We start from the raw sequence: 123,044 nt of genomic DNA, 5'->3' as shown, positions 1-123,044 counted from the left end.
GGGGGTACAGGTACAGAGTCAATGTGGAGGCTATATACAGGGTGTTACGGTACAGACTCAATGTGGAGGCTATATACAGGGGGTACAGGTACAGAGTCAATGTGGAGGCTATATACAGGGGGTACAGGTACAGAGTCAATGTGGAGGCTATATACAGGGGGTACAGGTACAGAGTCAATGTGGAGGCTATATACAGGGGGTACAGGTACAGAGTCAATGTGGAGGCTATATACAGGGGGTACAGGTACAGAGTCAATGTGGAGGCTATATACAGGGGGTACAGGTACAGAGTCAATGTGGAGGCTATATACAGGGTGTTACGGTACAGAGTCAATGTGGAGGCTATATACAGGGGGTACGGGTACAGAGTCAATGTGGAGGCTATATACAGGGAGTACAGGTACAGAGTCAATGTGGAGGCTATATACAGGGGGTACCAGTACAGAGTCAATGTGGAGGCTATATACAGGGGGTACCAGTACAGAGTCAATGTGGAGGCTATATACAGGGGGTACAGGTACAGAGTCAATGTGGAGGCTATATACAGGGGGTACAGGTACAGAGTCAATGTGGAGGCTATATACAGGGGGTACAGGTACAGAGTCAATGTGGAGGCTATATACAGGGAGTACAGGTACAGAGTCAATGTGGAGGCTATATACAGGGGGTACTGGTACAGAGTCAATGTGGATGCTATATACAGGGAGTACAGGTACAGAGTCAATGTGGAGGCTATATACAGGGGGTACAGGTACAGAGTCAATGTGGAGGCTATATACAGGGAGTACAGGTACAGAGTCAATGTGGAGGCTATATACAGGGGGTACTGGTACATAGTCAATGTGGAGGCTATATACAGGGAGTACAGGTACAGAGTCAATGTGGAGGCTATATACAGGGGGTACTGATACAGAGTCAATGTGGAGGCTATATTCAGGGTGTACCGGTACAGAGTCAATGTGGAGGCTATATACAGGGGGTACAGGTACAGAGTCAATGTGGAGGCTATATACAAGGGGTACAGGTACAGAGTCAATGTGGAGGCTATATACAGGGGGTACAGGTACAGAGTCAATGTGGAGGCTATATACAGGGTGTTACGGTACAGAGTCAATGTGGAGGCTATATACAGGGGGTACAGGTACAGAGTCAATGTGGAGGCTATATACAGGGGGTACAGGTACAGAGTCAATGTGGAGGCTATATACAGGGAGCATCGGTACAGAGTCAATGTGGAGGCTATATACAGGGGGTACTGATACAGAGTCAATGTGGAGGCTATATACAGGGTGTACCGGTACAGAGTCAATGTGGAGGCTATATACAGGGGGTACAGGTACAGAGTCAATGTGGAGGCTATATACAGGGGGTACAGGTACAGAGTCAATGTGGAGGCTATATACAGGGGGTACAGGTACAGAGTCAATGTGGAGGCTATATACAGGGGGTACAGGTACAGAGTCAATGTGGAGGCTATATACAGGGTGTTACGGTACAGAGTCAATGTGGAGGCTATATACAGGGGGTACAGGTACAGAGTCAATGTGGAGGCTATATACAGGGGGTACAGGTACAGAGTCAATGTGGAGGCTATATACAGGGGGTACAGGTACAGAGTCAATGTGGAGGCTATATACAGGGGGTACAGGTACAGAGTCAATGTGGAGGCTATATACAGGGGGTACAGGTACAGAGTCAATGTGGAGGCTATATACAGGGAGCATCGGTACAGAGTCAATGTGGAGGCTGTATCAGTACCCCCTGTATATAGAGTCAATGTGGAGGCTATATACAGGGTGTACCGGTACAGAGTCAATGTGGAGGCTATATACAGGGGGTACAGGTACAGAGTCAATGTGGAGGCTATATACAGGGGGTACAGGTACAGAGTCAATGTGGAGGCTATATACAGGGGGTACAGGTACAGAGTCAATGTGGAGGCTATATACAGGGGGTACAGGTACAGAGTCAATGTGGAGGCTATATACAGGGTGTTACGGTACAGACTCAATGTGGAGGCTATATACAGGGGGTACAGGTACAGAGTCAATGTGGAGGCTATATACAGGGGGTACAGGTACAGAGTCAATGTGGAGGCTATATACAGGGGGTACAGGTACAGAGTCAATGTGGAGGCTATATACAGGGGGTACAGGTACAGAGTCAATGTGGAGGCTATATACAGGGGGTACAGGTACAGAGTCAATGTGGAGGCTATATACAGGGGGTACAGGTACAGAGTCAATGTGGAGGCTATATACAGGGTGTTACGGTACAGAGTCAATGTGGAGGCTATATACAGGGGGTACGGGTACAGAGTCAATGTGGAGGCTATATACAGGGAGTACAGGTACAGAGTCAATGTGGAGGCTATATACAGGGGGTACCAGTACAGAGTCAATGTGGAGGCTATATACAGGGGGTACCAGTACAGAGTCAATGTGGAGGCTATATACAGGGGGTACAGGTACAGAGTCAATGTGGAGGCTATATACAGGGGGTACAGGTACAGAGTCAATGTGGAGGCTATATACAGGGGGTACAGGTACAGAGTCAATGTGGAGGCTATATACAGGGAGTACAGGTACAGAGTCAATGTGGAGGCTATATACAGGGGGTACTGGTACAGAGTCAATGTGGATGCTATATACAGGGAGTACAGGTACAGAGTCAATGTGGAGGCTATATACAGGGGGTACAGGTACAGAGTCAATGTGGAGGCTATATACAGGGAGTACAGGTACAGAGTCAATGTGGAGGCTATATACAGGGGGTACTGGTACATAGTCAATGTGGAGGCTATATACAGGGAGTACAGGTACAGAGTCAATGTGGAGGCTATATACAGGGGGTACTGATACAGAGTCAATGTGGAGGCTATATTCAGGGTGTACCGGTACAGAGTCAATGTGGAGGCTATATACAGGGGGTACAGGTACAGAGTCAATGTGGAGGCTATATACAAGGGGTACAGGTACAGAGTCAATGTGGAGGCTATATACAGGGGGTACAGGTACAGAGTCAATGTGGAGGCTATATACAGGGTGTTACGGTACAGAGTCAATGTGGAGGCTATATACAGGGGGTACAGGTACAGAGTCAATGTGGAGGCTATATACAGGGGGTACAGGTACAGAGTCAATGTGGAGGCTATATACAGGGAGCATCGGTACAGAGTCAATGTGGAGGCTATATACAGGGGGTACTGATACAGAGTCAATGTGGAGGCTATATACAGGGTGTACCGGTACAGAGTCAATGTGGAGGCTATATACAGGGGGTACAGGTACAGAGTCAATGTGGAGGCTATATACAGGGGGTACAGGTACAGAGTCAATGTGGAGGCTATATACAGGGGGTACAGGTACAGAGTCAATGTGGAGGCTATATACAGGGGGTACAGGTACAGAGTCAATGTGGAGGCTATATACAGGGTGTTACGGTACAGAGTCAATGTGGAGGCTATATACAGGGGGTACAGGTACAGAGTCAATGTGGAGGCTATATACAGGGGGTACAGGTACAGAGTCAATGTGGAGGCTATATACAGGGGGTACAGGTACAGAGTCAATGTGGAGGCTATATACAGGGGGTACAGGTACAGAGTCAATGTGGAGGCTATATACAGGGGGTACAGGTACAGAGTCAATGTGGAGGCTATATACAGGGGGTACAGGTACAGAGTCAATGTGGAGGCTATATACAGGGTGTTACGGTACAGAGTCAATGTGGAGGCTATATACAGGGGGTACGGGTACAGAGTCAATGTGGAGGCTATATACAGGGAGTACAGGTACAGAGTCAATGTGGAGGCTATATACAGGGGGTTCAGGTACAGAGTCAATGTGGAGGCTATATACAGGGGGTACCAGTACAGAGTCAATGTGGAGGCTATATACAGGGGGTACAGGTACAGAGTCAATGTGGAGGCTATATACAGGGGGTACAGGTACAGAGTCAATGTGGAGGCTATATACAGGGGGTACAGGTACAGAGTCAATGTGGAGGCTATATACAGGGAGTACAGGTACAGAGTCAATGTGGAGGCTATATACAGGGGGTACTGGTACAGAGTCAATGTGGATGCTATATACAGGGAGTACAGGTACAGAGTCAATGTGGAGGCTATATACAGGGGGTACAGGTACAGAGTCAATGTGGAGGCTATATACAGGGAGTACAGGTACAGAGTCAATGTGGAGGCTATATACAGGGGGTACTGGTACATAGTCAATGTGGAGGCTATATACAGGGAGTACAGGTACAGAGTCAATGTGGAGGCTATATACAGGGGGTACTGATACAGAGTCAATGTGGAGGCTATATACAGGGTGTACCGGTACAGAGTCAATGTGGAGGCTATATACAGGGGGTACAGGTACAGAGTCAATGTGGAGGCTATATACAAGGGGTACAGGTACAGAGTCAATGTGGAGGCTATATACAGGGGGTACAGGTACAGAGTCAATGTGGAGGCTATATACAGGGTGTTACGGTACAGAGTCAATGTGGAGGCTATATACAGGGGGTACAGGTACAGAGTCAATGTGGAGGCTATATACAGGGGGTACAGGTACAGAGTCAATGTGGAGGCTATATACAGGGGGTACAGGTACAGAGTCAATGTGGAGGCTATATACAGGGGGTACAGGTACAGAGTCAATGTGGAGGCTATATACAGGGGGTACAGGTACAGAGTCAATGTGGAGGCTATATACAGGGTGTACAGGTACAGAGTCACCAGTGTCGAGGTAATTGAGCTACTATGTACATGTAGGTAGAGTTATTAACGTTCAGTAATAGATTTGTAATGCAATGATACTGTCGGTCATAGTGTTAAACTGAATCAAACTGTAGACAACATCTGTAGGCCCAACAACTACTGCAGATAGTTGTTGGGCCTATTTAGGTCAAATCAAATGTAGCCCAAGTTTTATTCACAATTCACACAGTTTTACTCATGAAACAGAACAGCACACCATACTCCCCATTGCCTTCTGGCTTGCTAAGCTTCTGGAGACCCAGAGGGTTCAAGAGCAGGACTAAGAGCAGATTTACGGCATACATTTACTCAGGAGATAGCAGTAGGGGGGAGAAAACACAGCCCCTCAGAGAGAGTGCTACTCTCAGATAAATCTATTGCCTCTCCCTACAGTCCAATACATTTAGGTAGTAAAGAACTGAAATACGATGCTTGAAACGAGACAATATGGACATGAGGCGAGGGTGTAGAACTGGGTTGTCAATTTACGTCTTTAGAAAACTATTATATTGGAAGCTGTTTGTGTGTGTGTGTGTGTGTATGTGTGTATAGACACAACCTCTGTAGGCCCAACAACTACTGCAGATATCAAATGTAGCCCATGTTTTACTCACGTCACAATTTACACATTTCAATCAAAGCAGAACTTCAGCGAACTTTCGCTCTCCCTGATCTGTCATTCATTACAAAAGAAATAAGCAACAAAGCCTGTATCCATTTGAGTGACTATTATCTGCTCCGGAAGTATCCTAGTAACCTTTTGATGATTCTTGAGGGTGGAAGTGGAGTGTTTATTTGGGAAGGCAAGTGTTTTAACTGCAACGAGCTGGAGGGGAAAATTGCATGGAATAGCAATGGCTGACAATGACCAATGTATTTTTCTGTAGGCTGGTTCTTGGACCAGCCTACAGTCTTGAACTCTATTGCTAGAGTACAACTTAGTCTCCACCCAAAAACTATATTTTGGTATTTATTTCATTAGTCCATTGTTGACATAATGCCAAAAATGTTTTGCTTGTTAGCAATCAAGTTTTCAAGATGTTTCAAAATACAGAAAACATCAGTATGATGCATTTTGCATAATGATGCTGCGTTTTGCCTTATATGTGTGCATTTTTGCATCAAATATAGTGTTTGGGTGGAATTTCCCTTTAATTAAATACAATTTTATTTGTCAGATGCGCCGAATACAACAGGTGTGTAATGAACACGATGGGAGACAGAGAGCTGGTTTCAAGCGCAGGGCGCATCAGGTGTTTATTGTAGAGGACCACAGGAGGAGGCAGGTAGCTGGGTCCAGGGGCTGGCAGAAGATCATACACAGGAGGAGGCAGGTAGCTGGGTCCAGGGGCTGGCAGAAGGTCATACACAGGAGGAGGCAGGTAGCTGGGTCCAGGGGCTGGCAGAAGGTCATACACAGGAGGAGGCAGGTAGCTGGGTCCAGGGGCTGGCAGAAGGTCATACACAGGAGGAGGCAGGTAGCTGGGTCCAGGGGCAGGCAGAAGGTCATACACAGGAGGAGGCAGGTAGCTGGGTCCAGGGGCAGGCAGAAAGTCATATACAGGAGGAGGCAGGTAGCTGGGTCCAGGGGCTGGCAGAAGGTCATACACAGGAGGAGGCAGGTAGCTGGGTCCAGGGGCTGGCAGAAGGTCATACCCAGGAGGAGGCAGGTATCTGGGTCCAGGGGCAGGCAGAAGGTCATACACAGGAGGAGGTAGGTAGCTGGGTCCAGGGGCTGGCAGAAGGTCATACACAGGAGGAGCAGGTAGCTGGGTCCAGGGGCAGGCAGAAGGTCATACACAGGAGGAGGCAGGTAGCTGGGTCCAGGGGCTGGCAGAAGGTCATACACAAGGGGTCCTAAAAGGCAACAGTACAGGCAGGGAAAGACAAAAAGGTGTCGTTAGTGAGGAGGGCCAAAACTATCATACAGAGGAGGACTAATACCTAACAATACCTAACAATGACAGGGTGCAAAGAACTTAACTAAATTGTGTGTGTAAATGACATACAGGTGTGTGAGCAGGTGATCAGAATTCAGGTGATTGGGATCTGGAGAGTGAGCTGCGTTCAGGGGATCTACGTGTTTGAGAGTGTGAGGTGGAGAGTGAGCTGCGTTTAGGGGATCTATGTGTTTGAGAGTGTGAGCTGGAAAGTGAGCTGCGTTCAGGGGATCTACGTGTTTGAGAGTGTGAGCTGGAAAGTGAGCTGCGTTCAGGGGATCTATGTGTTTGAGAGGGTGAGCTGGAAGCAGATGTTACAAGGTGTAGACCTTACAGTGAAATGCTTACTTAGAAGCCCTTATCCAACAATGCAGTTTTTAGAAAATACCTAAAAATATATAAATAATTTAAAAGTAAGTGATAAGAATAACAAATAATTAAGAGCTGCAGTAAATAACAATAGCGGGGCTATATACAGGGGTTACCGGTACAGAGTCAATGTGCGGGGGCACCGATGTCGAGGTAATTGAGGTAATAGTAATTGAGGTAATAATAATGCCAGCTAGATGCCTGAACTCTTTACTGACAAAAAAAATTGATGGTAGATGTTGATGATACTCAGTAAGACTCTAGACATACTATCTGCACACCTGAAAGGTAGTTTCAGGCAGGGCTGGATTTAAGAAACCTCCAGGCGTTTCACCTGCCTTAATGTGATCCTCATGGCCTTAACAGGTGAGCAACTACGACACTTGCAAACTATTTCAATGTCATTATTTTGGATACAGTTGAAGTTCAACCTGCTACAGCAGTCTAGAGCAGTCTACAGCAGTCTATAACAGTCTACAGCTGTCTACAGCAGGCTATAGCAGTCTAGAGCAGTCTACAGCAGTCTAGAGCAGTCTACAGCAGTCTACAGCAGTCTACAGCAGTCTACAGCAGTCTACAGCAGTCTAGAACAGTCTACAGCAGTCTAGAACAGTCTACAGCTGTCTACAGCAGTCTATAGCAGTCTATAGCAGTCTAGAACAGTCTAGAGCAGTCTAGAGCAGTCTAGAGCAGTCTACAGTAGTCTACAGTAGTCTACAGCAGTCTACAGCAGTCTAGTCCACTAAATGTTAGAGCAAAAACATACAGCAAAAATTCCAGTTACTTTTCACAAATTCTGTGGTTTTCCAGAAATGTCGATCAGATTTCCTGCTTATTTCCTTGTAATTCCAGACATCTTCCAACCAGGATTTCTGGAAGACCGGGGAATTTCAGGAAAGCTAGCTGAATTTGGCAACCCTATTCATCAGTAATGGATATCAGGCTGTTGATAGTGGGCGTTGAAAGCGGTATGTCTCCTAATTTCAAATAGAAGAGCTTTGTGATCCAACAGTCGCTTTCAGTTTTTAAATTACCAAAAAATGATGGAAAACACATTGTAACTAGTGTTGACTGGAAGAGTCATGCGGGACATTGGAATATTTCACGTCCTCTTCTCTCACTCCCAAATGGTCTGTGATTTATTTGAAACATAATTTGTTTGTAGACACAGCCAGTTATAGACATAAAATCACCAACCCACTGCCTATACTATCCAGTTCTAATGAATGGTTATAGTTATTTCTCTTCTTTTTGAATACATGTGAATAAACACACACGCACACACACACGCACACACACGCACACACACACGCACACACACGCACACACACGCACACACACACACACACACACACACACACACAAAATCATGGGGCCCTGAGCTCTCCATGACATATTCATGGCTGATGAGTGAGGGCAGAGGAAAGGGATAAGTAGAGCCGCATAGGACCATTGTTTTTGGTTTGTTACTGCCTTTCGGGAAAGACGTACAGCCTTTAGTCTGGGAAAGTCAGATTTGTCCTGTCTCCTGGGAGTTTTCTTTATGTTGAGAAATTACATGTTTTTTGTGTTGAGATAATATGTTTTTGTGTTGAGATAATGTTTTTGTGTTGAGATGTTTTTTGTGTTGAGATAACACATGTTTTGTGTTGAGATAACACATGTTTTGTGTTGAGATAACACGTTTTGTGTTGAGATAACACATGTTTTGTGTTGAGATAGTGTTTTTTGTGTTAAGATAACACGTGTTTTTGTGTTGAGAGAACACATGTTTTTGTGTTGAGAGAACACATGTTTTTGTGTTGAGAGAACACATGTTTTTGTGTTGAGAGAACACATGTTTTTGTATTGAGAGAACACATGTTTTTGTATTGAGAGAACACATGTTTTTGTGTTGAGAGAACACATGTTTTTGTGTTGAGAGAACACATGTTTTTGTGTTGAGAGAACACATGTTTTTGTGTTGAGAGAACACATGTTTTTGTGTTGAGATAATACAGGGATTTTTTTTTTTTTTGGGGGGGGGGGGGCTAATAAACATGGGTAGCCACAATGTTCCGGATCATATTTCTCCGACATCACATGTTTGTTCAGAGCGAAGCTGTAGTGCTAGTCCATTAAATCAACTGTTGACATCGCCTGCGGGGCCCAGGCCAGGAGAGCTACATGATGTGTTAGGACGGTGTATTAACACGATGAACAGCATGACCGGTCACACCCTGACATTTGAGAGATTGGTACACGGTAGTCCAGGCTGTTTAGTACATGCTACATTTATTAGTCGCTTTTGTCAGTGAATCCCAGACAAATTCTTTACCCGTTCTCCCTGAACTGTGCACTTTTTCACTACTCAGTCCCCACTAAAAGGAATGGATTGAGTGAGAGAAGTAGAGAAAAATGGAACACTCCTTCAGCTCATAAGTAGTGTTGAAAAACAGTGTGGACCACGGGACCAACGTTACCAGTTGTTTGGGGCATTCACTGAAGGATGACATTTTCCTACAGGTGCACCAGATGTTCTTCTCAATCTGCTCCTCCCCCTGATGTGTCCACATCACCACTCTGCCCCTCCCCCTGATGTGTCCACATCACCACTCAGATCTCAGCGATCACTGCCTCATTGCCTACATTCGTAATGCGTCAGCGGTCAAACGACCTCCACACATCACTGTCAAACGCTCCCTGAAACACTTCAGCGAGCACGCCTTTCTAATCGACCTGGCCGGGGTATCCTGGAAGGATATTGATCTCATCCTGTCAGTAGAGGATACCTGGTTATTTTTTAAAAATGCCTTCCTAACCATCTTAAATAAGCATGCCCCATTCAAGAAATGTAGAACCAGGAACAGATATAGCCCTTGGTTATACCCAGACCTGACTGGCCTTAACCAACACAAAAACATTTGATGGTGTTCTGCATTAGCATCGAACAGCTCCCGTGATATGCAGCTTTTCAGGGAAGCTAGAAACCATTACACACAGGCAGTTAGAAAAGCCAAGGCTAGCTTTTTCAAGCAGAAATTTGGTTCCTGCAACACTAACTCAAAAAAGTTCTGGGACACTGTAAAGCATGGAGAATAAGAACACCTCCTCCCAGCTGCCCACTGCACTGAAGATAGGAAACACTGTCACCACTGATAAATCCACTATAATTGAGAATTTCAATAAAGCATTTTTCCTACCCCGGTCAACAGCACTATACACCCCAAGGCAACTCGCCCAAGCCTTCCCCATTTCTCCTTCTCCCAAATCCAGTCAGCTGATGTTCTGAAAGAGCTGCAAAATCTTGACCCCTACAAATCAGCCGGGCTAGACAATCTGGACACTTTCTTTCTAAAATGATATACTACCCACCATTGCGACCTGTACGCTCTCGTTGGCTGGCCCTCGCTTCATACTCGTCGCCAAACCCACTGGCTCCATGTCATCTACAAGACTCTGCTAGGTAAAGTCCCCCCTTATCTCAGCTCGCTGGTCACCATAGCATCACCCACCTGTAGCACGCGCTCCAGCAGGTATATCTCTCTGGTCACCCCCAAAACCAATTATTTCTTTGGCCGCCTCTCCTTCCAGTTCTCTGCTGCCAATGACTGGAACAAACTACAAATATCTCTAAAACTGGAAACACTTATCTCCCTCACTAGCGTTAAGCACCAGCTGTCAGATCAGCTCACAGATTACTGCACCTGTACATAGCCCATCTATAATTTAGCCCCAACAACTACCTCTTTCCCTAATGTATTTATTTAATTTATTTTGCTCCTTTGCACATTCTTCCACTGCAAATCTACCATTCCAGTGCTTGCTATATTGTATTTACTTTGCCACCATGGCCTTTTTTTGCCTTTACCTCCCTTATCTCACCTCATTTGCTCACATTGTATATAGACTTGTTTCTACTGTATTATTGACTGTATGTTTGTTTTACTCCATGTGTAACTCTGTGTCGAACTGCTTTGCTTTATCTTGACCAGGTCGCAATTGTAAATGAGAACTTGTTCTCAACTTGCCTACCTGGTTAAATTAAGGTTAAATAAAAAATACATAAAAAAATAAAAAAATCGGTATCGGCGTTGAAAAGTCATAATCGGTCAACCTCTAATTTGGAGGGCGAATTAGTTAGGATGTCATCTATGAGGGTGCCCATGTTTACTGATTTGGGGTTGTACCTGGTAGGTTCATTGATAATTTGTGTGAGATTGAGGGCATCAAGCTTAGTTTGTAGGATGGCCGGAGTGTTAAGCATGTCCCAGTTTAGGTCACCTAGTAGCACGAGCTTAGAAGATAGATGGGGGGCAATCAATTCACATATGGTATCGAGGGTACAGCTGGGGGCAGAGGGAGGTCTATAACAAGCAGCAACAGTGAGAGACTTGTTTCTGGAAAGGTGAATTTGTAGAAGTAGAAGCTCAAATTGTTTGGGTACAGACTTAGATAGCCTGCAGAGTTCTGTAATACTATCTTTGCAGTAGATTGTAACACCGCCCCCTTTGGCAGTTCTATCTTGGCGGAAAACATTATAGTTAGGGAAGGAGATTTCAGGGTTTTTGGTGGTTTTCCCAAGCCAGGATTTAGACACGGCTAAGACATCTGGGTTTGCAGAGTGTGCTAAAGCAGTGAGTAAAACAAACTTAGGGAGTAGGCTTCTAATGTTAACATGCATGAAACCAAGGCTTTTACGATTACAGAAGTCAACAAATGAGAGCACCTGGGGGGTGGGAGTGGAGATAGGCACTGCAGGACCTGGATTAACCTCCACATGACCAGAGGAACAGAGGATAAGTAGGATAAGGGTACGGCTAAAGACTATACGAACTGGCTGTCTAGCACGTACAGAACAGAGAGTAAAAGGAGCAGGTTTCTGGGCACGATAGCATAGATTTAAGGCATAGTGTACAGACAAAGGTAAGGTAGGGTGCGAGTACATTGGAGGTAAACCTAGGCATTGAGTAATGAAGAGAGAGATATAGTCTCTAGAGATGTTTAAACCAGGTGATGTCATCGCAGATGTAGGAGGTGGAACAACATGGTTAGTTAAGGCATATTGAGCAGGGCTAGAGGCTCTACAGTGACATAAGACAGTAATCACTAACCAGGACAGTAATGTACTAGGCATATTGATATTAGAGAGAGGCATGCGTAGCCAAGTGAACATATGGGTCCAGTGAGTGGTTGGGCTGGCTGGGGACACGGCGATTCAGACAGTTAGCAGGCTAACAAGCTAACAGTTAGTAGGCCGGGGTTAAACAAGCTAGCAGCTAGTAGACCGGGGCAAGCTAGCAGTTAGCAGGCCGGGTTAGCAAGCAGTTAGCAGACCGGGCAGGCAAGCTAGCAGTTAGCAGACCGGGCCCGGCAAGCTAGCAGTTAGCAGACCGGGTTAGCAAGCAGGCAGATAGCAGGGGCTAGCAAGTTAGCCTTTGGGGAACGTCGCGATTGGGGTAAGTCTGTTTTTACCTCTTCGTGCAGTGACGTCGATAGACCAGTCGTGGAATTAGTAGGGTTCCAAGTAGCACTAGGTAGCTAGCAGCCCTAGCTAGTTAGCATAATGGGCCTTCAGCGGGTGTCGCGCCTCAGGGGCCTGTTGGAGTCCTCGGGCAGATTATGTCGGTATTCCGGTCGTAGGGGATCTGCGGGGTTCCATGCCTCGTACCGGCTGTAGAAGGGGTCCGGATATTGTAGCCCAGGAGTATACTTCGGTGGTAGCACAGGAGCCCTGGCCGGGCTAGCTTCAAGCTGATTGGTGCTTGCTGCGGGATTGCGGTTAGCTAGTTGTGAAGATCCAGATGAAAATGTTCAGTTTGCGGTAGGAATCCGGGGATAAAAATAACAGGTCCGTTTTGCTCTGGTTAGAGTCACGTTGTTCGAACTGACGAGAGCTTTCCGAGCTGAAGGTTAGCTGACTAATAGCTGGTAGTTAGCTGGCTAGCTTCAGTTGAGGGATTCCAGATCCGAAGTAAATATAAATACTTTAGGGGGAAAAAAAAGCAGATCCACGCCACATAGGGTGAGGCGGGTTACAGGAGAGTATTTAGATGTTGAGGTTTAGCAAAATATTTTAAAGGACATGCGAAGAAAAAGATGTGTAAAACGATATATACAAGGGACACGACAGGACAAAGACGTCTGACTGCTACGCCATCTTGGATGACCAATGACCAAACCATGGTGCTAATAGTGTTGTATTATATTGTTATGTACTTAAATGAGTATAGAATATAAAGAGTTGATAGATTTATTTGAAACACATAATAAATATTTATTTTCAGACAAAAAAATAATTTGTTTTACAGTAGTTTGAAAACGCCTTTACAATAACAGCAGGCTGAATTGCTATTCAAGTATCCACATAACATAAGTATATTTCGGTATTGCTAATGCTAAAGTAATGAATAATTTACCATAAAATATACTCACGTAAAAAAAAATTCTCATACCGACACACCACACTTCGTCATTATAGTCAGGTATCGTTTTCAGAGCAGAAAGAGTTATATCTCTGTTTGTGTGTGGCAATATGTTTATGTGTGTGTCACTATATTTGTGTGTGACATGACTTCAAGCTGATTTTACCACACAAGTATAGCATGTATAAACCATTCAAATTTCTACATGAAACTAAAGTCATTGTCCTGTATTGAGGCATAAATAGTACGTCATAAGGGCTTCATTACAAGTGGCCTGCAGGACATCTTTTCAATGCCTCAAGACCCTCAATTAAAGTACAATTCCCCTTTAAATAATCACTGACCTGACGTTTAGAGAATTCTGAAGAGAATAATAACTATTTAAAGGGGAGCTTCACCTTTATAACATCATATTTATTACATGGCGCAAACAAGTTGGGAATGACTCATTAATTCAAATGAATATGCAGTACAAAAAAGGACTGGGGAAATACGAGCTCATTATACAATAGGATGTCGCCACAGGGTTAGCGGTTCTATCATATTCCTTATGACAGTAGATACAAAAAGATATACAGGAGTACATTTCTGATTGTCTACTTATTAATAGCCTTCACAAGTGTGCATAATGTACAGACAACAAAAACGTTCCTTGTCCTGGGCATCCAATCAAATGAGGGAAAAACGAGCTCGGAAACTTTCAATCAAGCGAGAGGTCTAGGTAATGTCTGTTCAAAAATGACAAGGCTATATTCCTAGATTTTGGGTGGGTGGTCTGGTCTGTGCTAGCATGGAGGTATCAGGTGACGAAACATTGTGGATTCCCAACGTCTAACATGCCAGGCCTTTTTCCCGGCCCCATAACAATTCTATTTTCTTGTTCCTGTTCCAACACTCAGAGAATACTGACAGAACAACCCTTATTATCCTCTTGAATAATAACCACAATTCCAATTCTTCATTTTTTCCCCGACGACTGATGATTTTTTTTTAGTGTCTGTCTTTCTTCTGTCCCCTGAACACAAAACAATGTTTATTCCACGTTGGTTCAACGTCGAACAATGTTGTCGCAACCAGTGTGCGCTCATTGGGTAGGCCTATACATTCAATAAGTCTCACATGGTGTGGGGCTAAGTAGGTTGTCCATACACAAAATGCGTTAATACAACCAGTCAAAAATGGTTCTGCAACACAGCTCATGAAAACTTACATTTTAAATACACAGACATTCTGTGGGGTATAAACTCTGAACCTTGAGGCAAAGAGTCCATTCCAGTGACTTTACATGTTAAACAAATGCTAAGTTGTATAGAATCCCTTCTGAACCAACTGTGTATAACTTGAAAAACATTTGAAAATGTCACGACTGATTTGTGTTCACAACAGGAACAACAAACTATTGGTCAATGATCTGTTTGCAGTTCAAGGGTCAGGGTTCATATGAAGCTTCAGTACCATTCACATCCAACAGTTGCCCTCAGAACATGGAAGTACACAATGACAGTGGTGCTACACAGTGATTTTGATAACTGTGGCATAATTCCAGTGACTGTGACAAAGGTTTCAAATAAAGTTATTCATTGAACAAACAGACATTTAGAAAGCATCCCATATGTCAATATGGCTTCATAGAATTTTGGCAACTAAAACAAAATTGGAAATAAATAGGTAATATAACATTTCATTCGTATGGTCACAAATACTAAATAAACAATTTAAACGTATACAAGGTCAGCAGATCACAATGTGTTCACATATACATCCACAGTGACATCATTGGACTGGCATGTAATGCAGAATATACCTCATCAAGAAAAACTGCTCCAACACACACGCAGTCCTCAGTGCATCTTCGTTTCAGAGGAAATGCATTGAGAGGTCTCATCCAATGATTCTTCTTCTGTTCTTGGACCAGGGGACTGGTGTGGCAGTGCAGGTGAATCGCAAAGGTCAAAGATGAACGTGTCCTGCGAGTAGCAAACAACTAGAAACAAATAAAAGGGAACGTCATACTGTTTGGTTAGCGACAACATCAAACTGCACTGATAATGCCTACAGTATGAAGAGGAGGGGGAAGGCAGTTACGCTGAGGAGGCAGTGGAGTATTGGCTCCTGGTGAAACCTGTGAGGCTGTCGTACAACCAGTGTTCATCCCACCGGTGCCCCCAAAAATATGGGACTCCAACACTGGGCGAGGAAACCAACCTACTGGAATCCTTGGGGTTGTCGACACGTACGCCTGGAATCTGTAGTGAGCTGGACCGTTGAAGGAAATGGGGAGGAACCCATGTCCAGAGGGAAGAGGGTTTTTAAATGACTGGTCTGTGTTGACATGGTGCATTGTCCATGTCACACACTTTAGGATTCCTCACCCACACTGTCACAGTAGGGCAGTAGAGTTGATACTGACCTTCTGAGAGAAAACATCTATAGTTGGAGCAGGACACACAGAAACAAATCATAACAGTGGGGTTATTCCTTTACAGCATTTTTAGATCAAAGAGGAGCAAGATTTGAATATATACGTACACACAGTAATATACACATATATATATATATGTATACATTCTGTTTCTCTGTTGGACAAATATTCTACCCTCAGCACATCTGTGTGTGTGTGTGTGTGTGTGGGGGGGGGGGGGGGGGGGGGGTTGAAAAACACAGCTACCCAGACATTATAAGGTTTGCCTTCCAAAGAAGCTTGCTCGTAATTGGTTCGTGTTGGAAGACAGAGAGAGCCTATTGGGCCTCCCCGTGTCACGTGTCTACACAAGCATGTGAATCTCGTTATACTCGTCCCGACCATCCTCATCAAAGTTGGGGGATGACTCGTCTTCCCCGTCGAGCTGTAGAGGGAGAGGTTGAGGGAGAGAGTGAGGGTGAGGGAGGTTGGGATGTCATCAACATCTGAATTAATTAGATTAGTGTCTTGATGCGTTGGGCCAATATAGTGAAACACACCACACACACACACCATTATCCTCTGTGTTTTGACAAAGTCCATTCTCAAGTTGGTTGTCATTTAGATCATGAGGTTTGGAGCCTTGATTTCAAGGACAGAAATATTTTAACTGAAAAAAAATTATGTTTGAATAGTCAAATGAAATACTACAGTAATATAGTAAGTGTGTAGTGTAGTTGTGTATCTTCCACAAACAAACACAAATTCACTGAGAATACATGGTATCCATGCTACAACTTTTTTAAAAGTTTTTTTTATAAAAAAAAAAAATATTTAATTAAGGGGGTAGATCTGCTTTGATATTGCAGATAGACTGTAGCTTCCATCAATGTAAGTCTGCATGACTTCCAATCCACCCATATTTTTTTTTGCTGTATATAGATATATATAAAACTTTCCCTCTATTATTTTACCCTAAACCTACCACCCCTCCCTAATTGGAGCTAACTAATGGACGACAATATTTAGGCTTCTACTTCCATTTTATACATGCTACACAATATACATTTAATGGACAGAATATTTTACATTAGTTATCTTTTGTTTGTTTTTAGTCCCATCCTTCAGTTACCCTCAACCCATCCCATCTATCTATGAAGACCTTCCAGTCCCAGCCTTCAGTTACCCTCAACCCCTCCCATCTATTTCTGAAGACCATACAGTCCCAGCCTTCAGCTACCCTCAACCCCTCCCATCTATCTATGAAGACCTTCCAGTCCCAGCCTGCAGCTACTCTCAACCCCTCCCATCTATCTATGAATACCTTCCAGTCCCAGCCTTCAGTTACCCTCAACCCCTCCCATCTATCTATGAAGACCTTCCAGTCCCAGCCTTCAGCTACCCTCAACCCCTCCCATCTATCTATGAAGACCTTCCAGTCCCAGCCTTCAGCTACCCTCAACCCCTCCCATCTATGAATACCTTCCAGTCCCAGCCTTCAGTTACCCTCAACCCCTCCCATCTATCTATGAAGACCTTCCAGTCCCAGCCTTCAGCTACCCTCAACCCCTCCCATCTATCTCTGAAGACCTTCCAGTCCCAGCCTTCAGCTACCCTCAACCCCTCCCATCTATCTCTGAAGAACATCCAGTTTTGATTTCAAGCCGCCATCATTTTTCCAATGTGCTGTGAAGTTTCACAAAAGTTCTGAACCTTTAAATTCTCATAGTTTCTAGACTGTAAATTAAAAAAAAAAAAAAAAAATCCTAAGAGTATTATTATATATTATTGACTGTTATTGATCAAATCATCCAGCAGCGTTATTTGCAGAGTTAGCTCCAACTAAATGTTGCAATTTTTCTGCCATTCCAGAACCTGCGACCAAAAACAAGCTACATATGGGCAGTACCAAAAACAAGGGATCTAATGACTGTGTCTCTTCGCAGCAATATCTGCCGAGCTGGGATGGTTGTTTCCCCCATATATACTGAATAAAAATATAAATGCAACATGTAAAGTGTTGGTCCCATATTTCATGAGCTGAAATAAAAATCACAGAAATCGTCCATACGCACAAAAACCTTATTTCTCTCAAATGTGCACAAATTTGTGCTTGTGCTAGGGACAATAAAAGGCCACTCTAATATGTGCCGTTTTAGAGTGGCCACTCCAGTTTTGAGGGAGCGTACAATTGGCATGCTGACTACAGGTATGTCCACCAGAGCACTTGACAGAGAATTGAATATTAATTTCTCTACCATAAGCCACCTCCAACAACATTTTAGAGAATTTGGCAGTCCGTCCAACCGTCCTCACAACCCCAGACCATGTGTAACTATGCCATCTCAGGACCTCCACATCTGGCTTCTTCACCTGGGGATCGTCTGAGACCAGCCAGACAGCTGATGAAAATTAGGAATATTTCTCTGTAACAAAGACCTTTTCTGGGGAAAAACTCATTCTGATTGGCTGGGCCTGGCTCCCCAGTAGGTGAGTGGGTCGGCCTAAGCCCCCCCAAGCCCACCCATGGCTGTGCCCCTGCCCAATCATGTGAAATGCATAGATCAAGGCCGAATTAATTTATTTCAATTGACTGATTTCCTTATATGAACTGTAACGCAGTAAAATCATTGAAATTGTTGCTTAAGCTTATATTTTTGTTCATGTATTCGACATTCTATTGGTTGCAAGAATTTCTTAATCCGGTGTCGTTTTGTGTATCAGTTCATAAACCATGGGTCATGGAATCAGTACATCGAAAATCTCCTCCAACTATTTTGCAGTCTGTATGGCGCAGCTGTCAATTTTTGGGTCCTTAAATGAAACTGGTATACTTTTTTTTACTTATAACAATTTTGGTCTTTAATGCAGGGCCGACATACACATTTCTTACCTTCTTCCCTTTCCACTTCTCCTCCATTTTTGAGGTAATGCTTCAATAAATTGGATGTGATTTTGAGTAGAGCAGATATTTCCATATACATTTGCTTGCTGCATGTCTGACCAGTCCTATTTATGACATAATTTACCAAGATTATGCTGTTTTTATTTTTTTCCCTCAAATCTTTTAAATATATCTTTACCAATTTGTTTATTTTAATTTAACCCTAATATTTGATCTAATATTTGTTTAGTCTTTTCTGGTGGATTAAACTGAAAGTTCAACCAGCTTTCTATTGCCTGTTTTAAAAATAGAGATATTTTGGAGATTATTTCATTGTCAAAAAAACGAAAGTGAGAGATTGTAATCTGAATAAAGGACATTCTTGAACACGGGGTGAGCCATTCTTACTAATCTGCTAGCAGTGGTTCTCAATCCTGGTCCTGGGGACACAAACGGGTGCACATTTTTGTTTTTGCCCTAGCACCACACAGCTGATTCAAATCATCAAAGCCTTTTGATGAGTTGATGATTTGAATCAGCTGTGTGGTGCTAGGGCAAAAACAAAAATGTGCACCCGTTTGTGTCCCCAGGACCAGGATTGAGAACCAGTGTGCTAGAGAACCAGTTCGGATTTAAGTATAGCTTTTGAAAGACTGAAGCCTTTATTGAGAGGTCCAATGTTTTAATATTTCATCATTTCTGCCCTCCAAATTCAAATTCATTATATAAATAGGGCTGTTTAATTTTGTCTGGCTTGCTGTTCCAAATAAAGTGGAATATTTTTTGCTTATCTAATTTAAAAAGCAAGTCGTCAGGTGTAGGCAGGGCCATGCTACTACTTCTAATGTGCGACCCAATGTTGCCCAGACCAGATGATTGGGCCAGAATTCAGATAATTCCAGGAATGTCCACCTACCGCCTGGAGCTCACGCTCCTCAAAGATCCGGGAGAGGATGAGGCGGCGGAGCGGCACGGTCATGATGAGGATGAAGGGGAAGGCGAGCGAGACCACGGTGGACTTGACCACCCACAGCAACATGATGCAGGCCAGCTGGATGATGGTGAACATGTTCATACGCCACGTCTTCACCTGCAACACACACACACACACACATACATACACACATACACACACACACACACACACAATTATGGGGCTATACATGCTTATGACAAGCCTAATGTATTATACCTGCATGCTTTAAATACAGTGTTACAAATTGTATTGAATTCATACTTTATTGCCAATTACCAGTGTTTGGAAATAATTTATTTAGGGATAATGTTCTGGGCAGGACAATTGACATGCTAGACATACAGACCGATAGATGGTCAAAAAATGGTTGGTACCCTGCATATGGAATTTGTTATATAGAATTAGATGGATTGAGCTCCATCTACTGGGTGGATCTCCTCTAGTCTTTTACTTACATTGATCAGAAAAGTGACATTATATCAATGCCTTGGGGCAACTTCATCATATTGTTATTGATTTTTATATATATTTTTTACATTTTATTACAAATTAAGCCAACACACACAATCTCAATAAATTCACAAACAGACCAGGAATAGAAACCAGACATCTATAACAGAAACGGATCATCATGTTCTGGTAGAGGGAACACCTTGGTCACGTAAAGTATATGTGGTTAGACTCTCCATCATATTCTGGTAAAGGGCTCACCTTGGTCACATATATGTGGTCGGGGTGGTGCTTGGCGGGCGTGAACATGAGAGTGATGCGCTCGTAGAGCTGGATGCCGGTGATTGACGTGACGCCCATGTAGAGGAAGATCCCGAACAACACGGCCAGCGGAATGTGACGAAGCACATCTGTCATCACGAGGGACATGCCTAGGGAAAGTCAAAGGTGAAAGGTAAAATGTGTGACATATAGGTTGCCTAGGGATCTGTAGGGTAGTTAATCTCAGTTAACCCAAGACTAAATGTTAAACCAGAACTAAATGTTAACCCAGAACAAAATGTTAAGCGAGAACTAAATGTTAACCAGAGCTAAATGTTAAACCACAACGAAATGTTAATCCAGAACTAAATGCTTAATCCAGAATTAGATATTAAAAAACAACTAAATGTTAACCATAACTAAATGTTAAGCCACAACTACATGTTAACCCAGAACTAAATATTAAGATAGAACTAAAGGTTAAGTAAGGACTAAATGTTAACCCAGAACAAAATGTTCATCCAGAACAAAAAAAATCGACAAGCTTTGTGTTCAGGTGGAACACCAAACAGGAACGTAAATACAAGGTTGGTTAGTTTTAATCACAGAGGAAGCCTCGTTATACACAGATAAATAACACCTCTACAACCAGAGGAAGCCTCGTTAAACACAGATAAATAACACCTCTACAACCAGAGGAAGCCTCGTTATACACAGATAAATAACACCTCTACAACCAGAGGAAGCCTCGTTATACACAGATAAATAACACCTCTACAACCAGAGGAAGCCTCGTTAAACACAGATAAATAACACCTCTACAACCAGAGGAAGCCTCGTTATACACAGATAAATAACACCTCTACAACCAGAGGAAGCCTCGTTATACACAGATAAATAACACCTCTACAACCAGAGGAAGCCTCGTTATACACAGATAAATAACACCTCTACAACCAGAGGAAGCCTCGTTATACACAGATAAATAACACCTCTACAACCAGAGGAAGCCTCGTTATACACAGATAAATAACACCTCTACAACCAGAGGAAGCCTCGTTATACACAGATAAATAACACCTCTACAACCAGAGGAAGCCTCGTTATACACAGATAAATAACACATCTACAACCAGAGGAAGCCTTGTTATACACAGATAGAAAACACCTCTACAACCAGACTGAAGTCACTGTCAACTCATTATCTGTTTATTTTCCAATTTCTTGTTTTGCTTTCTATGTTACTTTCCTGAGTCCCAATGGTAAAGTACACCTCACAAGGTACCATAGTCAAAGACACCTCAGAATGGACCACTATCTACTATGAGGAACAACTTCCTTCAGATCACAACAACCACCCCAGGACCTAGATATCCAATCCAACCCTTTCCAGAACAACAGCATCCTCCTCACCCACGAGCACGGCGACTACAAGGCCCGTCAACCGCTGCTCCTTCACCTCCTGGATCACAGGCTTCTCGCCGGGCGCTGTGGCCTTGCTCATGACAGTAAGGGCGTTGACGTGCGTGACAGAGCGCACCGTGGCGGCGGTGAGCCAGGGCAGGCCTAACAGAGGGCACATGGCGCCCAGCGTGACGATGAGCAGCAGGTCCAGGTGGAAGCCAGAGCCCTTGACCAGGCGACGCTCCTTCTTGCTGACGATAAGTCTGGGGTGGGAGGAGAGGGGGGGTAAGGAAAGTGTAAGGGAGGTATAAATAAACACACACATGCAGAAACACATTTGTGCAAAATCACACACACACACACACACACACACGCATAAACACAGACTATAAGTGCAAAATCACACACACAAACGTGAGCATGTTCACATAGTCACAAGAAAATGCACAGCACATATCCTTTACGTGGTCCAGGACACCACAAGTAGAAAGAAGCCCTATATTCATGTTCTTATTTGTTGGTTATCGTTACACAGAGTATCTGGTTCTGTGCCTGTGATATGAAGATCGTAATTGTGTAACGTCTTTCCTCTTCACTTTACTACAATCTGATTGGTAAATTCAAGAGGTGGATCAGATGCCTGTTGGTTAACACTAGAAGTCAAGGATATGTTTTGTACAATTCTACAAGTCCTCGGTAAAAAAGTCGGCCTATAGCCTATTTTAGTTTCCGTAACAATAAAAGCATGACAGTGTAATCCATTTGATCAACTTTAATTGTATATTTGATTAGTAATAGAGTTATAGAAATGATTAAAGTCCAGTTACAGAATCTTTTGAAAAAGTTGAAAAGAAAAAGATAATAATAACTTAACCAGCCAGTTCACAGGTGACATGATTTGCCGTATTCCTAAAAAAAAGCACCAGTGCATGAACAAGTGTAAAGGATGAATTGCATAAATAAATATTCTGAAGCGGTTGCGTGGCATGGTCTCTCTGAAGCGGTTGAGTGGCAGGGTCTCTCTGAAGCGGTTGCGTGGCAGGGTCTCTCTGAAGCGGTTGCGTGGCAGGGTCTCTCTGAAAGGGTTGCGTGGCAGGGTCTCTCTGAAGCGGTTGCGTGGCAGGGTCTCTCTGAAAGGGTTGCGTGGCAGGGTCTCTCTGAAGCGGTTGCGTGGCAGGGTCTCTCTGAAGCGGTTGCGTGGCATGGTCTCTCTGAAGCGGTTGCGTGGCATGGTCTCTCTGAAGCGGTTGCGTGGCATGGTCTCTCAAGCGGTTGCGTGGCAGGGTCTCTCTGAAGCGGTTGCGTGGCAGGGTCTCTCTGAAGCGGTTGCGTGGCAGGGTCTCTCTGAAGCAGTTGCGTGGCATGGTCTCTCTGAAGCGGTTGCGTGGCAGGGTCTCTCTGAAGCGGTTGTGTGGCAGGGTCTCTCTGAAGCGGTTGCGTGGCAGGGTCTCTCTGAAAGGGTTGCGTGGCAGGGTCTCTCTGAAGCGGTTGCGTGGCAGGGTCTCTCTGAAGCGGTTGCGTGGCAGGGTCTCTCTGAAGCGGTTGCGTGGCAGGGTCTCTCTGAAGCGGTTGCGTGGCAGGGTCTCTCTGAAGCGGTTGCGTGACTGTCTTGGTATTTTTGGACCATGATAGTTCGTTGGTGATGTAGACACCAAGGAATTTGAAACTATCGACCCACTACAGCCCCAATGTTAATGGGGGCCTGGTCGGCACACCTTTTCCTGTAGTCCACGATCAGCTCCTTAGTCTTGCTCACATTGAGGGAGAGGTTGTTGTCCTGGCACCACACTGCCAGTTCTCTGACCTCCCAATAGGCCGTCTCATCGTTGTCGGTGACCAGGCCTACCACTGTTGTGTCGTTAGCAAACTTAATGATGGTGTTGGAGTCGTATTTGGTTACGCAGTTGTCGGTGAACAGGGAGTACAGGGGGTGAAGTATACACCCCTGAAGGGCCTCAGTGTTAAGGGTCAGCGTGGCAGACGTGTTTTTTGCCTACCCTTACCACCTGGGGGCGGTCCTTCACAAAGTCCAGGATCCAGTTGCAGAGGGAGGTGTTTAGTCCCAGAATCCTTAGCTTAGTGATGAGCTTTGTGGGCACTACGGTGTTGAACGCTGAGCTGTAGTCAAGGAACAGCACTCTCACATAGGTGTTCCTTTTGTCCAGGTGAGAAAGGGCAGTGTGCAGTGCGATTTAGATTGCGTCATCTGTGGATCTGTTGTGGCGGTATGCAAATTGGAGTGGGTCTAGGGTGTCCGGGAGGATGCTGTTGATGTAAGCCATGACCATCCTTTCAAAGCACTTCATGGCGTGAGTGCAACGGGCGATAATAATTTAGGCAGATTACCTTCGCTTCCTTGGGCACAGGGACTATGGTGGTCTGCTTGAAACATGTAGGTATTACAGAATCGGTCAGAGAGAGGTTGAAAATGTCAGTGAAGACACTTGACAGTTGGTCCACGCATGCTTTGAGAACACGTCCTGGTAATCTGTCTGGCCCAGCTGCTTTGTGAATCTTGACCTGTATAAAGGTTTTGTTCACATCGGCTACCGAGAGTGTTATCACACAGTCATCTAGAACAGCTGGTGCTCTCGTGCATGCTTCAGAGTTGCTTGCCTCAAAGCAAGCATAAAAGGCATTTAGCTCATCTGCTAGGCTCGCGTTACTGGGCAGCTCGCGTCTGGTTTTCCCTTTGTAGTCTGTAATAGTTTTCAAGCCCTGCCACATCCAACAATCGTCAGAACCGGTGTAGTAGGATTCAATCTTAATCCTGTCTTGACGATTTACTTGTTCAATGGTTTGTCTGACGACATAGTGGGATTTCTTATTAGCGTCCGGATTAGTCTCCCGCTCCTTGAAAGCAGCAGCTCTAGCCTTTAGCACAACACCAACGTCCTACAGCACATTGTCTTGGAGCCTGGCGGAGTACAGCTGAAGTCAGAAGTTTACATACACTTTAGGTTGGAGTCATTAAAGGTCATTATTAAACCACTCCACAAACTTCTTGTTAACAAACTATAGTTTTGGCAAGTTGGTTAGGACATCTACTTTGTGCATGACACAGGTAATTTTTCCAACGATTGTTTACAGACCGATTATTTTACTTATAATTCACTGTATTACAATTGTATTACAACAGAGATGGCCGCCTCGCTTCGCGTTCCTAGGAAACTATGCAGTTTTTTGTTTTTTTACGTGTTATTTCTTACATTAGTACCCCAGGTCATCTTAGGTTTCATTACATACAGTCGAGAAGAACTACTGAATATAAGATCAGCGTCAACTCACCATCAGTATGACCAAGAATATGTTTTTCGCGACGCAGATCCTGTGTTCTGCCTTACAAACAGGACAACGGAGTGGATCCCATGCAGCGACCGAAAAAAACGACTCCGAAAAAGAGGGAAAAGAGGCGGTCTTCTGGTCAGACTCCGGAGACGGGCACACCGTGCACCATTGCCTAGCATTCTTCTTGCCATGTCCAGTCTCTTGACAACAAGGTTGATGAAATCCGAGCAAGGGTAGCATTCCAGAGGGACATCAGAGACTGTAACTTTCTTTGCTTCACGGAAACGTGGCTTACTGGAGAGACGCTATCCGAGGCGGTGCAGCCAACAGGTTTCTCCACGCATCGCGCAGACAGAAACAAACATCTTTCTGGTAAGAAGAGGGGCGGGGCGTATGCCTTATGACTAACGTGACATGGTGTGATGAAAGAAACATACAGGAACTCAAATCCTTCTGTTCACCTGATTTAGAATTCCTCACAATCAAATGTAGACCGCATTATCTACCAAGAGAATTCTCTTCGATTATAATCACAGCCGTATATATCCCCCCCCAAGCAGACATATCGTTGGCTCTGAATGAACTTTATTTGACTCTTTGCAAACTGGAAACCATTTATCCGGAGGCTGCATTCATTGTAGCTGGGGATTTTAACAAGGCTAATCTGAAAACAAGACTCCCTAAATTTAATCAGCATATCGATTGCGCAACCAGGGGTGGAAAGACCTTGGATCATTGTTACTCTAACTTCCGCGACGCATATAAGGCCCTGCCCCGCCCCCCTTTCGGAAAAGCTGACCACGACTCCATTTTGTTGATCCCTGCCTACAGACAGAAACTAAAACAAGAGGCTCCCACGCTGAGGTCTGTCCAACGCTGGTCCGACCAAGCTGACTCCACACTCCAAGACTGCTTCCATCACGTGGACTGGGACATGTTTCGTATTGCGTCAGACAACAACATTGACGAATACGCTGATTCGGTGTGTGAGTTCATTAGAACGTGCGTTGAAGATGTCGTTCCCATAGCAACGATTAAAACATTCCCTAACCAGAAACCGTGGATTGATGGCAGCATTCGCGTGAAACTGAAAGCGCGAACCACTGCTTTTAATCAGGGCAAGGTGTCTGGTAACATGACCGAATACAAACAGTGCAGCTATTCCCTCCGCAAGGCTATCAAACAAGCTAAGCGTCAGTACAGAGACAAAGTAGAATCTCAATTCAACGGCTCAGACACAAGAAGCATGTGGCAGGGTCTACAGTCAATCACGGACTACAGGAAGAAATCCAGCCCAGTCACGGACCAGGATGTCCTGCTCCCAGGCAGACTAAATAACTTTTTTGCCCGCTTTGAGGACAATACAGTGCCACTGACACGGCCTGCAACGAAAACTTGCGGTCTCTCCTTCACTGCAGCCGAGGTGAGTAAGACATTTAAACGTGTTAACCCTCGCAAGGCTGCAGGCCCAGACGGCATCCCCAGCCGCGCCCTCAGAGCATGCGCAGACCAGCTGGCCGGTGTGTTTACGGACATATTCAATCAATCCCTATACCAGTCTGCTGTTCCCACATGCTTCAAGAGGGCCACCATTGTTCCTGTTCCCAAGAAAGCTAAGGTAACTGAGCTAAACGACTACCACCCCGTAGCACTCACTTCCGTCATCATGAAGTGCTTTGAGAGACTAGTCAAGGACCATATCACCTCCACCCTACCTGACACCCTAGACCCACTCCAATTTGCTTACCGCCCAAATAGGTCCACAGACGATGCAATCTCAACCACACTGCACACTGCCCTAACCCATCTGGACAAGAGGAATACCTATGTGAGAATGCTGTTCATTGACTACAGTTCGGCATTCAACACCATAGTACCCTCCATGCTCGTCATCAAGCTCGAGACCCTGGGTCTCGACCCCGCCCTGTGCAACTGGGTACTGGACTTCCTGACGGGCCGCCCCCAGGTGGTGAGGGTAGGCAACAACATCTCCTCCCCGCTGATCCTCAACACTGGGGCCCCACAAGGGTGCGTTCTGAGCCCTCTCCTGTACTCCCTGTTCACCCACGACTGCGTGGCCACGCACGCCTCCAACTCAATCATCAAGTTTGCGGATGACACAACAGTGGTAGGCTTGATTACCAACAACGACGAGACGGCCTACAGGGAGGAGGTGAGGGCCCTCGGAGTGTGGTGTCAGGAAAATAACCTCACACTCAACGTCAACAAAACTAAGGAGATGATTGTGGACTTCAGGAAACAGCAGAGGGAACACCCCCCTATCCACATCGATGGAACAGTAGTGGAGAGGGTAGCAAGTTTTAAGTTCCTCGGCATACACATCACAGACAAACTGAATTGGTCCACTCACACAGACAGCATTGTGAAGAAGGCGCAGCAGCGCCTCTTCAACCTCAGGAGGCTGAAGAAATTCGGCTTGTCACCAAAAGCACTCACAAACTTCTACAGATGCACAATCGAGATCATCCTGGCGGGCTGTATCACTGCCTGGTACGGCAACTGCTCCGCCCTCAACCGTAAGGCTCTCCAGAGGGTAGTGAGGTCTGCACAACGCATCACCGGGGGCAAACTACCTGCCCTCCAGGACACCTACACCACTCGATGTCACAGAAAGGCCATAAAGATCATCAAGGACATCAACCACCCGAGCCACTGCCTGTTCACCCCGCTATCATCCAGAAGGCGAGGTCAGTACAGGTGCATCAAAGCTGGGACCGAGAGACTGAAAAACAGCTTCTATCTCAAGGCCATCAGACTGTTAAACAGCCACCACTAACATTGAGTGGCTGTCGCCAACACACTGACACTGACTCAACTCCAGCCACTTTAATAATGGGAAATGATGTAAATAAATCACTAGCCACTTTAAACAATGCTACCTTATATAATGTTACTTACCCTACATTTTCATCTCATATGCATACGTATATACTGTACTCTATATCATCGACTGTATCCTTATGTAATACATGTATCACTAGCCACTTTAACTATGCCACTTTGTTTACATACTCATCTCATATGTATATACTGTACTCGATACCATCTACTGCATCTTGCCTATGCTGCTCTGTACCATCACTCATTCATATATCCTTATGTACATATTCTTTATCCCCTCACACTGTGTACAAGACAGTAGTTTTGGAATTGTTAGTTAGATTACTTGTTGGTTATTACTGCATTGTCGGAACTAGAAGCACAAGCATTTCGCTACACTCGCATTAACATCTGCTAACCATGTGTATGTGACAAATAAAATTTAATTTGATTTGATTTGATTTCCAGTTGGTCAGAAGTTTACATACACTAAGATGACTGTGCCTTTAAACAGCTTGGAAAATTCCAGAAAATGATGTCATGGCTTTAGAAGCTTCTGATAGGCCAATTGACATCATTTGAGTCAATTGGAGGTGTACCTGTGGATGTATTTCAAGGCCTACCTTCAAACGCAGTGCCTCTTTGCTTGACATCATGTGAAAATCAAAAGAAATCAGCCAAGAACTCAGAAGTCTGGTTCATCCTTGGGAGCAATTTCCAAACACCTGAAGGTACCACGTTCATCTGTACAAACAATAGTACGGAAGTGTAAACACCATGGGACCATGCAGCCGTCATACTGCTCATGAAGGAGCTGCGTTCTGTCTCCTAGAGATGAACGTTCTTTGGTGCGAAAAGTGCAAATCAATCCCAGAACAACAGCAAAGGACCTTGTGAAGTTGCTGGAGGAAACAGGTACAAAAATATCTATATCCACAGTAAAACAAGTCCTATATCGACATAACCTGAAAGGCCGCTCAGCAAGTAAGAAGCCACTGCTCTAAAACCGCCATATAAAAGCCAGACTTTGGTTTGTAACTGCATATGGGGACAAAGATAGTACTTTTTGGAGAAATGTCCTCTGGTCTGATGAAACAAAAACTGTTTGGCCATAATGACCATTGTTATGTTTGGAGGAAAAAGGGGGATGCTTGCAAGTCGAAGAACACCATCCCAACCCTGAAGCACGTGGGTGGCAGCAGCTTTGCTGCAGGAGGGACTGGCGCACTTCACAACATCGATGGCAACATGAGGTAGGAAAACTATGTGGATATATTGAAGCGACATCTCAAGACATCAGTCAGGAAGTTAAAGCTTGGTCGCTAATGGGTCTTCCAAATGGACAATAACCCCAAGCATACTTCCAAAGTTGTGGCAAAATGGCTAAAGGACAACAAAGTCAAGGTATTGGAGTGGCCATCACAAAGCCCTGACCTCAATCCCATAGAACATTTGTGTGCAGAACTGAAAAAGTGTGTGCAAGCAAGGAGGTCTTACAACCCTGACTCCGTTACACCAGCTCTGTCAGGAGGAAGGAGGCCTACAAACCTGACTCAGTTACACCAGCTCTGTCAGGTGGAACGGGCCAAAATTCACCCAACTTCTTGTGGGAAGCTTGTGGAAGGCTACCCGGAACATTTGACCCAAGTTAAACAATTTAAAGGCAATGCTACCAAATACTAATTGAGTGTATGTAAACTTCTGACCCACTGGGAATGGGATGAAAGAAATACAAGCTGAAATAAATCATTCTCTCTACTATTATTCTGACATTTCACATTCTTAAAATAAAGTGGTGATCCTAACTGACCTAAAGCAGGGAATTATTACTGGGATTAAATGTCAGGAATTGTGAAAAACTAAGTTTAAATGTATTTGGCTAAGGTGTATGTAAACTTCCAACTTCAACTGTATGCATGAGCAAACCTGTATCCTGATCACAAGCTGATCTAGTCTAACACATCTGACAAGCACCACTATATGGATTGACACTCTCTTCACTGAACAAAAGTGAACTGTGTTACCATAGCAACCTGCAACACTTACGAGGTGATCTGTGTCTCCATGAAGATGAGGATGAAGACGAGGAGGGCGGGCACCACCGATGCCCCCATCATCCACGCGGGGAAGGGCTTGAGGTCGCCGAACGGACTGATGAACCAGCCCCGCTTGTCAGGAGACGTGACCGAGAAACCAGACGGTACATTCAGCTTCTGTAAAACCCCAAGCGACAGAAACAGGACCAGTTGTTATGACGAGGAAGTACAGGAGAGTTGGTTGTGAGAGACGTTATTTAAATATTCAATGTGTTAGTGGTGTGTGAGTTAGGGCGTGTAGTTATCAGGGATGGAGTGTAGCCTTTAGATATCTGTACGGATAGATGTAGGAGTTAGTTGTTAGTTGTCATGGTTACCTGCGTATATGTGTCGGGGACGGAGTAACTCAACAGTACAGAGAACAGGATGGAGATGGGGATCCCGAAGTCTCCGATGATTCTTCTGGCCTTGGGGGGGGGGGGAAATCACATGATAAAATGTAATTCTTCAGATCATAGGGTCAATTGCAGAGATCATATAGGCCTAAAATAGGAAATTCATACTGCATCCATGACACTTCAAGTTTTTTGTTATCAAATTGTTATTGTAATTTGTAAGACAGATACACATAGACAAAAACTTGACATGAGCCCATGGACAACACACGAGGGGTTTCTGAGAAAATGGCTGCGATAGGTTACCTTCCCGCCCAGGAATCGACTGTTGCGCAATTTCCTAAGGAAGTAGGCCACAAAGAAGGTACCAAGCATGAGGATGAAAGACATCAGGGCTGTGTTGGGTTGGTTTAGGATGGGGCCATGGGGGTCTGTGGGGTTGGTGAACTCCATGCCGGGAAGGCCAAAGGCAGGCGGGTAGCTTCTCATCAGAGGATGCTCCTGGAACACCTGTAAAAAGGACAAAATATCCATGTCACAGTCAACTGGACGGATCCCATGCAACCAGCTGGGACTTACCATAAAATTATTTATTTAAATTTCCGTCATTATTATATGTCAAATACCACATCTGGTCAATTTGATCTATTCTATTATTTTCCAAAGAACAACGAAGTTACAGCCCTTTAGACTGTCGTCATGTAAAACATTGTCTACTGGTTGTACCTTGATGAGCTTGGAGAAGGTCTCGTAGATGAAGATGAGTGAGATGAGGAAGGCAAATATTTCCTGGGTGAAGGGTGAGATGTATTTAACCAAGAAGCTTCCCTCGGCCGCCACTATCAACAGCACTATGAAGACGAGCCAGAAGCCGACCCACACCCGGCCCGTCAGGTACTCAAAGCCCTGGGCCTGGCAGAACTAAGGGTGGAAAAGGGAGGGAGGGAGGGTTAAATAGATGTTTAACCTTTTACTGCAGAGGGCTAAATCAGGGTTACACAGAGTGTTTGTTGGTAGTCTTAAACAAATCTACTTTGAAACAAAAGTATACACCTCACACACATGGTTTTTGCCTTAGAATAAAGAAGACACATGTACCACGTCAGATATAGGGTTGAAATGTATTACATTTAAAATTTGCATCCCAAAATTACACTTTACATACATCACAGAAGACTGAAATATAACAAAACCGTTTGACATAGAAACACTTTTCAGCGGGTTTAATTTTTTTAAAAATATTACTTCTCAAAAAATGTATAACATTCCACCCATGAGGCCACTAGGTCATTTGACTGCAGGAGAGGGCTATTAGGCTCAGAATAGGAGAAAATAGGCATTCAAATGGAACATGAACTTTCCTAACGTTGTCATGACAATTTTTTTAATGCATAAAATGACTGTGATTTTTGGATGGATTAAAATCTACCATCGCCATGCTGTAAATATGTTTTTGTTCAGGCACCTTGTAGAAGGCCTCCTCAAACACCAGCAGGGGTCCTGAGAAGCCGATGATGAGGAGGGGCTGTCCGGCCATCAGAGAGAAAAGTACCCCCAGGGTCGCTGTGGAGATGATGAGCTCCGACACTCCCATCATGCCCTCTGTTTTCTCTCCTGTTTAAATGGAAAGGCAGAAGGATATTGACTGACAGTTTTAAACTTCCTCTCATTCAGTAACAGCTACTTTCTAGTTAATGAGAACACTACAGTATCAATGAATGAATCAGTGTCTAAAACCTACAGTGACATGTACAATAGAGATACAAGGAAATGGAGACGCCCAGGTAGCTAGGTCGTCACAACATTTTTTTCCAATTTGAGGATCTATCAAGCTAGCTGGTTATTTAGCTAGCTAGCTCTTTTTGGAGTACACATTCTCTTAGGACAGATAGCAAACATGTCAGTCAATCACATTCTTGAGGTAGAAGAAAAACAATTATTGTGGGCATGAGCCCCCATGCTCTCTTACCCAGCAGCCCTCCAAAGGTGATTGTGGGTGAGAGGGCGGCGAAGTAGATGAAAATGACAGCGGCGATGCACTGTGAGTCCAAGGCGTCCTTTATGTCGCTGGCGTAGCGCGGGTAGCGCCGCCTGATGTCATGGATGAGGCCTCCGAAGGGGATGCCCGACCTCTTCATGGGGTCCACCTCCTGGTCCTCCTCCTCTTCCTGCTCATCCTGGCTCACCTCTGGTTTGGACAGACGGACAGACAGACAGACAGACTTGCACATTCATTCATTCTACTTGCACATTCATCTTCTGCACATCTATTTAATTGCTAAATTGTAATTATTTCACCACTATGGCCTTTATTGCCTTACCTCCCTAATCTTACTACATTTGCACACACTGTATATGGATTATTCTATTGTGTTATTGACTGTACATTTGTTTATCCAATGTGGAACGCTGTTGTTTGTGTCGCACAGCTCTGCTTTATCTTGGCCAGGTCGCAGTTGTAAATGAGAACTTGTTCTCAACTGGCCTACCTGGTTAAATAAAGGTGTTCTCAACTGGCCTACCTGGTTAAATAAAGGTGTTCTCAACTGGCCTACCTGGTTAAATAAAGGTGTTCTCAACTGGCCTACCTGGTTAAATAAAGGTGTTCTCAACTGGCCTACCTGGTTAAATAAAGGTGTTCTCAACTGGCCTACCTGGTTAAATAAAGGTGTTCTCAACTGGCCTACCTGGTTAAATAAAGGTGAAATAAAAATAATAAAAAAAAAAAAAAGACAGACAGAAACTTACATATATATGCCTGGGATTCTCAATCTAGTCCTGGGACCCTAAACGGGTACATATGTGCTTCACACATCAGCTGAATAAACAAATGGTCTTAGAACATATACCCTTATTGTTATATAAGGACTGTATGAATACAAAAAAATACAACAACAAAAAATAATTAAATCAATCAAAGACATTATAATCACCTTTGGTCTCCTGGTCTGTCCAGGGGGTGGTGTGGGTCTTGATGTTCTCTCTCTCCTTCCTCTTGCGCAGCATCTGTTTCTGGAAGGAGGCCACTGTCTTCAGCAGGTCCTTTCCTTCCACGTCTGACGGGGGGATGACGATGCTGCAGTCCAAGAACTCATTAATGCCGTTCAGCAGGTCCTGCCGGTCGTCCGCAAAGTAGGCCACCTCGTGGAAGTTCTGGGGAGGTTTTTAAAGAGATGGGCAATGGTCTGTAAGATCTTGAAGAGCTGATTCCCTGACCCAGATTTAGCTTAGTTCTTGATTTAGAAGCACTTTCAATGGAGGTTGATTACTGATGATTTTTCTGTCCAGGACTAGTTTTAATCTGACTCTGGGAAACCAGCCCTGAATGGAAGTACTATTGGTACCATTTACAGCTCAGAGGAATTAGGGAAAAAGTTTTGTGACATTTTTTGTTGTTGTTCAGGTTGGCTACCTTGTCAGACATGAGGGTGGAGAAGGAGCGTCCAATCTCATGGTAGTCCATGTTGGACTGAGCGGGTCCAAGCAGTGCAAAGAGGAAACGAACCGGCACCGGCACCTCCAGGACCGACTCCAGCAGGACCGCCTCACTCAGCCTGATGAAGGCCATGGCTGGCTGCTCCAGGAACTCCACGCAACCTGAGGAATGACACACAGTGGAGGATCTCTGGGACCAATGCTTGTACTGATGGGTGATGGCTAACAAAGCATGGACTGAATATATACAAACGGGTGATTCCAGGGCAGCTATTTTGTTTGAGAAATCACATTTGCTATCACTGTCAGGGGAGAGGTGAGTTGTGCCAGCTAGAAATTATATGAATTGGTATACAGGGTTCACCCCAGGTTTTTTGAACAAGGTGGTACTGCTGAGTACGGCGAGGGGCGGAGCATGGGGTGGGGGGGCGGAGCATGGGGTGGGGGGCGGTGTCTAGAGCGATTCAGATAATTATTTATTTTTTAACACCTGTAACTGCCATTTCCTGCAATCTAGAGCAAAACATTTTGTTACTATATTAAGGTATGGTGCATGGCCTTAAATGATAACAATTAAAGTTTAAAAAAAAAAAAAAATATATATATATATATATATATATATATATATATATATATATATATATATATATATATATATATATATATATATATATATATATATATTTGACATAGTGGCACAGCCAGTCCACAAGGTGACGCAGCACCACGCTTGCATTCTTTGGGGAGAACCCTGGTACACAACGCCTTAGGCCTATGTCGTGAACGGAAAAAGTCAATATTTACTAATGTAGCCTGGAAATACATGTACATCCAAAACGCACGCACACAAAACATACATTCATACAAACTCACACACAAACACACACACACGTCACACACTCCTGCACAGATGCTTGCACATAGGCACCCGCACCATCACCCACACAATCCTTAAGCTTACCCACTAAGACCACGGTTGCTTCTGCGTCCTTGGGAATCTTGGCCAGGAGTTTTGTGTGTTTGGTAACCTGTTGTTGGAGAGCCATCGGCAGGGGGGGATGGAGTGATTTCTGATGTGATAAACCAGACAAACGTTAACAGGTGGGTGAAAGATAAACATGAACATTTCATGTGAAGCCTGTGTGCTAACACAAGCTTTTACCAGACATTCACAGCACATGCACAGGCTCTTTCCTCAGTTAGTCCAAAGCTCACAAGTCCAAAGCTCACAAGCCTACATTTGTCAATTTTACAGACTGTTATGAACCTCGAACAGTCGAACAGTAAAACAGTCAAACGGTGATTATCCGTGTTTAATGAGCATACACCAGGGGTCAGCTAGATGCCAGTGAGGGATTTTTTTGGGGTCTCCAAAGTTTTTGTCATAAACAAGACTGTAAAATCACTGTAAAATCACCAAGAATTCAGCAAAAAAATATATATATTTCGGAAATGTTATCCCAACTATTCCCACAATAAACAAAGAAACATACGTGATCATGTCTCAATGTAATCAAGTTATGAATTTATTGTTAATTTCAAATACAATCTCTTTTTGAGCTTAGTTGTGATCAATTTGCAGAGTACAAAATATTCTAATTATGTTTCGGCCCCCTGACCATCCACTCCGACAAAGATCGGCCCGCGGCTGAATGTAGTTGTCTACCCCTGACATACAGAAATCGACAAAGTGACCAAGGTACGAAATGTTAAAATCCCTGTTAAACGTTTTTAATACGACTGGAGTTATTGATTTTTTATGAGTTGTTTGAAATGTTCCAATGTTTCAAGCCACGGGGAACATTACAGTTTCACAGTCAAGAAGTTTTAACAAAGAGCACATCTGTAAGCTGACTAAGAACCTAATTCGCCACATGTGGAGTGGCTAATAGGAGCTCTCTTTCTGTTTCCAATTCCAAGAACTATCTGTGTTTCTCGGTTTCCCACCTTGGCTGCATAACTGCACTAGTCGCATATATCTGATGTTTTAGTACACTCGATAATGCTCTCAAACTCAACTCTGGACCTCAAAGCCAGTTCCATTGCTTCTTTAAATTGTTTCCCTCTAATCAGGGACATATTTCGACTTGGGACACCATGTGGGTGTACTTAATGATCAGGTAGAAGATAAAACCAGCAGGCTGCGGACCTCGTAGGGTCAGGGTTGAATACCCCTGACCTAATGTATGTTATAGACAGGTGTGTATAATGGGGTCAAAATAGAATACGATATGACATTTCGAGGTGGAATTTTTGTAATATCCTCCTAGTCTCAGTACTTGTAATCATCTACTCAGATGACTCCTCTACTGTTTTCAGAGGAATTGGACAAGGCTATTGAGCCAAGAAGCAGTGTCGTCTGTCCACCTGAAGGACGATTCGGGCGTGTGACTCAGATGCAGACACAAATATAAAATGATAATTGTCTCCGCAACTCTAACTGTACTGGACCACAACTTTAAACATCCATCTCCACTCCAGCCTGCTGATTAAGATGAAGAGCTACTGGGCTCTATTCAATACGTATAATGGAAGTTCAGCGTTACAGCTGTGATTGGCAATGTTCCTGCATTAGCGCAGACTGCATTCAAGGTTAATGCTGCCTATGTCGGCTCATTCTGAAATTACCTTGACATTTCTATTGCACAATCTGTAACGCTTCGGTGATTCAGATTAATTAGAGCCCTTAGATGACTTTATTGGTCAATTGCACACAAGGTCTAATTGAAATTTGACTTCTGCTTTTAAACCAACACTTCCAAAAAACACACCTACATTTTTACCCTTTATTTAAATAGGCAAGTCAGTTAAGAACCAATTCTCATTTTCAATGCTGGCCTAGGAACAGTGGGTTAACTGCCTTGCTCAGGGGCAGAACAACAGATTTTGTACCTTGTCAGCTCAGGGATTTGATCTTGCAACCTTTTTGGTTGCTAGTCCACCACTCTAACCACTAGGCTACACTGCCGCCCAACATACTGCATGGTCGGAACTAGAAGCACAAGCATTTCGCTACACTCGCATTAACATCTGCTAACCATGTGACCAATACAATTTGATTTGATACACAGGTTTTGGAGAGGTGCGTGGAGCTGCCACACTGGGCACACTAACCACTAGGCTGCCCGTCTATCCACTAGGCTGCCTGTCTATCCACTAGGCTGCCTGTCTAACCACTAGGCTGCCTGACTAACCACTAGGCTGCCCGACTAACCACTAGGCTGCCCGTCTAACCACTAGGCTGCCCGTCTAACCACTAGGCTGCCCGTCTAACCACTAGGCTGCCCGTCTAACCACTAGGCTGCCCGTCTAACCACTAGGCTGCCCGTCTAACCACTAGGCTGCCCGTCTAACCACTAGGCTGCCCGTCTAACCACTAGGCTGCCCGTCTAATCACTAGGCTGCCCGTCTAACCACTAGGCTGCCCGTCTAACCACTAGGCTGCCCGTCTAACCACTAGGCTGCCCGTCTAACCACTAGGCTGCCCGTCTAATCACTAGGCTGCCCGTCTAACCACTAGGGTGCCCGTCTAACCACTAGGCTGCCTGTCTAACCACTAGGCTGCCTGTCTAACCACTAGGCTGCCTGCTGGACAAAATGAAACAAAGAGCAACATTCTTCCTAAGCAGCAGCCAAGCAGCCTCCAAGCAGCAGCCAAGCAGCCTCCAAGCAGCCCCCAAGCAGCCGCTAAGCAGCCGCCAAGCAGCCTATAAGCAGCCTCTAAGCAGCTCCCAAGCAGCTTCAAGCAGCCCTCCAAGCAGCACCCAAGCAGCACCCAAGCAGCTTCAAGCAGCATCCATCTCCACTCCAGCCTATAGATGTGCACTAAACTAAACAGACAAGCTCACAAACACATCTCTGCTCTGCTGCTTCTTTTCATGGTGGAGGGCCTCTGTAGGATCTTCAGCCACTAGGGGCACCGTGGTTTCGGGAACGTGGTTGTGGTTGCGTTGAAAGCTGCCGTGAAGGCTTTTAGTAGAGTGGTTGCGGTGGAAAAGGCCCTCCTTTTCGTCGTTGGGGTGGCTGGAAGCAGGAGATACAGGAGGCTGTATTACATTAACAGCGTGGGGCTGGGAGAGGGACACAATGCAATCGGATTGGAACTTCATGAAGGTTGTTATACTATATAATGTGTTCCTTCAATAAGTTGGTGAGTGGCTGATAGTTTATACAGACAGAAAGGAAAGGAAACAGAAAGGGAACAATCCTCCATACATACTGTTCAACAGCTCTTTCAGCATATGGGCTCCACTGGATTGTAATGGGTGTGTCCCTGTTAACAAAGACACTGCAGTGTGTGTGTGTGTGTGTGTGTGTGTGCGTGCGTGCGTGCGTGCGTGTGTGAGAGCAGACCCCTCACAACATACAGACAGTTTGATCACACTCCCGCTCCAACCCAAAGGTGACATCACCACCATCATTAGGTCCGTTTGCTCTCGTTACCCGCCTCCCGAGTTGGACACAAAAGCGCAACAAAACAAAGGAACAAGGTGTGACACCACACCGGATTGTACTCAGGCAGCGCCCAGACTGAGTAAGCCATGAGCTAAATTCTACAGCCACCTTGATGTCTTTCTTTCCACATCATCAATTCCTATGTTGAACTGGCTCAGCCAATTAGACAGCTTTTTTTCCCATGGAAAGCAGCTGGTAACATGGTGGGAAGCGGTGCCGAAAGGTTTCAACTGATGGGGTGTGTGTGACGAGGCCTGGTGGCGTGGGTGTTGATCGCCGTCTGTTATGTGTGTAATGTGTGTGTGTGTGTGTGTGTGTGTGTGTGTGTGTGTATGCTGCACATACAGTGAATCTCTCTGAACGATTGACAGAGCTGCCACCTGGCCCAGTTTGCTCTATGGTTGGTGACAGACTGTCAGGTGACTTGTCACTGACCCTTGGTGTGACATGGCGTACAGGGAGGTTGGCATCATAAGACAGGGACTAGGCAGGTGCTACTTCTGGGATGAAGCCAGAATACCTTGACAATGTATGGGACTAAATACAACTGAAACCATATTTGTCCTCAAGCTTTACTATCACAACTAGAAAAAGGACTTTGATTTTCATAAGAGACACTATTGACGCTATTTCCCTATTGTCCCTTCTGACAGACTCGGAAATTAGGTGATTGTAACCGATTCCAATCCAAATGCTCTGTAGCAACAGGTCTAAAAGAACACACTAATACAACACAACGATCGATCTCAGACACTGACCACAAAAGGCCTAGAGTTATCCATCCAATCATCCAAAAGGCATACCATTAAAATAAAAATGGAATATTGCTTGAAGCAAACCCCAGGAACACACCACAACAGCAGTCAGAAAACCATGACTGTTGAGTCTCTGTAAAACATTCATGATCCACCACAGAGGAACTGGAGACACCATGTTAAATGAATACTGTTGATGGACAAACATGGTACCATTCAGTCCTCTTCTTCACTGGAGGGCTTGGGGACAGAGCTGGGACCAAGCTGGGCCTAGGGACCAAGCTGGGCCTAGTGACCAAGCTGGGCCTAGGGACCAAGCTGGGCCTGGGCCTAGGGACCAAGCTGGGCTTAGCAAAAACTGAATCTGAGGTCAGGAGACCGATAGAAGGGAGGGTTCACACATATTGAAAAGGTGTGTGTGCATGTGTATATTTTGAGATGCATTGATGCCCCATAGGCCTGTGCACAAACGTAAGGCAACTTTTGGGGTTGTACTGAACTGTGGAAAACCCCCACATTGAAGACAACAAAATACACATAGAGAAAGTCTTCCTTTATCCTTCATGCATGTGTTCATCCTGCTCTGCCCTCAGCCTAATTACATTTGACTGCTGATATTCATTAAGCCTTTTTTCTCCATGATACTGTATAATTCCGGTTGAAATCTATCATGTGCCGCCAACGCAGCAGCTCTGTTAGGGCAAATGGTAATGAATAGATAGGTAAACCAATGGAGGCTGGGAGGTGAGGGTTGGCATCGGGGTGATACTCTTTTGTATTTTCATGTAGGACAGAAATGACTTATATTTGAATGACTTAAAACTCTGCAGTAGCTTATTTCACTGGGGAAGTCACATTGAGATTGACATCTCTTTGTCAAGTGAGATTTTTTTTTTAACAAATGTTTTATCTGTTTTATGCAACAATCTCTGCTATCTACTGTTGATCTCCCACTTAATCCCACGTAATCCTGGTTTGAGGTCCAACATCACTTACTACAACCCCTGTAGATGTGGCCTCTCAATGGCACTCTATTCCCTAAAATGTCCACTACTGTTGACCAGAACCACAGATCCTATGGGCTTTGGTAAACAGTAGGGCAGTAAAAAACATTTTTTCCTTTAGTTTATTTAGTAAAAATTTTCTTAACTCAATTTCTTTAACTGTATTGTGGGTTAAGGGCTTGTTAGTAAACATTTCACGGTAAGGTCTACTACACCTGTTGTATTCGGCGCATGTGACAAATAAAGTTTGATTTGATTTTTGAAAAGTAAGACACTACATAGGGAACAGGGTGCCGTTTGGAAAACAGCCCTAGACTTCCTTTCTCTGATTGACATCTGATTAAGATGATACACGTTCTTGACAGAATGTATATTAACGGGTGTGGAATCTTAACGTCCTCTGAGCTAAAGCCTTGGTAGATGACCACTCACTGGTGTTTGAGCAGCAGGGCACGGAGCACGTTGGCCCGGTCCTCCGCTCTGATCTGGTCTGAGATGATCATGGTCTCCACCACCAGGTTGGCAATGCCAGGCAGAGTGGTCTGCTCCAGGTCCAACAGGACCACACCTTAGAGTGGCATAGAGGGGGAAGACAAGGTTTTATGACTGGGTGTGTATCTGTGTGTGTGTGTGTATATCTCTGTGTGTGTGTATGTGTGGTATATCTGTGTGTGTGTGTGGTATATCTGTGTGTGTGTGTGTGTGTGTGTGTGTCTGTGTGTGTGGGGTATATCTGTGTGTGTGTGGTATATCTGTGTGTGTGTGTGTGTGTGTGTGTGTGTGTGGGGTATATCTGTGTGTGTGTGTGTGTGGGGGGGGTATATCTGTGTGTGTGTGTGTGTGTGTGGGGTATATCTGTGTGTGTGTGTGTGTGTGTGGGGTATATCTGTGTGTGTGTGTGTGTGTGTGTGTGTGTGTGTGTGTGGGGTATATCTGTGTGTGTGTGTGTGTGTGTGTGTGTGTGTGTGTGTGTGTGTGTGTTACCATGTGTGATGGTCCTGCGAAGCTCCAGCAGGCTGCGGAAGGAGAGTGAAGCCACATGGGGTTTTCCCCAGCGGTCTGTCTCCTCCTCCACGTCCTCCTCAAACTTGATCCAACGAGCCGTCTCCTTCCAGCGCATCTTCTGGTTTTTATCCACTATCAGCTCGTTGAGCTCCACAAACACCTACAGGTACCAAACAGACAACTAGTTATCCATAACTTCACCTACAGGTACCACACAGACAACTAGTTATCCATAACTTCACCCACAGGTACCAAACAGACAACTAGTTATCCATAACTTCACCTACAGGTACCACACATACAACTAGTTATCCATAACTTCACCTACAGGTACCACACAGACAACTAACAGACAACATAACTTCACCTACAGGTACCACACAGACAACTAACAGACAACATAACTTCACCTACAGGTATCACACAGACAACTAGTTATCCATAACTTCACCCACAGGTACCACACAGACAACTAGTTATCCATAACTTCACCTACAGGTACCAAACAGACAACTAGTTATCCATAACTTCACCTACAGGTACCACACAGACAACTAGTTATCCATAACTTCACCTACAGGTATCACACAGACAACTAGTTATCCATAACTTCACCTACAGGTACCACACAGACAACTAGTTATCCATAACTTCACCTACAGGTATCACACAGACAACTAGTTATCCATAACTTCACCTACAGGTACCACACAGACAACTAGTTATCCATAACTTCACCCACAGGTACCAAACAGACAACTAGTTATCCATAACTTCACCTACAGGTACCAAACAGACAACTAGTTATCCATAACTTCACCTACAGGTACCACACAGACAACTAGTTATCCATAACTTCACCCACAGGTACCAAACAGACAACTAGTTATCCATAACTTCACCTACAGGTACCACACATACAACTAGTTATCCATAACTTCACCGACAGGTACCACACAGACAACTAACAGACAACATAACTTCACCTACAGGTACCACACAGACAACTAACAGACAACATAACTTCACCTACAGGTATCACACAGACAACTAGTTATCCATAACTTCACCCACAGGTACCACACAGACAACTAGTTATCCATAACTTCACCTACAGGTACCAAACAGACAACTAGTTATCCATAACTTCACCTACAGGTACCACACAGACAACTAGTTATCCATAACTTCACCTACAGGTATCACACAGACAACTAGTTATCCATAACTTCACCTACAGGTACCACACAGACAACTAGTTATCCATAACTTCACCTACAGGTATCACACAGACAACTAGTTATCCATAACTTCACCTACAGGTACCACACAGACAACTAGTTATCCATAACTTCACCCACAGGTACCAAACAGACAACTAGTTATCCATAACTTCACCTACAGGTACCACACATACAACTAGTTATCCATAACTTCACCTACAGGTACCACACAGACAACTAACAGACAACATAACTTCACCTACAGGTACCACACAGACAACTAACAGACAACATAACTTCACCTACAGGTATCACACAGACAACTAGTTATCCATAACTTCACCTACAGGTACCACACAGACAACTAGTTATCCATAACTTCACCCACAGGTACCAAACAGACAACTAGTTATCCATAACTTCACCTACAGGTACCACACAGACAACTAGTTATCCATAACTTCACCTACAGGTACCAAACAGACAACTAGTTATCCATGACTTCACCTACAGGTACCAAACAGACAACTAGTTATCCATAACTTCACCTACAGGTACCACACAGACAACTAGTTATCCATAACTTCACCCACAGGTACCACACAGACAACTAGTTATCCATAACTTCACCTACAGGTACCAAACAGACAACTAGTTATCCATAACTTCACCTACAGGTACCACACAGACAACTAGTTATCCATAACTTCACCTACAGGTACCAAACAGACAACTAGTTATCCATAACTTCACCTACAGGTACCAAACAGACAACTAGTTATCCATAACTTCACCCACAGGTACCACACAGACAACTAGTTATCCATAACTTCACCTACAGGTACCACACAGACAACTAGTTATCCATAACTTCACCTACAGGTACCAAACAGACAACTAGTTATCCATAACTTCACCTACAGGTACCACACAGACAACTAGTTATCCATAACTTCACCTACAGGTACCAAACAGACAACTAGTTATCCATAACTTCACCTACAGGTACCAAACAGACAACTAGTTATCCATAACTTCACCTACAGGTACCACACAGACAACTAGTTATCCATAACTTCACCCACAGGTACCACACAGACAACTAGTTATCCATAACTTCACCTACAGGTACCACACAGACAACTAGTTATCCATAACTTCACCCACAGGTACCACACAGACAACTAGTTATCCATAACTTCACCTACAGGTACCAAACAGACAACTAGTTATCCATAACTTCACCTACAGGTACCACACAGACAACTAACAGACAACATAACTTCACCTACAGGTATCACACAGACAACTAGTTATCCATAACTTCACCCACAGGTACCACACAGACAACTAGTTATCCATAACTTCACCTAGAAGTACCAAACAGACAACTAGTTATCCATAACTTCACCTACAGGTACCACACAGACAACTAGTTATCCATAACTTCACCCACAGGTACCACACAGACAACTAGTTATCCATAACTTCACCTACAGGTACCACACAGACAACTAGTTATCCATAACTTCACCTACAGGTACCAAACAGACAACTAGTTATCCATAACTTCACCTACAGGTACCACACAGACAACTAGTTATCCATAACTTCACCCACAGGTACCACACAGACAACTAGTTATCCATAACTTCACCCACAGGTACCACACAGACAACTAGTTATCCATAACTTCACCTACAGGTACCAAACAGACAACTAGTTATCCATAACTTCACCTACAGGTACCACACAGACAACTAACAGACAACATAACTTCACCTACAGGTATCACACAGACAACTAGTTATCCATAACTTCACCCACAGGTACCACACAGACAACTAGTTATCCATAACTTCACCCACAGGTACCACACAGACAACTAGTTATCCATAACTTCACCCACAGGTACCACACAGACAACTAGTTATCCATAACTTCACCTACAGGTACCACACAGACAACTAGTTATCCATAACTTCACCCACAGGTACCACACAGACAACTAGTTATCCATAACTTCACCCACAGGTACCACACATACAACTAGTTATCCATAACTTCACCTACAGGTACCACACAGACAACTAGTTATCCATAACTTCACCTACAGGTATCACACAGACAACTAGTTATCCATAACTTCACCTACAGGTACCAAACAGACAACTAGTTATCCATAACTTCACCTACAGGTACCACACAGACAACTAGTTATCCATAACTTCACCTACAGGTATCACACAGACAACTAGTTATCCATAACTTCACCTACAGGTACCACACAGACAACTAGTTATCCATAACTTCACCCACAGGTACCAAACAGACAACTAGTTATCCATAACTTCACCTACAGGTACCACACATACAACTAGTTATCCATAACTTCACCTACAGGTACCACACAGACAACTAACAGACAACATAACTTCACCTACAGGTACCACACAGACAACTAACAGACAACATAACTTCACCTACAGGTATCACACAGACAACTAGTTATCCATAACTTCACCTACAGGTACCACACAGACAACTAGTTATCCATAACTTCACCCACAGGTACCAAACAGACAACTAGTTATCCATAACTTCACCTACAGGTACCACACAGACAACTAGTTATCCATAACTTCACCTACAGGTACCAAACAGACAACTAGTTATCCATAACTTCACCTACAGGTACCAAACAGACAACTAGTTATCCATAACTTCACCTACAGGTACCACACAGACAACTAGTTATCCATAACTTCACCCACAGGTACCAAACAGACAACTAGTTATCCATAACTTCACCTACAGGTACCAAACAGACAACTAGTTATCCATAACTTCACCTACAGGTACCACACAGACAACTAGTTATCCATAACTTCACCTACAGGTACCAAACAGACAACTAGTTATCCATAACTTCACCTACAGGTACCAAACAGACAACTAGTTATCCATAACTTCACCCACAGGTACCACACAGACAACTAGTTATCCATAACTTCACCTACAGGTACCACACAGACAACTAGTTATCCACAACTTCACCTACAGGTACCAAACAGACAACTAGTTATCCATAACTTCACCTACAGGTACCACACAGACAACTAGTTATCCATAACTTCACCTACAGGTACCAAACAGACAACTAGTTATCCATAACTTCACCTACAGGTACCAAACAGACAACTAGTTATCCATAACTTCACCTACAGGTACCACACAGACAACTAGTTATCCATAACTTCACCCACAGGTACCAAACAGACAACTAGTTATCCATAACTTCACCTACAGGTACCACACAGACAACTAGTTATCCATAACTTCACCTACAGGTACCAAACAGACAACTAGTTATCCATAACTTCACCTACAGGTACCAAACAGACAACTAGTTATCCATAACTTCACCTACAGGTACCACACAGACAACTAGTTATCCATAACTTCACCCACAGGTACCAAACAGACAACTAGTTATCCATAACTTCACCTACAGGTACCAAACAGACAACTAGTTATCCATAACTTCACCTACAGGTACCACACAGACAACTAGTTATCCATAACTTCACCTACAGGTACCAAACAGACAACTAGTTATCCATAACTTCACCTACAGGTACCAAACAGACAACTAGTTATCCATAACTTCACCCACAGGTACCACACAGACAACTAGTTATCCATAACTTCACCTACAGGTACCACACAGACAACTAGTTATCCACAACTTCACCTACAGGTACCAAACAGACAACTAGTTATCCATAACTTCACCTACAGGTACCACACAGACAACTAGTTATCCATAACTTCACCTACAGGTACCAAACAGACAACTAGTTATCCATAACTTCACCTACAGGTACCAAACAGACAACTAGTTATCCATAACTTCACCTACAGGTACCACACAGACAACTAGTTATCCATAACTTCACCCACAGGTACCACACAGACAACTAGTTATCCATAACTTCACCTACAGGTACCACACAGACAACTAGTTATCCATAACTTCACCCACAGGTACCACACAGACAACTAGTTATCCATAACTTCACCTACAGGTACCAAACAGACAACTAGTTATCCATAACTTCACCTACAGGTACCACACAGACAACTAACAGACAACATAACTTCACCTACAGGTATCACACAGACAACTAGTTATCCATAACTTCACCCACAGGTACCACACAGACAACTAGTTATCCATAACTTCACCTAGAAGTACCAAACAGACAACTAGTTATCCATAACTTCACCTACAGGTACCACACAGACAACTAGTTATCCATAACTTCACCCACAGGTACCACACAGACAACTAGTTATCCATAACTTCACCTACAGGTACCACACAGACAACTAGTTATCCATAACTTCACCTACAGGTACCAAACAGACAACTAGTTATCCATAACTTCACCTACAGGTACCACACAGACAACTAGTTATCCATAACTTCACCCACAGGTACCACACAGACAACTAGTTATCCATAACTTCACCTACAGGTACCAAACAGACAACTAGTTATCCATAACTTCACCTACAGGTACCACACAGACAACTAGTTATCCATAACTTCACCTACAGGTACCACACAGACAACTAACAGACAACATAACTTCACCTACAGGTACCACACAGACAACTAACAGACAACATAACTTCACCTACAGGTACCACACAGACAACTAGTTATCCATAACTTCACCTACAGGTACCACACAGACAACTAGTTATCCATAACTTCACCCACAGGTACCACACAGACAACTAGTTATCCATAACTTCACCTACAGGTACCACACAGACAACTAGTTATCCATAACTTCACCCACAGGTACCACACAGACAACTAGTTATCCATAACTTCACCTACAGGTACCAAACAGACAACTAGTTATCCATAACTTCACCTACAGGTACCACACAGACAACTAACAGACAACATAATTTCACCTACAGGTATCACACAGACAACTAGTTATCCATAACTTCACCCACAGGTACCACACAGACAACTAGTTATCCATAACTTCACCCACAGGTACCACACAGACAACTAGTTATCCATAACTTCACCCACAGGTACCACACAGACAACTAGTTATCCATAACTTCACCTACAGGTACCACACAGACAACTAGTTATCCATAACTTCACCCACAGGTACCACACAGACAACTAGTTATCCATAACTTCACCTACAGGTACCACACAGACAACTAGTTATCCATAACTTCACCTACAGGTACCAAACAGACAACTAGTTATCCATAACTTCACCTACAGGTACCACACAGACAACTAGTTATCCATAACTTCACCCACAGGTACCACACAGACAACTAGTTATCCATAACTTCACCTACAGGTACCAAACAGACAACTAGTTATCCATAACTTCACCTACAGGTACCACACAGACAACTAGTTATCCATAACTTCACCTACAGGTACCACACAGACAACTAACAGACAACATAACTTCACCTACAGGTACCACACAGACAACTAACAGACAACATAACTTCACCTACAGGTACCACACAGACAACTAGTTATCCATAACTTCACCCACAGGTACCAAACAGACAACTAGTTATCCATAACTTCACCTACAGGTACCAAACAGACAACTAACAGACAACATAGCTTCAGTAGGTCCTATGATTGAGTGTCGTCTGGCCCAGAAGTGTGAAGGTGAACGGAAAGGCACTGGAGCAACGAACCACCCTTGCTGTCTCTGCCTGGCCGGTTCCCCTCTCTCCATTGGGATTCTCTGACTCTAACCCTATGGCTGACTAGTGCTCTTCCATCCCGTCCCTAGGAGGGGTGCGTCACTTGAGTGGGTTGAGTCACTGACGTGATCTTCCTGTCCGGGTTGGCGCCCCCCCCCTTGGGTTGTGCTGTGGGGGAGATCTTCGTGGGCTATACTCAGCCTTATCTCAGGATGGTAAGTTAGTGGTTGAATATATCCCTCTAGTGGTGTGGGGGCTGTGCTTTGGCAAAGTGGGTGGGGTTATATCCTGCCTGTTTGGCCCTGTCCAGGGGTATCATCGGACAGGGCCACAGTGTCTCCCGACCCCTCCTGTCTCAGCCTACAGTATTTATGCTTCTTCCTAGGTTCTGGCCTTTTCCAGGGAGTTTTTCCTAGCCACACCTGCATTGCTTGCTGTTTGGTATTTTTTAGGCTGGGTTTCTGTACAGCACATTGTGACATCAGCTGATGTAAGAATGGCTTTATAAATACATTTGATTTAGTTATCAATAATTTCACCTACAGGTACCAAACAGACAACTAGTTATCCATAACTTCACCTACTTCTCATACAGTCTAAAAATAAATCTCCTAAGCTCATGACTGAGGGCTTAGACCTATGTCATGACTGAGGGCTTAGACCTATGTCATGACTGAGGGCTTAGACCTATGTCATGACTCCAACAGGAGATTCTGGCAACACGCGTCCTTACTGTAAAGTCCCCTGGCTTTAGAGCTGCTTAATCTTTAGTAAAAAAAATACTAGGAAGATTGTGTGTTATTAATTATCTTATGCATCCAATCAATCAATTGATCAATTAACCAATCAACAACTAGTCTGATGTCTCACCTCATGGGTCTTCTTGTCAGCCACCCTCTTCTTCCTCTTCACGCTGGACTGGGGCGGAGAGCTTTTGCTGTTCTGAGTGAGCTGGCATCGAGACGACTTCTTCACCAGATGACGCCTCATCCCAGGGTTGTCCTCGAATCGGTGACCTTAAAGCACCACAACAGAAGCTATTGTTAATGACACAGAGGTCAGCTGCAGAAAAGGTCGACTGTGTTCACTCAAAGGCCTACGATAGTACACACTCAGGTTGTCCAACTGATATAGGACACATTTGACATTTGTTTTATTTTGTCTGCACAACAGAACCGTCTCCATCTTCCTCTTTTTTTAGCACAATCATTGTGCCAAATGCGTTATACAACCTGTGTGCACTAGGGCCAAAGACTGGCTGAGCACTTTCTCTATGGCGGTGCTATGTCTTGTGACAATAAGAAAAATCTGATTTTAGATGTTCATTAAAGTTTCCGTTGGATATAAAGAGAACATAGAAATAAGGGGAAGCAGCAGGTACATGAGGTAACTGAGGTTCTGTGCACAGCTAGGGTAACGCACAGGGGTGCTTATTTTGGGTGGTTCTTCGTCCACAACAGACCTGTAGAAGCTAAGAAATCCTTATTAAATTTTAAAGCTCTTCAAGCCACAAACTATATTTTATTGAATTTTGCGTAAATGGCATTATCTACTCATCAGGAGAGGGACCATAGCGAGCATGTAGGGGGAGAGGGCCTGGTGAGGCTATAGGGGGTGGAACAAGGGAGAGGGCCTGGTGAGGCTATAGGGGGTGGAACAAGGAAGATGGCCTGGTGAGGCTATAGGGGGTGGAACAAGGAAGAGGGCCTGGTGAGGCTATAGGGGGTGGAACAAGGAAGAGGGCCTGGTGAGGCTATAGGGGGTGGAACAAGGAAGAGGGCCTGGTGAGGCTATAGGGGGTGGAACAAGGAAGAGGGCCTGGTGAGGCTATAGGGGGTGGAACAAGGAAGAGGGCCTGGTGAGGTTATAGGGGGTGGAACGAGGGAGAGGGCCTGGTGAGGCTATATGGGGTGGAACAAGGCCCTCTTTTCCCCTTTTGGGGGGAAAAGGCTAGCCAGGTGTGTGAGTGTGTGTGTATGTGTATGAATCCTTGTGTGTATTCAGATGCTCGACCGTGGGCTGTGTCATCTCCCTGGGGAATGGGGGTGGGAGCTCACTCACAGCTTTGTGTAGATGATAGGTGCATTGCCAATCAGAGGTTTTGCAGACAATCTGGGGAGAAGACCAGACCACCTCTAGGCCTCAGCTGCTTTGTGTGGTGTTCTAGACACACCCACCACAGAGAGGGCCAGAAACAATGTTCCCTTTCTCATCCTCCATCCCTCTGACCCAAAGTTCATCCCTCCATCCTTCCATTCTTCTTTGTGTGGTTCTGTTCAGACAATATATTCATAATAAAAAAGGCTCTATGCTGACAGGTCTGGGAGTGCTCCCAGGGAGAAGTCGGTATTGACCTGGAAGAGACGCCCTTTGGCTGGACTCGCCCTGAGCTTTGCTAGCTAAGTACACGTTCTTCTGCTGCTCGTAAAATGCATTCGCTTGAAAACAACACAACACACATTCTTTTGACAGATGCCATTTCACAGTACATTTGTCTCACCGGTTAATCATAATAAGAAGCCATTGTTGTGACTTCATAATGGGATAATATATTGTAGCTAATTCAGGGTGTCACCCCAACTGGGACTTGAACCCAGGGCCTGCGACTGTCAACCTAATACCTTATCCAAACCTCTCGACAAGGACACTATGTGTTGGGTTAAGGTCGCTACACTACCCACGTCCTTCAGGGGAAGCTCCGTATAGCTTTTCAATCCAACAACTTAGCGGCGAACGCCAAGAAATCCTTGACGAGGCCGATAGCTGGTGGGTTAATGTCGCTACAATATGCATGTCAATGTAAATTCAAGTCGTCATCATAACTTCTCAATGTATCGCCCGTGTCCTTCAGTAGTCCCTATCGTCCTGTCTGCAGGCTCAATCTGGTCTCTGTGTTTCAGAGTCCCTATTGTCCTGTCTGCAGGCTCAATCTGGTCACTGTGTCCTTCAGTCGTCCCTATTGTCCTGTCTGTAGGCTCAATCTGGTCTCTGTGTCCTTCAGTAGTCCCTATCGTCCAGTCTGCAGGCTCAATCTGGTCTCTGTGTCCCTTCTAAACCCTCTATAAAAGCACTTCTCTCACTCGGTCCTTCCCATACCCTCTTTGTTCCACTGAATATGCCCTTGAGAACGCCACTTTTCCCCGTCTGCCCCTTCGATTCTACAATTACCAGTCTGAATGGAACAGCTTTGATTCAGATTAACACAGTAGTGGAAATGGACACCCCACTTCCTTGGCATAGTCTCTACAACGTAGCACCCCATATAGCTGGTCTCTTCTCCTGTGAATCTTCTAATCGCCCCTTAGTGAGGAAGTAATGTTCATTCATTCTGTATTCTACCACAGGTCTCGTTGTAGCCCCTCTATTGCCTTTCATCAACAGTGTAGAAGTATTGCACAAATGCGTATGATGTGGTTTATACATGTAGCATATCGTCAATTCCTGACGACAGAGTGACTTTGTGACTTTTCCAATTGGGAAAATTGAGATATTGATCGATCATCAACTCATCATCATCACCTTCTCCTCTTTAGTATAGTGTTGTGTGTCCCTGTGTGTCACGTGGGAGACTGGGGTTCAATTCTCTGACAGAGAGGAAGGAGTAGCCTGTCCTTATAAACAAGAATGTGTTTGGAACTGACTTGCCTACTTAAATAAATAAAAATCCCTGGGGCTGGTTGTGTCCCTAAGGTAACCCCTATACGTACCCTATGGAAGGTGTAACGTATAAACAGTATGGCTCATCTATCCAGAGCCAGCAATTAGATTATACATCCTCTGTCTCTCTCCCTCTTGCATGATTCAATTCAAAAGCGATTTATTGGCATGGGAAAAATATGTTTACAATACCAAAGCAAATGGAATAGACAAACAAGAAGGGAAATAAACAATAAAAAATGATCAGTAAACATCACACTCACAAAAGTTTTTAAATAATATAGACATTTCAAATGTTATATAAATGTCTAATGTACAGTGTTGTGACAATGTGCAAGTAGTTGAAGTATGAAAGGGACCATAAAGAAAGAGAATGTAGGTTGTATTAACAATGTTGCTTGTGCTCCTCTGGTTGCTCTTTTGTCATGGCAACGGGCCACACATCGTGCTGCTGTGACGGCACACTGCGGTATTTACAACAGACATGGGAGTTTAGGAATGTTTGATTTGTTTTCAAATGATTTGTGGGTCTGTGTGAACTGTGGGAAATGTGTGTCTCTAATGTGGTCATACATTTGGCAAGAGGTTAAGAAATGTAGCTCAATCCCGGTGTTAACTGTGCCACTAGAGATTCTGGGTTTGAGCGCACAATTGGCCCAGCGAAGTCCGGGTTAGGGGAGGGTTTGGCTGGCAGGGATGTTCTTGTCCCATCGCGCTCTAGCGACTCCTGTGGTGGGCCGCGCGCAATGCATGCTGACATGGTCGCCAGGTGTACTGTGTTTCCTCGGACACATTGGTGCGGCTGGCTTCCGGGTTATGCAGGCATGGTCTCAAGAAGCAGTGCGGCTTGGCTGGGTTGTGTTTCGGAGGACGCACAGCTCTCGAGCTTTGCCTCTCCCGAGTCCGTATGGGAGAGGCGAACTACCAATTGGATACCACGAAATTGGGAGAAAAAATTTAAATAATAAAAAGAAACTCAGTTTCCACCTCATTTTGTGGCCGTGGGCACATAGCCTGTCCTCTCTAGAGCCAGGCATGCCTATAGCAGCCTTTCTCAATAGCAATACTATTCTGACCGAGTCTGTACATGGTCAAGGATTCAATTGGGGTGTTGAGTTTTATGTTCCTTTTGATGGTATAGAAGGCCCATCTTGCCTTGTTTCTTAGATCGATCACAACCTTGAGAAAGTTACGTGTGGTTTCAATGTTTAGGCTGAGGTAGGTTTAATTATTTGTGTGCTGTAGGGCAACGGTGTCTAGATAGAATATGTATTTGTTGTCTTGGCTACAGGACATTTTTTGGAACAGCATTATTTTTGTGTTACTGAGATTCACTGTCATGGCTCAAGTCTGTGCAGAATCTATGCAGAAGATCTAGATGCTGCTGTAGGCCCTCAGTAGCAGGAGATAATCTGCAAACACTAGACACCCGGCCCTTCCAGTAGGGTGAGGCTGGGGGCTGCAGACTGTTCCAGTTAATTAGCCCTTGCCAATTCATTGATATACATGTTGAGGAGGGTGGGGCTCAAGCTACATCCCTGTTTCATCTCATGGCCCTGAGGAAAGACATCTGTGTGTTTATTGCCAATTTTAACTGCACACTTGTTGTTTGAGTACATAGATTTTATAATGTCATATGCTCCCCCCCCTCCCCCAACAACGCTTTCATGAATTTGTATAGCAGACCCTCAAGCCAAATTGTCCTGCCCTCCCCCCTCTCTGTCCTGTTTCCCCGCCCCCCCCCCCCCCTCTCTCTACCGGTCCTGTCCCCCTCCTCTCTCTGTCCTGTTTCCCCTGCCCCCCCCCCTCTCTCTCTCTCTCTACCGGTCCTGTCCTGTTTCCCCGGCCCCTCCTCTCTCTGTCCTGTTTCCCCGGCCCCTCCTCTCTCTGTCCTGTTTCCCCGCCTCCTCTCTCTCTCCCTATTTTTCTGTCTCTGTCTCTCTCACTGAGGAGATCTTTAGGAGCTTGTCCTTCATGTCCATTCTATCCATCGTTGTACAGCAGCGCTACATCAGAGGAAGCTGGTGGGAGGAGCTATATGAGGAAGGGCTCATTGTAATGCATGAATTGGAATTATTGGAACGGAGTCAAACATGTGGTTCCCATATGTTTGATGTGTTTTAATACCTTTACATGAATTACATTCCAGCCATTACAATGAGCCGATCCTCGCATAGCTCCTCCCAACAGCCTCCTCTTTGCTACAATGCCATCGTGACCAGCACCTAGCTATCCCTCATAGCACTACTGCAGAATACCAGTGTGTCCCAATCCAATGGTAGTCAGAAAAAGAGCCCTACAGTTTGTCAATGGGATATCTTTCCAGTCCAGTAAGTGGAGAGGCCCCCCAGGGCCAAACGATCAATAGGTTAGCAGGGAACAGTGAGAGGTAGAGAGGGTGCCAATTCACCCATGACCCAGGACTTGAGAGAGCTTTGATTTCCACACCACCATTGCCAGGCCAACCAAGCATTGGCATTAATTAGCTTGTGTTTGTTTCTACATTCAAATCAATGAAAACAACTCTGAATTCTCCCCAATCAATCGCCAATGTCAGGGCTTTCCACCAAAAGGGCAGAGTGCTATTCCATCACGTCAGACTCACACTCGTTAGTACGGAAACAGCTATGTAATATTACTGGAATGCTGGAGTTGCTCTGAAGTACATTAGTGAATGGGAATTATGACGCACGTCTGTAAACAGAGATACAGTGTTTATAGCCAAGGGAAACAATTAAGTGTACCAATAATACAGGGTTTCCCCAAAGTGGTTCTCGGGATCCCAAGGGCTGCACATTTTGGCCGAGCACTACACAGCTGATTAAAAAGAGAATCACCTAATCATCAAGCTTTGATCATTTGAATCAGCTGTGTTGGGGGGGGGGGGGGGGGGGTGACACACGACTAAACGTGTAACCCTTGGTGTACCGAGGACAGAGTTTGGGAAATGCTGCAATAATGTGTTTCCAAAAATCCAGTGTATGTCAATGAAAAAACAAAACAATTAAGCAAATAGTAACTAGATATATCAACAGTTACACTTTACATCAGACATGCTTGAATGAGACCCATGCATCTGAGAATAAAACGTTCTAATATTGATAAATAAGAACCTATTCTGGAAACAGTATACCAAACAAAAAAGGTTATCACACACTGACTCCTCATTCGTGATTAAATCATACAGTCACATTTTATAGAACTCTGCCAGAGTAACTAGCAGAGGAACTAGCAGAGGAACTAGCAGAGGAACTAGCAGAGGAACTAGCAGAGTAACTAGCAGAGTAACTAGCAGAGTAACTAGCAGAGGAACTAGCAGAGGAACTAGCAGAGTAACTAGCAGAGGAACTAGCAGAGTAACTAGCAGAGGAACTAGCAGAGGAACTAGCAGAGGAACTAGCAGAGGAACTAGCAGCAACATAATGTATGTATGATTGTCATTTACTTATACAGTTACCCTAGCCTAAATGAAGATCAACGTAATGCTAAGTTTCCCATTCTTCCATGGCCACACATTGCTTCCCTCTGGGGGGGGGGGGGGGGGCTGGTACTTACTGATGGGTCCCAAGGGTTCTGGGTTCTCAGGGGATCCCAGCTGGTCATGGTCGGGCTCCAGGGGGACTGCGTCCTCAGGGGACCCCAGGTGGTCATGGATGGATTCAAGCAGGTCGTAATCGTCAAAATTCAACACAAACTCCTCAAAGTCCTCCAAGCCCTCCATGTTGAACTGAGAGGCGCGGTGCACAACCTCTGCTCCCTCGTTGTGCCGGTGGTTCACAGAGGGGCGCTGGTGTGGGGTGCCCAAGGTCCCTGGTGTGTGAATGTTGGTGGTCGTCTTGGTTTTTGGGTGTTTTTCCCCCACCACCACCACCTCTGGACAGGGGGCTGGTGGTCCCTGGTTCTCTTGCCCCATGGGGTCTGTCATCTCCTGGGTCTGTGACGGTGTCTGTGGTGCCTCTTCCCCACCCCACTCCGGGTGGGCGCCCTGCTCATCCAGGGTTCTGACGTTCTCTCACCTGCAGCTCCTCACCGTTTGTTGGTGTTAGCTGTAAGCCAAGCCTGAGCCTCACGGAACCAGAGAGCGGTTCTGTGTTTTGATGGGGTTGATATTCGTCAGGAACAGAAGCTCCAGCACAAGCCAAGCTGAAGTAGTGGCTGCTGGTTACCAAAAGGCTACATCCAATCTGCAGACTACTATAAATAGGTCCTCGTATGAAGTATCTGCTGTCACTGGAAGTCCACTCTAGATAACGGTTTGGGATTTTTTTAAAAGCTGACAAAAAAAGACTACTAAAAGAAGATATTTATCTTCTTAGCGTCCCAATCAAACTCAAAAGTGGAAGAGAAATGTCACACTGCTGCTGTCCTCTCAGTGGCATAGACAGAGGTAATAGTGGTTTCTCTAGTAGATTTCGGCTGGGCACGATTCAGCAGCAGACTGGCTCAAGCTGTCATTCCAAAAATAAGTATTGATACAAACTGCAGCACTTGTTTTCAGACCTTCCTCTAATCTATTGGGCTAATTCACCAGTTTCCGTGGTGCCGGCCATCCATTGATCCTGGGATAGATGCTGGGATGAGGCGGGGCATGCGGGTGGGGTGACGCACCCCAGTTTTGGTTTCCATGGCACCCTGTCACAGCCAGGGCAGGCAGCAGGAGCACAGTCAAGGCTAAATCAGAGGCTCAAGAAAAAAACATGGAAGTGAAAGCTCTCTTCTTCTCTCAGAAAACATCCAAACAACTGAAAAATGCATTATACCCTATCACAGACACAGAGACAGAAAAACTGTAGTCATACTGCCTCTGTACAGAATGGAACTCTGGTTAGGAGCAAGAGCCTGTCTCCAGCACTGTCTCCATGGAAACGATGATTACTTCTAATGTCCTGTCATCCTTCGCCCGCAAAGGGTACCTGAGTTGAACACTGACCTTTCCTCAAACCTGTGTTTACAGTGTGTGTGTGTGTGTGTGCGAATGTGTATGTGTGTGTGCGCGTTTCACTTGCTTAGAGGCATTCTGAACATAAGCACATGTTGATTATGCTTCAATGCAAGCCTGCTCCACAGCATTGTGTCAAGCATGGTCGCTGGTAGCCAACATCAGCCATTGGTAGCCCACACCAGCCATGTTACTCACAGTGAATGAACAAGTACACTCTCAGTGGGGCAATGGAACTCACAGTGCCTCGGGCAAGACAGGGCAAACCTCTGTCAACATTTGAAACGGTTGTCATGACTGCTGCAGTTCTAGATTAAACTGCAGTACTATACTGGACGTTTTACTGTGACAAGACTCTGCTGAACAAGTCGAACAAGTCAATGGTCACGCGGAGAAGTTAAATTTGTTTGGAATAGTAATTAATGAAAGTTATGTCCTGTTAAAAAAATCTATTCTACGGCTTACATAATGTCAGTTAACCATCCCAAAACTTCAAACCATCAAACAGTAACACATTATACTATCATCCTGCATGATAAATACACTTCTGTGTGCTGTGACTGAATTACAATATGTACTCATCGAAGTGGAAGAGGTGGAAAATACATGAGCTAATGGATATATGCGGTAAAGCCTGAAATCTTTCTGTCCGTCCCATCTGATAGCTTGTCTGTTTCTGGTTCTATTTTAATCTAGTCTGAGCGGCCGGTCAATGATTCCCATGCTGGGTGGATAAAAGCAGGAAGAGCCTGGGGCAGGGTCGCTGTCAAGGAGAATCGATCACTGATCTCGTGTTAATTATTGCCGCAGGATCATGGGATAGACCAGAGAGTGCTGCCCATCCATTTGCCAAAATGGTCCATCCTCTCTCCCTCTCTTTCTCCCAATTAAAATACATTCAAAAGGTGTTGATGGCCTGGAGAATGCAATCAAATATATTCTCCCTCTTTCTCTTTCTTTCTCCCTTTCTCGCTCTCAATTCAATTTCAATTCAAAGGGCTTTCCTGGCATGGGAACATTTACATTGTCAGAGCAAGTGAAATAGATAATAAATAAAAATGAAAAAAACAAAGAAATAAACAATAAAAATACAATAAACATGATACTGATTCAAGTATTTTCTCTCTCTGCTCTGCATCCCTCTCTCTCTCCCTCTGTTCTGTTTCTCTCTCTCTCTCTCTCTCTCTGCTCTGCATCCCTCTCTCTCTCCCTCTGTTCTGTTTCTCTCTCTCTCTCTCTCTCTCTGCTCTGCATCCCTCTCTCTCTCCCTCTGTTCTGTTTCTCTCTCTCTCTCTCTCTCTCTGCTCTGCATCCCTCTCTCTCTCCCTCTGTTCTGTTTCTCTCTCTCTCTCTCTCCCTCTGTTCTGTTTCTCTCTCTCTCTCTCTCTCTCTGCTCTGCATCCCTCTCTCTCTCCCTCTGTTCTGTTTCTCTCTCTCTCTCTCTCTCTCTGCTCTGCATCCCTCTCTCTCTCCCTCTGTTCTGTTTCTCTCTCTCTCTCTCTCTCTCTGATCTGCATCCCTCTCTCTCTCCCTCTGTTCTGTTTCTCTCTCTCTCTCTCTCTCTCTGCTCTGCATCCCTCTCTCTCTCCCTCTGTTCTGTTTCTCTCTCTCTCTCTCTCTCTCTGATCTGCATCCCTCTCTCTCTCCCTCTGTTCTGTTTCTCTCTCTCTCTCTCTCTCTCTGCTCTGCATCCCTCTCTCTCTCCCTCTGTTCTGTTTCTCTCTCTCTCTCTCTCTCTCTCTGATCTGCATCCCTCTCTCTCTCCCTCTGTTCTGTTTCTCTCTCTCTCTCTCTCTCTCTGCTCTGCATCCCTCTCTCTCTCCCTCTCCGGTCTGTTTCTCTCTCTGATCTGTATGTCTCCCTCTCTCCCTCTCTGGTCTGTTTCTCTCTCTCTCCGGTCTATCTATATTAAATTCAAAGGGCTTTTTGGCATGGGAAACATACTGTATGTTTACATTGCCAAAGCAAGTGGAATAGACAATAAACTAAATGGAATTAAACAATCAGAAATTGAGAGTGTACATTACACTTACAAAATGTGTAAAATAATAGACATTTCAAGTGTTATATTATTGGATATGTACAGTGTTGTAACAATGCGCAAATAGTTGAAGTATGAAAGTGAAGATAAATAAACAGATAAATATAGGTTGTATTTAAAATGGTGTTTGTGCTCCACTGGTTGCCTTTTCTCTTTGGCAACAGGTCACAAATATTTTTGCTGTGGTGGCACACTTTAGTATTTCACCTAATAGATATGGGAGCTTATCAAGAATGGATTTGTTTTACAATTATTTGTGGCTCTGTGTAATCTGAGGGAAATACGTGTCTCTAATGTGGTCATACATTGGACAAGTTAGAAAGTGCAGCTAAGTTTCCACCTCATTTTGTGGGCAGTGTGCACATAGGCTGTCTTCTCTTTGGGAGCCAGGTCTAACGATTGCGGCCTCTCGAATAGCAAGTCTATGCTCACTGAGTCTGTACATAGTTAAAGCTTTCCTTCCTTTTGGGTCAGTCAAAGTGGTCAAGTATTATGCCACTGGGTACTCTCTGTTAAGGGTCAAATATTATAGTTTGCAAATGTTTTTGTTAATTCTTTCCAATGTGTCAAGTAATTATCTTTTTGTTTTCTCATGATTTGGTTGGGGCTAATTGTGTTGATGTCCTGGTGCTCTGTGGGGTATGTTTGTGTTTGTGAACAGAGCCCCAGGACCAGCTTGTTTAGGGGACTCTTTTTCAGGTTAATATCTCTGTATGTGGAAGGTTTGGGAATCGCTTCCTTTTAGGTGGTTGTAGAATTTAACGTCTCATTTCTGGATTTTGATAATTAGCGGGTATCGGCCTAATTCTGCTCTGCATGCATTATTTGGTGTTTTACATTGGAAACAGAGGATATTTTTGCGGAATTCTGCATGTAGCGTCTCAATTTGGTGTTTGTCCCATTTTGTGAATTCTTGGTTGGTCAGCGGAATCCAGACCTCCCAACCATCAAGGGCAATGGGTTATATAACAGATTAAAGTATTTTTAGCCAAATCCTAACTGGTATGTTGAATTTTATGTTCCTTTTGATGGCGTAGAAAGCCCTTCTTGCCTTGTCTTTCAGATCATTCACAGCTTTGCGGAAGTTACCTGTGGCGCTGATGTTTAGGCCAAGGTATGTATAGTTTTTTGTGTGCTCTAAGACAATGGTGTCTAGATGGAATTTGTATTTGTGGTCCTGGCAACTGGATATTTTTTGGAACACCATTATTTTTTACTTACTGAGATTTAGTGTCAGGGCCCAGGTTTGACAGAATCTGTGCAGAAGATCTAGGTGCTGCTATAAGCCCTACTTGGTTGAGGACAAAAGCACTAGATCATCAGCAAACAGTAGACATTTGACTTTACATTCTAGTAGGGTGAGGCCGGGTGCTGCAGACTGTTCTAGTGCCCTTGCCAATTTGTTGATATACAGTATGTTGAAGAGGGTGGGGCGGCAGGGTAGCCTAGTGGTTAGAGCATTGGACTAGCAACCGTGAAGGTTGCAAGTTCAAATCCCCATGCTGACAAGGTACAAATCCCCATGCTGACAAGGTACAAATCCCCCAAGCTGACAAGGTACAAATCTGTCATTCTGCCCCACTGTTCCTAGGCCGTCATTGAAAATAAGAATTTGTTCTTAACTGACTTGCCTAGTTAAATAAAAAGGGTGGGGCTCAAGCTGCAGCCCCACAGCCCTGTTTTAACTGCACACTTCTTGTATGTGTACATGGATTTTATAATGTTGTATGTTTTTCCCCCAAAACCACTTTCCATTCATTTGTATAACAGACTCTCATGCCAAATTGAGTCAAAAGCTTTTTTTAAATCAACAAAGCATGAGAAGACTTTGTTTTTGTTTTGGCTTGTTTGTTTGTCACTTAGGGTGTGCAGAGTGGTCTGTCGTACGGTAATTTGGTAAAAAGACAATTTCACATTTGCTCAGTATATTGTTTTCACTGAGGAAATGTACGAGTCTCTTGTTAATGATAATGCAGAGGATTTTCCCAAGGTTTCTGTTGACGCATATCCCCCGCTAGTTATTAGAGTAACATTGGGGTGATCTGTCCTTGGTTCCAAATATTGGGGAAGATGCCAGAGCTGAGGATGATGTTACAGAGTTTAAGTATAGCCAATTGGAATTTGTAGTCTGTATATTTTATGATTTTATTGAGGATATCCAAACCTTTTTGGTTTGGAGGGTTGGTATTTTGTCATGTAGTTTATTCAATGTAATTGGAGAATCCAGAGGGTTTTGGTAGTCTTTAATAGTTGATTCTAGATTTGTATTTGATCATGTATATGTTTTTGCGGTTTGTTCTTTGTTATAGGGACAAAAAGATTGGAGAAGTGGTTTAATCTCCATTTTGGATAGAGAACTCTGTGTTGTTGTTTGTTAAGTTTGTTCAAATTTTCCCAAAGTGGTTAGATTGTGTAGAATCTTCAATTACATTGAGATGATTTATTACGTTGTCTAAAAGGGATTGAATTTGTTGTTGCCTAATTGGCTTTTACACTATTTTCCATCCATCTACATTATGCAGTTCCTTTGGCTTTGATGCATCATGACTGAGTATTGCTCTGTTCAAGTAGACTGTGATTTTGCTGTGATCTGATAAGGGTGTCTGTGGGCTGACCGTGAACACTCTGAGAGACTCTGGGTTGAGGTCAGTGATAAAGTAGTATACAGTACTACTGCCAAGAGATGAGCTATACGTGTACCAACCGTAGGAGTCCCCTCGAAGCCTGCCATTGACTATGTACATACCCAGCGTGCGACAGTGCTGCAGGAGTTGTGAGCCGTTTTGTGTCTAGGGGGGTGGGGGGGGCATATGGGGGAGAGAATGCTGTCACCTCCAGGCAGGTGTTTGTCACCCTGTATGTTCAGGGTGTCAGGTTCTTGTCCATTTCTGGCATTTAGGTCGCTGCAGACTAGTACATGTCCCTGGTCCTGGAAATGATCGATTTCCCCCTCCAGGATGGAGAAAATGTCTTCATTCAAATATTGGGATTCTAGTGGGGGGGATGTAGGTAGTACACATGAGAACATTTCTCTGTTGCGATAATTTTCTTTTGAATTTCTAGCCAAATGTAAAATGTAAAATGTAATGGAGTGAGTTAGGTCTGCTCTATACCAAATTAGCATACCCCCTGAGTCTCTTCCCTGTTTCACAGCTGGTAATTTGGTGGATGGGACTACCAGCTCTCTGTAACCTAGAGGGCAACCAGTGGGTCCATCTCCTCTATACCATGTTTCTTGTAGGATGACAAAGTCTATTTGTCTCTCTCTTTGGAAATTTCTCTCTCGATTGCTCTCTTGTGACAGGCCAGTTTCCTGCCATGTGTTCCCCAGACCTACACAAACAGGTCCTAAACAAAACTCTCACCCCCAAACAATGACACTTGCACAGTCCGGCAAACAAGCACAAGCCTCCTGACATTCATCTGTGTGAGGGACAGTAAACAACAACAAGCGTATCAGCTTCCTGATTTCCACACTCATATACTGTAGCATTCCCTTCCCAAGGGCCTAATATCATACATACCACCCTCCTACAGGCCAGTAGACAAGCATCCCACCTAAGGTCAGGGCATGACAGTACCCCCCCCAAAGGTGCGGACTCCGACCGCAAAACCTGACTCTATAGGGGAGGGTCCGGGTGGACATCTAGCTTCGGTGGCGGCTCCGGTGCGGGACGTAGACTCCGCTCCGCTCGCGGATCCGCCAGCTTCGGACCGTGGATCGTCGCCGAGGACTCCGGACCGTGGATCGTCGTCGAGGACTCCGGACCGTGGATTGTCGTCGAGGACTCCGGACCGTGGATTGTCGTCGAGGACTCCGGACCGTGGATCGTCGTCGAGGACTCCGGACCGTGGGAACCGTCGCTGGAGGCTCCGGACCTTGGATCGTCTCTGGAGGCTCCGGGCCATGGATCATCACTGGAGGCTCCAGGTCATGGATCATCACTGGAGGCAAGACTCCCTAAATTTTATCAGCATATCGATTGCGCAACCAGGGGTGGAAAGACCTTGGATCATTGTTACTCTAACTTCCGCGACGCATATAAGGCCCTGCCCCGCCCCCCTTTCGGAAAAGCTGACCACGACTCCATTTTGTTGATCCCTGCCTACAGACAGAAACTAAAACAAGAGGCTCCCACGCTGAGGTCTGTCCAACGCTGGTCCGACCAAGCTGACTCCACACTCCAAGACTGCTTCCACCACGTGGACTGGGACATGTTTCGTATTGCGTCAGACAACAACATTGACGAATACGCTGATTCGGTGTGTGAGTTCATTAGAACGTGCGTTGAAGATGTCGTTCCCATAGCAACGATTAAAACATTCCCTAACCAGAAACCGTGGATTGATGGCAGCATTCGCGTGAAACTGAAAGCGCGAACCACTGCTTTTAATCAGGGCAAGGTGTCTGGTAACATGACCGAATACAAACAGTGCAGCTATTCCCTCCGCAAGGCTATCAAACAAGCTAAGCGTCAGTACAGAGACAAAGTAGAATCTCAATTCAACGGCTCAGACACAAGAGGCATGTGGCAGGGTCTACAGTCAATCACGGACTACAGGAAGAAATCCAGCCCAGTCACGGACCAGGATGTCCTGCTCCCAGGCAGACTAAATAACTTTTTTGCCCGCTTTGAGGACAATACAGTGCCACTGACACGGCCTGCAACGAAAACTTGCGGTCTCTCCTTCACTGCAGCCGAGGTGAGTAAGACATTTAAACGTGTTAACCCTCGCAAGTCTGCAGGCCCAGACGGCATCCCCAGCCGCGCCCTCAGAGCATGCGCAGACCAGCTGGCCGGTGTGTTTACGGACATATTCAATCAATCCCTATACCAGTCTGCTGTTCCCACATGCTTCAAGAGGGCCACCATTGTTCCTGTTCCCAAGAAAGCTAAGGTAACTGAGCTAAACGACTACCGCCCCGTAGCACTCACTTCCGTCATCATGAAGTGCTTTGAGAGACTAGTCAAGGACCATATCACCTCCACCCTACCTGACACCCTAGACCCACTCCAATTTGCTTACCGCCCAAATAGGTCCACAGACGATGCAATCTCAACCACACTGCACACTGCCCTAACCCATCTGGACAAGAGGAATACCTATGTGAGAATGCTGTTCATTGACTACAGCTCGGCATTCAACACCATAGTACCCTCCAAGCTCGTCATCAAGCTCGAGACCCTGGGTCTCGACCCCGCCCTGTGCAACTGGGTACTGGACTTCCTGACGGGCCGCCCCCAGGTGGTGAGGGTAGGCAACAACATCTCCTCCCCGCTGATCCTCAACACTGGGGCCCCACAAGGGTGCGTTCTGAGCCCTCTCCTGTACTCCCTGTTCACCCACGACTGCGTGGCCACGCACGCATCCAACTCAATCATCAAGTTTGCGGACGACACAACAGTGGTAGGCTTGATTACCAACAACGATGAGACGGCCTACAGGGAGGAGGTGAGGGCCCTCGGAGTGTGGTGTCAGGAAAATAACCTCAAACTCAACGTCAACAAAACTAAGGAGATGATTGTGGACTTCAGGAAACAGCAGAGGGAACACCCCCCTATCCACATCGATGGAACAGTAGTGGAGAGGGTAGCAAGTTTTAAGTTCCTCGGCATACACATCACAGACAAACTGAATTGGTCCACCCACACAGACAGCATTGTGAAGAAGGCGCAGCAGCGCCTCTTCAACCTCAGGAGGCTGAAGAAATTCGGCTTGTCACCAAAAGCACTCACAAACTTCTACAGATGCACAATCGAGAGCATCCTGGCGGGCTGTATCACCGCCTGGTACGGCAACTGCTCCGCCCTCAACCGTAAGGCTCTCCAGAGGGTGGTGAGGTCTGCACAACGCATCACCGGGGGCAAACTACCTGCCCTCCAGGACACCTACACCACCCGATGTCACAGGAAGGCCATAAAGATCATCAAGGACATCAACCACCCGAGCCACTGCCTGTTCACCCCGCTATCATCCAAAAGGCGAGGTCAGTACAGGTGCATCAAAGCTGGGACCGAGAGACTGAAAAACAGCTTCTATCTCAAGGCCATCAGACTGTTAAACAGCCACCACTAACATTGAGTGGCTGCTGCCAACACACTGACACTGACTCAACTCCAGCCACTTTAATAATGGGAATTGATGGAAAATGATGTAAATATATCACTAGCCACTTTAAACAATGCTACCTTATATAATGTTACTTACCCTACATTATTCATCTCATATGCATACGTATATACTGTACTCTATATCATCGACTGTATCCTTATGTAATACATGTATCACTAGCCACTTTAACTATGCCACTTTGTTTACATACTCATCTCATATGTATATACTGTACTCGATACCATCTACTGCCTATGCCTATGCTGCTCTGTACCATCACTCATTCATATATCCTTATGTACATATTCTTTATCCCCTTACACTGTGTACAAGACAGTAGTTTTGGAATTGTTAGTTAGATTACTTGTTGGTTATTACTGCATTGTCGGAACTAGAAGCACAAGCATTTCGCTACACTCGCATTAACATCTGCTAACCATGTGTATGTGACAAATAAAATTTGATTTGAGGCGCCGGACCATGGATCATCACTGGAGGCTTCGGGCCATGGATCATCACTGGAGGCTCCGGACTGCAAAACGTTGCTGGAGGTTCCGGAATGTGAACCATCGCTGGAGGTTCCAGGCTGGGAACAGTCACTGGAGACCTGGTGCGTAGAGCTGGCACAATGCGTCCTGGACAATTGACCACCTTCGCATGGCAAGTGTGGGGAGCTGGCACAGGACGCACGTGGGCTGTGAAGGCACACTGGGGACACTGTGCGTAGAACCGGAAAACATGGCACCTGAACGGTGACCAACTCCACACGGTGAGTACAGGGAGTTGGTTCTGGTTCCCACCTTGGCTCCGCCAACCACCCCGTGTGCCCCCTCCAAAACATTTTTGAGGCTGCCTCTCGGGCTTCCTTCGTGGCCGCGAACCCGGTGTGGTTGTTGTTCTTCGCTGCCTCCGCATGCTTCCATGGCAGGCTTCTGTCTCCTGCCATAATCTCGTCCCACGTCCAGGATGTCCTCCACTCCTGGCTTTCCTCCCAGGCCCAGGATCCCTGCTCCTACTAGGCACGTTGCTTGGTCCATGGGTGGTGGGAACTTCTGTCACGATCGTTGGAATAAATGGACCAAGGCGCAGCGTGCGTAGAGTTCCACATGTTTTAATAAATGAAACTCACCAACAACAAACAGAACAAACGAAACGTGAAGTAAATGCAGTGTTCACAAACACGACACAAGATCCCACAACAAACAGGTGGGAAAAGGCTGCCTAAAATATGATCCCCAATCAGAGACAACGATAGACAGCTGCCTCGGATTGTGAACCATACCAGGCCAACATAGAAATAACAAAACTAGAATGCCCACCCTAGTTACACACCCGACCTAACCCAAAATAGAGAATAAAGGATCTCTAAGGTCAGGGCGTGACACACACATTCTTGAAAAAAAATGTACCCCCCTTTTCTCCCCAATTTTGTGATATCCAAATACGATCTTGTCTCATCTCTGCAACTCCCCAAAGGGCTCGGGAAAGGTGAAGGTCGGTCATGCGTCCCCAGAAACTTGACCCGCCATAACCGCGCTTTTTAACACCCGCCCGCTTAACCCAGAAGTCAGCCGCACCAATGTGTCGGAGGAAAAACCGTTCGACTGACGACCGCAGTCAGCCAGCGCGCTATAAGACAACACTGGGCCAATTGTGTGCTGCCCTGTGGGACTCCCGGTCACGGCCAGTTGTGACACAGCCTGGGATCGAACCCGGGTCTGTAGTGAGACCGCTGCGTCACTCGGGAGGCCATACGCACCCGCACTGTCATTCACACATAGCAAATGTTATCAACATTCACACATTCCTTTCGCTGTCTTATTTCTGTCCCTTTTGATTCACATACCCACCCTATCAAATCCCAGTATCACATATCCACCCTATCAAATCCCAGTATTCACATACCCACCCTATCAAATCCCAATGTACACATATCCACCCTATCAAATCCCAGTATTCACATACCCACCCTATCAAATCCCAATGTACACATATCCACCCTATCAAATCCCAGTATCACATATCCACCCTATCAAATCCCAGTATCACATACCCACCCTATCAAATCCCAGTATTCACATATCCACCCTATCAAATCCCAGTATTCACATACCCACCCTATCAAATCCCAGTATTCACATATCCACCCTATCAAATCCCAGTATTCACATACCCACCCTATCAAATCCCAATGTACACATATCCACCCTATCAAATCCCAGTATCACATACCCACCCTATCAAATCCCAGTATTCACATACCCACCCTATCAAATCCCAGTATTCACATATCCACCCTATCAAATCCCAGTATTCACATACCCACCCTATCAAATCCCAGTATTCACATATCCACCCTATCAAATCCCAGTATTCACATATCCACCCTATCAAATCCCAGTATTCACATACCCACCCTATCAAATCCCAATGTACACATATCCACCCTATCAAATCCCAGTATCACATACCCACCCTATCAAATCCCAGTATCACATATCCACCCTATCAAATCCCAATGTACACATATCCACCCTATCAAATCCCAGTATTCACATATCCACCCTATCAAATCCCAGTATTCACATACCCACCCTATCAAATCCCAGTATTCACATATCCACCCTATCAAATCCCAATGTACACATATCCACCCTATCAAATCCCAGTATCACATATCCACCCTATCAAATCCCAGTGTACACATATCCACCCTATCAAATCCCAGTATTCACATATCCACCCTATCAAATCCCAGTATTCACATATCCACCCTATCAAATCCCAGTATTCACATATCCACCCTATCAAATTCCAGTGTACACATATCCACCCTATCAAATCCCAGTATTCACATACCCACCCTATCAAATCCCAGTATTCACATATCCACCCTATCAAATCCCAGTATTCACATACCCACCCTATCAAATCCCAGTATCACATACCCACCCTATCAAATCCCAGTATCACATATCCACCCTATCAAATCCCAATGTACACATATCCACCCTATCAAATCCCAGTATCACATATCCACCCTATCAAATCCCAATGTACACATATCCACCCTATCAAATCCCAGTATTCACATACCCACCCTATCAAATCCCAATGTACACATATCCACCCTATCAAATCCCAGTATCACATATCCACCCTATCAAATCCCAGTATTCACATATCCACCCTATCAAATCCCAGTATCACATATCCACCCTATCAAATCCCAATGTACACATATCCACCCTATCAAATCCCAGTATCACATATCCACCCTATCAAATCCCAATGTACACATATCCACCCTATCAAATCCCAGTATTCACATACCCACCCTATCAAATCCCAATGTACACATATCCACCCTATCAAATCCCAGTATCACATATCCACCCTATCAAATCCCAGTATTCACATATCCACCCTATCAAATCCCAGTATCACATATCCACCCTATCAAATCCCAGTATCACATATCCACCCTATCAAATCCCAATGTACACATATCCACCCTATCAAATCCCAATGTACACATATCCACCCTATCAAATCCCAGTATCACATATCCACCCTATCAAATCCCAATGTACACATATCCACCCTATCAAATCCCAGTATTCACATACCCACCCTATCAAATCCCAATGTACACATATCCACCCTATCAAATCCCAGTATCACATATCCACCCTATCAAATCCCAATGTACACATATCCACCCTATCAAATCCCAGTGTACACATATCCACCCTATCAAATCCCAGTATCACATATCCACCCTATCAAATCCCAGTATTCACATATCCACCCTATCAAATCCCAATGTACACATACCCACCCTATCAAATCCCAGTATCACATATCCACCCTATCAAATCCCAGTGTACACATATCCACCCTATCAAATCCCAGTATTCACATATCCACCCTATCAAATCCCAGTATCACATATCCACCCTATCAAATCCCAGTATCACATATCCACCCTATCAAATCCCAGTATTCACATATCCACCCTATCAAATCCCAGTGTACACATATCCACCCTATCAAATCCCAGTATTCACATATCCACCCTATCAAATCCCAGTATTCACATATCCACCCTATCAAATCCCAGTATTCACATATCCACCCTATCAAATTCCAGTGTACACATATCCACCCTATCAAATCCCAGTATTCACATATTCACCCTATCAAATCACAGTATTCACATATCCACCCTATCAAATCACAGTATGCACATATCCACCCTATCAAATCACAGTATGCACATATCCACCCTATCAAATCACAGTATGCACATATCCACCCTATCAAATCACAGTATGCACATATCCACCCTATCAAATCACAGTAGTCACATACCCACCCTATCAAATCACAGTATATCAAATCAAATGTATTTATATAGCCCTTCGTACATCAGCTGATATCTCAAAGTGCTGTACAGACACCCAGCCTAAAACCCCAAACAACAAGCAATGCAGGTGTTAAAGCACGTTGGCTAGGAAAAACTCACTAGAAAGGCCAAAACCTAGGAAGAAACCTAGAGAGGAACGAGGCTATGAGGGGTGGCTAGTCCTCTTCTGGCTGTGCTGGGTGGAGATTATAGTATACACATATCCACCCTATCAAATCCCAGTGTACACATATCCACCCTATCAAATCCCAGTATTCACATACCCACCCTATCAAATCCCAGTATTCACATACCCACCCTATCAAATCCCAGTATTCACATATCCACCCTATCAAATCCCAGTATTCACATATCCACCCTATCAAATCCCACTATTCACATATCCACCCTATCAAATCCCACTATTCACATATCCACCCTATCAAATCACAGTATTCACATATCCACCCTATCAAATCACAGTATTCACATATCCACCCTATCAAATCACAGTATATCCTAGCACTAAAACATAGCAACACCATGTATTACACTCTCACATAAGGACATATACATCGGGACAGATATGTCCTATATTGTTACGTCAATAGAGGGTGCCCTAAACTAGCAGATTTTCCCTCCACTTGTTACGTTCACGAATATGAACTATGGTAATACAGTACAGTATCATTAAACATATTGCCACACTGGCATTATTGCAGTACATCAATCTTGGGGTGTAAGTGATTTATATTTTATATTTTATCCCAGTACTCAGACCTGCTTCAAACTGTCACCCTCAAACTGTCCCACAGCAGAACAGCTGGGAAGGCAACTGGAGCATTGCATCCAATTGGTCTGTCCATCAAGAGGCACCAAATGAGGAACCCGAAAGTTTGGTTAAAATATATTTACTAAGTCTCAAGGTATGCATTTTTTATTTAAACCTGCAACCAACGTTACTTAGTATTAAATTACACTACCTTTACCCTCTACTTTCATTAGAAATGGTATGCCCTTGTTCAGGAAAAAGGGGCTACACCAGGCAGGGGTGGTCAACCCTCCTCCAGCAGCTGGGTATGCAGGCTTTTGCTCCAGCCCTACATAAATACACCCGATTCAACTAAAGTCCCGATAAGCAGCTGATTAGTAGAATCAGGTGTGGTAGATTAGGGCCGCAGGAGGGTTGCTCAACAGCAGGAGGGTGGGCTAGAGGGGTTGATTTGGGAACGGTCCGTTCTCTCTGGTGTGTATGTGTGTGTCTTACTCTTCATGTCGTCCAGGTCGGAGCTAGCCAACATCTGAGCCTCAGCCTCGTCGGTGGGCACCTTCCGGTACACGGCTGTTTCCACGGCTGTCATGCTGCCGATACAGACGCGCTCCCGCATGTCGTAACTGGTCCGCGGTGCAGGGTGGAGAGGATTCCTCCTGAACCAGCCACGGGTGTTCATGCTAGGGGGGCCCGCAGAGGTGGGGCACCAGGGGAGGGGAACACAGGGGGGAATCACGGAGAGTGCAGAGGGAATACTTGAGTACGTGTGAAAACCCATCATAGAGATCATATTGTATTTGATTCTTTAAACGTTTACTTTTGAAGTATGTCAGGTAACTAACTATCTGTTATCTATTGTGTCAACTATCAACTACCAGTTTCATCTCAATCTCTTCATTCAAAGACTCAATCATGGACACGCTTCCTGACAGTTGTGGCTGCTTTGTGTGATGTATTGTTGTCTCTACCTTCTTGCCCTTTGCGCTGTTGTCTTTGCCCAATAATGTTTGTACCCTGTTTTGTGCTGCTACCATGTTGTGTTGCTACCATGCTGTGTTGTCATGTGTTGCTGCCTTGCTATGTTGTTGTCTTAGGTCTCTCTTTATGTAGTGTTGTGGTGTCTCTCTTGTCATGATGTGTGTTTTGTCCTATATTTATATTTTATTTATTTTTCTTTTTAATCCCAGCCCCCGTCCCCGCAGGAGGCCTTTTGCCAGGCATTCATTGTAAATAAGAATTTGTTCTTTACTGACTTGCCTACTTTAATAAAGGTTAAATAAAATAAATAAATACAAATCATGAAGGACCATCAGCCATAAACCAGTTCAGAATTAGATTTTTTTTGTCCCAAAGTGTTAGAACTCCAGAATCTACTAAATCCTTCTTTAAAATTAACATGGTATCAAACGTCAACCCAGTCTATACGAACAAACATCTTGACTGGCACACACAAACACAGTATGAATAATCTTGGAGGGGTCAGATTGTTGGGTGTAGTGTGGTCCATCATGCAAAAGAGGGCACCAGAACACAGCACAGCACTGCAACACTGGCTTCCTCACCCAGTGAATCGTTGGCTGCTTTAACTCAGGCAACAATATCCTAACCTTACATGACATTGTGACTACGTTCCTTTTTTGCTGCTGCAATAATAATAAATCAGTGAGATTAACCGCCCTGCAGAGAGGGAAACAAGTACCCTGGTTGTATTCATTAGGCTACAAGCGGAAGAAAACAAAATGAAACAGGGAGGGACTACCTGGAGTTGTCCAATAAGAAATGTACATTTTCTGTTTCCGTTGCAAGATATTTTTCTATGTTGAGCCCTAATGAATATGACCCTCGACTCCATAGTCTCTGCCGTCCCATGATGAATGCATATATTATTCAATCCATTACCAAATACCAAATATACTCATAGCTCTGTGTTGATGAGTCAGATAGGTTTTCTCATAAAGATCCTATCTAGGACACGAGACATGATGGTGACAGGCAAAATGTTTGCTTTTAAGCCATATAAATGTTTTGATTGTTTTTAGATGTTCACTTAAAAACAGATAAATCTACCAGAAGAATCGGGAGAAATGAGCCCTGAATTTTTGAAGTTTTTAAATGAAGAGCATTGTAGAAAGAGCTGGGCTCCTTGTTTGATGAGCCCTTTAAATATCTTCAAATATTGAGTACCGACCTATAAAATAAATATTGTATGCACTGTCCTATTTTTAGTGCACTCTAGTTCTGTGTTTTCTTAGTTCACAATTCATGAAGCATATCATCCTTCTAGTTACATCCCAGTTTCACCTTGTGTCTTACGGCGAGCTTTGCTAACAAAATAAGTGATGGTTGCTGGTTGCTGCATATTGAAGTGATCCATACAATTGGCTGATTTGAAAAAACATTGTTTCACCACACAGCCAAGTTCCTGTGCCTAATCTCCTGCTAGCTACCGTGACATCGCTTTATGCATCCAAACATCTGATTCTGGGCACACCTGTTGGTGGGCTCTTCATCACCCTCCTCATCCTCTGGTTGCTCCCGAATGTCCTGTTGCGCCTCTTCCAACTCCCCCTCCACCACCTCTGCCGTGGCCAGTGTGGCCTTCTCCGGCGGCGGATGTTGTTGTTCGCTCTCCATGTGGAAGGAAGTTAGTGGGACGGTCGGCTCCAAATTCTCCTCACTCCCCAGGCTAAACTAAGAGGAGAGGGAGTTGGTTACATTGGTCTTAGCATCTCTCCCATAGAGTGGCGCACAATTGGCCCAGCGTTGTCCGGGATAGGGTTTGGCCGGGCTAGCCGTCATTGTACTTGCTCTTAACTGACTTGCCTACTTAAATGAAGGTTAAATAAAAAATAGATGTACAGTGTTTTCAACAATGTGCAAATAGTTGTAGTATGAATAGTATGGGAAGATAAGCAAACTCTCTCTCTGGCACCTGTTAGACTAGTACTAACAGATCTTCATCTTTCTTGGGTCAGCTACTGCCTGCTCTTTGTAAAACGTCTCAAATTACACAGGAGACCAGAATTCTCTGCCGCCTTCACACAAAACATGTCATGTGTGACAGACATTTCTCTCTGGAGTGCCTTTGAAATGAATACACTGAATGAATATATAACAAATGAATAAACTAAACTTCTACTTGCAACATTCCAAACATTGTATTGGACTCTATAAATAATAAATGATCAATAACAAAAAGAGGTATTCCGAAAGCTGTCAGACATGATCACACATTTCTCTGTTATGTTACCTGCTGTTGGTCGTCGGGCTGCTCGGTGGGCGTGGCTGCCAGGTCCCTCCCCTCTGTCTCAGACTCCTCCTCCTCGTCTACCTCATGGATGGTGGGTGTGACCTCAGAGGGCGCCATGGAGGTCTTTTTGTTCTTGCGCTTCTTCTTGCGCCGGCGTTTGCGGTCCATGCTGAGCACCCGCTTGCGTAGGCGCTGGGGTGGGGGTAGATGGGTGGACAGCGGGTGGTGGGTGTGGTGAAAGGTGTGCCGGTGATCTGTGAAAAGAATGGTAGGCGTTTAAGTGAAAATACCGTCCTCGCCTGCCGGCATAATGAATGCAAGACTTGTCATAAGCAGTTACAACCCTTCTATAACGTTTTTGAACTATCTGACGGTAAAAGAAAACTCATACAGATCCTGACAAAATACTAGACATTTTAAAGCAATTGAATTGTTGATGAACAGACAGAAATGCCCCTGATATTACAAAGGCTATTATGCTTATAACAACTTATGAAGAATTATACTGGCAGGCTTAAGTTAAAGGCCCAGTGTCAGTCAAAAACGTGATTTCCCTGTATTTTATATACAATGAACAAAAATATAAATGCAACATGTAAAGTGTAGGTTTTATGAGCTGAAATAAAAGATCCCAAGATTTTACATACCTCACAAAAAAACATATTTCTCTAACATTTTGAGCACAAATTTGTTTACATTAGTGAGCATTTCTCCTTTGCCAAGATAATCCATCCACCTGACAGGTGTGTCAAAAACGCCCCCAACGTCATTTTAACCTCTCTAGCATTCAGAATTTTGGATGAAAAGCATGCCCAAATTAAACGGCCTACTACTCGGGCCCAGAAGATATGATATGCATATAACTGGTATATTTGGATAGGAAACACTCTAAAGTTTCCAAAACTGTTAAAATTGTGTCTGTGAGTATAACAGAACTGATTGGGCAGGCAGAAACCTGAGAAGAAATCCATCCAGGAAGGATTTATTTTTGTTTGTTGTAGTTTTCTATTCAATGCCATTACAGTATCCATTGACTTAGGACTCAATTGGCAGTTCCTATGCCTTTCACTAGATGTCAACAGTCTTTAGAAATTGTTTCAGGCTTGTATTCTTATAAATGAGGGAGTAAGACCAGTCTGAATGAGTGGACCCTACCGTGTCGCAGAGCTTTTTCATGCGCAATCCCGAGAGAGTGCATTTCTTGTTTACCTTTTATATTGACAACGTTATTGTCCGGTTGAAATATTATAGATAATTTAGGCTAAAAACAACCTGAGGATTGAATATAACTTGTTATGGCTGCAATCCCAATACCGGGATCGATATGACAACTACCAGTGAAAATAGAGGGCGCCAAATTCAAACCACAGAAATCTCATAATTACAATTCCTAAAACATACATGTGTCTTATATCATTTTAAAGCTATTTCGTTGTTAATCCCACCAAAGTGTCCAATTTCAAATAGGCTTTTCAGCGAAAGCACTACAAACGATTATGTTAGGTCTCCACCAAACCACAATAAGCACAGCCATTTTCCAGCAAAATATAGCATTCACAAAAAGCATAAAGACAAAATGAATCACTAACCTTGAATTATCTTCATCAGGTGACACTCATAGGACTTCATGTTACACAACACATGCATGTTTTGTTTGATAAATTTCATATTTACATAAAAAAATCTGAGTTTACATTGGCGCGTTAGATTCACTAGTTCCAAAAACATCAAGTGATTTTGCATAGCCACATCGATTCAACAGAAATACTCATCATAAATGTAGATGATAATACAAGTTATACACATAGAATTATAGATATACCTCTCCTTAATGCAACCGCTGTGTCAGATTTCAAAAAAGGTTTACGGAAAAAGCAACCCATGCAATAATCTGAGACGGCACTCAGAACAGTAGCAAAATTAGCCTCCATGTTGGATACATGATAAATGTTTCCTTACCTTGTTGTTTGAAAATGTCCGTTATTTATGTCCAATTAGCTACTTTGGTTAGCGCGTTTGGTAAACAATTCCAAAGTCACAAAGCGCGTGACGAAATGTCCAAAAGTTCCGTAACAGTCAGTAGAAACATGTCAAACGATGTACTGAATCAATCTTTAGAATGTTTTTTACATATATCTTGCATAACGTTCCAACCGGAGAATTAGAATGACTTCAGATGAGCGATGGAACGCAAATCCTTCCCCTGTGAACGCGCCTGGTGAAAGCATGGTCCACTCATGGCTGTGGTGACTATTTCCTGTGTCAATCGACCCCCCTTCACATTAGAGTCATCAGACAAAGTTCTATTGACTGTTGACATCTAGTGGAAGGCATAGGAAGTGAAAACTCATCCATATCTCGCTGTAATTTCAATTAAACCTTGGTTGAAAATCTGCCACCTGCAGAAAAAAACAGGAAGTGGAATTTCTCAGGTTTTTGCCTGCTATATGAGTTCTGTTTTACGCACAGACATAATTCAAACAGTTTTAGAAACGTCAGAATGTTTTATATCCAATGTTCTGGGCTAGGTATGTTTTGGGCTAGGTATGCTTTCGCCGAAAAGCATTTTATAAATATGACACTGTGGTTGGTTTAACAAGAAGTTAATCTTTAAACCTATGTAAAATATGTTTTGTTTTCTGAATTTTTATAATATAGCATTTCTGTATTTGAATTTGGCGCTCTGCAATCTCACTGGATGTTGGCCAGATGGGACGCTAGCGTCCCATATACACTAGAGAGGTTAAAGAATTTGGCAGTACATCCAACCGGCCTCAGAACCGCAGATCATATGTATGGCGTCGTGTTGGCAAGCGGCTTGCTGATGTCAACGATGTGAACAGAGTGCCCCATGGTGGCAGTCGGGTTATGTTATAGGCAGGCATAAGCTACGGACAATGAACACAATTGTATTTTATCAATGGCAATTTGAATGCACATAGATGCCATGACGAGATCCTGAGGCCCGTTGTCATGACATTCATCTGCCGCCATCACAGATTCATGTTACCATTGATTACTTTACATGTCCAAGGAATGTATGTGTTGGAGTCAGTGGAGTGTGGATAATAACTAGGTCTATGGAAAGTTACTGAGTGAGAAAGGGGGAGGTAGAAAGTTTACATTCTGTTAAAAAATGTTACCGTTAAATCTCATGGATCCTATGGAGGTCTGGTTTCAGTCACTGATAAGGTAGGACAGTCGTGGATTTGGGAGGAGCAAGGAATTCGGCCGAGGTCAGATGAAGTGAGAAGGAACAGCCCTATCCCACACACATATATTTCCACACCCATGAAGGTTCTAGCAGGAGGCAGGGCCATGACTACACCAGGACCTAGCTAATTTATTTAAATTGACTGATTTCCTTATAAAATCTTTGAAATTGTTGCATGTTGTGTTTATAATTTTTGCTCAGTGTATATTTCCACACTATGAGGTTGGATTCATATTATGAAATTGTGAAAATTATGATAATGCCCTTTTAGTGTAAGAGCTGTTTGAAAAGACCGCCTGAAATTTCAGCCTGTTTTGCTGGGATGGAGTTTTGTCCTCAGTAGGCAGTACATTAGTTAATAAACCAATAAGAAAGAGAATTCCAAACCTCTCTGCCGATAACAGTTAGTTTCCTGTTTCCCCCTTCCCACTCAGAACACTACCAGACAGTCCTAGTAAAATTATTGCTCTTTGTTAAGAAGCTATGTCTTTCTTTTTGACCATTTTAATTGAAAACAATCAAAGTAAGGTACTTACATGCTACCCAGAAATGGTTTGATATGGAGATAAAAACTTCCTTTAAGTGATACCAAAATATAATTTAAGCCAAAACACATTCCTGTTGGCAAAAATTGATATTCCAAAAACTATGGAGAACACCCCCAAAAAACTGGGTAAGCAGTAGTGTTGCACGAAACTTTGGTACTTTGTCGATTTTAAAAAATCATAAAACGGTACTAGAATTTTTGTTATGTTCAAATGTTGTCTCACGTGATCAAGAGGATTAAGTCTGTCTCAGAGCGATGAATGAGGTAGTGGAGCTCTTTGCTCTTCATAGGTTAAATGGATTGCAGTCTGGGCTGCATTAGCTCTCCGGGCTGCATTAGCTCTCCACTCATTCTGCACAGAAGTTAACACACTTAAATAATGCAACACAGCATGTGGAACCTGTTAATTGCTGTTCTCAAAACAATGTTCCTACAGGCTAGAACACTTTACAATGCAAGAAGATACCGGTAGCTTCTAGCTTTATAGGCAAACTTTCCTTGCTAGCTAACAGCTGAATTTCCTACAGCTGAATTCACTTTTTCATCTCCCTTGCCTATCATCTGGTTTCCACTAGATTCCATAGCCACAAAGTCAGATTCCACAGCCACTTTCTGCCTAGAAAATGAAGTCATTACTTTCTTAAAGAGACAGCGCACACATTTATAAAAGAAGCGATTGCTTCTTCTATGCAAATGTTGTTTATCACTTCAATAAAATAATATGTTCTAATAGCAGTTGGCGATAAAATAAGTCCTACATTAAAGGGAACATTTGTCATCTGTTGCCCCATGCTATCAGCTAAAACATGCTGAATAACTCAATGCACACACACTCATATTGAATGATATGCATGCACAAACTCCTATTGAATGATATGCATGCACAAACTCCTATTGAATGATATGCATGCACACACTCCTATTGAATAATATGCATTAACCTGTATTGTGAATAGACCTAGTCTACATCTTGATTTACTCAGTTTATCAATAGAGATTTACCATTCAAATAAACAATTACCATTATGTTATGTAGTTAGATGGGTGAAAACCAAGTCAAATTGATTGGATGATTGTACAGTTGATCAAATTAATGCATACATGGCTGTCTCAACTACAAACAAGTACATAAAATGTTCAGATTAAATTATATTGAACTCACAAGATGCCCAACAATTGAACAGAGTAGGAGCCGAGGTTATCTGTCTGGAGCAAGTGGCATTCTTTCACTAATTAGGCTTTTTTTGTGGTATCGTTTAGGTAATGGTAATGGTCTCAAGTATTGTGATAGTATACCTGGTATCGGTACTGAAATAACAATTCTAGTATCTTGACAACACTAGTAAGCAGACATTCATGGAATGTTTACTTTGTGTTCTACAAAAGCAGAGAAGATAAAGAAGACTAAAGACTTACACTCAAAATCCTTCTCGTTGTAGTTGGGGCCCATTTTTTCTCCGCCGCTGATCGCGGAGTCAGTGATGATGTTCCCGAACCTCTCCACTGATAATGCATTCTCCCAGTCCTCGTCCTTCTCCTGCTCCTCTGTGGAAAAGTCCTCATCCTCCTCCTCCTCTTCTTTCACATTAATCTGTACAGAGAGAGAGAGAGAGAGAGAGTTCTTTCCACAGGGCAGGGGGTGAGACAGGGATGCAGCTTAAGCACCACCCTCTTCAACATATATATCAATGAATTGGCGAGGGCACTAGAACTGTCTGCAGCACCCGGCCTCACACTACTATAATCTGAAGTCAAATGTCTACTGAGTCTAAGGAGGGCCTACAGCAGCACCTAGATCTTCTGCACAGATTCAGTCAGACCTGGGCCCTGACAGTAAATCTCAGTAAATAATGGTGTTCAAAAAAGGTCCAGTTGCCAGGACCACGAAAACAAATTCCATCTTGACGCCATTGCCCTAGAGCACACAAACTATACATACCTCAGCCTAAACATCAGCACCACAGGTAAATTCCACAAAGCTGTGGAAGTTATGACATTAAAAGGAAAATAAAATTTGACATACCAATTAGGATCTGGCTAAAAATACTTGAATCAGTTATAGAACCCATTGCACTTTATGGTTGTGAGGTCTGGGGTCCACTCACCAACCAAGAGTTCACAAAATGGGACAAACACCAAATTGAGACTCTGCATGTAGAATTCGGCAAAAATATCCTCTGTGTGGAATGTAAAACACCAAATAATTCATGCAGAGCAGAATTAGGCCAATACCTGCTATATATCAAAATCCAGAAAAGAGCCATTAACTTCTACAACCTCCTAAAAGTAAACGATTCCCAAACCTTCCATAACAAAGCCATCACCTACAGATATATTAACCTGAAGAAGAGTCCCCTAAGCAACCTGGTCCTGGGGCTCTGCTCACAAACACAAACAGACCCCACAGAGCCCCAGGACAGAAACACAATTAGCCCCAACCAAATCACGAGAAAACAAAAAGATAATTACTTGACACATAGGAAAGAATTAACAAAAAAACTGAGCAAACTAGAATGCTATTTGGCCCTAAACAGAGAGTACACAGTGACAGAATACTTGACCACGGTGACTGACTCAAACTTAAGGAAAGCTTTGACTATGTACAGACTCAGTGAGCATAGCCTTGCTATTGAGGAAGGCCACCTTGGCAATGTAAACATATGTTTCCCATGCCAATAAAGCCCCTTATATTGAAATTGAGAGAAAGAGAGCGAGAGAGAGAGAGACAGATATGTACAATTACCAAGCCCTGCAATGCCAAGAGCTGAGCAAAGAAAAGAGTCCCCTCATCCAGCTGGTCCTGGGGCGGAGTTCACAAACCTGTTCTACTAACACACTGAAGCCTCAAGAGCAGAACATCCAATCAATCAGGATAAACCAAATTACAACACAGTCAAAACTATATTGCTTATTGTGGAAAAACAAGCACAAACACAAAGCAAAATGCAGTGCTATCTGGCCCTAAATCGACAGTACACTGTGGCTAAATATTTGACAATGGTTACTGATCAAAACCTTCACAAAGTACAGGCTCAGTGAGCACAGCCTTGCCATTGAGCAGGGTAGACACAGGAAAACCTGGCTCCCTGTAGAGGAAAGGCTGTGCAACCACTGCGCAACAGCAGAACCTGAGACAGAGCTGCATTTCCTGACAAAATGTCAAAAATATAAAACAAATTTGAAACCCTTATTCACCTGTCTGATGAGAGTAGGCTACCTGTCCTGTTGGGGGAGGACGCAGAGAGCTGTGGGTTGGCAGCGCACTACATTGCTGCCTGCCATAAGTTGAGGGACAGTGTCTGACAGAACAATCAACCAGCACATGTACTCTACTGTATGCTTATTGTTATTGTTGAATGTATGGTTATTTTATCACTTGGTTATTGTTGTTACTGTTGTACCGTTGACAATTTTGATTATCATTTTTATATTGTAAATATCCAAAATAAGCTTTGGCAATATGTACATTGTTACTTCATGCCAATAAAGCAAATTGAATTGAAGTTAATTGAATTGAGAGAGCGCGCAAGACAGAGAGAGAGAGAGAGAGAGAGAGAGAGAGAGAGAGAGAGAGAGAGAGAGAGAGAGCGCAAGACAGAGCGAGAAAGACAGAGAGAGAAAGAGAGCAAGACAGAGCGAGAGAGAGACAGCGCAAGAGACAGAGGGAGAGATGAGAGTGAGCGAGACAGAGCGAGAGCGCAAGACAGAGAGAGAGAGAGCAAGACAGAGACAGAGAGAGAGAGCAAGACAGAGCGAGCGAGACAGAGAGAGAGAGAGAGCAAGAGAGAGAGAGCAAGACAGATCGAGCGAGACAGAGAGAGAGAGAGAGCAAGAGAGAGAGAAAGAGAGAGAGAAAGAGAGCAAGACAGAGCGAGAGAGAGACAGCGCAAGAGACAGAGGGAGAGATGAGAGTGAGCGAGACAGAGCGAGAGCGCAAGACAGAGAGAGAGAGAGAGATGAGAGTGAGCGAGACAGAGCGAGAGCGCAAGACAGAGAGAGAGAGAGAGAGAGAGAGAGAGAGCAAGACAGAGAGAAAGTGGGAACTGTGTAATTACATGTTGTCAATGTCACAGATTCAGCTCTTACAAGCGCTTCATAATCAAGCTACTTATATCAAGTTGCTAGGTATCTAATTATTCCAATGTATTACAATATTTACCAAAATAAACTAACTTTCAGCGTGTCAGCAAGTTGTCACAGTGCAGACCATTCACCGGGGTTCGAAACGGGTCAGTTACAGTTACAATTTTATTATATTTTTATTTCACCTTTATTTAACCAGGTAGGCTAGTTGAGAACACCTTTATTTAACCAGGTAGGCCAGTTGAGAACACCTTTATTTAACCAGGTAGGCCAGTTGAGATCACTTTTATTTAACCAGGGAGGCTAGTTGAGAACACCTTTATTGAACCAGGTAGGCCAGTTGAGAACACCTTTATTTAACCAGGTAGGCCAGTTGAGAACACCTTTATTTAACCAGGTAGGCTAGTTGAGAACACCTTTATTTAACCAGGTAGGCCAGTTGAGATCACCTTTATTTAACCAGGTAGGCCAGTTGAGATCACCTTTATTTAACCAGGTAGGCCAGTTGAGAACACCTTTATTTAACCAGGTAGGCCAGTTGAGATCACCTTTATTTAACCAGGTAGGCCAGTTGAGAACACCTTTATTTAACCAGGTAGGCTAGTTGAGAACACCTTTATTTAACCAGGTAGGCCAGTTGAGATCACCTTTATTTAACCAGGTAGGCCAGTTGAGAACAAGTTCTCATTTACAACTGCGACCTGGCCAAGAAAGCAAAGCAGTGCGACAAAAACAACACTGAGTTACACATGGAATAAACAAACATACCGCCGATAACACAAGTTGCATCAGTTTGGGAAACCTTGTGCTAGTTAGTACTATGTATACACAAGGGGACCTATCACTACGGCAACCAACTCAGGGTCGATGTAGCAAAGTGCTGAGAGAGGAAGTGAGGCTAACGCACTGCTGGTCCCTCTACTAACACACTTCTGTCCTTCCTTCATCTGAGAGACAGTCCCAATGCCGGGCTGCGTTTACACAGGAGCCCAATTCTGATATTTTGCCCAATTATCGGCAAACGAGCTGATCTGATTGGTCGAAAGACCAATTAGTGGAAAACAATAGCAGAATTGGGCAGCCTGTCTAAACACAGCTGTAGTTATACAACAAATTTCAAGGCTCCCGAGTGGCGCAGCGTTCTAAGGCACTGCATCTCAGTGCTAGAGGTGTCACTACAGACCCTGGTTCGATTCCAGGCTGTATCACAACTGGCCGTAATTGGGAGTTCCGTAGGGCTGTGCTCACAGACGCCATAATGAGACAAATACAAATCATCTACCAAAGTACATAATCACAGTGGGTTTCTAGAGCTGAGGCGGCCTAACCCTTTAGATCTCATTGGCCTCCAGAGGCTTTGATCTGGGCTTTGAAGTCAAGAAGGGGTCTGTTGTGAGGGTCACAGACTAGAAGTGGGTGGTGTTTGCTAAGGTGATGAAGGACCAACCAACAGGGGTCTGTTCATTTTACTCATTTAGCAGATGCTCTTATGCAGAGTGACTTACAGTATAGAGTAGGGATGCACAATATATCGGTGAACATATCGGGAATCGGCCGATAATAGCTAAAAATGCCAACATCGGTATCAGCCCGATGTCTAGTTTAGCTGACGTCTATATATATATATATATATATATATATATATATATATATATATATATATATATATATATATATATATATATATATATATATATATATAGACGTATATATATATATATATATATATATATATATATATATATATATATATATATATATATATATATATATATATATATATATATATATATAATATATGACGTATTGACGCCTTGTAAAATTTTGCGCTACACGTGCAACACAGCATTCTTAACCTAGCCCACAATGTCTGCTGTGTGGATCGAGCAGTCAACAAGTCGAGCAGTCACTTGAAAGAGTAAGAACATTGCAGAGAGACAACTCAAAGGCGAAATCCATTAACGGCAAGATAATGGAATTCATTGCCCTTGACAATCAACCGTTCTCTGTCGTGGGTGATGTTGGCTTTCGCGACTGGTCGAGCACCGGTACACACTAACGTTACCAAGTGCGCTATTGTTCAGATATTGCCCTACCAGAGTTACACAGGAATAGCGTCACTGCTATGAGCTTCACGACATACTATGGAACGCCGTTTGGGTCTTTGCATGTCAAATAACACTATTTGACAATAACACTATTTGACAATAACACTATTTGACGCGTTAAACAAGCTTTTCATTTGACACGTCAAATAACACACAGTTCTATTATAGTATGTTGGGTGTTCTGAATTTGCACGTGCAAGCCAAGTGCCACCACTACCATCAGTAGCACTCTCAACGCTGTACAAAAAAAGTCTGCAAACAAGCAGACACCGGCCACAAACAATGTGTTTATAATACCGAGTTGGTAATAAAGCATTATTTGTTCGACTGCAACTTCCGGTGTAGTTAGCTAGCTCAATACAACCAGCCAGAAAACAATTACCAGTAGAAACTGCAGTCATTTTCACGATTCTTAGAAATGATTTAGGAATCCTTGTAAGTATTAGCTAGGTAGCCACTTTTTGTTCGCCTATTGAAATTGAACTACAGTACAAGAAAATACATAGCTAGCCAGCTACTTAACCCTGTTGTCCAAAGCTAAGGTTATAAGCAGCCAGCTACTTAACCCTGTTGTCCAAAGCTAAGGTTATAAGCAGCCAGCTAGCTTCATCTGCCTTAGTTAGGCTCAACCGGACCGGTCTATGTGTTAAGCTAGCCACAATAAGGATTAGGCACAATAGTGGAATTTGCGGTTTGCCTTCAAAATAAAAGTACCTATTTGAAAGTGATGCAGAAGGTTACAATTGGTGGAATCATTCCATATTTAGACTAGATCATGTTAAACAAGGTTGGAATGTGAAGCAATGACTGAAGAGTTTACGCAAATATTCGCACTGTAGCACTTATCGCAGGACTGTGACTGTGTGAAATCACCTTCCCAATCAACCTATTGTGTGTATTGACATTCATATTGCACTGTACAGCTTTACCTAAGGATTGGGGATCAATGAAATGGGGGTAACAGTCTACCCAATATATTTTTTCCCAACGTCCTCCTCAGATTTATCAGACTCCAAAACATCCACACAGTATTGTTTTACCTCGGGAATAGTGTTCAATACACATAGGTTGACAATAAATGTGGCTCAATTCACAGTTGTTTCAGAGTCCTGCAAAAAGAGCTACGATGTTAATGTTGTCTGTGTGTCACTGAGTAGACTGATACCCCATGTCGTTGATTCACAATCCATAGGTAAGGCTGTACAGTGAAATAAGTATGCCCCCAATGCAATTCTAAAGTATAATACATCCAGTGTGGTTTTAACAAATATTTGTCAAATTAACAAAAATTCCAACCTCGTTTAGCATGATGTATTCAGCTAAGGCATAATTCTACTATTTGTATTCATTTGCATCACTGTCAATGACATACTTTTATTTTGAAGGCAAACGGCAAAGTCCACGATTGTGGCTAATCTTTATTAAATAAGCTTTTCATTTGACATGTCAAATAACAAACAGTTATGTTAAATCAAATTAAATTGTATTGGTCACATACACATGGTTAGCAGATGTTGAGTGTAGCGAAATGCTTGTGCTTCCAGTTCCAACAATGCAGTAATATCTAACAAGTAATCCAGCAATTCCCCAACAACTACCTAATACACACAAATCTAAAGGGGTGAATGAGAATATGTAAATGTAAGTATATGGATGAGTGATGGCCAAGCAGCATAGGCAAGGTGCTGTAGATGGTATAAAATACAATATATGCACATGATTTGAGTAATGTAAGATATGTAAACATTATTAAAGTGGCACTATTTAAAGCGGCATTGTTTAAAGTGACTAGTGATCCATTTATTAAAGTATCCAGTGTTTGGGTCTCAATACAGTATGTACAGTGGCTTGTGAAATTATTAATCCCCTTGGCATTTTTCCTATTTTGTTGCCTTTCAACCTGGAATTAAAATGGATTTTTGGGGGGTTTGTGTCATTTGATTTACACAACATGTTGAGAGGAATTACGATGTGGGGAACAGAACTCCTCGCAATCAGGTTGGCCCTCGAGGAGTGGTGCCACTGGTTGGAGGGCGCACAACATCCCTTTCTCATCCTAACAGATAATCTTAATCTGGAATATAGAGGTGACAAGAGGTTAAACTCCAGACAAGCCCGCTGGGCTCTCTTCTTCACACGCTTCCATTTTCATGTTACTTACATCCCCGGGAAAGAAAAACGTAAAAGCTGATGCTCTCTAGTGCCAGTTTGACCTTCCTACCATTAACTCAGACCCTACACCCATTCTTCCTTCCTCTTGTATTATGGGACTGGCACAGTGGGAGGTTCACTCTGCCATACAAGAAGCTCTAACCTCAGAACTGGCTCCTCCTGAGACACCAGCTAGTAAGAGGTTCTGTATTTATTTTCTTAGTCAACATTGTGTTCTGTTTCTTTATGGCACCGAAGGAGATGAATCAGAAGAGAAGGATATACTTCAGATGCCCGACAAGGCCCTCATCCCTGTCATTCACAGAAAGAAGAGACGGAGGTATCAAGGACAAAGTTCTGGGTGCCTTGTAAGTAGGTAAGTAGTGTAATTCTCCGGAAATTTTCCATGGGAAGTTAAGCCCTGGAATTTTGTGAATGTTGCTTGAATTCATCAACAAAATGTTTGCTTATAACAGTGAACCTTTGTTGTGGGATACACATGAGGCAATTCTAGGTCTTGTGGCATATTTTGGTTAAACTATCCCCAATTCAATGGAACTGCAACCCTCTGCATGCACAGTACATTCTAACATCACATGTACAGTGCACTCTTCCATCACATGTATAGCTGATTCTCAAGATCTTGCACACTAATGAGATATTACTGAGCCCACACTACTACACTGTCTAAGCCAAGGATTACATGCTTTCTGGTACGTCTTGATTACAATACTGGGTGGGGTGAATATATTTTATATGACATAATTTTATGTTAACTAGTAAATAGTAGCCTACAGCAAACTGTGTTTAAATCATTTCTAACTTGTTAACCTCTCTAGGGTAGGGGGCAGCATTCTGAATTTTGGATGAAAAGCATGCCCAAATTAAACTCGGGCCCATAAGATGATATGCATATAACTGGTAGATTTGGATAGAGAACACTCTAAAGTTTCCAAAACTGTTAAACTAGTGTCTGTGAGTATAACATAACTGATTTAGCAGGCGAAAACCTGAGAAAAATCCATTCAGGAAGTCGTTTTTTGGGGGGTTTTGTAGTTTTCTATTCAATGTCATTACAGTATCCATTGACTTAGGACTCCATTTGCAGTTCCTATGCCTTCCACTAGATGTCAACAGTCTTTAGAAATCGTTTCAGGCTTTTATTCTTATAAATGAGGGAGTAAGACCAGTCTGAACGAGTGGACCCTAACGGGACGCCAAGTTTTTTCAGGCGCATGTGCATTACTCGTTTACCTTTTATATTGACGACGTTATTGTCCGGTTGAAATATTATAGATCATTTAGGCAACAAAAAAAAAACACCTGAGGATTGAATATAAACATCGTTTGACATGTTTCTATGAACTTTACGGATGCAATTTTGATTTTTTTTATCTGATTGTTTTGACTGAGTTTGAGCCTGTGGATTACTGAAGAAAACACGTGAACAAAACTGAGGTTTTTGGATATAAAGAGACTTCATCGAACAAAAGGAACATTTATTGAGTAAATGAATGTCTTCTGATTGCCACCATATGAAGATCAAAGGTAAGGGATTCATTTTCTCTATTTCTGAGATTTGTAACGCTTCTGCTTGACTGGTTAATGTTTGTAATAATTTGTCAACTGGACTATATTCTGGGCTAGGTATGTTCTGGGCTAGGTATGCTTTCGCCGAAAAGCATTTTATAAATATGACACTGGTTGGTTTGACAAGCAGTTAATCTTTAAAACCTATGTAAAATATGTTTTGTTTTCAGAATTTTTTATATGAGCATTTCTGTAATTGAAACTAAACTAATTAAAAACGAATTAAACTTTTGTTATTGACCAAATACTTATTTTCTCCCATAATTTGCAAATAAATTCATTAAAAATCCTACAATGTGATTTTCTGGATTTTTTCTCCTCATTTTGTCTGTCAAAGTTGAAGTGTACCTATGATGAAAATTACAGGCCTCATCTTTTTAAGTGGGAAAACTGGCACAATTGGTGGCTGACTAAATACTATTTTGCCCCACTGTATTAGTGTCACGCCCTGACCTGAGTATTCTTTGTTTTCTTTATATATTTTGGTTAGGTCAGGGTGTGACATGGGTGATGTGTTTTTTACTGTCTAGGGTTTTTTGTAGGTTTATGGGGTTGTTTACCATCTAGGTGTTTATGTATGTCTGTGGTTGCCTAGATTGGTTCTCAATTAGAGGCAGCTGTTCATTGTTGTCTCTGATTGGGAACCATATTTAGGCAGCCATCTTCTCTGGGTATTTCGTGGGTTATTGTCTGTCTAGTTGCCTGTGTCTTCACTGTTTATATATAGTGTCACGTTTTGTAAGTTTGTTTTAGTGTTCTTTCTTCATTAAATATAGAACATGTATTCATATCACGCTGCGCCTTGGTCTCCTCCATTTGATGAACGTGACAATTAGAGTGGCCACCCTTGGCATTTTTCCTATTTTGTTGCCTTACAACCTGGAATTAAAATATATTTTTGGGGGAGGGGTTGTGTCATTTGATTTACACAGTGCCTACCTTTTTGAAGATGCAAAATATTTTTTCTTGTGAAACAAACCAGAAATAAAGACGAAAAAACTTGAGCGTGCATAAACTATTCACCCCCCCCCAAGTTAATACTTTGAAAAGCCACCTTTTGCAGCAATTAGCGCTGCAAGTCTCTTGGGGAATGTCGTCTCTATAAGCTTGGCACATCTAGCCACTGCGATTTTTGCCCATTCTTCAAGGCAAAACTGCTCCTGCTCCTTCATGTGGAATGGGTTCCGCTGGTGTACAGTAAATCTTTAAGTCATACCACAGATTCTCAATTAGATTGAGGTCTGAGCTTTGACTAGGCCATTCCAAGACATTTAAAATGTTTTCCCTTAAACGACTCGAGTGTTGCTTTATCAGTATGCTTAGGGTCATTGTCCTGCCGGAAGGTGAACCTCCGTCCCAGTCTCAAATCTCTGGAAGACAAACAGGTTTCCCTCAAGAATTTCCCTGTATTTAAAGCAACCCATCATTCCTTCAATTTTTATCAGTTTCCCCACAGCATGATGCTGGTGTTCTCGGGGTGATGAGAGGTGTTGGGTTGCGCCAGACATAGCATTTTCCTTGATGGCAAAAATATCAAATTTAGTCTCATCTAACCAGAGTACCTTCTTCCATATGTTGGGGAGTCTCCCACATGCCTTTTGGTGAACACCACATGTGTTTGCTTATTTCTTTCTTTAAGCAATGGCTTTTTTCTGCCACTCAGCCGTAAAGCCCAGCTCTGTGGATTGTACGGCTTAAAAGTGGTCCAATGGACAGATACTCCAATCTCCGCTGTAGAGCTTTGCAGCTCCTTCAGTTTTATCTTTGGTCTCTGTTGCCTCTGATTAATGCCCTTCTTGTCTGGTCTGTGAGTTTTGGTGGGCGGTCCTCTTGGCAGGTTTGTGCTGCCATATTCTTCCCATTTTTTTAAATAATGGATTTATTGGTGCTCTGTTCAAAGTTTCAGATTTTTTTATAACCCAACCCTGATCTGTACTTCTCCACAACTTTGTCCCTGACCTGTTTGGAGAGCTCCTTGGTCTTCATGGTGTCATTTGCTTGGGGCCTCTGGGGCCTTTCAGAACAGGTGCGTGTGTATACATATACTGAGATCATGTGACACAGATTGCACACAGGTGGACTTTATTTAACTAATCATGTGATTTCTGAAGATAATTGTTTGCACCAGATCTTATTTAGGGGCTTCAAAGCAAAGGGGGTGAATACATATGCACGCACCACTTTTCCTTTTTAAAATGTTTTTCTTTAACTTCACCAATTTGGACTATTTTGTGTATGTGCATTACATGAAATTCAAATAAAAATCCATTTAAATTAAAGGTTTTTAATGCAACAAAATATGAAAAATGCCAAGGAGGTGAATACATTTGCAAGGCACTGTACCTAAATTACCTCGACTAACTGGTGCCCCCACACATTGACTCTGTACCGGTACCCCCTGTATATAGCCTCCACATTGACTCTGTACCGGTACCCCCTGTATATAGCCTCCACATTGACTCTGTACCGGTAACCCCTGTATATAGCCTCCACATTGACTCTGTACCGGTACCCCCTGTATATAGCCTCCACATTGACTCTGTACCGGTACCCCCTGTATATAGCCTCCACATTGACTCTGTACCTGTACCCCCTGTATATAGCCTCCACATTGACTCTGTACCGGTACCCCCTGTATATAGCCTCTACATTGACTCTGTACCTGTACCCCCTGTATATAGCCTCCACATTGACTCTGTACCGGTACCCCCTGTATATAGTCTCCACATTGACTCTGTACCGGTACCCCCTGTATATAGCCTCGCCATTGTTATTCTACTGCTGCTATTTAACTATTTGTTACTTTTATTTTCAGTTTTTTACTTAACACATTTTTCTTAACTTCTTAAAGCATTATTGGTTAAGGGCTTGTATAAGCAAGCAGTTCACCTGTTATATTTGGCGCATATGACACAAACAATTGATTTGAAGTGTGTGTGTCTGTGTGTCAGTCAGGGTTTGGTTATTTTTAAGCATGACAGTGACACTCTGGATGTGGTCTTTCTTCTTTGAGTTACCCTGACACAGAACATGACTGGATGCCATCCCTCAAATCTGTACTGATGTCTTTACGCTACAGGCTAATGTCCAAAAAACTACTGGAGATGCTTCACTCTACAAGGTCTGAGTAGAATCTCCTGGGGTCCAGGAATTTTTTTAAACAAGTTAATTTTTTCACTTGACCAATTTGGACTATTTTGTGTACGTTTATTACATGAAATCCAAATAAAAATGTATTTAAAAATGTTGTAATGCAACAAAATAAGAAAAAAACAGCAAGAGGGGTGAATACTTTTGCAAGGCACTGTATCAATACATACACACAACATATTCCGGGCCTTCCTTTCACACCGATGCATTTCCTAATGAAGCCGGTGACGGAGGTGGTTAGCTCATCGATGATATCGAAGTGTGATATTGATGCTATCGTCAAGATAGTATGTTCATATGAGTAGAATACTGTACTGTCAAGCTCACTAACACAGATGATCTCTCTGTAAAATCAAAGTAATTCAAATCAAATTGGTCACATACACATGGTTAGCAGATGTTATTGCGAGTGTAGTGAAATGCTTATGCTTCTAGATCCGACAGTGCAGCAGTATCTAACAGGTAATATCTAACAATGCCACAACAAAACCCAATACCTAACAAATTCCACATCAAAACCTAATAATACACAGATTCTAGTAAAGGAATTGGATGAGAATATCTAAGTATAAAATATATGGATGAGCAGTGACAGAGGAATTCCCTGTTCTTCTGGGTGTCCACAACTGTAACTACACATTTCCTACTTGCTCTGTTTTGGACTCAAGGTGCTGGCACACCGCCATACATACGGCACAAAAAAAGTCAGATTGGTGTGATTCACTTTTCTGTTTGATTAATGTTTTGTCCAGTTTGACATGTTCAAACTGCATTCATCGGGTTGAGACAATGTGCAAGTGTCTTTACTGTTCAGGCACACAAGCATGTGTTCTAAATCTCTGCTTCAACTGAGAAAAGGACACCTGTAAACAAGCAAAAGCACAACTTTGAAGTATATTGCTTTTGACAACTATCTATACTCAACACAAACATGTGGGCCTGAACAGTGCCGTCTTTTCGGCACACACATTTTATCTGTCCATTGTATGAATGGCAATTGAGCGCAGTAAAAAGGTTATGGATTGCATTTACATTTGTTAAACAAGCAAGACAAACAAGAATGGATGGCGCTGGGAATTCAGGAGAGGCCTACAGATGTGTTTGTACTCTCTTCAATAGGGCTCTGAGTAAACTGCAGACAGAAGACTGCAGGCTGTGCCAGATAAGAGGTGAGAGTACACATACAGCTAGCAGACTTCTCCATTCCCACAGCTGGTCTTCTGGAACCTATATAACATGTTCTTCCATCCAACATCACCAGTTAACAATGATCCATCTTGGGCACACATTTACCTAATCCAAGTATGTGGTCACAATGTGCCCTCTCCCCCCCCGCACATGCTAGCGTGGGTGAACCTGCGTTTGTTCACACGGCCGTAATGTCTGTGTTTGATGTTGCCTTGTGTATATGTGTCAGCCTGCCATGTACTGTACATCACCATTGCAAACCCAGTCCCAGCTGGTTCCTGGGGATAGGGCATGTGGTTCATTTAACCCCCCCTGTTGCTATCCCTCACCCATCTGCAAGTTCTGCAGGCTCTAGTTTTGTCTAATCTTATTGTCCAATTGTGTGGTCCAGTGCTTCAAGGAAAGACCTAGTTAAGCTGCAGCTGGTCCAGAACAGAGTGACACATTTTGCTCTTAATTGTAGTTCCAGTAATTGTAGTTCCAGTAGTGAGCTACATGGTAAAACAGTAGTGTGTAGTTCCAGTAGTTAATTACAAATTTTACAGTGTAGCTAACGACTGAAAATATTACCACGTTTGACTATAATTTAAACTACCACTAAGCTACACCATCGCACGCTAAGGTGGAGCCTATGTCTCTTTTGGTTAAGCTTGACTGCTCTTTCAACCTTCACCTCAGCTAGGGTGAGGTGGGCTACACTGTAAAAAATGAGCCACGGGCTTAGTAAATATTGCAAAAGAAAATAATAGATTTTTACTTCAAATATTACGTTTTTGGTTTTACTTACAGTTTTGAATACATTTATTTATATATGTGTTGAAAGACTGGCATTTGCAAATAAAAAATCCAAGGTAATGTGCTGCTAAATTTGAACAAATATTTCTAAGTCACAACTTAAAAATATCATATTCAAATTATTATTATGTTGGACTGACATGCTAGATCTAGTTATGAACTTCAATTGTGCTCGGAACATTTCAACGGACATCGTCTTGATCATTCTCCTCTGGAACGGCCATGTGGCAGGTAAGGACCAAATTATCACTTGGAATCTAGTTGTTTCGATCGCTCTCCACATATTTTAGAAGAAATGTCAGAAATATTGGAAATATTGGTGGAAAACGTTAAATAATATTCGAAAAGCCTTTAGCTAGCTATATTGCCAGAGTACGTTTATATATTTTCACGTTGATAAGCTAGCTAGTTAACGGCCATGATGTCTGTATAGTTAGCTCGTGGTGGGCATGCTACTACCTAGTTAACGGACGTGATGTCTGTATAGTTAGCTCGTGGTGGGCATGCTACTAGCTAGTTAGCAACCAAATGGATTGAACACGTTAGGCAACAAAAAGTTAACACGGAATTCCGGAAAATAAAACAGCACAGTAACACCACAAAAATACATAGGGTATACTGTATGTATTTAGTTGCCGGTATTAAATGCAATTATTTGTATAACATATTATAGTGCAACACCAGCCAGGAAAGAAGACACATTGTGATCCGTGGCCTTCATATACCTCAGTGAGAGGGTTGAAGACCTTATTACAGAATACAAGGTAAAGGTTTTTATTTTTGTATCCTTCTTTATCTCGAAATGAGGCATCTTCCTTTGTTTCCCTCTCCTCAAGATGCACAGATAATGTAACAGCCTAATCTGTTATTTCTTAATTTTTTCACTCCGGATGCTGACGACACCATGATCCGAGAGGACCTCGTTCAGCATGTGATGAAGGTGTTCACTGTGAAGTATCTGCACAAGAATATAGAGCATACGATCTGCATCGAAGGAGCATAGGTCCTGGCTGGTATTCACAGTATTGCACAGTCATGTACCTTGCTTTTGGGCCTCATCTATTGCTTAAATCTAAGGTACCCCAAGAACTGAAAGATGCCTTTGAGGTGTTCCAAAAACTATTCTTGGAACTTGATGATCTCAGGACCTCCCCACGCGTCCAAGCTCTAAAGATGAAGTTACTTGTTTTCAGAGATATCTAAAGATATCTATGAGAAATCTCAAAGGGCCACTCACAAACTGTGGTCTAAACCCTACTTAGAAAGCTGAAAAGCTAGATGCTAGGTGGTATAGGAGCTACAGTTTACATGATGCTCTTTTTCAGGTGAAGTTATACGAGACATTGTCAATTCCTGTTTTAAAAAACAGCTTTGTTTTAAAACGTACTTCATATGCACTAGTGGATTTCTGAGATTATTTGTAGTCAGGTACAAGCTATCTGGATGTAACTTTACCTAAGGAGGCAAGGTGGAGGTATACCCAGAATATTAATCCTGTCAAAATAATATGTCCATATGGGCTTCACTTGTGGAGTCAGGTTTAAGGGACAATTTGGCATATATTTTGTAACAAAATGTGCAATGTATGTTTTGAAAACCCATGTTTTGATTAATCTAAAACAGTTTGAATGAGGTTGTATCCTCATTTTGTCCTATGTGTAAAGTCTAGATACATTGTTAATTTACGTTTCTGTTAAAGTATTGCTTTGTTAAGGGGCACACAGACCACCAGAGAATTCTTGCCAAAATGTACAAAATGTGAGGTCAAAGTGCTAATCCCAAACTATCACCTAAACTTTATGCAGGTGTGAAGATCTGAAATTATTTGTAGTCTGGTGCAAGCTATCTGGATGCAACTTTACCTAAGGAGGCAAGGTGGAGTTATACCCAGAATTCTTACAGATTACAAAATAATGAACTCTCCACAAATGCTAAAAGAGTAGGGTTTAAGGGGCAATTTGAGATTGAAGTTTGAAGAAAACCTTTATTCAAAATTAAAAAGGTGTTGAAGTTGAAAACCGATTCTTTTTGCATATTCCCTTGTATAGAAATATATATTTTTTTTGGTAAATTATTCCAAGTATATTGAGGTAACTATTTGTTTTTTTAAGTATAGTTGTGAGTATATATTTAATTAGTAGGAAAACAACTTAAATACATTTTACTAACCTGAGTACCATACTTAACTGAGCAAAAAACATAGAATATCAATTACGATACTGAATAAATTCAGCAAATTAAACAAACAATATTAGTTCTGTAACTGATTACATTAGGTATATCAAACTTATAAAACATTAGCTCTGGGACTTGAAGGACTTCAGCAGGTCAAAAGAACTGTACTGAACCTGATCAAATTAAGTTGAATGAAAGCAATTTGAGATCCAGTTGTATGCACTTAATATATTTGAGTTTTAAATGCACTAAAAGCAAAGTATGTTATACTTAAAATATCCTCCTTGTTGGATTTACTTAAAAGGTTGATGCAAATAGTTACCTAGATTTTTTTTAAGTAAAAGGGGCACAATATATTTTACAGTGTGAGGTGGTATAGTTTGGGGTGGATGAGGTGAGGTGATATTTTATTAGGATGCCCATTAGCTGTTGCAAAAGCAGCAGCTACTCCTCCTGGGGTCCACACAAAACATGAGTGGTGTAGCTAACTACTGGAACTACACACTACTGTTTTACCATGTAGCGGTGTAGCCAATTACTGGAACGACAAACTACTTTTTTAGCTCAAATAAAATATGGGTGAAGGAGCGGCAGGTATCCTTGTGGTTAGAGCGTTGGGCCAGTAACCGAAAGGTTTGCTAGATCGAATCCCTGAGCTGACAAGGTAAAAAAATCTGTCATTCTGCCCCTGAACAAGGCAGTTAACCCACTGTTCCTAGGCTGTTATTGTGAATAAGAATTTGTTCTTAACTGACTTGCCTAGTTAAATAAAAAGGTTAAAAATAAAATATTATTAACATCTCAGGTAAGCAGCACTGGGCATTCTTCCATCCAACTTTTACATAGCTAGTAGCTCCTACGATTCAGTGTCATTCATAACATTCTAAGAAATTGCATACATACCGTAGAATGATAAATCATGCAATTATTATTATTTACGCTAATCAAAAGCATGTAGCTACAAACGCCTGTTCTCGCCACTGTCAGTTGAATTAATCTAACTTTCTTTCATGGCAACTCATAAGCAGGCCATGTCATATTTGTTTCATAGTCAATATATAATCATATTTCATGACATGTAATGAACAACCACAATAACAGTCTGGTGTTAAACTTTCTGCATTGTATTGACGTATCCTGAAAATGACATCTGTTGCTTTAGAGTGAATGGTCATATCTCAGTTATTGTTTTCATATCTACAATAAATAAGCTATTTTCTTTACTTTCAGATAGCGAGCTGATCAAGGGGTCAGGTACACTCCGATAGGTGTCTGCATCACATACAGTTCTACATCTTCTACACATGCATCTTCTATTGACATTATCTTCTATTGTTTGTCCTCATATGTCTGTCTTTCAGCATAAAGCACTCTATAGCCAAGTGTGGACACCTGGTGAGACTACACACACACACACACACACACAATACCAGTCTCTCTCCTTCACTTCATCCCCCTTCTCCCTAAATCCTCTAGGTTATATCAGCTGTGTTGGTGAACCCCTCCCGCATCTGAACTGGCTGACACAGACGGCACAGCGTGATCATAGGTGAGAGGTCACTTGGTCGGGTCAACAGGAAGTATTATTAAAAGAGATGCTTTACATTGAAATACAGATAGAGATGTAGTCGTCCCAGAGTTAATGATCCAAGGTCAGTTTTGCATTTCACCTCCTGATGACTGGCCATGTTAGAATAAAAAAGAAACAGGCTTAATCATGCATCCATCTGTCTCTCGTCTGCAGGTATGTTTTGATGTGCGAGAGGAAGCCAGTCCCGTCATCGCCACCTCACCAGCTCTTAAAATAACTTTCGGGCCAACTGGGGGCCCAGTTAAAATAACCTTCGGGCCAACTGGGGGCCCAAGGCTGGTTAGGAGACACCACATAATTGTGATTAACGGAGAGAATATTAGGGTACCACTGTAATTCATTAATCATATGCTGTCTGCCGCTGTTCTTACCTCTTTCCCTTTTCTGTCTTCTACACCTCTCTCCCCACCTCATCTTTCTTCCTCATTTGATAATGCACACCGTAAGTGTGTGTGTGTGTGTGTGTGTGTGTGTGTGTGTGTGTGTGTCTGGCTGTGTGAGTGTGTCTCTGGCTGTGTGAGTCTGCACTGATCATTCTTGTCATGTCTGAGTGTGTCTCTGTCTGTTTGAGTGTGTGTGTGCGCGTAGAGAGAGAGAGAGATCGATCATGTGTGGCCTGCTCAGGCCAGAATATTGCAGCCGAGTGGTTCAGTAGTTACAGTTCTAAACATATTGAGGAATTATGTAAGAATGCAGAGACCCCATATATAAATACACAACATACAATCTTTCGCTGAGACAGTGGTAATGAGGGATTCTGCCAGACATACAGTGCATTCAGAAAGTATTCAGATCCCTTGACTATACAGCCTTATTCTAAAATGGATTAAATTGTTTTTCTTCCAGCATCAAATCTACACACAATACCCCATAATGACATCACAATACCCCATAATGACATCACAATACCCCATAATGACAAAGAAAAAACGTGTTTTTAGAAATGTTTGCAAATGTATATAAAAAATAAATATCACATTCACCTTGTCCTCCAGCCGGCAAATCGAATGCTGTGATGTTTTTACTGTTAACGACCTATTGGATGGAAACCTAGCTGAGTGGTGGGCACAAATTAAACTTCAGAGCTTGCCAGAGTGATTTTGAGCGAGCACAACTGCATTTCCGCACACAGTAAATTAATTTGAGAGAAGACATTTTTTGTTAGCCTGACTCAGAAATTACTGCACTCTCACAAATACGCCGCATCGCCACATGGATGTTTTCTCTCCCTCTCACTCCAATTTTCAAAAATCAATTTTCCTCTCACAAATGCTTACTATAATTGAATAATAGGAGGAAATTCTAGCCAATGAACATAGCCTGTAGCAGACCAACTGAAATGCAATTGGTCAGGTTTTTGGACCTTTTGGTTAGCTAGTTTCTCTACTGAAAAACTAACCAACTAGCAAGCTAATCAAAAAAGAAAGTAGTTATTTGGTATTCTGTTATTAAAGAAGGCTATTGATGAGGTAAGCTAAGTTAACATCAACTATCTAGGAAGCTAACGTTTGATTTTTTTTTTTCACCTTTATTTAACCAGGTAGACTAGTTGAGAACAAGTTCTCATTTGCAACTGCGACCTGGCCAAGATAAAGCATAGCAGTGTGAACAGACACATGGAGTAAATAATTAACAAGTCAATAACACAGTAGAAAAAAAAGGGGAGTCTATATACATTGTGTGCAAAAGGCATGAGGAGGTAGGCAAATAATTACAATTTTGCAGATTAACACTGGAGTGATAAATGATCAGATGGTCATGTACAGGTGTGCAAAAGAGCAGAAAAGTAAATAAATAAAAACAGTATGGGGATGAGGTAGGTAAAAATGGGTGGGCTATTTACCGATAGTCTATGTAACTTTTACTTAGTTTTTGTTTAGTTACAATAAATAAGAATGACTTCAAACCATTTCTCTCTCTCCGTCCCTCTTTCCATGCAGGTCCACTGGCACTAATATGTGGTAGTGAAGTTGTTTTCTCCTCATCTGACAGAGACAGGAGATACATTCCAAGTAGGTTACCTTGGCTCTTCTCTATGCACAGCACTCTGGGGACTTCCTGCAGGTAACCATGACATCCACCAATCATCCCCCTAAATGAATCATTAGTGGTACCGAGAGTTCCTCTAATTTCTTGGACACTGTATGAAGACATTGTGCCATAGGACATTTGTCACGTAGAGAAGATGATGACCAGCTGCTGTCTATTTGTTAGAGAATATGATTCTATTCAGAGGATGGTTCTATACTGAATGTATGTGATAGTCATTGCTAAACAATATGAGTAGTGTGGATAAGGGATGAAGTGAACCTATAGGAGGATAGCTCTTCACGAGGTGGGTTGGATATGAAATGACAGCAGGCTGTTCAATACTGAGCCATGCTGACTGACAAGTTGTGTGGATTGGTACAGGGCAACTCCACAATAACAGAGTGAGTTGTCTTGAGACTGTATGTATGTCAAACAAACCAATGATTGCAAATTATTTAAAGTAGTTCTTGTGCATAGAGTTGTATGGTTTTTCCACTTGGAAATCATTGGTTTTTGTCGGACATACAGTACATTTTAAAGTGAAAAATCTGAGCATCAGCGTCATTCTGTACCATTGAATTGCACTACAGCTGGGCTCAGTCCCACATTGCATGTTATCGCTTATTTGGCAAAATTATTATCCATAGGTTCCTCTTTAGATACAGCCTTAAAATTGACTGTTAAATTGATGTTAAAACATTTCAACTCCAATTGAAATCTGACATCTTGTTTTCCTCCCTCTCTCACTCCAGTTGTTCTCAGAAGACAGGTCAGTGTGTGTAGAGAACACGTTTTACCTGGTGGAGTCAGGTTTCTACTTCATCACCCTGGACCACGACACCATCGAGGCAGAGGACGGAAGGTTTAGTGAGTCCGCAATCTTATGCCTAACACCAGCTATACCCAAACAAGGGTACGCACAATGCCGTCAGGGTACACCAAATAAAATGTTGATTCACATTTTCAAACAGTCCATTTTGATTTCCCAACGGGGCTATACATTTGGGTGATGTTTTTTTCTCGACTGAGAAGCCTCGTTTCACTGCCAAAAATACAATTAAACCATCTAGTGTTCAGCAAAATAACAAACAAAAGCCATGACAGGGAGACATAGTGGAGTGGTAATGCGAGTCCCGACGCCAATTGGGTACCCTGCAGCATCTACCGAGAGGCTCTTGGGTACCCTGCAGCATCTACCGAGAGGCTCTTGGGTACACTGCAGCATCAACCGAGAGGCTGTTGGGTACACTGCAGCATCTACCGAGAGGCTGTTGGGTACTCTGCAGCATCTACCGAGAGGCTCTTGGGTACCCTGCAGCATCTACCGAGAGGCTCTTGGGTACCCTGCAGCATCTACCGAGAGGCTCTTGGGTACCCTGCAGCATCTACCGAGAGGCTCTTGGGTACCCTGCAGCATCTACCGAGAGGCTCTTGGGTACCCTGCAGGATCTACCGAGAGGCTCTTGGGTACCCTGCAGCATCTACCGAGAGGCCGTTGGGTACCCTGCAGCATCTACCGAGAGGCCGTTGGGTACCCTGCAGCATCTACCGAGAGGCCGTTGGGTACCCTGCAGCATCTACCGAGAGGCTCTTGGGTACCCTGCAGCATCTACCGAGAGGCTGTTGCTGCCAAGGTAATGCCTGGCAGCTTGAAAGACGTTTTGGACACTAAAGTGAAAATGGTTAACTTTGTTGAAGCAAAGGCCCTGAACTCTCGTGTATTTTCTGCATTATGCAATGATATGGGCAGCAACCATGTAAAGCTTTTACAACATACAGAAGTGTGCTGGTTATCAAGGGGGAAAGTGTTGACACTTACAAAAAAAAAATTGAGACAAGCTTTCTTTACTGACCATAATTTTCACTTGTCTAACTGCTTGCATGACGACTAGTTTCTCACATGACTTGCCTATCTGGTGTTTTTTCCTCACCTGAATGATCTGAATCTAGGATTACAGGGACTCTCCGCAACTATATCCAATGTGCTGGACAAAATGAGGCTATGACTAAGAAGTTGGCGTTCTTCTCTGTCTGCATTAACAAGGACGACACATAGGTCTTTCCATCATTTTATGATTGTTTGTGTGCAAATTAACTCATGTTTATGGACAATGTCAAATGTGATATGTGAGCTGGGTGCACAATTATGCAGGTTTTCCCGAAATGAAAAACACAAACAACTGGATTCGTTATCCCTTTCATGCCCTGCCTCCAGTCCACTTACCGATATCTGAACAAGAGAGCCTCATTGAAATTGCAACAAGAGGTTCTGTGAAATGTAATTTAATCAGAAGCCACTGACAGATTTCTGGATGGGGCTGCGCTCAGAGTATCCGATCTTGGCATTTCACGCTGTTAAAACACTGATGCCCTTTGCAACCACGCACCTATATGAGAGTGGATTCTCTGCCCTCACGAGCATGAAAACTAAATACAGGCAAAGCGGAAAATGATTTAAGACTGAGACTCTCTCCAATACAATCCAACATTGCAGAGTTATGTGCATCATTTCAAGCACACCCTTCTCATTAACCTGTGGTGAATTACTCACCATTTCTGATGAGCAAATAAGGTTTCATATGTAAGATGGCTAAATAAAGAGCAAAATGATTGTTTATTATATTATTATTTGTGCCCTGGTCCTATAAGAGCTCTGTGTCAATTCCCACGAATATGGGAAAGACCTTTAAACAGGTCAACATTGACAAGGCAGGAGGGCCAGATGGATTACCAGGACGTGTACTCCGAGCATGCGCTGACCAACTGGCAAGTGTCTTCACTCTCATTTTCAACCTCTCCCAGTCTGAGTCTGTAATACCTACATGTTTCAAGCAGACCACCATAGTCCCTGTGCCCAAGAACACTAAGGTAACCTGCCTAAATGACTACTGACCCGTAGCACTCACATCTGTGGCCATGAAAAACCTTTGAAAGGCAGGTCATGGCTCTAATCAACATCATTATCCCAGAAACCCTAGACCCACTCCAATTTGCATACCTCACCAACAGATCCACAGATGATGCAATCTCTATTGCACTCCAGACTGCCCTTTCACACCTGGACAAAAGGAACACCTATGTGAGAATGCTGTTCAATGACTACAGCTCAGCGTTCAACACCATAGTTCCCTCAAAGCTCCTCACGAAGCTAAGGATCCTGGGACTAAACACCTCCCTCTGTAACTGGATCCTGGACTTCCTGACGGTCTGCCCCCAGGTGGTAAGGGTAGGTAACAACACATCCGCCACGCTGATCCTCAACACGGGGGCCCCGCAGGGGTGCGTGCTCAGTCCCCTCCTGAACCCACTGTTCACTCATGACTGCACAGCCAGGCATGACTCCAACACAATCATTACGTTTGCTGATGACAACAGCGGTAGGCCAAATCACCAACAATGATGAGACAGCCGATAGGGAGTAGATCAGAGACCTGACGGTGTGGTGCAAGGACAACAACCTCTCCCTCAACGTGATCAAGACAAAGGAGATGATTTTGGACTACAGGAAAAGGAGGACCGAGCACACCCCCATTGTCAACGACAGGGCTGTAGTGGAGCAAGTTGAGAGCTTCAAGTTCCTTGGCATCCACATCACCAACAAACTATCATGGTCCAAGCACACCAAGACAGTCGTGAAGAGGGCACGACAAAACCTATTCCCCCTCAGGAGACTGAAAATACTTGTCATGGGTCCTCAGATCCTCAAAAGGTTTTACAGCTGCACCATCAAGAGCATCCTGACCGGTTGCATCACTGCCTGGTATGCCAACTGCTCGGCCTACGACCGCAAGGCACTACAGAGGGTAGTGTGTACGGCCCAGTACATCAAGCTTCCTGCTATTTAGGATCTCTATACCAGGTGGTGTCAGAGGAAGGCCCCCTAGTCATAGACTGTTCTCTCTGCTACCGCACGGAAAGCGGTATCGGAGTGCCAAGTCTAGGTCCAGGAGGCTCCTAAATAGCTTCTACCCTCAAGACTTCTGAATAGCTTCTACCCCCCATAAGACTTCTGAATAGCTTCTACCCCCCATAAGACTTCTGAACAGTTAATCAAAGGGCTACCCAGACTATTTGCATTCCCCCCCCCCCCCCCCTCTGGAACGCTGCTGCTACTCTGTTATTTTCTATGCATTGTCACTTTAATAACTCTACCTACATGTACTTATTACCTCAATTACCTAGACACCGGTACCCCCTGTATATAGCCCCGCTATTGTTATTTATTGCTGCGCTTGAATGATTTGTTATTCTTATCCCTTACCTTAACCTTACCTTATCAAAAAAGTGTTAGGTATTTTCTTAAAACTGCATTGTTGGTTAAGGGCTTGTAGGTAAGCATTTCACTGTAAGGTCTACACACCTGTTGTATTCGGCACATGTGACAAATTAAATTTTATTTGACTTACCGCTAGCAGCATTTTAGCCAAATGATATAAGGAACTGGCAACTCGTTATCATTCTGAGTAATAAGGTAGGCCACTTGATTTCAACATCTGAACAAAGTGGACAGGTTAACATGCTTTTCAAACAGTTGGAGACAGACAGAAAGTTGTGTTCATAACAATTAAACTGTTCAACCTTGTTAGCTAGCGAATAGAGCCAAGTTGGCTAAACATAAAATATAAAGATGAATTGGCTAAAAATCACTAACACGTGGGCTTGTGATTTTCTATAGCCTGCTACAAGAAGCTAGTCATTATTTTTTTTTTTTTTCTGGGTTCGCGCCCAGGCTTTGTCGTAACCGGCCGCGACCGGGAGGTCCGTGGGGCGACGCACAATTGGCCTAGCGTCGTCCGGGTTAGGGAGGGTTTGGCAGGTAGGGATGTCCTTGTCTCATCGCGCACCAGCAACTCCTGTGGCGGGCCGGGCGCAGTGCGCGCTAACCAAGGTTGCCAGGTGCACGGCGTTTCCTCCGACACATTGGTGCGGCTGGCTCCCGGGTTGGATGGCTACCGGGCTGGCTACCGGGTTGTATCGGAGGACGCATGACTTTCAACCTTCGTCTCTCCCGAGCCCGTACAGGAGATGTAGCGATGAGACAAGATAGTAGCTACTAAAACAATTGGATACCACGAAATTGGGGAGAAAAAGGGGTAAAATAAAAAAATATATATAAAAAAGTTTGTCATTACTGAATGACTAATGAATGTGTATCTGAAAGACAGATCAGTAAATATTGCAAAAGAACTCTGGTTAAACTATTTTGAAAAAAAATTTGCATGACCTTTAATTGTACAACAACGTTAGAGAGAACATTAAAAAATTCTCTCTCTCATATATACACACACACACACACACACACATTCTGCTGCAGTCACAAAAGATTCATTTAGAAATAGCTTGGGAGCAACTACAGTTGACTGACTAGCCTATATTCTACTGAATGTTCCTCCTGCTCAAAGCCAGAATACAGCCTTCATTATCTTGTTTACATTCCATTCAAAGGAAATGGAGACATCAGGTCAATCATTGACAGGTCATTTTGTTCTGCTTTCCTTTCATGTAGAAATGTCACAAACAGTTGGGAGATTAAAGAACTTGCAAGCTAAAGGAAATCCTTGATACAGTAGCTCACTGTATGCATGTCATTGATGTCTATTTACCACTGACCTTACAGGACAAAATCCCATAGAGACATTCAGCAGTGCCAGCATACCTACAGTATATCTATCCGTACACACACACACACTTTCTCCTCAGTGAGTAGTCGCAAATGTCATAGTGCATCTCACATGGCTTGGCATGAAACTGCACTACTGGTGGTTGCTTAGGAGACGCCGTAGCAACCCAGTCTAATCAGGGATATTTAAGTCAATCTACTTCACAACCTGAATTCTGTTGCCTTTTTCCAAATGTTTTTCAAATTTCTGCTCTGGGTATGACTTTATGGTAAGCTGGACTTCAGACAAAAAGGCAACAATTGAAATCGTGACTGATGAGTAAGAACTTGTTCAGTACACAAACTAGTGCTGTGTTTAGAGGGATATGTCGTGTTGCCAGAAAAGCAACTGGTTTGCATCCCTGCTGGGTGTCTGTGCAGTTGGGTAGCTGACCTGTGAGCTCATCTGCCTGTTTCCCTGTTGAGTTCCCAGTTGACTTGTATCTATGTTTCAGGTATTAGGGATGTTTACTCCTTCTATTGAGAGCTGCGAAATAAATTTCCTCTTGAAGGAAAATCAACATAATCAATAAATCAATCTTACCTGATGCAGGTTGATCAACACATCCTTGGCAGGGCCATGGCCTCCTGCAGCCATGGGGCCGGGGTCTGGGAGTGGGGAGGGGGTGGGGGGGGGGCTAGGTGTGGTTGGGGGGGGCAGAGGGGTGGGTGGACTTGGGAGGAGAGTAGCTAGACCTTGAGGACTGGGGATCAGCCCTTCTCTTTCACAGTGGGGGTTCCAGGAAGCCTGTGGGGTGGCATAACCTGTGTAGGCAAGAGAGAGAAGTGAGAGGTAGGTGGTGAGGGAACCTTGTTTAGCTTGGAAATAGGTCAACTGACACACACACACACACACACACACACACACACACAACCCAACCATAACTCCAGCTGTAACCCTAACCATAACTCTTGATTTGCCTATATTAGCACTTATAACTTAATAAATTACAATATTGATTTAGTATATATTTATTTAAGGGTATACATATTTAGAGGTTGATCCTGTGGTGGTCTCTTCTCACAACAACAAGGCCTTATATTGGGCTTTATAGCCACAGCTCCTGAACATTTGGACCCACCTGTGACCCTTTACAAACACTACTGAGCACTTTTTGTTGATTCTGGTAGTTTGGACTTTGCTGTGGGACCCCCCACATACAGTCTTAACAGCCTGTAGAAGTGTTATTGTTTTAACTAGAAGTTTATCAAACCTATGGGCCCGTGCACCCTGTCCCACTTGTGGGTAAGATACCTCAGTTCCCTTACCTTTTTTTTATTTTTTATTTATTTTTTATTTCACCTTTATTTAACCAGGTAGGCTAGTTGAGAACAAGTTCTCCTTTGCAACTGCGACCTGGCCAAGATAAAGCATAGCAGTATGAGCAGAAAACACAGAGTTACACATGGAGTAAACAATTAACAAGTCAATAACACAGTAGAAAACCCCAACTCCAGTGGAAACCCCAACTCCAGTTGGAAACCCCAACTCTAGTGGAAACCCCAACTCTAGTGGAAACCCCAACTCTAGTGGAAACCCCAACTCTAGTGGAAACCCCAACTCTAGTGGAAACCCCAACTCTAGTGGAAACCCCAACTCTAGTGGAAACCCCAACTCTAGTGGAAACCCCAACTCCAGTGGAAACCCCAACTCCAGTGGAAACCCCAACTCCAGTGGAAACCCCAACTCCAGTGGAAACCCCAACTCCAGTGGAAACCCCAACTCCAGTTGGAAACCCCAACTCTAGTGGAAACCCCAACTCTAGTGGAAACCCCAACTCTAGTGGAAACCCCAACTCTAGTGGAAACCCCAACTCTAGTGGAAACCCCAACTCTAGTGGAAACCCCAACTCTAGTGGAAACCCCAACTCCAGTTGAAACCCCAACTCCAGTTGGAAACCCCAACTCCAGTTGAAACCCCAACTCCAGTGGAAACCCCAACTCCAGTGGAAACCCCAACTCCAGTGGAAACCCCAACTCCAGTGGAAACCCCAACTCTAGTGGAAACCCCAACTCTAGTGGAAACCCCAACTCTAGTGGAAACCCCAACTCTAGTGGAAACCCCAACTCTAGTGGAAACCCCAACTCTAAAGGAGTTGGCACATAATTTGATTTCATTTAGAGCAACATTGACAGAATGAACAGAGTAGACAACTTAAACATTGGTGAACTGTATAACACTTAGAGGACTTGAAAGAGACTTTACATCAAACAAGAAAATGGGAGAGGCAAGTGTGATAGAAGTGAGTGAGGGCATATATGAGGAAATTGAGAGGTGGTACTGACTGGGTTATTATAACACAGTACAACCATGTTGATCTCAGTTAGTGCACCACATTCAAATAGCATGCACTTCATACAACACTTCATACAACAACAAGGCAGGTAACATTGTGAAATTCAATGACTGTAAAATGCAAGTGCAATAAATATGAAATTACATGAGATGTGAAACCATGACAGACAAGGACAGTACCTCTGTCCCAGTGAGGTCATTGACCCACATGTCACCCTGGTGCCCTGACCCTTCATACAGTAGGCTACATGGGTAATGTTTACTAGGCCATAACATGGAGAAGAAAAAAAATAATTCACAACACAATCATTCTTATTGGACATGTTCAGATTGTACCTCTTCCGTTGCACCTAAGCTTTAAAACGTTTCTTCAATTTTTGTCACTACTGACCATGACCCAGGAATTGACCAGCAGATCAGGGAACCCCTGCCAAATGTTAACCTAAACTGCTCGGGGCTAGCCAAGGGAAACATTTCCTCAGCCAGGGGAAAATAACAGGGAGAGTATGATGTTGCAGAGGACTGCTGCCTGGCAAAAAAACAAAAACACACACACTGAAGGAATAGGTCTTTTCAGGATAGTGGCCTGAACAAACATCTGCTCCTGATCATCATCGAGTCCCCCTCCACTCCACCACTCCTGATTATCCCACTCCAGTACCCCTCCACAACTCCTGATCATTTCCAGTGGCATCCTGCCATCTGTTATTACGTTGGCTTGATGGGGGAGGTTTATGACCATTTCTCTCTCTCTACTCTATAGAGTTGACTCTTGAAAAAGCCTTTTGTTAACATAGAGATTCTGGTGACATCAAAAGATGGGAAACGGAACCATATTTCGGTACTCCAACCAGTTGAAAATATGCGTTGGGACTTAATGAATATGATGTCAGTTCAGTTGGAGTCTGAGACATGATTACTGATGATAGGACGACAAACTGTATCTTGGAAAGTCTACACAACTTTATAGAAAGTCTACACATTCACATGGAATTATTGTGCATTTAAATGTTTAAATATGAAACTATTTGTGAAAAGATTACATGTAATTTAGTTTCTTAATGGAGAGAACGATTTGTCAGAGTAAACTCTGCCAACTCAGTGGCCCCGCCCATGTGAACAGACAGTGGTTGTAAACTCTGCCAACTCAGTGGCCACGCCAATGTGAACAGTGGTTGTAAACTATGAAACACGGCCCTCTCTCCCAATCCTATATAAGCCCCTTAACGAAAAGGTAACTTTCTGTTCCGAGGACGTTAGGGCGACGGTCCTACGTTAAAAGGGTCAGATAATAACTGGTTCCAAGGACGTGTGGACTTGAGGTCCCCACGTTGAAAGGACAAAGACCACCTACAGAATTAAGACAATCTTAGAGAACGTAACGAAATTAGCATAGAATTTCAATGTGAAGGTGACAACCTACATGCCAGAAGGATGAATTTCCAATATACCAGCCAGAATATAGCATGAGCATATAGCATAGCAACTTGGTATGAACTTTGAACACTTATTCACTAAAGAAGTTATACCTCCTAGCCGTCGCGTTAGCGCAGCAACTGTAGACGTGGGCTACGAGAGGACGGGCAGAGTATGTGTTCTACCACAAGACGACAGTACTACCAAGTGTCCATTCTACCATCAGACATTCTTCAAAGGACAACTCGGACTCCCATCTACGACCAACCGATCGAAGCGCAGCTCAGAGTAAATATTTATTTCATTTTCCTTTTTCAAATGGGCGGTAATTTAGAATGCATAAGATACTGTACTTATGATAGCATAGCTGCCTACGTCCCAATAGAGACATAGCTTCACCCTTTGTTGCTCAGTCTTCCCGCTCTTTCATTCAAAACCCCACCCTCTTTCTTTATGTAACCAGCTGTCATATCTGTTCCGTCCGCTGAGGACGTTTTCCTTTATGACATCATTTGTAATCAATGTATGATACATTCTGTGTATATGTAATTCTGTGTGATTATTTAGGTATATAGTAAATAAATAATTAAATAAAATGTTGTATTGCCGATTCAACTTGTTAGCCAGGGTTCGTGAAGATAACCAAGAATTTACATCTTTCAGATGAGACTAAATAAGGTGACGATAAAATATTGACTGCTATTGATGTAAAAGATTACTAGGTATTAAGAGAACAGCTCTATAAACATTATTTTGTGGTGCTCCGACTTTCTAGTTAACTATTTACCTGATTAGCTTAATCAGGTAAAATTAATTACAGAGAAATGATTTTATAGAATAGCATGTCATTTCACTTAATCTGGCATAGCCAAAGACATATCACATCCCTAGAGGAATGCCCAACCCAACACCCACTCTCTCTCTCTCACTTGCTCTCCTCTGAGCCCAACAAAAAAACAATCTGTCAGTGCAACTTTAGGTAAGCCCATTGGCCATGTGAATGTTGTACCCTTCTCAACCTTGAAGGCGGGCATGATGCTTATACACTTAGGGAAAAAAAGCTGCTATGTAGAACCTAAAAGGGTTCTTTGGCTGACCCCATAGGATAACCATTTGAATAACCCGTTTTGGTTCCAGGTAGAACCCTATTGGGTTCCATGTATAACCCTTTCCCCAGAGGGTTCTACATGGAACCAAAAAGGTTACTACTATGGGGACCCTTTTGGAAACCCTTTTTCTGAGATTTTACAGCATTGTCCCCTTTAGGACTGTGCTTCATGACACTGCTCTCTGACCACAGGGCTCAGTAATCTCTCCTGTCCTATTTACACTCCATACAGATGACTGTAGGAGCACCTGCCCTGAGATAACATATATCAAATGTGTACTGTACCGAGGCACTTACACTCCACCTGTTCTATGCTCTGGTCACCGATGGGGATTTCTTTCGGAGCTGATGATTGCTTCCTGTTATTCTTGACACATCCAATTCTTATGACATGATTCAACAAGTTTGACCTATGGTGAAAGGATAACATCCTGGATCTGAATGTCACCAAGACCAAATCACAGACTATAGGAAGCAATCATCAGCTCCAAAAGAAATCCCCATCGTTGACCAGAGCATAGAACAGGTGGAGGAGTGTAAGGGCCTCGGTACAGTAGTTGACAATAAGCTGATGGTCTGGGGTGGTGTGTCACAGCATCATCGGACTGAACTTGTTGTCATTGCAGGCAATCTCAACGCTGTGCGTTACAAGGAGGACATCCTCCTCCCTCATGTGGTACCCTTGCTGCAGGCTCATCCTGACATGACCCTCCAGCATGACAATGTCACCAGCCATACTGTTCGTTCAGTGCGTGATTTCCTGCAAGACAGGAATGTCAGTGTTCTGCCATGGCCAGCGAAGAGCCCGGATCTCAAACCCATTGAGTACGTCTGGGACCTGTTGGATTGGAGGGTGAGGGCTAGCGCCATTCCCCCCAGAAATGTCCAGGAAATTGCAGGTGCCTTGGTGGAAGAGTGGGGTAACATATCACATCAAGAACTGGCAAATCTGGTGCAGTCCATGGGGAGGAGATGCACTGCAGTACTTAACGCAGCTGGTGGCCACACCAGATACTGACTGTTACTTTGATTTTGACCCTCCCCCCTTTGTTCAGGGACACATTATTCCATTTCTGTTAGTCACATGTCTGTGGAACGTGTTCAGTTTATGTCTCAGTTGTTGAATCTTGTTATGTTCATACAAATATTTACACAAAATAAACGCAGTTGACAGTGAGAGGACGTTTCTTTTTTTGTTTAGTTTATATGCAAAAACATATATGGGGGATTGGAAGTGATGCAGACAATTACATTGATGGAAGCTACAATCTATCTGCAATATTAAAGCTGATCCACCACCCTAAAAAAAGATTAAAAATCTAACAATTAAAAGGGGGAAAAATTATCTTGTTGTTACTACTAGAATAACAGAGGTCCATGAATTTCAATCTATCAATCCAGAGCTACAAATCACTGTTGAAACAATACAATTTTCACAGCCAGATGTAAACAAACAACCATTTGTTACAAACAACCAATATGTTACTTTGATTTCAACACAGTTATTGGCGCCAGACTAGCTAATAGGCTTGCAAAACAAAATATTAATTTCAATGTTCTCCAGATCTTTACATTCAGATCTCCTGAATTTACTTGATTCGCTATATCAAACTCTCTCTCTGCCCCTATTACTAGGGCTCTATAAAATCTGTGTTGTGGAAAACGTGGACAGAATCACAGAATCCAGACCGAATTCAACAATATTCAAAAATGTATTGAACTTAACAGGAAATCAACTAAATATATTGAATTTACTAGAAAATGCATGAACTTGCCCAAGCTTCTCAAAAGACATTAACAAAACGCATCAGTGAATCGTATTTCCCTTAAACATTCGGAAGAGACACTCAAACACCCAAATATCTAACGGGACAAAAAGTATGTGAGGATGTTTGTTGGTAGTCTGGAGGTGTGCTGTGCTCTCTGTCCAGAAGTCTGAGAATTTAGAATTTTTCAAACACCTGAAAAGGCTTTTTCCTGCCATCTAGAGCCATAATCATTATGCTTAAACTAAATTTGCTTCTCGGCATCTTTGCTAATCTGGGTGTGCAACTGAAAGGAATGTGAGTCTTCTTCAGTTCATTTAGTAAATGCTTGATTTTCTAAAGTCTACCAACCTAGCCAGCAGGCATGCCAGCTAAAATGGTTAGACGAGCTAACTACGCTAACTTGATTAATAGCCTGAAATGGCTTCTTGGTAGCTAGTTATGAGGTTGGGAGATTGACGACCTATCTAAAGTCTACTTCATAAAATTACTATGTGTCTAGTATTATAGAGAAACAACAACTTTAAAAAAAAGTGACAGGACAAATCTGAGGGGGCAAATGGCCCTGTACCCCCCCCCCCCCCCCCCCCTCCCTATGGGCATGATGCTTCTGGGGGCATCAACACAGGAATGCCCCTGTATTTATGTGCGTGTTTGTCTACCACTTTAAGTAGCTGTTAGCGATAACGCTAATGTAGGTTCCATAAACCCTTCTCAATTAAATGTTAACTACAAATTAGCCTGTGCCTACCTGGTAGAATCATACTGTATCATGATTATTTCCATCCAGTGGCCATTTGTTTTGCAAACATCACTAACCAGTCTCTGGCTGGTTCCCAGTTGAATTAAAGGGTAACTATACCCCCCAAAAATGGTAACTTCTTAGATTTTTCCCAGACCTCAAAAGTGGTCTCCTGATGTGGTTGTTGTGGACATCCAATTTTGTGCACCAGAGAGAGGCAGAAAGACAGAGGTAAATCACAATAAGTAAAATAAATGGAGCTAGCTAACGAGAAGATTTACATCAATGATCAGCTGATAGCCCATCCTCTTTTCCCAAATGTTTTACATTTTGAACACCTGCCCCCCTGAAAGGTCTGTGCACGGCCTTACTTAGTACATTGCCAAGGAATTGTCTCATGCTAACCCAAAAGCAGCTACGCTATCTAGCTAGAATATTAATAGGCAGGCATTTATTTTAATGTTTCTTTATGTTCTACAATCAACCCAAGTGCAGGTGGAAATCTGCTATCAATGTAACTACCTTGCTCAGTTACATGGCTGCCCATCCACATCGTTCTGACCAACGGATGTTTCTTCTCAACCATGAGTCTGGATTTGGCTCCCTCCCCAAAGATTTCTAGTATGCGAACACATTCTGACCATTCTGATTGGTGCCAAGAAAACAATGGGTTGGGCCAGAGCCTGTGATGACATTATCAACTTTGATACTCTGATCGGTTAGATTTGTTAAAGACGATCCAATCACTGATTAATTTGTTTTGTACAATGTCCCTCATTTCGAATTCACACAAACAACTTATAGGAAGGCAATTTCAGACTGAATGTACATAGCTATCGATAGAGCAGAGAAATCCAATTCATGGTGAGTCGTCAGGCAACTTGCTTAGGGCACCTTGGATAACTTAATAATCATGATGTTGCCAAAATTGCTGCAGCGGATTTATTTCTGCTTGGGAAGAAGCAACAGGTGTCTCTCATCCATGTAAACATGCCATGGATAGTAGATCTGTAATTACCAAGACCAGGGCAATGGGAGAGAGGTCAAGGGGGTCCAACAACAATCTTTCCCCCTCACGAAAGATCTGCCTGTCTGGATGACATCCAGGATCCAGACACCTTCTTGTGTATTGTTATGCACAGTGCCTCAGAGCTGGCTAGGACTGATCGCTCAGAGAATAAAGAACAATATTGCTAGTGAACAGTATGATACTTTCAGTGGGGCATGGGAACCAAAGATCCCCATTGGTTAGAACAAAGGGCACATATACAGCATGAGCTTCTTAACATTCGTAAACAATAATATGCTGAACATTCCCACAACAGGCGATCAGAGGGCAAAGTGGGCCATTACCATTATTCTTTACATCAGACCTGCCCAACCCTGTTCCTGGAGAGCTACCCTCCTGAAGGTTTTCGCTCCATCTCCAGTAGTAACTAACCTGACTCTAATTAACCTGACACTAACCTGACATCGAATTATTAGAATCAGGTGCGCTAGATTAGAGTTGGTGCGAAAACGTACAGGATGTTAGCTCTCCATGAGCAGGGTTGGCCAGGCCTGCTTTATATCTTATGTATCCAATGCTTTCAGATCTACATGAGTGCCTATGGGGTAGGGGTTAATGGTCAATTTGGGACTGGCTTTTAGCCATCATCCCGTTATTGAGCAGCTGTAATGATTTACAGACCCCTGTCAAGTGACAGAGTGACAGTCAGAAAACATCCTCAACTTTCACTACTCAGACAGTATAACAACAGTCCTGTTCAGAAACAACAACTAGCTCCCTAGTGTAGGTCTGAAAGAATTGGACTGGTTTAAACTGTTAATTCAACATGACCACAATACCAACAAGCCTATCAAAAGGGCACGCTAGCTATCAAAACGGTCTAGCTAGCTACTAGTTCCAGCCTGCACTTCTAGATGCCCTTGAGATTCCCCAGTGTCTGTGGGCCCCCGTGCTGCGAGCCAGACTGACTGAAAAGCATGCACAATCTGTGTGTTACACTCAACAGTTCAAACATCCAACCATGATGAATAGCCTAACCTTGGATGTCAGCCTGCATGGAGAATCCCCCCGTTACGCTGTAGTGCTGAAGCTATCTGAATGTGACAAGGCTCTAAGAACACTAATCTTGAGCATGCCTTGTTTTACTGCCTCCTTGTGCCCTTAAAACACGTCTTGAGCTCTGCACAATAAACACTAAAGGTCCTACCTTCCCTTCTCTCTGGTATGCCAGGGTTTCTTCTTGTTAGCCGGTGAAGTGTGTCACCACCCTGGCCACAGCTAATCTTTTATTGTATTATTGACTATTAAAAAAAACTCCACATAGGCAGGAGCCTCTGCAGTCAACCACCTTAACCTCTGGACAGACCTGTACCAAATGTCAAGCCCGTCACTCTACAGTATCTAGCTGGCTAACAGCTGGTCATAGACTCTGGGGGTTGGGTTTATGACTGAGTATCTGAGGGGGGCAGTATTATGTGAGAGGGATGATCAAAGTATGTGTGTGTGTGTGTTTGTCCACATGCATATAAGACTGGCATATGAGGAATGCCTTCATCCAAGGAGAAAGCAAAGTGCTCTTTGGCAAGCATAATGAGAGACAGGCATGTAAATACAAATGTCCACAAAGCCAACAAGGAGCAGAACTCTGGAAACAGTTTCACTTGTCCAACAGTAATAAAACATGCAAATGTGCCATTTGAATCCAGAATAGATACCTGGATCCCTCCTATTTTGTGCTACCATTATATGTCTATCCTGCATGACACCAACATGAAGGGAATTGACAGCTGGAGCCATTCCCATTTCAGCATGTTAGAACAGGCCCCCCTCCTCGGCTAGTCCAACCGAAAGAGTGTGCTCGCATAGGGCTGTTTGTCCATTTTGAGACGCCATAGCCTTACTCAAAATAGTCTAAATTAATTCAAGATAAAAATCAAAATTTAAAGCATTTCTTGAGTTTTGCCATGGAGATCTTGGTAGCACAATTTTACATTAAGATTAAGACTTTGTTGAAGAATTCTTACTGTTGAGCAATCGACGAAGAGGGGGAGTAGTCTTTGGCTACAGACTTCGGGTTGCCTTGAGAGAAAAAAGTTGTGCGCCTGAACAGCGTAAAAAACCCTTGTCGAAGTCCAAAACAGACAAAAACGTCACATTGTTATCATTATATACGCACAAACTGTTCCGAACTGTTTCGTCTGGGAAACATGCAGACACCTTTAACCCTTGGACAATCAATACATCTAAAGACATGGTATAATAGGCACGCATTGATTCCATGTTAGACTTAGATTTATTATTTGGCAAATTACTATGATTAATTGGCCTAGGGTGTTAGGTAGTGTGGATGTGGATTTGTGTGGTACGCTAGCAAGTGTGTCAGACAATTGGTAAGCATGAAACATACATTAAGCTGCACCTCTTTTGCCCTGGGGGTTCCATAGGAAGGATCTAGTACGGCTTCATACCAGTCTGGAGTATCAAGAGAGTCTAGGGTGGGAATACTGATTTAGGATCAGTTGTGTCTTTTAGATCATAATGTATAAGATTGTATAGACACAGGGGACATTCGCTCGTGTTCATATAGCGTCTCAAAGTGGGAGTGCTGATCCAGGATCAGCCTTGCCAGTTCCCCTCTTTCCACTGGGGTTTTCTTCCTCAAACCCTATTACGTGGGCTGAGTCACTGGCTTACAGGTGCTCTTCAATGCCGTCCCTAGGAGAGGTGCGTCACTTGAGTAGGATGAGTCACTGATGTGATCTTCCTGTCTGGGTTGGCGCCCCCCTCGGGTTCGTGCCGTGGGGAAGATCTTTGTGGGCTATACTCGGCCTTGTCTCAGAATAGTAAGTTGGTGGTTGAAGATATCCCTCTAGTGGTGTGGGGGCTGTGCTTTGGCAAAGTGGGTGGGGTTATATCCTGCCTGTTTGGCCCTGTCCGGGGGTATCGTCGGACGGTGCCACAGTGTCTCCCGACCCCTCCTGTCTCAGCCTCCAGTATTTATGCTGCAATAGTTTATGTGTCGAGGGACGAAGGTCAGTCTGTTAAGTCTGGAGTATTTCTCCTGTCTTATCCAGTGTCCTGTGTAAATTTAAGTATGATCTCTCTAATTCTCTAGTAGGACTTGAGCCCTAGAACCATGCCTCAGGACTACCTGGCCTGATGACTCCTTGCTGTCCCCAGTCCACCTGGCCGTGCTGCTGCTCCAGTTTCAGCTGTTCAGCCTGTGGCTATGGAACCCTGACCTGTTCACCGGACGTGCTACCTGTCCCAGACCTGCTGTTTTCAACTCTAGAGACAGCAGGAGTGGTAGAGATACTCTGAATGATCGGCTATGAAAAGCCAACTGACATTTACTCCTGAGGTGCTGACCTGTTGTACCCTCGTCAACCACTGTGATGATTATTATTTGACCCTGCTGGTCATCTATGAACATTTGAACATCTTGGCCATGTTCTGTTATAATCTCCACCTGGCACAGCCAGAAGAGGACTGGCCACCCCTCATAGCCTGGTTCCTCTCTAGGTTTCTTCCTAGGTTCTGGCCTTTCTAGGGAGTTTTTCCTAGCCACCATGCTTCTATACCTGCATTGCTTGCTGTTTGGGGTTTTAGGCTGGGTTTCTGTACAGCACTTTGTGACATCAGCTGAGCTAAGAAGGGCTTTATAAATACATTTGATTGATTGATATAATGAATACGTTTCAAGTTTCTACATTTATATGTTCTTCACGTACACAGGTACGTATAGTGAAGTATAGTGAAATTCTTACCTGGAGAGCTCTTTCCCAACAATGCAATGGTAAGAATGATAATACTATACAATGAGTATACAAAAACAATCTATAGACAGCATTGTAATGGAGTAATGTATCTAATCAATAATCACTTCAGCAGCAGTGTAAGTTGTGTCTGAGTGGGTAGAGACCTGTGGATGGGAATAGAGTAAGTGTGGATAGGCTGTGGGAGAGGGAGAGCATAGTTGTCAGCCATTTAACAGTCTTATGACCAGGGGATAAGAGTCTGTTTGTCTGAGCCTTGATATTGTTGCACTGGTACAGCCTACCGGACAGGAGCAGGGAGAACATTCCATGTCTCGGCTGGCTGGAGTCTTTGGACATTTTTCGGGCCTTTCTCAGAACGCCTGGCATGAACGTCCTGGATGGCTGAATAAGATAATATGGACACTTGAAAAATACTGCACTCACACTCTGAGATGCTTTAGGAATATGAGCCAAGGTCCCCCACGTCTATGAAATCTTATACATTATGATCTAAAATACAAAACTGATCCTAGATATGTTTTCCCACTCTGAAATGCAGGTCCCGGTTAAAAAGTCTAAAAGTTGTCATTACATTGTGATAATGGCCACTGTAAGTAAGTGTCCAGGCTAACACAAAGTAAGCCTGACAAAAACGGTGCCAGACGTTCAGCTGAGAATGCTGATCTGTCATTCAATGGGCACTTCAAGCCGATAACACAGCTCACTTGAGGCGATATCGCCCCACTCTAGGCAAACTATTAGCCGTCCTATCTGCTGATGTATATGTCTATGTTTAGAGACTAGTGGGCTGCTGCAGAGACACTAGGATGGTTCACATTATAGAACAACGGCCTCAAACAGACAGTGTTATGGTGGAGAAGACCTGGATCCGTTCAATTAGGTAGAACATTCCAAAAAAGCATTTTGGTTCAACTACCTGAGCAGTCTCACAGCCATTTGAAATCATTGACTCTGTTACAGAGATGATGCATGTGATCTAGGCTGGGCAATAGGCCAGCAGGCCAGGAATTAAAATAGCTACAAAATGCTGCTTTCCTCAATATATAGGCTTAGCTGGTTGAAGCTAAAGACTCTGATACAGACAAAAATGTGAGCTTATTGTTGCTTATTCAGAATTCAAGACACACTTAACCAGCATGGCTACCACAGCATTCTGCAGCGATACGCCATCCCAATTGGTTTGCGCATATTGGGACTAACATATGTTTTTCAACAGGACAATGACCCAAAACACACTTCCAGGCTGTGTAAGGGCTATTTGACCAAGAAGGAAAGTGATGGAGTGCTGCATCAGATGATCTGGCCTCCACAATCACCCGACCTCAACCCAATTGAGATGATTTGGGATGAGTTGGCCCGTAGAGTGAAGGAAAAGTAAACAACAAGTGCTCAGCATATGTGGGAACTCCTTCAAGACTGTTGGAAAAGCATTCCTCGTGAAGCTGGTTGAGAGAATGCCAAGAGTGTGCAAAGCCGTCATCAAGGCAAAGGGTGGCTACTTTGAAGAATCTCAAATATATTTTGATTTGTTTAACACTTTTTTGTTTACGACATGATTCCATATGTGTTATTTCATAGTTTTGATGTCTTCACTATTATTCTACAATGTAGAAAATAGTACAAATAAAGAAAACCCTTTGAATGAGTAGTTGTGTCCACACTTTTGACTGGTACTGCATCTCTTAGGCTACTTACAGTATCATTCTATTTATTTATTTTACCTTTCTTTAACTAGGCAAGTCAGTTAAGAACTAAATCTTATTTACAATGACAGCCTACCCCAGGCAAACCCTAACAACTCTGGGCCAATTGTGCACCACCCTATGGGTATAATTGTGATGCTGTTCAACTGCATGTATGTTAATTGATAAACATACTATATTGACATTGAAAACTCATAATACCGAGACCATGTGGTTTTCAACCAAATTCACTGCCCACCTCCCATTCTGCAGAACCAATAGGCTTGTGGAATGAAGTCCTGCACCTGATGTCAATTTATCCTCTGCTATCCTACCATCAATTTCATGGCATGGGCCATAAAACAGAATAGCGAAGGCTGCATGGCATGAACAGATGGACATTTGTGGAATAATTCAAGCGTTTTGTATTGACTGAAATATTATTAAGAATATTAGTAATAAGATTAAACTATTTTCGGTTAAACAATTTTCATATAAATCCGAATTAGCCCAATAACGTGATGGGATGTGCTTTCATTCAACAAATTACAGTCCTTTGTTCTATGCAAATTAGCATTCTTATCTGCATGTTGATTTAGTGGCCGAAGTAATTGTCATAACGGTTTGCCTTATAAGGTGGCAGAAAAGCACCATTAAACTAATGACACAAATAGAAAACCGTCAAATGCAGCGCCAAGCCGCCTCCGCAGCAACCCATGATTCACCTGCATCGACACAGTGAATATCTTGCGATACACAGCGCTATCACCCGTCTGTAGCCTATGGATAACCTGCATGGACCCTTAGATGTTCATTTACACGGTTGCATTGGAATGCTGCATGTCATCATCAAGTCCTTTATTCCAGGTTAATATTAAACGTAAATAGGCTACTTTGATGACTGGATAAACGTAGTTCTGGGTGCTTGGGAGAAGCGGCGACTCCTCCTACCAATTTCCTTGAGTCAAGACGATGGCTAGTGGTCTTTATTGTTCTTTCCGAATAGCATTTTTATATGGTCTTGGTCTGAACGTTTTGTCAATCGGATTTGAACGCTTACCTGCGCGTTTGGAGAGCTGTCCAGTTGGAAACGGGAGGAAAGGCTTGCAGTCAAATTGCGCAGCAATCGCGATGATGCTTCATATTGAAAACGCGCTGCTAGTATCTAGCCAGCTGCTTAATAGAATGATGCTTTAACCACGTGACCAATGAAGCAACATTCCCCAAGCATCTGGTCCAAAACAGAATAGTCCACTTCTAGTAATAGTAGTAAAATCATTATTTTGTGAATATCGCTAGCTGCAACAGCTATTGTGGATACCATTTTTATGGTTCTGTGTCCAGTATGAAATAAGTTAGAAGTAGTTTCACAAGCCAATGCCAACAAGCTCAATGACTGGACGTTTACAGGAACAGATAGCAGGTTAGCTGTTCCTGTTCATCCGATTCTGGGGAAGTAGATACAGGGATTCATTGCAAAGTCTCGAACTACCCCTTTAATATGGAGCAGAAACAGTCTTTGGAGCTAATTACAGGGGGGTTTCTGTATAGGAAAATTCTTAGGTGGGCCTTCTAAGTGACAATTTTTGGGATGAAAAAAACTGTTTGTCAACTTAAAAAGCATGCAGAAAAGATGTTGAACGAAATATATTTTAAATAATACGATATTTGACAACTAATAGTCAAATTAAAGCTAGACAGTCAGGGAATCGAAAATCTATAACATGCATTTAATTACTTCATAACTGCAAAATTGTCTCTCAGCTCCATGCCAAACTGTGTAGAATTGCTGGAAATGTATGCTACCAAGATAGCTTTCTAGCTAATAGACTATGTCAGAGTTAACACTTTGTCTTCCAATGCAAACACATTGCTTGGCCGGTTTGCCTGGGTGGAGGTCCGTGGGCAGAGCTGCTCATTTACAGAGACTAACAGCACATGCCTTCATCTCTTTTTTTCCTTCAGCTTTTCACACATTTTAAAAAGCTAATTGATGAGACTTTCTGATGAAGTGAAGTAATTATATTAATTGGTATAAGGTCTGGTAAGGGCTGTTATGTAGCATGTTTGAATCTATAAGATATTGATTTCTACTTTATAATAGCTGCCTGTAATTAGCATGTAAGACTACAGTGTAAAATAGAAAATGCATATTTTTTACACAGAGGTCTGTGTAAAAGTGCATAGGGTTTACGGTTTAGAGGTTGACTTGGATTTGAGCCAGAATGTAGAGTAGAGAGGCAGGGCAGGCTGTTTCAGAGTTAGCAATACACACTTTGCTCACTAGGTGGGACACTGATACCAGATATAAAAAGTAGTTCAGTTATTTCACAATTCTGAGGCAAATGCCAAACATTCTATAACATGTTTAATTAGTCACATAAAATAAAAACTTCAAGAACTTTCTTTCAATACTGAAATAATGTGAAATGAACAACAACCAAACCAGGCAAAAACAAACAGGATAGGGTTCTTTGATGAGTGTTAAGCCAACATATGAAGAGACTACATTTCCCTCTTTATCAATGAACTATCGATTTCATTTATTTCCATGTCCATTGCATTTGCAGACAGCAAGTTGTGACCCAGGATCCTGGAATGTCAACGCCTAGATGGAGGCCATGGTGTCGGCCTAATTATAAACAGGGGGAGGAGGGGGACTCCATCACTGTGACGGGTGGAAATCTGGAAGACAGATTGTCTGAAGTTGCTGAAGTGTGTCACTGCTACAAACAGAGCCAAGATGGAGGAGCAGGCTAGGAGAAAAGGCTCTACCAGGGTCGTGTTCATTTGGGCACACCATAGAACACACCGTTGCGAAACGTTTTGGGAACAGAAAACTAAAATGTGTGTTTCTTATTGGAAGAGTTCAGGAGCTTTCACTTCAAACCATTTTCTTCCTACTGGACAACACCCATGGCAAGACTGCGTAAAAACAAAGATAGAGCCCACTTCAGTTAATTAAAAGGTTAATAAAAGCTCATGTTGAATTTTATTCTTGTTCCCTTGTGGAAAATAAAATGGCAGTGAGGTGGAATCCAGTTCCAGACTGGCCCCTAGAATGTTGTTTTAAACACAAATCCACAAGACTTCTGGATAAATGTTGACACTCCATCTCCCTGTCTTGCGACGCCAGCTAAGTGAAGCTATGACGAGAGCCGTTTTCAAACAAAAAGTTCCTAGCAGTGTCAAACGACGCAGGGGTGGGGGTTGGGGAATAGTTGTGGAAGAATCCCATTGGTATTCATCAAGTGTCTTACATGGGAGATACAATATAAGATACAATATCAAGTTTGGAGGAGCCGTTATAGTACAAACATTAAACATACTGTATTGTAGATATATACTGTAGGTTACATATACATTTTTAATTATTGCCTTGGCTTTTAATTTTACAATGTTCCTCAGCTTTGATAGCCTTAATGCAAACCTTAACCAATGCTAAAGATACACAAAATTAAGGTTGAGTATCATTTCATAGGAAAGTGTAAAAACAAAGTGTAAACACACTCCAGTCCACAGACAGCCCCCCTCCCCACACCCCCCCTACATAGTCATTCAGATGGTCTTTCTCAGTAGTCCTGTGGGCTATAAGTATCCGTTGTCTCCCAGTCTCCTAGATAGTGGCCTAGGCACTGTGGTTGTGCCCTAGGGGCTAGGCTTTCTTCAGTGATTAGAGACCTAGCTCCAATAGGAGAGCACTGCTTAAAGACCACTGGGAAGACTAGTGTAGAGAACTGTTAAGAGGAGAGCACTGCTTGAAGACTTAGTTCTTCCTGGCATATTGTCAAATCGAGCAGGATATGTAAACAAGGGATATTTCAGACCGGTTTGCACCAAAGAAGACACATTTCACATTTTTAACGTGACTGATAAAGAATCTGAATCTGACTAGTGACTATATGTATCAAGCCCACAGAAAGTGAAGAGATGACCCTGCAGAGTCTCAGACATGATCACAGAGCGCCTTTGTGCCCTCATGAAATGCATCTATTGTGCAATGAGTACTGCCTCGAACAATTAGCTGAAGCACTATCTCCAAATACTGAATACTGTGGCTTCAGTGTAAAGAATCTCTGCTGCTTCCTGGGAGAATTGTGAAAGAACAACGTACAGTATGTGCTCATTTTTGTTTGTCTGTTATGCATGGATCTGCAGCTTTTCTCATTTTAAAATGTACATAGATATTTGCTTTAAAATATAAAACTGCAAAAATTCAATGAAAGAAATGATAGATTTCAAACTAGTGGGCAAACTCAGATATGTTCAAAATAAAACACTTTCTCAAAAAGTGTAAATTCTTTTGAAAAATGGAATCGTATTAAAACATGCTGTCTTTTAAAGCAAAGATTGTTGCTTTTTTAGCGTTTTTCTTCAGAGTATAACGCAGCACATGTGCTGGAACGGAACATACAGCGAGGCCAAGGCAGACATTTTGAAAGAAAGTTGGCAGGAGAAAGGCTGCAAATGTGCAGATGATGAAAAACATGGCCCTTGAGATCCCAGTTCACAGGAACTAAACATTTAAAAGAACAGTTCTGGTGCAGAAGATGAATGCATTGTTGAAGCAGTTGAATCGTACATGTACGTATGTTAGGAGATGGAACAATTATCATGTTCCTATGTATGGTAAGTACCTGAACTTACTTATCACAATATATTAATAGATTGACTTCGTGGAATCAAAAGTTTAAATCCGAATGTGTAAACTTGAAGCCAATCCAAACGTACAAGTACACAAGAGCACACACACGAACGCAGTAGGTGGAGTCAGATTTTAGTTTTGTTTTAGAGAAGGATAGCCATGTGAGGAGAGAGGAACAACCAAGGTTTCCTTCCAAAAAAACCCTGTCTGAAAATTGCACAATTATATCATATTTCCAACAGTGCCTTGCACATTTAAGTATAGTAATTGAGACCTTGTTGACTAGAGAAGCCCAAACAAATACTTAAGAAGCTCCGTAACAATAGGGACAGACTTAAACAGACAGAGAAGACGGTTCAACCAGCCGCACAAAGCAGGGAGCTGAACAGTAGAGGAACCGCAAACAAGACATCCGACTTTACAAACAACATCTGCACAGCCTCCACACCCACAAAGACCCCAAGGAGTAGATACATTTCAGGAGTCCTAGTAACACTCTGGAACAGAATGTACTCTGTTCTTTTCTGGCCTGAGCTTCCTACAAGAGAGAAGATTGAAGACTGGTTCTGGTCATTGAATCCCGACAGCCATGATAGCAAACTACAAAACAGAAATGGAGCCTGGAACATAGCCAACCTTATGGAAACTGAAAGCAACTTATTTGCACTTGTAATCTACGCAAAATCTACTTGGGTACTGGATCTGTTTTTGATCAAGATTGGAACCCACTGGGCACTGACGTCAGTTCAATGTCTAGTTTTGATTTAAACATCAATTCAACGTGAAATCAACAAAAACATTTCCGTCATTGGATTTAGGTTAAAGTTGTGTGAAAACAAGATGTAATTCCCTGACGTTGAGGACTTTTTCAAATCCAATCAGTTTTCCACGTTGATTCAACGTCATCACATTGAATGTTTTGGTTGAAATGACGTGGAAACAATCTTGATTCAAACTGTTTTTGTCCAGTGGGAAATTGTCTTAAAGAAGACACAGGAAATAACAAATGATTCACATTGGCTGCAAATACCAAAACAGAGAGTCAGTTGTTTAAAAAAGCAACAATGGTTTAAAA

At 43.3% G+C, this 123,044-nt stretch overlaps 1 protein-coding gene across 3 annotated transcripts; it reads right to left on the bottom strand.

Annotated features, from left to right (window-relative positions):
* Window positions 1-13,302: 13,302 nt before the first annotated feature.
* LOC110504803 (anion exchange protein 3) lies at window positions 13,303-118,709 on the bottom strand. 3 transcript variants are annotated; one of them, XM_036975226.2, is made up of 23 exons: window positions 118,385-118,709; window positions 104,071-104,291; window positions 78,422-78,596; window positions 73,245-73,498; window positions 72,486-72,685; window positions 70,490-70,674; window positions 48,934-49,079; window positions 41,045-41,225; window positions 40,493-40,628; window positions 37,695-37,869; window positions 34,808-34,916; window positions 33,824-34,008; window positions 33,345-33,564; window positions 32,381-32,599; window positions 31,877-32,025; window positions 31,138-31,332; window positions 30,718-30,921; window positions 30,394-30,483; window positions 30,027-30,193; window positions 21,861-22,114; window positions 20,448-20,617; window positions 19,677-19,850; window positions 13,303-16,321 (listed from the first exon to the last, which is right to left on the bottom strand). In XM_036975226.2, exons 2-23 carry the CDS (start codon window positions 104,122-104,124, stop codon window positions 16,241-16,243), a joined length of 3,723 nt encoding a protein of 1,240 aa, XP_036831121.2. In that variant the 5' UTR covers window positions 104,125-104,291; window positions 118,385-118,709; the 3' UTR covers window positions 13,303-16,240. The 3 variants fall into 3 exon arrangements, with proteins under 3 accessions (XP_036831121.2, XP_090086543.1, XP_036831122.2); XM_090230417.1 differs by lacking the exon at window positions 118,385-118,709 and adding an exon at window positions 113,071-113,274; XM_036975227.2 differs by lacking the exons at window positions 70,490-70,674; window positions 72,486-72,685; window positions 73,245-73,498; ... (1 more) ...; window positions 104,071-104,291; window positions 118,385-118,709 and adding an exon at window positions 55,276-57,931.
* Window positions 118,710-123,044: the final 4,335 nt, after the last annotated feature.

The sequence above is a fragment of the Oncorhynchus mykiss genome, chromosome 3, assembly GCF_057628025.1.
Source record: "Oncorhynchus mykiss isolate SJ-2025 chromosome 3, ASM5762802v1, whole genome shotgun sequence".
In the NCBI taxonomy this organism is placed as follows: Eukaryota; Metazoa; Chordata; class Actinopteri; order Salmoniformes; family Salmonidae; genus Oncorhynchus; species Oncorhynchus mykiss.
The sequence above is the reverse complement of the archived record's forward strand: the minus strand, read 5'-3'. Positions and strand labels throughout refer to the sequence as shown.

Bases quoted from the DNA above. Each gene is read 5' to 3' on its own strand.
- LOC110504803 (XM_036975226.2), bottom strand. From the start codon at position 104,124: ATGGCTGCAGGAGGCCATGGCCCTGCCAAGGATGTGTTGATCAACCTG. The intron at 40,629-41,044 runs GTAACACACACA...TGCCACTCTAAG, and splicing joins TCGCAGGACCATCACACATG to GTGTGGTCCTGTTGGACCTG. The intron at 16,322-19,676 runs GTAGGTGGACAT...CTCCCTCTACAG, and splicing joins AGGAGCGTGAGCTCCAGGCG to CTCGACGGGGAAGACGAGTC.